We start from the raw sequence: 144179 nt of genomic DNA, 5'->3' as shown, positions 1-144179 counted from the left end.
TACGGCACCCCGCGACCGCTGTGCCCACCGAAGATAACCACCACGCTCCAAAGCCACCGAGTTGCCATGTACCAAGCATCACCTTCACGAAGGGATGCGACGATGACGACGCTGCTGCCCGGACGAATCCTAGGATTTCTCCCGGTACATGGAGGGTAGTGGGGGGAGAGGGTCACCTGACGCCTTCAAGAAGGATGGCGGCGCCCGCAGGCATCACCGCGTCGGTGCCGGCAAGACCCGAGATGGATTTCTCCCGACCCCTCGCGCCCACCACCCAGGACCAGCCTTCGGCTCCACCACACCCGCCGCCAACCAACATGCGCCAACATAGTCACGAGGACACCCGCCGCCCGCCAACATGCGTCAACATGTGCCACCAGCACGACGCCCTTCAACAATGTTAAGAGTGTTCTTTTAACAGAGACAGGACCAAAAGTAAAAAATCAGCAGCAGCGTAAGTCTTCAAAGCAGCGCATGTGTGGAGGGTTGGGACTAACAGAATCATGGCACGTCATTCAGCTGAAAGTCCTGCAACATGAAAGACAAAGCGTGCAATTCACTTTAGGAGACCCTGAGCTCACACCTGGCTCAAGCCATGGACTGTTCGCATCTAATCTTTCCTTTTGTTCAATTTTTTTATGGAGGCTGCTTGTGAAGGATACTCTAATAGAGTTCACAAGTAGCTAGGTTGTTCCAGCATAGCTGGTTATATTGTACACCCCCCCTCCCCCTTGGCCAATACCTCCGCTATTAGTATATAATTGTTTGACAATAAAGCCAACTATCATGGTGTTCTCAAGGCAATTACATTCTTTTTTTGCGGAAAAAACTCCCAATCTATTCATCTTCACTCAGGGTAGTACAACGAACACTAAAAATAATAAAAATTACATCCAGATCCGTAAACCACCCAGCGACGACTACAAGCACTGAAGCGAGCCGAAGGCGCGCCACTGTCATCGCCCCTCCCTCGCCGGAGCCAGACAAACCTTGTTGTAGTTGACAGTCGCGAAGTCGTCGTGCTAAGGCCCAATAGAACCAAAGCACCAGAACAACAACCGCCGCAGATAAAGAGTGTAGATCAAAAGGATCCAACTTGAAGACACACAAATGAAGACGAACGACGAACAGATCCGAGCAAATCCAGCAAAGACAGATCCGTCGAAGACACACCTCCACAGGCCCACGAATGATGCTAGACGCATCACCGAAACCGGGGCTAGGCGGGGAGACCTTTATTTCATCTTCAGGGAGCCGCCGCCGTCTCGCCTTCCTGAGTAGGACACAAACCCTAACAAAGCTCGAAAAAAGATCTAAAAACAGAGGCCTCACTAGTAGAAAAAGGGGCTTTCGTTTGGGCCTGGCCAGACCATTAGTCCCGGTTCTGCCACGAACCGGGACCAATGGAGGCATTTGTCCCGGTTCGAGAGCCCAGGGGGCCGGCCGGGGCCTCGTGCGCATTGGTCCCGGTTCGTCTGGGCCCATTTGTCCCGGTTCTTGGCACGAACCGGGACCAATGGGCCGCGCTCCTGGCCCACAACCATTGGTCCCGATTCGTGGCAGGAACCGGGACAGAAGGATGGCCTTTAGTCCCGGTTCCATCCACGAACCGGGACAAATTAGTTGCCTATATATACCCCATCGCCGGCGAGCATAGCACTCCACAGTGCTCTTTTTTTGCTGGCCGGCGAGGGGGAGGGCATTGGGTGCTCTAGCTCACCTCCTATGCACTATGAGGTGTTCGATGAAATGCCCGAGCCACACTAGTTAAGATTTCTCCTCTCGAAGCTCGACCTCCGAGCTCCATTTTTCCCGAGATTTGTCTAGGTTTATATTAGCGGTCCGTCACGCCCCGTCCCCGTCTTCACCGCCGTCGATCGCCCGCGCCGATCTCGTCGCCAGGACCACCGTGGTGAGCCTCTTGTTCTTATCTTCTTTCTGGAAAAAAATTCTTACTTTACATAGATACTTGTCTAATTTTCTTACTTTTGACACACATAATTATATATAATGCATGCAGATGAACCGGCAATGGATGTACGGTGACAGACACACCTCCGAGTACATTAAGGGCGTGCACGATTTTCTCGAAGTGGCTGAGGCAAACAAGCAGAATGGTTTTATGTGTTGTCCATGCCCTATATGTGGGAATACGAAGTCATACTCTGAAAATCCTTCACACCCACATGCTTTATAAGGGTTTCATGCCACACTATAATGTTTGGACGAAGCACGGAGAAATAGGGGTTATGATGGAAGACAGGGAAGAAGAAGAGGACGATGACAACTATGTGCCCCCTGAATACGTTGATGCTGCAACGGGGGAAGCTGAAGATCAAGAGGAAGCTGAAGATCAAGAGGAACCAAACGATGTGCCTGATGATGATCTCCGCCGGGTCATTGTTGATGCAAGGGAAAAGTGCGAAAGTGAAAAGGAGAAGCTGAAGTTCGATCGCATGTTAGAGGATCACAAAAAAGGGTTGTACCCCAATTGCGAAGATGGCAACACAAAGCTCGGTACCGTACTGGAATTGCTGCAGTGCAAGGCAGAGAATGTTGTGCCTGACAAAAGATTTGAGAAGCTACTGAAAATATTGAAGAAGAAGATTCCAAAGGATAACGAATTGCCCGACAGTACGTACGCAGCAAAGAAGGTCTTATGCCCTCTAGATTGGAGGTGGAGAAGATACATGCATGCCCTAATGACTGCATCCTCTACCGCGGTGCGTACAAGGATTTGAACGCATGCCCGGTATGCAGTGCATTGCGGTATAAGATCAGACGAGATGACCCGGGTGATGTTGAGGGCGAGCCCCGCAGGAAGAGGGTTCCTGCGAAGGTGATGTGGTATGCTCCTATAATACCACGGTTGAAAAGACTGTTCAGAAACAAAGAGCATGCCAAGTTGATGCGATGGCACAGTGAGGACCGTAAGAAAGACGGGAAGTTGAGAGCACCCGCTGACGGGTCGCAGTGGAGAAAAATCGAGAGAAAGTACTGGGCTCAGTTTGCAAGTGACCCAAGAAACGTATGGTTTGCTTTAAGCGCGGATGGCATTAATCCTTTCGGGGAGCAGAGCAGCAATCACAGCACCTGGCCCTTGACTCTATGTATGTATAACCTTCCTCCTTGGATGTGCATGAAGCGGAAGTTCATTATGATGCCAATTCTCATCCAAGGCCCTAAGCAACCCGGCAACGACATTGATGTGTACCTAAGGCCATTAGTTGAAGAACTTTTACAGCTGTGGAATGGAAACGGTGTACGTGCGTGGGATGAGCACAAACAGGAGGAATTTAACCTGCATGCGTTGCTGTTTGTAACCATCAACGATTGGCCCGCTCTCAGTAACCTTTCAGGATAGACAAACAAGGGATACCACGCATGCACGCACTGTTTAGCTGACACCGAAAGTATATACCTGGACAGATGCAGGAAGAATGTGTATCTGGGCCATCGTCGATTTCTCCCGACCAACCATCAATGTCGAAAGAAAGGCAAGCATTTCAAAGGCGAGGCAGATCACCGGAAGAAGCCCGCCATGCGTACCGATGATCACATACTTGCTATGATCTCCGATTTACACGTAATCTTTGGAAAGGGTCCCGGCGGACTAGCTGTTCCGAATGATGCTGAGGGACGCGCACCTATGTGGAAGAAGAAATCCATATTTTGGGACCTACCCTACTGGAAAGAGCTAGAGGTATGCTCTTCAATCGACGTGATGCACGTGACAAAGAACCTTTGCGTGAACCTGTTAGGCTTCTTGGACGTGTATGGGAAGACAAAAGATACACCTGAGGCACGGGAGGACCTGCAACGTTTGCATGAAAAAGACGGCATGCCTCCAAAGCAGTATGAAGGTCCAGGCGGCTACGCTCTTACCAAAGAAGAGAAGGAAATCTTTTTTGAATGCCTGCTCAGTATGAAGGTCCCGACTGGCTTCTCGTCGAATATAAAGGGAATAATAAATATTCCAGAGAAAAAGTTCCAGAACCTAAAGTCTCATGACTGCCACGTGATTATGACGCAACTGCTTCCGGTTGCATTGAGGGGGCTTCTACCGGAAAACGTCCGATTAGCCATTGTGAAGCTATGTGCATTCCTCAATGCAATCTCTCAGAAGGTGATCGATCCAGAAATCATACCAAGGCTAAGGAGTGATGTGGCACAATGTCTTGTCAGTTTCGAGCTGGTGTTCCCACCATCCTTCTTCAATATCATGACACACGTCCTAGTTCATCTAGTCGACGAGATTGTCATTCTGGGCCCTGTATTTCTACACAATATGTTCCCCTTTGAGAGGTTCATGGGAGTCCTAAAGAAATATGTCTGTAACCGTGCTAGGCCAGAAGGAAGCATCTCCATGGGCCAACAAACAGAGGATGTCATTGGATTTTGTGTTGAATTCATTACTGGCCTTAAGAAGATAGGTCTCCCTAAATCGCGGTATGACGGGAGACTGACTGGAAAAGGCACGCTAGCAGCGGACTCAATAATATGCAGGGACGGGCATTCTTGGTCTCAAGCACACTACACAGTTCTACAGAACTCTACCTTGGTGACCCCGTATGTCGATGAACACAAGAACAGTCTGCGCTCCAAACACCCGGAGCAGTGTGACGACTGGTTTACATGTGAACACATCAGGACTTTCAGCAGTTGGTTGGAAACACGTCTCAGAGGTGACAACACTATTTGTGATGAGCTGTACTCGTTGTCCAGGGGACCATCTTCGACTGTATTGACTTAGAAAGGATACGAGATAAATGAGAATACATTTTACTCGGTGTCCGCTTTGATGCAGCAACCGAGAGGGGAAAGGACACATATTATGGTTACATAGTGGACATATGGGAACTTGACTACAAACATAATTTTAAGGTCCCTTTGTTTAAGTACAAATGGGTCAATCTGTCAGGAAGCGGGGTACAGGTAGTCCCATAGTACGGAATGAAAACAGTGGATTTGAACAATCTTGGGTACACTGACAAACCGTTCGTCCTAGCCAATGATGTGGCACAGGTTATCTATGTGAAGGACATGTCTACCAAACCGAGAAAAAGAAAAGATAAGGAAGCGAATACATCATACGATGAGCCAAAGCGCCACATAGTTCTTTCAGGAAAAAGGGACATCGTGGGAGTCGAGGGCAAGACAGACATGCCCGAAGATTATGAAAAGTTTCATGAAATTCCTCCCTTCAAAGTGAAGGCTGACCCAAGCATCCTGATAAATGATGAAGATTATCCATGGTTACGGCGCAATAAGGAAATGACACAAGCGAAGAAAAAGTGAAGACTTTCTCTCCACAACTATTATGATGATACCATGCCAACTTTCAACCTTTTCGTAGTTCATTTGAAATATCTGTTGTAACAGACGAGTTTCCGTATGAAATCCTGATACTTCGAAAGAGATTGTCCGTTTTGTACACGAAGTGCATCCAGTTTTTGCCGTAACCCTCTCAACTTTCTTGCACATGCTATGTGGATGAAATGATGATACCATGCCAACTTTCAACCTTTTCAGAGTTCATTTGAAATGCTTTTCAATTTCAGGGTCTTATAGCTCAAAATAATCAGTAAATGCATGAAAATTAACAAATGAAGTCAGAAAGGGATGAAAATTGATGATGTGGCTTTGAATGGTGCATTTTGAACACACAAAAAGTCAGGAGTTCAAATAAGTTTTAAAAAATGAAATCCCTTTGTAACAGACGAGTTTCCGTATGAAATCCTGATACTTCGAAAGAGATTGTCCGTTTTGTACACAAAGTGCATCCAGTTTTTGCCGTAACCCTCTCAACTTTCTTGCACATGCTATGTGGATGAAATGATGATACCATGCCAACTTTCAACCTTTTCAGAGTTCATTTGAAATGTTTTTCAATTTCAGGGTCTCATAGCTCAAAATAATCAGTAAATGCATGAAAAATAACAAATCAAGTCAGAAAGGGTTGAAAATTGATGATGTGGCTTCTAATGGTGCATTTTGAACACTGAAGATAAACCTGTAATATTATTGAAACTAAGATTATATAAAATTGATGCAACTAAAATTATTAAAGTATTTTCTGTTCAAAATCATTAAAAGCAAAAAGAATTTTCATAAAGAACTTTTTTGTTACAAACTTTAATAGCAAAAAGAATTATCATAAAATAAAATAAATAAGTAATTAGAAAAAAATATAAACTTTAATAAAATATATAAGTAGAAACAAAATAAAATAAAATAAAATAAACTTTAATAACATAAATAAAATTTATGAAACTAAAATTATCAAAGTATTTTCTGTTCAAAACAATATAAGCTACCTCTAGTATTATTGAAACTAAAATTATATAAAATTGATGCAACTAAAATTATCAAAGTATTTTCTGTTCAAAATCATTAAAGCAAAAAGAATTTTCATAAAGAACTTTTTTTGTTAGAAACTTTAATAGCAAAAAGAATTATCATAAAGTAAAATAAATAAGTAATTAGAAACAAAATAAAATAAAATAAATAAGTTTTTTGTTGTAAGTAGAAACAAAACAAAATAAATAAAGCAAAAAAGAAAACAAAAAACAGGGAAAAATAAAAAATATGCCACCTACTAGGCCACCACGGCCTGAATACGACTAGAAACCCATCCATGGGCCAGGATTCAGGCCCGCAGAAGGCCCAGTAGGCCCATCAGGCATAGCAGTCACAATTAGGCCCGTAAGCCTGCAATGGAGAGGAGCTCGAGAGGGGTGCGGCAGTGGGGCTTATAAACCACTGCGCGCCCCTCTCAACTAGCGAGGTGGGACTAAACATTTGGGCACGGGCAGCACGAGGCCTTTGGTCCCGGTTTGTGCCACCAACCGGGACTAAAGGGGGGCATTGGTACTGGTTCGTAGCGCCAACCGGGACCAATGCCCTCCTTTAGTCCCGGTTGGTGCCACCAACCGGGACCAAAGGCCTCTGCTTCCCGCCCTTTGGGCTGGTGAAAAGAGACATTTGGTCTCGGTTGGTGGCACAAACCGGGACTAACGAGGGGCATTGGTCCCGGTTGGTGCCATGAACCGGGACCAATTCTCTGCCTATATAAGCATCACTTGTGAAAAATTTCTTTCAGTTCGTCTTCCCCGCCCGACGCCCCAGCGCTGCTCCTCGTCGCCGTCGCCGTCGTCGCCTCTGCCCCGCGACCGAGCCCCTGCCCGCGGACCACCCCCGCGCGCCGGCGCCCTCGCTGCCCCTGCCTCCGACGCCGTCGCCGCGCCGTTCCTGCCTCCGACGCCGTCGCCGCGCCGCCCCTGCCCTTGACCACGTCGTCGTCGCACCGGTCCCTGCCCCGTGCCCGAGCCCCTGCCTGCGGCCCACCCCCGCGCACCGGCGCCCTCGCCGCCCCCGCTGTCGCCGTCGCCAGCCGCCCCCGCTGTGAGCCGCCGCGCCGCCCTGCTCTGTTATTTTTTAATTTTTATTATATTAATTTTGTGTTCATATATATATAATGTATAGATGAATGTATGTGGCTATATGCATAGATGTAGATGTTCATAATGTATTGATTTTTTTGTTCAGAGCATGTTTTTGTTCATATATGTATTTTTTTGTTCATATGTGAATTAATGTTTTTGTTGCATATATGTAAATTTTTTTCAATGTATATATGTATGTGGTAGCTATATATGCATGATGAGGGGGGTGGGGGTCGATATACCCCCTCCTCGATAACTTTGACATGAGGGGGTGGTGAAAACTACTTTATTTTACTATAGAAGTAGTTTATTTTTAGTAAGTACTACTTTATTTTATTTATAGTAAGTGCTTAGTAGTTGAACTAGTTGATTTAATAAAACTACTTTATTTTATTATAGAAGTAATTTATTTTTAGCAAAAAAATTAATAGAACTAGTATATTTTTTTAGTTCAAGCAATTATTCCCGCATCGACGTCGACGATGCCTATCCCGCATCCTCGTCGTCGACTCGGCGGAGGAGGCCGGCTTGATCAGAGGGGCCATGTCCGGGACTGGACTCCGCCGGGCTGGTATTGGGAGGTGCTACCTTCCGGGGGCGTAGGTTTGTGAGGAGCCAGCCCGTCGTTGACCCGATCCTTGTTTGGTGGCGGTCGCGTGGGCCAGTGATGGTGCCGATGCTTCCGGACACCGCGGAGGTGGTACGTCACTGTGTCAGCGAGGAGGACGAGCACGTCCGTCGTTACATGGTTGCGTTGGAGGGCAGGTTCGACAATACCTGGCAGGTTCTTCAGGGATCTCACTGGAGCTATGATCCTGTGATGGTTCCTTCTCTTTGGGTGTCCACCGCCCGCGCCGATACCCGTCGGGCGCTACGGTTCTAGCTGTACTAGCGATGCTATATGTATGATAGTATTCAAGGTGTATTAGTGATAATATTCGACGATGTATGGACGCAAGAGATGATGTAGTTTTGCTTATAATTGAATGCATCCTAATTTGAATACTACTTTATTTTGCGATTTGATTTTTCTTATTGAATGCTCAAATTGGAAAACTACTCCTACTTTAAATGCTAAAATTGGAGAGCACTATGCAAGGCGTATGCATATGATTAGTTGATAGCTTATAGGGTTTTTGTTTTCGCAGAAATCTAGGAGCTAGCCCCCCTCCATCATCCCCGTCGTCGTCCCCGTCACCGATCCCCTCCGACCTCGAGGTGAGACCAGCCAAATCCTTTTTTAGAAAGATAATTAAACGATATTTGGGGTTGACTTTAAGTCTGTCGAGTCTCCACCATATATGAGAGGACGAAGAATCCCGACTGTTGTCGTGGGGGTAGCTTCTCCTTCGTTCCAGTGTGCTAGACAATTTGGTGTAATGCATTCGGGAACAAAAGGAGGAGCTACCATCACCGACGGTCGCAAATGTCAGAGATGAATCAGTGAGGGAGAGTTCCACCATATATATGAGAGGACGAAGAATCCCGACTGTTGTCGTGGGGGTCGCTTCTCCTTCGTTCCCGTGTGCTAGACATTTTGGTGTAATGCACTCGGGGACGAATGGAGGAGCGACCATCACCAACGGTCGAATGTATACACCACGTGAGCTGAGAGTTTTCAAGAAAAGACTCGACAGACCGATAGTCAACCCGTGATGAATAATAATGATCTAACTTAGGTCTTTTAGTACATATATTTAATTGTAGACGTTTAATATTTGAATTATGAACGTAGGAAATGTCGTACTCGGACGACGAAAGTCTCCCGGGGGAGTGCGACTGGTGTCACGATGACCGAGGTCTGTGCGACAGGCCTCACCTGGACGAAGATCGACGCTTCAACATTATGCTGGAGGAGACCTTCGATGTTGAAACGGTACGCGACGACGGCAAGTGTTATTTTTTCGTAATTAAGCAGGACTTCAAATATTTCAACATGTACTTTTCATCTTTTACAGTTCGACTAGCTTATCCCATGCCATGCAAGACGCTATGTCTTGGAGAGGATGGGTTTTGAAGACCATGAAAGTTTCGAAACAAAGAAAATTCACCTAAGGACCCATCATGATGTGGATTTTGAAGTAAATCTGTATAATTCTGAGAGTGTAACCCATTTTGGTTGCAAAAATTGGGAAGCATTTTGTAAGATCTATGGTTTTGATGAGGGTATGCTTGTCACCATGGATTTTGGTGATCCTGACATCGACCAAGACAATATGGACATTTGGGTCCTTGTTGATACGCCTCCAGTTCTACCGCTATGTGAGTTTCTCAAACATATTTAATTATTAACTAATTTATATTGTTCATTTCAAAATAGTTGACAGCTTATTTCCATTGACAGCTTATTTTGATTGTTCAAAGAATGTGCAGAAGATGGTAGACAGAACCTACTACACCGATGGCTCTGAGTTAACTTATAAGGAGAAAAATCATTTGGTCGGATTTTATACTGATCTTGAGAATTAAAATATCTATTGTAAAACTCCTCAACATTATGGTCAATACGTGCCACTAGTGCACGTGCTGAACTACGGTAACTACTATGGAGATACCCTGGTAAGATTTTCTACTATTACGACATTCGTGCATCTTTTGCACACTTCTAAAACTAGTACATCATTGCTAACTATGAAGTTATTACTATGTTTTTCAACAGAGAATCCCGACGGATTGTGTGCCTCATTTGATGTATGAGTATGGTAGCCTTCATGTTTTGAACATACAACCAGGTCATCCTACGAATCTCAACTGTCCATACCGGATTTCTAAAAGAAGTGGAGACATGCTAATCAGAGAATGGAAAAAATGTATGGACAGTCGTAAGGAGGTTCTTGGAAGCAAAAAGAAGCGCCGTGCAAGAATTGGAGACAGGATGATCTCCATTCTCCATAATGGAGAGTCGGGGTCTATATTGTTTTATGCTATTTTATCTTAAATAGGGTATTTAGGTCCTGCCTAATACTGATGATCATGTGCTAAGAACAATTAAGTAGGGTTGGTTCGATGACTATCAAGATGATGATCATATGACTTGTTATTAATAACGAGTAGAAGTTGTATGATGATGATTAGTAGGACTTGTTATTATGATGATGCATGATGCAAGCATGAAGAGTTATTATATATCTGTGGGTGAAATGAACATGGATTGGATTGAAGTGAAGGCAACATGCATGTGGTGCATGTCGAAAGTAGTATAATCCAAACTTGATCAAGTTAGGATTAGTATTACTTTTGACATGCATCACATGTTGCCTCACTTCAATCTAAGTCATGTTTAGGCATAGCAGTAGCAGTAGCATCGGAGATAAGAGAGGACACATCTCTCTATTAGCTACCTATAACAACCTAAATTAACCCCCAAAATTCCTAAACCACCTCCTTTTGAAAAAACAGCCCCTGAAATGCTGACGCGTGGAAGCTTATTGGTCCCGGTTGGTGCTACCAACAGGGACCAAAGGCCCTCCTACCTGGGCTCGCCGGAGCGGTCACGTGGAGGCCCATCTGTCCCGGTTCGTATAAGAACCGGGACTAAAGGCCTAGGGCATTAGTAATGACACTTTAGTCCTGGTTCCCCAACCGGGACAGATGGGCCTTATGAACCGGGACAAATGACCTTTTTCTACTAGTGCCTCCCATCAGCAAGGAGCGAGATCCACTCCGCCTCCATGGCCCTAAGACCACCGGAGACGGGACGGACCGGCGCCGGCAGGAGGCAGAGTACCCTAACCTTTTGGAGGCGGCAGCTGGCTAGGTAAGAGGCCAAGACGTGACCTCTCATCGTGGAAAGATTGGCTGGATATATGGCGACTGTCGATACGGTCAAGGTACATTCGTAAAAAAGTACTTGCTTGAGATATCATTTCATGCCACATAAATGAGATATTAATCGAGCAATTGCTGGTCAAACCCTGTTTGCTAATGTTATAAAATATGTCCTATACTTATAAGATAGTGAGTATAACTAAATCAATTTATATATTTAACAACTACGTCCTCAGACAACCCATACCCCTTTTTTCGAAAAAGCAGGTTAAACCATGCATGTAATGCACATAACACTATGTTACTGCATAGTTATATCAAGAAAAATATTGATATCTAAAACTTTATTTAAAAAATACAATATGAAAATGGAAATAAGCGCTACCGAGTACGGAGATAGGATGATCAACAAATACAACTTCTAGCTAAGTATTCGCATCTGCTAGTAAATGATGACTCATACATTTGACTTGCGTTATTTCATAGGCAACCAAGCAGTTCCTCTTTTCTGTATGGACTAGCTGTAGACTTTCTTTTACCAGAGATCAATTTGCTAATTTGAGACGACTATGTAGAATAGGAAGACATTAGCGTGGCATATCAAGTCTTGGTACCCCTTGTTTAGTTCATATAGTGTCATGCTTCGTTGTTTAGCTAGGCAACTAACACGCAAGTTGGTCCCAATTGTACGTATATGTACTAGTGGTTCTAAATAAAGTAGGAAGACTTCATACAAGATAAGAAGTCTTGATACTCGAACCCAATTTTTCAAGCTCAGGAATTGCATCACTTACAGTACTACAATTGTCTTATTCACTATGCGTGCAATATGTTAATTAGACACTCCTCTCATGAAAAGAACCTAAATATAAACTTTCTGTGCATGGTCATCGCCATGGCTTACCCATTCATCCATTGGTTGAGAGACATCCAAGTCTAAACCACTCTCTCTTAGAAAATTTCATTTTATTGCAAAGTAGGTGAACACCAAGTCTAGGATAAACCGGCGGATTACAGCAAATCATTGTTGGGGAATGTTGCATGGAAAACAAAAAAAATTCTATGCACACACAAGATCTATCCATGGAGATGCGTAGCTACGAGAGGGGAGAGTGTGTCTACGTAGCTTCGTAGACTGTTAAACGGAAGCGTTTATCAACGCGGTTGATGTACTCGTACACCTTCACGATCCTTCCGATCAAGTACCGAACGCATGACACCTCCGCGTTCAGCACACGTTCAGCTCGGTGACATCCTCGCCTTCTCGATCCAGCAAGATTGGCGAAATAGTAGATGAGTTCCGGCAGCACGACGGCGTGGTGATGATGTTGGTGAAACTATCTGCAGGGCTTCGCCAAGCACAACGGACATGGACGGAGGAGGAACTAGAACTAGAGGGAGACGGGGCAACACACATGGCTTGGGGATCGTGGTGTGTGTTGCGCCTCTCCCTCCTCTCATATATATAGGTGGGGGAGGAGGGGAGGCAGCCTAGAGCACCCCCAAGGGGGCCGGCGGCCGCCCTGGGTTCCTGCCCTGGCCGCCCCTGCCTTATTTGCTCTGGGGGGAAGGAAAGGGGGGTGTAACACCCCGGATGTAACTTCCCGTATTTGTAACTCCAACTCTTGCCATTTTCGGCTATGTGCTATGAGATTCCCTTCGTGGTTGGGTTTTTGTCTTCATTTTGCATTTTGTTCATGTCATGCATTTCATTTCATGTCATCATGTGCATCGCATTTGCATACGTGTTCGTCTCATGCATCCGAGCATTTTTCCCGTTGTCCGTTTTGCAATCCGGCACTCCTACGTCCTCCGGCGTCCTCTTTTGTCTCTTTTTCGTGTGCGTGTGTTAAACGTTCTCGGAATGGACCGAGATTTGTGAAGCGGCCTTGGTACACCACCGGTAGACCGCCTATCAAGTTTCGTGCCATTTGGAGGTCGTTTGACAGCTTATTTCCATTGACAGCTTATTTTGATTGTTCAAAGAATGTGCAGAAGATGGTAGACAGAACCTACTACACCGATGGCTCTGAGTTAACTTACAAGGAGAAAAATCATTTGGTCGGATTTTGTACTGATCTTGAGAATTACAATATCTATTGTAAAACTCCTCAACATTATGGTCAATACGTGCCACTAGTGCACGTGTTGAACTACGGTAACTATTATGGAGATACCCTGGTAAGATTTTCTACTATTACGACATTCGTGCATCTTTTGCATACTTCTAAAACTAGTACATCATTGCTAACTATGAAGTTATTACTATGTTTTTTCAACAGAGAATCCCGACGGATTGTGTGCCTCATTTGATGTATGAGTATGGTAGCCTTCATGTTTTGAACATACAACCAGGTCATCCTACGAATCTCAACTGTCCATACCGGATTCCTAAAAGAAGTGGAGACATGCTAATCAGAGAATGGAAAAAATGTATGGACAGTCGTAAGGAGGTTCTTGGAAGCAAAAAGAAGCGCCGTGCAAGAATTGGAGACAGGATGATCTCCATTCTCCATAATGGAGAGTCGGGGTCTATATTGTTTTATGCTATTTTATCTTAAATAGGGTATTTAGGTCCTGCCTAATACTGATGATCATGTGCTAAGAACAATTAAGTAGGGTTGGTTCGATGACTATGAGGATGATGATCATATGACTTGTTATTAATAACGAGTAGAAGTTGTATGATGATGATTAGTAGGACTTGTTATTATGATGATGCATGATGCAAGCATGAAGAGTTATTATATATCTGTGGGTGAAATGAACATGGATTGGATTGAAGTGAAGGCAACATGCATGTGGTGCATGTCGAAAGTAGTATAATCCAAACTTGATCAAGTTAGGATTAGTATTACTTTCGACATGCATCACATGTTGCCTCACATCAATCTAAGTCATGTTTAGGCATAGCAGTAGCAGTAGCATCGGAGATAAGAGAGGACACATCTCTCTATTAGCTACCTATAACAACCTAAATTAACCCCCAAAATTCCTAAATCACCTCCTTTCAAAAAAAAAAACAGCCCCTGAAATGCTGACGCGTGGAAGCTTATTGGTCCCGGTTGGTGCTACCAACCGGGACCAAAGGCCCGCCTGCCTGGGCTCGCCGGAGCGGTCACGTGGAGGCCCATCTGTCCCGGTTCGTATAAGAACCGGGACTAAAGGCCTAGGGCATTACTAACGACACTTTAGTCCTGGTTCCCCAACCGGGACAGATGGGCCTTATGAACGGGGACAAATGGCCTTTTTCTACTAGTGCCTCCCATCGGCAAGGAGCGAGATCCACTCCGCCTCCATGGCCCTAAGACTACCGGAGACGGGACGGACCGGCGCCCGCGCCGGCAGGAGGCAGAATGCCCTAACCTTTTGGAGGCGGCAGCTGGCTAGGTAAGAGGCCAAGACGTGACCTCACATCGTGGAAAGATTGGCTGGATATATGGCGACTGTCGATACGGTCAAGGTAGTTACATTCGTAAAAAAGTACTTGCTTGAGTTATCATTTCATGCCACATAAATGAGATATTAATCGAGCAATTGCTGGTCAAACCCTGTTTGCTAATGTTATAAAATATGTCCTATACTTATAAGATACTGAGTATAACTAAATCAATTTATATATTTAACAACTACGTCCTCAGACAACCCATACCCCTTTTTTTCGAAAAAGCAGGTTAAACCATGCATGTAATGCACATAACACTATGTTACTGCATAGTTATATCAAGAAAAATATTGATATCTAAATCTTTATTTAAAAATACAATATGAAAATGGAAATAAGCGCTACCGAGTACGGAGATAGGATGATCAACAAATACAACTTCTAGCTAAGTATTCACATCTGCTAGTAAATGATGACTCATACATTTGACTTGCGTTATTTCATAGGCAACCAAGCAGTTCCTCTTTTCTGTACGGACTAGCTGTAGACTTTCTTTTACCAGAGATCAATTTGCTAATTTGAGACGACTATGTAGAATAGGAAGACATTAGCGTGGCATATCAAGTCTTGGTACCCCTTGTTTAGTTCATATAGTGTCATGCTTCGTTGTTTAGCTAGGCAACTAACACGCAAGTTGGTCCCAATTGTACGTATATGTACTAGTGGTTCTAAATAAAGTAGGAAGACTTCATACAAGATAAGAAGTCTTGATACTCGAACCCAATTTTTCAAGCTCAGGAATTGCATCACTTACAGTACTACAATTGTCTTATTCACTATGCGTGCAATATGTTAATTAGACACTCCTCTCATGAAAAGAACCTAAATATAAACTTTCTGTGCATGGTCATCGCTATGGCTTACCCATTCATCCATTGGTTGAGAGACATCCAAGTCTAAACCACTCTCTCTTAGAAAATTTCATTTTATTGCAAAGTAGGTGAACACCAAGTCTAGGATAAACCGGCGGATTACAGCAAATCATTGTTGGGGAATGTTGCATGGAAAACAAAAAAATTTCTATCCACACACAAGATCTATCCATGGAGATGCGTAGCTACGAGAGGGGAGAGTGTGTCTACGTAGCTTCGTAGACTGTTAAACGGAAGCGTTGATAAACGCGGTTGATGTAGTCGTACACCTTCACGATCCTTCCGATCAAGTACCGAACGCATGACACCTCCGCGTTCAGCACACGTTCAGCTCGATGACATCCTCGCTTTCTCGATCCAGCAAGAGAGGCGAAATAGTAGATGAGTTCCGGCAGCACGACGGCGTGGTGATGATGTTGGTGAAACTATCTGCAGGGCTTCGCCAAGCACAATGGACATGGACGGAGGAGGAACTAGAACTAGAGGGAGACGGGGCAACACACACAGCTTGGGGATCGTGGTGTGTGTTGCCCCTCTCCCTCCTCTCATATATATAGGTGGGGGAGGAGGGGAGGCAGCATAGAGCGCCCCCAAGGGGGCCGGCGGCCGCCCTGGGTTCCTGCCCTGGCCGCCCCTGCCTTATTTGCTCTGGGGGGAAGGAAAGGGGGGGTGTAACACCCCGGATGTAACTTTCCGTATTTGTAACTCCAACTCTTGCCATTTTCGGCTATGTGCTATGAGATTCCCTTCGTGGTTGGGTTTTTGTCTTCATTTTGCATTTTGTTCATGTCATGTATTTCATTTCATGTCATCATGTGCATCGCATTTGCATACGTGTTCGTCTCATGCATCCGAGCATTTTTCCCGTTGTCCGTTTTGCAATCCGGCACTCCTACGTCCTCCGGCGTCCTCTTTTGTCTCTTTTCCGTGTGCGTGTGTTAAACGTTCTCGGAATGGACCGAGATTTGTCAAGCGGCCTTGGTACACCACCGGTAGACCGCCTGTCAAGTTTCGTGCCATTTGGAGGTCGTTTTATACTCCAACGGTTAACCGCGTAACCGCAAAGGCCTCTTTTGTGTGCAGCCCAACACCCCTCCAGAACAGCCCAATAACCCATCACAACTAGCTCCATGCTCTTGGTCGTTCGATCACGATCGTGGACGAAAACCGCACCTCATTTGGACTCTCCTAACTCCCCCTAGCTATAAATATGTGCACCCCCGTCCAAATCCGGATCCCGAAACCCTAAAATCCTCCCTCCGCGCCGCCGGACACGTCCGGGCGCCACCGGACACGTCCAGCGCGCCGCCCACCGTGCCGGCCCGCGGAGCCCATCGCGGGCCCGCCGAGCCCGTCCAACGCCGACCTCGCCACCACGCCCGCGCGCCGCCGCCGCCGAGCGCCGCACGCCACCTCCGCCGCCCCTCCGCCGCCTCCGCACCGCCGGCCCCACGCCCCTCCGCCGCCGGCCTCCGGCGAGCTCTCGGCCGGCCCGATCTAGATCTAAAACCGGAGGTTGACTTCCCCCCTCGATTTCCTCTAAGTCCCGAAATTTTCACATTATGGTCCCCTGTTCATCGCATCATAATTTCTCATCTGTAGCTCCGTTTTGTGCATATGATATATGAAAATGTTCATCATGAGATGCTCTTTATTTGTTTCCATTGTGTTATGGTCATTTGAGTCCAGCTTGATACCCAAATCATCATTGCAATAGTGCTATATGATGTTAACTGCTGTCTGTTAACAGAACTTGATGATTTGTCATTTTTATTACATTTTGTGTGTGTATCCTATGAGCATGATGTCTACATGAGTTTTGTTCATATCCATGTTATCTTTACATTGGTGCAATACTTGTATTTTTATATGCCCTGTAGTGAGTGCATCAAGCTTGCAAAGTGGGCTACATAATGTTGCTGATTTCAGGGACTGTTCTGCAGTTATTTTTATGCCATGTAAACTTGTTGCTACAGTGAGATCCATGCATATTTGGAGGTAGTTCAGTAAGAGTGTTTTGTAGATATGGTCTGCCTCTATCCATTCATGTCTCTGTTTGCAATTATAGAGTACTCTAGCATGTCTTAATCTTGCTCTACTTTTGCTATAAAATGTTCCTGGCAGATTGTTTACGTGTTATTCAATTTTGCCAAGGTTGTTGCTAGTGATCCATGCATGCTATGCACTTGATTTTATTATGATTGTCTACATAAACATGTCGTCTTGCTGGTAGTATGCTTGTCTTGTCATGCAAGGCCTTGTGTTGAGTGATTTGAGCTCGCAAAGTTGCCTTCATGTTGTTGTTTATGCCATGCTCTCTAATGCTGAATCTGTAACGAAACTTGCTATGTTTACATGGGTGCCATCATATCTTCTGTGCCTTTTTGGCTCATGATCACTAAAGGACTTTTGTTATATGCATTTAGTAGATTCATGTCATGCCTTGTTTTGCTATGATATGTTCCCTTAGCTTGTTGGTTTAGTGCTCTAAACATGGCTTCCTGATATTAATTTCTGGAGTGTTAGTATTTTCACCAAATCTGTGAAGCTGATATCTTTTGCACTTTTGCCATGCTTGTTTGAACCTGTTCTGGTGTGATTTAGCCGTAGCTCAGTGTTCATATTTTGTCAAGCATCTTCATTACATCACTGCCATATGCTTTGTTGTTATGTTGGAGTGCAGTAGCTTAGTTTCTTGTTGCATTCTACATGGCAGCATGCTGTTAATCGCAGAATTGTGCCATTCTTGTTTTGCTTACCATTTGCAAACCGTGCATCCGAATCCGGTGATCTTTATATCGATTTCAACCGAAATCATCGCATCTTTCCAGCGGCATACTTGGTTTGACAAGTTGATGCCTTGTTCATCCCTTTTTCCGTCCGGAGCTCGCATATGCATTGCATATCACATCTCGCATATCATGCCATGTTTTGCATCATGTTGTTTGAGCATTGCACCGTTTTTGATTGTTGTTCCGTTGCTTGTGTTCTTGTTTTGGGTAGAGCCGGGAGACGAGAACGTGAACGAGGAACCTGTTGAGAACGCTTACGAGGATCAAGCTTTCGACAACACTGAGAACTTTGCAGGCAAGATGACCATACCCTCGAAATCACTTCTATCTTTGCTTGCTAGTTGTTCGCTCTATTGCTATGCCGCGCTACCCACCACCTGCTATATCATGCCTCCCATATTGCCATGAACCTCTAACATTTGTCTCCCTTCCTAGCAAACCGTTGTTTGGCTATGTTACCGCTTTGCTCAGCCCCTCTTATAGCGTTGCTAGTTGCAGGTGAAGATGGAGTTGGTTCCATGTTGGAACATGGATATTTTGGGATATCACATATTACCCCTTATTTATTTAATGCATCTATATACTTGGTAAAGGGTGGAAGGCTCGGCCTTATGCCTGGTGTTTTGTTCCACTCTTGCCGCCCTAGTTTCCGTCATACCGGTGTTATGTTCCTTGCTTTTGCGTCCCTTACACGGTTGGGTGATTTATGGGACCCCCTTGACAGTTCGTCTTGAATAAAACTCCTCCAGCAAGGCCCAACCTTGGTTTTACATTTGCCTACCACCTATACCTTTTCCCTTGGGTTTTCGCGAGCCCGAGGGTCATCTTTATTTAGCCCCCCCCCCCCCGGGGCCAGTGCTCCTCTGAGTGTTGGTCCAAACTAGAGCCCCTTGCAGCGCCACCTCAGGGAAACTTGAGGGTTGGTTTTAGTTGTACGGACTGCTCATCCGGTGTGCCCTGAGAACGAGATATGTGCAGCTCCTATCGGGATTTGTCGGCACATTCGGGCGGCTTTGCTGGTCTTGTTTTAACTTGTCGAAATGTCTTGTAACCGGGATTCCGAGACTGATCGGGTCTTTCCAGGAGAAGGAATATCCTTCGTTGACCGTGAGAGCTTATGATGGGCTAAGTTGGGACACCCCTGCAGGGTATAAACTTTCGAAAGCCGTGCCCGCGGTTATGTGGCAGATGGGAATTTGTTAATGTCCGGTTGTAGAGAACTTGACACATGACTTAATTAAAATGCATCAACCGCGTGTGTAGCCGTGATGGTCTCTTTTCGGTGGAGTCCGGGAAGAGAACACGGTCTTGTGTTATGCTTGAATGTAAGTAGCTTCAGGATCACTTCTTAGTCACTTCTAGTTTCACAACCGTGTGTTGCTTCTCTTCTCGCTCTCATTTGCGTATGTTAGCCACCATATATGCTTAGTGCTTGCTGCGGCTCCACCTCATTACTCCATCCTACCTATAAGCTTAAATAGTCTTGATCTCGCGGGTGTGAGATTGCTGAGTCTCCGTGACTCACAGGTTCTACCAAAACAGTTGCAGGTGCCGACGATGCCAGTGCAGGTGACGCAACCGAGCTCAAGTGGGAGTTCGATGAGGAACTTGGTCGTTACTATGTTTCCTTTCCTGATGATCAGTAGTGGTGCCCAGTTGGGACGATCGGGGATCTAGCATTTGGGGTTTATCTTCTTTTCATTTGTATTTGTCCGTAGTCGGACTATGTGTGCACTCTGGATGATGTATGTTTAATTTATGTATTGTGTGAAGTGGCGATTGTAAGCCAACTCTTTATCCCATTCTTGTTCATTACATGGGATTGTGTGAAGATGACCCTTCTTGCGACAAAACCTACAATGCGGTTATGCCTCTAAGTCGTGCCTCGACACGTGGGAGATATAGCCGCATCGTGGGTGTTACAGGGGGGGAGGCAAGGGGAGGCCGATTCCCCTCCTTCCTTTTCTCCCCAAGGCCTGCGGCCAGAGCTGGGGTGCGCCAACCCTTATGGGCTGGTGTGCTCCCCTCGTTTGGCCCATATGGCCCAATAACCTCCCGGGGCCTCCTAGAACTCCTTCCAGTGATCCGATGAATACCCAGTACATTCCGAAACCTTCCCGGTGACCAAAATAACATCGTTCTATGTATCGATCTTTACCTCCGAACCATTTCGAAGCTCCCCGTCATGTCCGTGATCTCATCCGGGACTCCGAAACATTCGATCACTATTTCGCATAACTCATATAATATTATATCGCCAACGAACGTTAAACGTGCGGACTCTACGGGTTCAAGAATGATGTAGACATGAACGAGACGCCTCTCCAGTCAATAACCAATAGCGGGACCTGGATGCCCACATTGGTTCCTACATATTCTATGAAGATATTTATCGGTTGAACCTTTATGACAACATACGTAGTTTCCTTTGTCTGTCGGTATGTTACTTGCCCGAGATTCGATCATCGGTATCTCCATACCTAGTTCAATCTCGTTACCGGCAAGTATCTTTACTCGTTCCGTAATACATCATCTCGTAACTAACTCCTTAGTCACTTTGCTTGCAAGCTTCTTGTGATGTTGTATTACCGAGAGGGCCCAAAGATACCTCTCCGTCATATGGAGTGACAAATCCCAATCTCAATTCACGCAAACTCAACAGACACCTTCGGAGATACTTGTAGAGCATCTTTATGATATCCCAATTACGTTGTAACGTTTGATAATACACAAGGTATTCCTCCGGTATCCGGGAGTTGCATGATCTCATGGTCGAAGGAATATGTATTTGACATTAAGAAAGCAGTTGCAATAAACTGAACTATCATGTGCTAAGCTAATGGATGGGTCTTGTCCATCACATCATTCTCCTAATAATGTGATCCCGTCAGCAAGTGACAACTTATGTCTATGGTTAGGAAACCTTAACATTTTTTTATCAACGAGTTAGTCTAGTAGAGGCTCATTAGGGACACGGTATTTGTTTATGTATACACACATGTATTTAAGTTTCTGGTCAATATAATTCTAGCATGAATAATAAATATTTATCATGAATAAGGAAATATAATAATTACCACTTTATTATTGCCTCTAGGGCATATTTCCATCAATCATGACCCGAACTTTTATTGTAGATAACTCATATATGATTTTTTTGTCACATCATCATCTTTATTCTACATGCCATATTTTTTGAACGATAATGCCACCATTTTTGGGGATGTTCTAAAGGCAAATAGAGTGGTTAGGATCCCATGGACTGGATGGCCAGCATAGGTTTAAGATGTTCGAAAAGATCCGGTGTGGAAGGACGATGGCGCTTATCTTTGAATTAATATTAGGTAGCATGCATGAACCTTAATTAATTGGGCGCTACACCTACACGGCAGGCAACATAGATCCAGAGACCTGGCCAACAAAACATTTATACCTAACACAAACTAGCAGCATCGCACCTCAAATCTTAATTCTTGCCCAGCCGGAAGAATACAGGCATACAACCTTTCGCTACCTAGAAAGAGCTCATGAAAGGAAGAATAAATCAGCCATCAAGAGAAGGGGAGGGTCCATCACGCAAGCATGCCGTTTGGAAGGTCGACGAACCGGCGCTTGACACCGTCGTGCATGTTGAGTTTGTGCGGATGTTATGCACGGATTAGGTAGGATATGGTTAATGCTGAAGTCAGACATGTTGTATTCTTGGGCTCCTACATAATGAGAGAGCACCACACGTTGTAAACCATGACAATTAGATAGTGACATGCACGCAGGGAAGATGTTGCCATGTGCTGGCATCCAGTCGATCGGTGTTGTGCTATTACTGGGAGGAGGCATGTAGTCTATCTACTAAGAAACAAGCAATCATATCACAATGACAAACCGATATTTTTTAATGAGGTTCAATGAACTGGCCTACTCTCCGGAGCATGACTACGGGTGCTTGCATCCGCAACTCCTTTGACTCTTCTATGTCCATCTTAGCTGGCCTGATTCGCGCAACGCCTTCAAGTATTCTTATTATATCAACAACAACAAAAAACAAATCTTGCACTCTTGTCTATCATAATTTGAAGATTCTAGTGTCATAGAACCTTTTTACTCAAACACAATATTTGTTGGCATCAATGCCTTTTGTACGGCTGATCCGTGAAAAATATCAATCTGCAATGCTAGCACTTTATACACAAGCACAACCTGATGGTATTACTAGCAATGCTAGCTCTTGTATTGGCTGAACTAGCAATGCTAGCTTTGCTTTTCAGCCAAAGACCCTCCCGATGGATGCTTAATTAGCATACCAATGGAACTTTTCTACCGCCGAATCAATTTGCTTTTCAGCCAAAGACCCTCCGATGGATGCTTAATTAGCACACCAATGGAGCGCTTATACTTTACTAGTAAGCGTGCATGTGCAAATGCACGTCTCGACTAATATTACAAATATATGTGAGAATTAATATACACAGAAAGATATTTTGGGTGCACTTAAATATATTAAAAATCAAGAAAATATTTTAATGTAGCATCATATGCAACCAAAAAATATTATTATGTCAATATTTCCTAGTACAGCTAATCAATTCTCGTACATCATCTGGAAAGTGGTATGCAGCTTCATTGTCGATGTAGCTGAATTGGTGCAGCAAAAATCCCTTCCTTAGCTGGTCACCATCCTGAATGAGAATACTAGGTCATTATCTTGGAGTTTTTGCATAGTAGAATGTCAAATCATGAAACAATGAATGAATACTGACCCAGCAAATGGGATGATTTAGTTCTTTCCCGTTCCGTGAGTGAATAAAATTAAAAGCATAATAACCAGACAAGTTCTAGTAGATAAATTTAGTGTTATTATCTTGAGCGTTGCAAAAAATAAATGAGATGCATTAATGAGTTTCAAAGACACAAACCTATCTGTGCTTTTTGGAACAAGAGCTGGTAATTGACGATGCCAGAAAAAATATCATCGTTCCGTCCGGGATGCGCTACTTTGGGTGCTTTGTTTAGGTAATGAGATCCTCTAGAGTTCCAAACTTCCAATGCATATCTAAGGTCCTTAAGCTTGACTGAGGCAACAAATATGCCAAGGGAGTCCAGTATAAAGAGAATTTTTGGCATGTTGGTGGATGATGAACAATATAAAGTGATCAAGGCCAGCATACGGAAGTATGATCTGCAAACAATATGTAATAGAAAAAACAAAACAAAAAAGAATCATGACAATACATATAATAGATAAGGAACCAATATTACCAATATGCATGATGAAATGTTATAAAGTCCGTCGCAAGCCAACTATGAAGAAGTTTTGCCAGGGACTGAATATCAGGCATTGTGCGTAGCTTTGGATCCCGTGCACATTTGGACACCATTGACTGGGTAAACATTAGACTTGGAAACAAGGCAAAATAACTGTTTGAGGAAATCATGTATCTGCAGCAGTGGAAAGGAACCTTCAGAATACTCCGTGTGATTGCAATAGTAACTTAACCAATGTATGAGGAAATCATGTATCTGCAACAGTGAACAAGGACCTTCAGAATACTCAAAAAGAGAGATTTTCCAATAACTGAATCTACAACCTAGACAAGTACAGTACGTAAGAAGCAGCAGTCATGCAAATATGCTCAATTCAGGAACATCAGCATTAGCAAGGCACATATAACCAGTACAATAAAATGCAAGCGAGCAACCACAAAACTGCCAATGAGAAGAGGGAGCACTGCTCTCAGTGCACAAACCTTATGAAAGCTTTGAGCTTTCATGTTTTTGTAAGTAGATCTTCACCAACTGCAACAACTATGGTACTGAAATTGTCATCAGCTAGCACCATGTCAGAATCCTCTTTGGGAACCTGAGAAAAACATTTTTTTAGGTAATGCCCCAAAATATAAGCTGAATAACAACATAGTTTTGCAGACATCACTCTTTTCTTAGAACCTCTCAGTCATGTTTTACAATCTAAACAGAAAAATAATGTTGTTTTGCTGATCTAGTTCAAACAGTATTATCTGGTTAGAATTAACGCACTAACAGATGAGGGACAAGGGTTGGCAATCAATACAGTTCATAGTTTTTGTACGAAAACCAATTCATAGTCTTCTAAACTATACAGTATGCTTCATAATATTTAAGGTCTTCGATTTAGAATTGGCTCACCCGATTTTGGCCGGATCAACAATTTCTCGAGCCCTCCCATTCAAATATTTTAATTCACTTTGTTCCCTAATTTTGAAACTCTTTCATTCAATTGAGGTATTCAATTTTGACTTGGCCAATGATTTTTTTAATTAATTAGTAGAAACCGGCCTAAAAAAATATCAATCCGGCGCACCCTCCCACCACCTAGAAAAAAGAAGCGTCACCATGTGATACTGTAGCACCAATATAGTAAATGCAGCCACCGAGCAGAAATTTCTCAACATAAATGTAGGTTGGTAAGTGGACACATAATCACAAATTTCTTTAACTTTGACCAAGTTCGGAGAAAAAAATCAACATCCAGAATATTGAATAAAAAAGTATGGAAATTCATTTCATGATGAATCTAATCATATCAAATTGATATTGGATTTTGATATATTTCCCTATAAATTTGATCAAACTTAAAAGGTTTGTTTTTTCAAAGAATAATACACCTTATACTTTAAAATAGAGTGAGTAATTTTTTTAAGAAACCCAACAACACCAGCGCGCGGCGCAGCAAAACGCGTCTAACCCTTCTAGTGAAAGATGAATCCTCAACCACGAGTCAATCCTTTCCCAAATCTTGAGATGTCGGACGGTGTACGATGCCATGATTAGGCGAGGCCGAGCACTCCCATGGATTTTCCCCGTGGAAGGGCCTAAAATCAGCTATTTGTCGCTTCAACACAACCTAAAGTGACATGTAGGTATGTAGTATGTACAAAGTCGAGCTATTGAAATCAGAAAACGATAGCTACGCGTCATTTTTCATGTGATATCAGTATCATGGTACCCTCAGTTTTGAATAGTAGTGCTGTTGGAAACCTTATTTAGCATCAGTGTGGTTCATTAATCTGGTGTTTGTAAAATCAAAATATTTGCAATTTAGAACAAAATGTAACTTTCTTTTACCGGATTTGCATCACACGTCTAACCAATGTTGGAAATCCTTTGAGATTGTTGACATTTTCTCATGTGTGTCATCTATAAATAAAATTCAAACCTTTTAATTTTTTAATATATTTTACTATTGACATTGTATAGAGGTTACGTCATTTAATTCGGATAGGAGGGAGCACATACTTATCATTAATTTTTCAATATAGACAGGCACGGTAACGCGTGCTTCTATGATCTAGTGCTCCTATAGAATGGAGCTGAGATTACCTCCTAGAGTAGCAACTGCTGGGTATCCCTCCAATTGCTCGAAACACAAGCTCAGAGCTGTAGCTCACTTTCAATTTTCCCTGCCCAGAATATAACATCAGAAAAAATATATCAACAGTAGCGCAATCGAAAAACACAACATATGCAACTCTACACCTTTACTTTTCCAAACACCCACCTGTTAGCTCAGGAGACAAAATATACAGATCACATCATTAGAGAGCAGTCATGGGTCCAGGCCAAAAGAGAAACGCTTAAAGTGCATAAGAAATTACAGGAACCAAGTCCAGCTAGATGGCCTAGAGTTCGTTCCTCTCAGTAGAATAGGCATAAGATCTAGAGTTCATAAGTTGCACACTGCGGGTTCTACACCATTCCTCTCAGTAGAATCGGCATAAGATGCTTTAGATGGGTTTAAGCCTTGTATTTCCGACTGGTTGAGACATGGCAGATCCACAACAACCTGCATCTTCTAACCGTTACTCGAAATTAAATCCTGTACAAGAATGGAAAAACAATGTAAGTCTCTGGTGTATTGCATAAGTAAAAAAGTGCTCAGTTACTCCATAATTAAAATGAAGATACTGGAACAAAGTTTGGTAAGTATGAATGTATGATGGAGATTTACTTTACCAGGTGTAATTTATCTTAATATGAATTTCGGCACAAACTCCACTATATTTGATACTCCCTCCGCCCAGAATTACTTGTCGGAGAAATTGATATATCTAGATGTATTTTAGTTCTACATACATCCATTTTTATCCATTTCTGCGACAAATAATTCCGGACGGAGGGAGTATAAGCCACTTCTAGCTGATAATTTAACACGAAAACATATAGCTAAACTGCTCCCAAACAAGAACACAGAAAATGTCAAAAGCAATTTCACGGCAAAGGAAATGTGAAATAAGCAATCATGGCATACACTACTTGACATGTTATGTATAGACTTATTTTTGAAGAAAACGTCACGTATAACTGTAAAGACTCCCAATGCAAGTCTTGGCTCAGATCCTCACAATCTCCTCCGCTCTCTCTGATTTCAGTGGATACAGACACATACACACGGAGTGTTTCAGAACGATGCCCACTTCATAGTTTCAGAGCAAAAACAGAGTAACTGAAACACAGAGGATAAACAGTAGTATATGGGTTCCGGGCAACACACACCCCTTTTCTTTTTCAGTTAGCCTGTTCAGTACAACAAATGCCTGACTTACACATGATTCGATTGCCAACACAACCGACTTAAACACTGAACCTATGCACGCAGCTGGTTCAGCTCACCAAGACAGAGACGCATTTGGTCACCTGTGCAACTTGGCTTCAGTTGCAGGCAAACTGCAGCACGCCGCTGCACTTCGGCATACCACACAGTTGTACCGTTCACACTTATGCACACAGGCATGCACTTATTCAACTCAATGACACAACAATAGGCTTAAATCTAACAGCAAGTCTATAAAAATACCAAAAAAATTAGTGCTAGAATTACAATCAAACTGAGTGTCGAATTTTAGCCCACAATGGCAAGGAGCATCTAAGATCTAGCGAGCCTATAAATTTTGCTATTTATTAGCACAAACTATTCGACAACACAATGAGTCAAAATATTGTGTTACTATGCATTTGGGTTACTATCAGTGCAAATGAACATGTGAAGAACTGAAGATATTGTACAATAACTCTAGCACTAACTTAGTGCTAGATACATTCATTTGAGGGACAATTTTTTTCGGATGGAGGGAGTATATTAAATCTAATTTCAGAATATAGAGAGCATGTAAAGTGTCATTAGTCAACTTATGTATGTTAAATGCACACAGGAACTTCAGAACTTTGAGAATTCTCTCGTTGACCACATCACACTTGACTTCAACTACGTTAAGGTGCTCTGATATTGCAGATGGTTTCTCCATGCAACAGTAGCTTCCTTTTATTTCCAATTTGGGATTTTGCCCCTGTGGTAAGCAGAAACGTTTAACAAAAATAGATAATCAATAATAACTTTATCAGTGCAGCAATTGTCCATGTTAGATGATTTATACCTTGGGAAAAAAGATGATTTATACCTTGGGAAAAAGTTCAAGAGTGAGCTTCTCTAGAACTGGTGAGTTTTTCAGAATGCAAGATAGTGGATGCAAATCAGGAGCCTCGCACCAGTACTCATTGAGTGATAAAGTCTTTAACTTGCAAAATGCAGGGCAGTGCTTCAAATCTCTTGAGAAGATAAACTGAAACAGTAATGCAAAACTAAACAATCAATGAGAATGAGAGATAAAGATCAAACTCTAAGAACACAACTGCCCCACCACCCCAGTTGCTGGTGATGCATATGTTATCAGTTTTCTTTTGCCTGTTTCCAGCAATGATGTTGATAGTGCAGAACAAGAAAAGGGATAGCATAAAGGAGGTAAAGACAAGTGGCTCAAGTGGCATACCTTTCCAATTGTAGATATCAACTTGAGGTGTTTAGCACTTGAGATACCACCTAGAAGCACACAATCGCTGTTGCAATCGTCGCTAATAGGAACACAGTTCTTACATGTAATATCATTAGCTCCACAGAAAACACCAGATTCATAATTCAAGCAGACATCGTGGCAGTCCTTGCCTAGGTAGACAAATGCAGTATCTAGCAACGCCAAAGGGGCTGAACCATCAAACGCATCTAGTTCCAGAGAGACAAGGCCCAGAGTAGAAACACAGATCCGGCAATCCAAGTCAGAGCGGCAATCGGTGATGCTCAAATGCTTCAGGGAATGAGATGATATCTTATTAGCATTGATGAGGCAATTAAGCATCTTCAGATCCTCCAATGCTGGACACCTAGCAAAATAAAGGAAGGCCTTCTGTAGGGCTACACCCTGAGGCTTTGTTTGACAGGAAGGGATCGTGGAGGTTTTGGGAGGAGGGGATTTTAGAGGATTTGGTGAATCCTCCTCTTTCATCCAATCCCCTTGAAAGCTTAAATCCTTCTCCAGCCACACATCCCCTCCAGCCACGCATCCCCTCCGCGAGGATGGCTGCTGCCGCCAGCGGCGCGAGGAGAAGGCTCGGTCTCGCGCGTGGCTCCAATTCCACGAGGCCCTCCTCGTGCCTTCTGACCCGCGTGGGTCGAGGCGGATCGAGGGGGAATCAGGTGGATTGGGCCAGCGAAACCTCGTCTGCCAAATGGGCCAAGGAGGAATTGTAGAGGATTCTGGGCCACGCGTGGAAAATCCACTCGATACCCCCCGAAACCTCTCGTGTCAAACGAAGCCTGAAGGTCCAGCGTTCTCAGATGCTGAGAGACAAGACGCAGTTCTCAAAAAAAAAAAAAAAACTAGGCAGTGGTATTGGATGTCGCCACAGACATGAAGGGTGAGCACCCGAACTTTGCACATCACAGCAGAACGGACCCATAGGTTCACATAGGGTATGTCGTCTTCTAGGAAAGTGTCGAATCTGGTCTCAACAGTGTCTAGGTCCGTGCGCTCACGCAGGACCAGCAGATAGTCCACGAACTTACGGATGTCTTGGGCCTGCACAGGCATCTCGTCGTCGTCGAGGCCAACAATGCGCAGGCCTGTGGCGGACCTCCAGAGGTCGCACCAACGGCGGGCGAGCACGCACGTCCGCACAGCCGCCTGCGCTGGCAGGAAAGAGAGCAGGTGGTGGAGCATATTGTCGGGGAGGGTGCCGATGCGGTCGGTGGCGCACACCGACGGCGCACCCTTGCGCTTCTTCCTAGTAGGCATTCTGTCGAGTAGGCTGCGGGTGTGGTCGGCGCTGCGGAGCGAAGAAACGATTAAACGACGAGTGGGGATGGGAATGGGATGGAGCGTATGGATGCTTCTCGGCCACTTCGCCTCGTCTCACCTCGCCGCCGGCAAGTCCCCTTCTCTAAGAATCGGAGGTTCGACTTCCGGTCTTCGGCCTTCCTGTTTTGAAGCCGCCACCGCTCAAGAAGCTGAGTGGACTGTTTTTTACAACTCAATCTTCTATATCTAAATAGCTGCCCACTAACATATTTCTTTCAACATGCAAGCATGCCACCTCATCATTCAACTTGCATAAGAAAGGTCCACCTTAACATGCAACTATGTATATTAAAAATCCACTTCAGCATGCAAAACATGCTGCATGTAAAATTCCATTCTATTATGATATTAGATTTAATTCTTATATAAATTTAAAAACTATTATTTCAAATATTCATGTTCCATATAACCAAAATCTCACTAAAATATGATGAGTCGTAATCCCCGGTCACCCAGCGGTGGGGCCATCAGTCATAAGAGTAACTGATCAATAGGAAGTTTGAAAAAAAACTAGATCCCGTAAACATAGAATAAAAATAGATTTAGAGGAAGATGTTTTATGGCATTTAACAAAATAAGTTTTTTGGAAAACTTTCCCTAAAATTTACAAGGTAAACATTTAGACCCGGCGCACCGGCCGAAACGTTGCGCCGGTCGCCTCCCACCACACACGGGTCTTGTGGGGCCAACCACCACTTTCCTTCTTTACTGCCTTATCTCTTTTAGGACCGAGCATGTGAGTCTATCGTCTCCATCACATCTTCTTTTTTCTTCGTCGCTCTGCCATGGCATCCCTCGATCTCACGCGCCCTGCGGCCTCCACATCCGACTACGCGTGAGCACCCATACAGGGGGCATGCAAGAGCTCGCTGATTTTCCGTGCTGTGTGGCGCGGCTACGTGGCGAGACGAGCCTGATGCTTGTCCTGCGGGGGCGACGGCGCCCCCCGATTCCACGGCTGCGACAAGCCAGGCAGGCCGCACAACGGTTAATCGACGACGGGGACGCACTGCAGGCTGCTACGGGGCTATGGCGTCTTGCACTACTACGAGCGGCAGCTCACCGGCAGTGGTGCGGCCGGTCCGCGGCGGAGGCTATTGCGTCCAACACGACAAATACTGGGACCGGCGGCGACGCGAGGGGGGGGGGCACTACTAGGGAAAACCCTAGCAGTAGCGCGGGTATTTTGCCTATCAGTAGCGCGGGACGACGCGCTACTGATAAGGCGCTACAGCTAACGTGTAGCAGTAGCGCTTGTCGTCCCACGCTACTGCTATCCATGGCTAGCAGTAGCGCGCTTTAGTGAAGAGCGCTGCTGCTAATATCTGCAGCCCTTTTTAGCAGGAAGCGCTACTGGTAAGGCAGCGCTACTGCTAACTTTGTTCCCCTCACTACTGCTAGTTTTATTAGTTTTTTTCTGCATATTTGTTTTGTATTTGAATAGGCTTTATACAATAATCTTTAGCATATCATACACATACAAATGTAATCATAGCATATACATACAAATAGTCTCATCAAATCATGTCATCATCATAATCATCATCCAACACAAAGTGGTCTCTCGTCATCATCTCAAAAATAGCGATACAAGTCTCGATTACTTGCAACTAGATCGTCATCCATCTAAACAATGATATACGCGAGAAGAGCTATCACTTTGACTGAGAGCGGAACTATGCAGTACATGAGTTCGTATCCCTCTCTGGCATTAGCGTGAACCTAAAGTAACTACTGCCTGTCGCTCGGAAACCGGAAACCGGTACACCTGGGCCTGACACTCCGGCCACTCGTCGTATATATACTCCTGGCGTAGCACTTCTTCGCCATCGATGATCTATGCACCTGCATCGTCACATGAGTCGATGATATGCAACATATATAGTTGAGCAACAGAAAGAGACAGACTTGGCAAAAATAGAAGCAACATATCGTAAGCATAAATAACAAAGTTGATCGTACCCAAAATGCCCTAACTAGAGTGATCATCGCTAGTCGAGGAGGACGGTTTAATTACATCACAAATAAAGTTTCGTCGTGCATAACTCAAAGTTTCGTCATACAGAAAGTATGGACTAAACGGACACATTGTCATATATCGACAATCACTCCAACATGTAGTGCCATCCATCCAAATTAGGGAGATAGTCCCCGAGCCTAGTGAAAGGCTTCAGGTCGAGACGCTGAGCGGCTACCCGTGTTCGGACGTCTTCCCGCGATATTTGTCCTTCTTCGTAGAGCATCCCTGTTTTTCCGACAACCTCCTTCATGATGATTTGGGCAAGTTCGCGCTGGATGTGATAGAACTCAGCTCGAAGTCGATGATCCTCGATATCTCCTACGTTCTTTGCCCATTGCAGAATATGGGCATCGTCGGATGTAGGTGACATATGAAGTTTCTGGTGATCCCGTCTGTACTCCAGCATGTGGTGTAGGACATAGAATCCATCATTAAGAGAATCACTCGGTTGCTGGATGCAGCAGAAGTCGGTCTTATGGCCGAAGGCGAGCCTGCCGTCCCTTCTCTTCTTGTCCTTGACCTCTCCACCCCGTGCGTCATAGTAAAACATAGCACTGTCGAGAACATCCTTGATGTGGGTGTAATCCTTTTTGTTAATGTTCTTCGACGAGTCCAAGTAAAGAGTGTGGGAGTATCGAGGGTAGAGGATGATGAGGACGGCGCGCCCGCCGCTGCGCAAAATAAGTACACCTCAAATTAATTAGCCTCCACCGTGCAAATGAATGATTGAAATCGAAGGAAGGATATCCGCGCGGATGACTTTACAGGGGATGATAAGGCACGAGAATCGCCTCCTTGTCCTTATTGGCGAGCATGAAATTGACGATGTATTCCCTTGCGTATTCACGGTGCTTTGCGCAGACTCCCAAGAAGCCCCCTCATACATGAAGTACGGGTCAGCGACACAGATAGGAGGCATCTGCTCAACCCCGATGATGTAGTTCACGTGCAAGGCATAAAGGCGGACAAACGTAAAATCCAGCTTCTTCACGTGAAACATGTCGAATATGTAATCGAATCGAAGGAAGAACTTCTCCGCGGGGAATGTGTCGACGTACGACAATTGCCGCGGAACGTTAACCATGTAGAGTGGGTATCCTGGATCTTTCGAGGCGATGAGACCTTTCTCTATCCGCAACACATCGTCATGAAGTCTCCTTAGATCGTCGAATCTGGCCCCTCGCGCTGCTGCAGGTAGGGTTGGTTGACCGGGGATATGCCATTTATCCGCACCGGGGATATCTATACGGTCTTGAACCCGAGGCTGCTGAGGCGGCTGGATCATAGAATCAGCTTTTTGGCCTTTCCTCGGTCTCTTCCTAGACTTCTTTACTACCGGAAGGTCGTCCATAATACATTCAGCCTCCGTAGACGGCAATTCAGGCACCGACTCATGACGCTCAAACCCTAAGTAGGCACCAGTATTGACATACTGTTGAGTGCCATCGTCATCCTCATCCTCATCTATGGCAACGTCACCAGCGACTAATGGAGCCTTTTCCTCACCCCCTCCGCTATCACCCAGCACGACAGCCGACGCTAATTGGGTAGGTGAGGTGTTGATGTTCATACCTAACTACGTGCTCGTGGGTGTGCTCCCGGCCGCCTCCAGGCGAAGCAGACTCTTTGGCCACAACAGGACCCACCCATTGCAACAATCACCAAGCCGCCGCGGGGTCTCGTCGTCATCCCCCACTAGTACCAGAGGAGCCAAATTCTCGTGGCCCAGTTTGACACTGGCCACGGAAACCTTGAAGACGTTCGAGGGGATCGGCCAGCTGTGGAACAATGGTTCCTCCGGCTTCATTATCATCGCGTTCCCCACGTCCACCTTCTGGTTGCCGGTGGTGTACAATATGGTGCACGGGGTTTCGTCGACCTGCAAAGAAAAGTCTGCGACGGGAGACATCCGAAAGGCAACGAAAACGGAAGATTATACATTTATTGAAGGGGGACGGTGTGACAGATACCGTGAGGGCGTCAAGCTCAGCCAAAGACGAAGCACCGCCGAGCACGTCCGGTGCCGAAGCCGGTGCGGGAGCAGGTGCAGATGCAGGTGCTGGTGCAACGCTAGTCGAGGCGCTCCCTAAGAAGTCAGCAAGGGGAAAGTACGCTGCATTTTTTTTTGGATTTTGCCCGGTCCAATTGAAAATGGCCGGAACCAAGGAAGTAGACATATCTACAACCACCTATTTTGCGGCAGCTACCGCTGTTGCGACTGTCTGAGATGATTTCTTCTCAACAGCAATCTCAACCTTCTTGTCGATGTTTTCTTCAGTTAACCTCCGTCTTTCCTTCCTCTCCTCCGTGGTCTCACGGTAGTACTTCTTCCACATGGCGCCGTCTCCGACACCGTGCACGCGTCCATACGACGGTCGAGTCTCCACCGGGAGTCGTTTCAATATGTTCAACACCCGGTTGAATGGAGTGTCCCACTTGGGCCTCGCCAACGCCTCAGACGGCGAGTCGCTTTCGGCCGCAATCCTGTGGTGCTCTCTTTGCAAAAGGCACAAGGATTGTTTACAAATATGACTAACGTGCAGTCGAATTGATCAAAAACTAAAATTACCAGCAGTCTCATGAACTCCGTCGTGACCGCGTTCGTCTCGAAAACCTTCTTCACTGGGTCCCAACGGTGCCGGGCCCTGAGGATGTCACGCTCCTGCGGGACGGTGAACTCCGTCAAGGGGTCTGGGATGCCCAGACTCGCAGCTTCTGCGTCCTCCTTGGCCCATATGGACCTCTTCCCGCCATAACCACGGCTTCCGAGGTGGTGGCACCCAATGTTCCTCTGTTGAAGCCCCTTCATGTACTTCGACTTTTTTTTGGCAGCTTCGGCCTCGCAAGATGCCTTGAATATTTCAAAGTCCTCTGCCGTGATTGTCGGATTATCCTTTACAATCTCGGAGTAGGGTTCCTTTTTATCGATGATCCTTGCTTTCATCCTTGTTTTCCAGGCGGCCAACACATCGCTAAACTTGGTCATGGCGTGTTTGTTTATCTTCTTCATTGTCGGGTCCTTATCTGGATCTTTATAATCCTTTTCATTCCGGCCCGGGAACAAGAATACCTGATGCAACTTCTTTAGGAGGGAGGGCCTCATATTATCTATCTTCTGTAGTTTCTCATCGTTGATGGTGGCGGTTGTCCGTACGATGCAGCCTATTTGATTGCCGTAGCACGCGCGCGCTTCCTCGGGCGCGTTTGGCTCAAAATTGCCGTCATCCACCTCCGTGACCACCAGTCTAGTAGTCCTGAGTTTGTTAGGAAGCCGTTGCCTCTTTGCTTTCGGTTCTACACCGGCTCCGCTCCCCGAGGCAGCGCCGGTCTCGATGCCGGTCTGAGTCTCAGCGTCGGTCTCAGTCTTAGCGCCGGTCTCAGTCTCAGCACCGGTCTACGTGTCGGTCTCAGTCCCCGATGCGACCGGTGGGCCCGGCAACAATATCGGTTGATCGTCGGCAAGGCTCAAAAATTCGTCTGCCGCCAGGTAGACGTCGTCGCAATCACCAGAACCCTGTCCTTACTCGTTGCTAGCCATGTTTCCTACGATTAAATCTAGTCAACTAATTCTAGACCTAATAAAATGAATAATGACATAAAAAAGGCCTATGTTTTGCAGGAACGTTGACTCCTTCCCGGTGCGGCAAATCCCGGGCACTCGATATGTCCTAGTTTGTAGCACAACTCATGCCGAAATTCATGGAAAATTTCGGCATGACCTTTGCTAAAAAGTGGACAAATCGAGAACCTGAAATTTGCCGGAACAGAAATGAATCAACATTCCGGCAAAACATAGGCCACTCAGCTTCATTCCCTGAAAACAGTGTTCAAATATCCATCTTCGACACCGTAACACATGTCCAAATATACACGAGCAACCACATGTCCAAATATACATGTCCAAATTTCACAAGCTAATTCAAAAACAAAGTGTAGAAGAAAATTCATTTAACTACTAATAGAACAAAATTCAGTTAACTTTAGTGCTCTATAATGATAAAAGAAAAAAAACAGTTAACTACTAATTTCATTCATTTAGGTTATTCATTTAACTTCACCTAATTAACCTACTGTACCACTACTACTAGCAGCACTACTAACCTAATTAACCTAGCAAAACTCTACTGCCCTAACTAAAAAACATCTAATTAACATCTACTAGTACCACTACTGCCCTAACCTAATTAACATCTACTAGTATCACTATATACTACAAGCAGCATCTACCCTAATTAAACCCTACCGCCCTAACTAACTTTTGCTGTAAACCAATTTTTTTGCTCTAAACTAATTTTTGCTCTAACATCTACTACTTAACATATTTTGCTCTAAACTAATTTTTTTGCTATAAACTAACTTTTGCTCTACTAATTTTTGCTCTAAAATGCAGAGATAGAGGAGTGGGGGGAGGGGTGGGGGACTTACAGAGAGGGGAGAGACGGTGGCGGGGAGGTGTTCGGCGACGGGGGCAGGGGTGGAGAGGGCGGGCTCGGGCACGGGCAGCGGCGGTCCTGGGCGGGCTCGGGCGGCGGTGAAGTCGAGGGCGGCGATGGTGAGGTCGAGGGAAGCCTCGGGCGGCAGCGGTGAGGATGACGGCGGCCTCGGGGGGAGACGGTGAGGTTGCGGGTGTCCGCGCCGGCAGGAGACGGCGGCGAAGTGGGGCGACTGCGAATTGGGGAGATGACGGCGAGGGCGAGGGATTTGGGGGAGAAGTGGTGGCCGGGGGGAGGGAAACCGCTGTTTAAGTGAAACGTAACGGTAGCGCGTTCCTGAAAACGCGCTATAGCTAAGTTAGCTACAGCGCGTTTCCTGAAACGCGCTACTGCTATTCCTTTCTCCTTTTTTCATTTATTTTTATTTACATTTAATTTTTTCCTTTCTCCTTTTTCTATTTTTTTCATTTTCATTTACTTTTCTACTTGTTTTTCATTTCATTTTATTTTCGTTAGCAGTAGCGCCTTACACCTAAACGCGCTGCTACAACAAAATTAGCGGCAGCGCTGTTTAGCGCTGCTACTATGTGTAGCCGATCGGCTTAGTGGTGGGAATTTTTGTAGTAGCGCTTTTACAACGGGACGCGCTACTGCTATATATGTATCTGCAGCGTGGTTATTTCGCGCGCGCTACTGCTGTCTAGCAGTAGCGCCCTTTTTTAACATGCGCTACTTCTAAAGTTCTGTGTATAGGCTTTTCTCTAGTAGTGTGTGTGTGTGGGGGGGGGGGGGGGGGGGAGGGGGGGTTGCTGCAACCGATGAGGTGCGGCGCTGGAACCGCCCGCAGGATTTGCTTCAACCGGTGAGGGTTGGTGGTGGTCGGCGACGGTTCTATCCGCCATGAATTTTTTTTGTTACATCAATTTTTTTTGCTGGAACCAACTTTCGGTGTTGTTGCAAATTGAGAGGATGGAGGCGCCATCGCCGTATGATTTTTGCTACATCAAATTTTGGCTGGAACCACTTCAGATTTTTGCTGGATCCAGCATTTGACTTTGCTACAACAAACGAGGATGGCCCTGGGACGGCGGTGGACGGCATGATTTTTTGCTGCATTGACATTTCAATTTTGCTAAAAACCATTTCAATTTTTGCTGGAACTGTGTCAAATTTTTGTTGGAACCATGTTCAGTTTTTGCTGGATCATAACATTGTTTACTGAAAACAATTTTCAATATTTTGCTGGAACCACATCATTTTTTTGCTGGAAGCACATCATTTTTTGCTGGAACCATGTTTTTTTGTTTCAAACCGGCCACGCCTGCTCTCTGTTTTTTTTGCTGGAACCACCTCTGTTTTTGCTGGAACCACCTCTGTTTTTGCTGGAACCGGTGTCGTAGGGTGCTAGGACCGGTGAACTCATGGTGGTGGATCACGATGTCACACGGCGGTCAACTACCACGACCTGCTGCAGCGTTTTTGCTGGAACGAATCCGTCGACAATGAGGCGGCGAGCGGGACTCCGGCGGCTGCGCAGGCGGGGTCAGTGATGCGATGGATTTCGGCGATCTGAGCCGCACCCTTTCCTTTTTTTTATCTCGTGCGGGTTCGGATGCGGGATGTGGGGGACAAAGCACTCCTGATCTGACGGTTGGCAGTTAGCAGAACGAACGCACGGGATGCAACCGGCCAAAATTTTCGGCCGGTGCGCCGGCTCCTATAACTGGCCAATTTACAAACATCCCGTAAGTTTTCCAGAGGAAGCATTGGAGTTGTTGTAAGGTGCTTACAAAAATAAACCAATATTTCTTAAGCACCAATACTTATTACAAAGGATAGACGCTTAATTAGACACCCTTCAATAGAGTTAAATCACCGATGCTTGAGAAAAATAGGTTTATTCTACTAAGCACCTTCCCTAAGCATACTACATTGTCCAAGGCCTAAATCCATAGCACACTTCCTTTTCTTTTTTTAAGTTTGTTTGTTTTTGAAATTTATTTTGAACAATCTTTTTCTAGTTGAATGGACGACAACCAGCTAACAAGCACGCATTTTTTTACCTGCCAACAAGTTCAAAAATACACCTTGGGACATGGATGCACATGTACCAGAATTGTTTATTAATTAATAAAAAAAATTATTTTTTTTCTAAAATATTGTTGAAACAGACATTTGTCTGGTGTATTACTCACGCGTAAAGATTCATGACGAAATGATTTTTGTGGTATTCTGAATGAATAAAAACAAAAACAATAGTATATTAATATAAGCTTACTATTCACATAATTTGTAGTTGCAATTTTGTCTTTTTGCCAATAGTAACATAAAATTTATTTTATTATGAAACTTTACACATGAGTGATACACTAGACAATGTTGTTCCGCTAAAGAACCGGAGGGAGTAAATAAAACTAAGAGCAAGCCAGGCCATTCAATTCTGGAACGATACGGCACAACTGTGTTGTTTGTCACTTCCCATGACCATGAGTTGCTAGTAGCTTTAATTAATGGCATACCTAGATTTGCTTTAGCAAAACTAATATGAAATACTTATGGTACATCTAGACATGCTTTAGCAAAACTGATATTGTTAATACATGAGGTCCAACAGACTAAAGTACAATACATGGGCTGGCATTCGAAGGGCCTGGGCCGGGATCCATGTCGGCCTGGATTCATGACTTATGGACGGCCTGTACACACTGCCGAGCCCGCCGAGCTCTGTTCTCTTATCTCCCCACCCTCAACCCCACGCCGACCGGAGTGCAGCTTGCTCCGCCGCAACTCTCCCATGAAGATGTGTCGGCATTTTCCTTAAGGAGGCAGGGACTCTCCACTGCGCGCAGGGTATAGGACGAGTTCGAGGTCAGCAACGACCACCGGCGGTGAGAGGAGGAGGAGCACGTGGGCCGCGTGTCGGCGCGTCCCCGTCATCCCCCACATTGTGTCGACGCGTCCCCGTCATCCCCCACATTGGCGTAGGCGGGCGGAAAGGCAGGTGTAGGTCCAGTTTCCAACGACAGGACGGCTGCTTCATTTTCTGGTAAGACCGGGGGGTAAAGTAATTCTGAATTTCATTTGGTGCTACAATTGACGTCTCCCTTTCTGCTCCTTTCTTCCCTATATGCATGTGTATTGAGTCAATTACCCCGATGGTGCTACAACTTGACGTAAACAATCACTTTGATGCTAGAAGTTGTGGTGTATATCGAAGTGGTGCAAAAACTTGGCATTGCCGTGCAAATACAGTGCTTATCTCTTTTGTATACGTAGTCGGTGCTGACCAGGTGCGTGGGGCCCATTGTCAGCCACTGGACCAGAGAGAATGAACATATGTTGACGTGGGAGACTTTGTCACCTATAATAAGAAGAAGTGGGTCCCGCCTGAGCAAGAACTAAATGGCAATTTTACCGGTAGGTATCGAACAAACCACTCCACCCGTTACGTTCCCTTTGTCAGTATGGATAACAATCACTTATATATAGGAGTATGACCTAAGCGCAGGCGGAGGTTAATTTATTTTATATTTTTGAGAATCTGGCGGAGGTTAAATGAGCTACGGATCTTGCAGCCTATTCTGCACCTGTTAGTTTTTCTAAAATTTTCTGTAGAAAGTATCTAAATTATAATCTCCGTAATAAAATTAGCGTTCCCTAAAAAAAAGGTAATGAAATTAACGCATGAATATTTCTGTTTATAAATATTGTACATACAAACAGAATAAACTACATTTAGAAAATTGCTCATATATTATTTAAAAATACTCATATATTTAAATAATATTTATGAATTATAATTTTTTTTGTATAACTTATAATTAAAAATTACTATTCAAAAAATTATTTTAGTTATACAGCATTTCAATAATTATACACACGTTTTTATAACTAAAAATATTCGTAATCTATAATTTAAACTGTTCATATGAATATTTATTTTATATAATTTTAATATAAGACGTGACTGCATAATATTAAGTATTCGTTAAACATATTCATTCTTATTAAATGTCTGTATTACCTAAATATTTTTCATATCATACACGGATGTACATTTAAATGTTATTATTTAATAATAATCGTTTATATGTATAACTTGTATTAACTAAATATTTTTCATATCATACACGGATGTACATTTAAATTTTTAAAAAGGAACAGGTGCAGAATGGGCCCACTATCTGTGGCTCAGATAAGCTCCGCATGCAGAAATGTTAAAACTAAGGGCCTGTTCTGAACCTCCCCCAGCTTCCCAAACTCCACAAAATTAGCTTCCGGAGCTAGCTTCTAACTTCACTTGGCGATTTCATCCATTCGGCAGCCCGTGTAGCTTCTTCCAGATTTGGCCCAGCTGGGAGCCTACTGACCTGTTGGTCGCCAATTTGGGCCAGCTCGAGGCAGCCCATATGACCCCACGCTGCATCTTTCTGTGGAGGAGGGCTGGCCACGTGCACTGCACAGAGTTGAAGCGAGGCAGGCATCGAGAGGCGTCGGGGGAATTGTTTCACGAACCGTTTTTTCAACTTAGTGGTGGCATCCCCTCGCAATTATTACCAACTCCTCACTTCTCCAATTGGTGAAGCTGGGCTTTAGCAGCTTCAACTTTTTACACTGCAGGCTCGCAACGCTCCAGGAAGCTAACTCCGCGGAGCCCAGGCGTTTTGTCCGGCTCCTCGCCCGGAGTTTGAGAAACATGGATCGGGAGGAGTTCAGAACGGGCCCTAAGAGTCTATTATCCACAGTGTGCATGCGAGCGTGATGGCTTGCAGGTTAGACAGGTTGGTATCTAGGTGTTGATTGTGGGTTCAAGACCAGGCGAAGTGGCCTCACCTTACCTTTTGTTTAGTTTAATTTTCACTCTCTTCTGGCAGGCAGGACCCACTGGTCATAGAGGTGAAAAAATTGCCACGTCAATAGTCTTTTTTGATAAAAAAAGGGAACTACTCGCTAATGGTAGTAAAACCGCCCTGCTCTTCTTGGTTAGTATGGAGAGAAGTTATCCGAAAGGTTGAAAGATGCCAACGTGAGCTAGCGTCTGCGCCAATCGATCTTCTGTAGGAGTAGGAGGTAGCACAAATCCCCTCTTTCTTTTATATCTCGAGGCGTTTTTCAAAAAATCAGGCCACACGCTCCTTCTCTTTGGCCCAATGGCTGACAGCGGGCCCCACGCGTCTAGTCAGCACCAGCTTCATATATATGCGAGATAAGCGTTGTATTTGCACGTTAATGCCAAGTTTTTGCACCACTTCTATGTACACCATAACTTCTAACACCAAAGTGATCGTTTACGTCAAGTTATAGCACCACCAGTGTAATTGACTCATGTGTATTAATGCCTTCATGCTTGACTAAAATAATATTCTGTATGCTGTGTCCAATCTCATGCCCAGCTTCCTCCCTCGCCTACGCGCCTGTATTCTGCTAACCGCTGCTCCAGATAGTTCCTATTTGACGCTCGCTCCTGGACCAGCCCAGTTAGCGATTGCGAGGGTTGTGCGGTTTTTACTTCTTCTTTTTTTTTGGTTTTCGGGTTTTCAGGTTTTCAGCGGTTTTTTCTTGTCCTCATCATTCTCTTAAGATTTTTCGCTTTTGTGGATCTCTCTTCCCTTTTCGTTTCTTGCCCTTTTTTGGTTTTTTCCTTTTTTATTATCTTGTGTCAGTTATAATATACTTTTCAAAAACATGAACATTTTTTAAAATATACTGTGAACATGTTTTCAAAACATGACGAATATTTATTCAAAATACTCAAAGAGCATATTTGTAAATAAATGATCAACATTTTAGTAACACACACTGAACATTTCTTAAATACTGTATGTACTAGTGAATAACGGGCTCCAAGGAGACACCACATCTCAACGGACACCACACTTGTATGTTGGTTACTATTTAGCCGTCAGGCTTACTAACCGGTCCAACACAATTTCGATAGTTGGACAGTCACCATGTCTAGTTTCGACACACCGGAGCCCGATAAACAACACCCCTTTAATTTCCTCGTCAAACTCGCCCCTCAACCGTTGGTCAGCTGCATCAAGAATTGCATCTCTCTCCTGACATTCCCGGACCATCTCGACTAGGCTATTTTTCGTGCCTTTATCAATTGAGGTAAGCTTTGGTTTCACGCCACATATAACCTCAAGCAACAACACACCAAAGCTGTAGACATCAGATTCCCTATTTCCTCCAACGTTCTGCCGGTATGCTGGGTCCATGTAGACTTGTGACTTAATGATGTTGTCCATCGACCGCGAGGTCATGGCATGGTTGAGTTGCATCACGAGCCCGAAGCCACACAGCTTAGCATTGAAGCCACTGTCCAACATCACATTTTCTGGCTTGATATCCCTATGCAAGATGCATTTCATACATTTAGTATGGAGGTATTCAAGACCTGAGGCTATTCCAATAAGTATGTTGTACCTGAAACACGAATGATAGATTCTCTGTCAGATAAGTAATTTGAAGGTTGTAAACTATTGGTTTCTTTCGACAAATGAAAAATAGTAATCTGAAGGTTATATCAAAAGAAAAGTTACTTTGAAGGTACAGAACACAAATCAGTGTTTAACAACCTTTTGCGCCAATCCAGAACAAAACCTGAACCTGGAGACCTTGCACTAGAATGTTCCGCATCCATATGAGCACCATGGCCGTAAAGATGAGCCTCAAGGTTGCGATCCTCCAATAGTTCATAGACAAGCAAGAGATTGTTCCTTTTGTCACACCAACCAACAAGACGTATAATATTGTGGTGGTTCAGCGGGCTCATAATATCAATCTCATTCTTAAAGGCTTCCCTGGCTTCATCTGACATTCCATGTTTATTCTTTTTTATAGCCACAGACACTTCTTGTTTCTTACCTTGTTTGTCTTGCAACGTTAATGTACCTTTATAGACTGTCCAAAAGGCACCCTCTTCAAGCTTTTGCGTTTTCGAGAAGTCATGTGTTGCTGACGCCAATTCATTGTAAGTGAACCTTTGACCATGTCCTACGAAAACAGAGAAAACAAAGTATATATATGAGACAGTGGTACCTCCTCGCTGGAAATCTATGAGACAAGCAGAACTTTGCAAAAGATGCAAAAGTGACAAGGGAGATGTGATGATGCAGTGCCTATCTTGAATAGAACATAAGGATGATTGGGGAAGGAAATGGACAAAGGACATGCACCGGATATCTTGGCCTTGCGATGCATGAACGTGCCGAAGAGTTCCATGATGCCACCGCGTGGGACTGGTGGTGGTGGTGGTGGCGGCGTCATAACCGGACTATTTTTTGGAGGTGGACGCGGACATGGTGTTGAAGATCCAATATAAGATTGGGTTAGGAAAGGTGGTGGAGATGGAGTTGTAGGTGGAGCTGATGCTACAGGTTCAACAACATTTGAAGAGGAATCAAGTGGCGGTGATGGATCTTGTTCATAAGAATTAATATTTTCAATATTTTTTTCGGTCTGGTCAAGGTCGTGTATGATATCCACTATGCTAGGCCTTTTGTGTCTGTCGATCTCCATGCAGGTCAGTGCAATCTCAGTGCATCTTTTCACTTGCTGGTACAGTGCCTCTAGTGACTCGGGAGAACTCCATGGTGTTTGCAACCTTTTTCTCCAATTTCCTTGTACCTGTGTAATAGAAATGTAAAGTTATATTTACAACATTAACATGGTCCTTTTGTCCAGTCGAAGAGATAACTTTCTTACTTGATCAAGAAACTGTTTGTACGGAATTTCAGCGTACATTGTCTGGCCGTTAGGCCCAGCAATTATCTTGGTCATTACAACACCCAAGCTAAATATGTCTAACTTCTTTGAGACCTTGCTTTCAGATAAGTATTCTGGTGCCATGTATCCACTGCACATGGCATCATAAATATTATATATACAGTTTCATTAGAAATGGCTTCATTATAGGAGGCATTTACTTACAGAGTTCCTGCAATAGGACTTTGTGTTATCCTGGTTTGTTCTTCACCGACGAGCTTGGACAAACCAAAATCTGCCAGTTTTGGTGTCATGTTTTCATCTAAAAGTATATTATCTGGTTTTAGGTCAAGATGATAAAATGGTTTTTCGAATCCTTCATGAAGGTATTTTAATCCTTCACATGCCCCTTTGATAATGTTGTAACGTGTTTGCCAATCAAGTCCATTACATTCATCTGCCAATTTATTATACAAAAAGGTTGTCAGTGGAATCCAGAAATAGACTACATTTTTCTTGGCATGCCTAATAAGTGTGTATATAATATAACTGAAGGTGGAGCGGCCTCTTTACCAGACAGATGCTTTTGAAGGCTTCCCTTTGGCATATACTCGAAGCAAAGTGCTTTATATGTTGTTTCACCAAAAACAACTCTTCCTTCAAACTGTATATGTTGACGTTGTGTTTCATAGCAGTAGCCAACAAACCGTACAATGTTAGGATGCTTTAGCATCATAAGGTTGTCAAACTCATGTATGAATTGTTTGTCATCAATTGTTTGCATGCTGTTATGAAGCAGCTTCACTGCAATATCTCCTCTGTCGTCGTGCACACCCTGCTCAAGATGTATTATCAGCACATAATATCGTACGTGTCAAGCAGAAAATGTAAGTATCAAGCTTTGTTTATTGCCTATGTGTCGCACATTTTTGGTACAAACAATGTGTCATGAATGAATCTTACCCTGTAAACTTTTCCATAGGCCCCATGTCCAAGTACTCGCTCCTCAGAGAAATTATTCGTGATTTTTTCTAATAACTTCAGCGGCATACTTGTTGGCTCCATGGCTTCGCAGCGTGACATTTCGTCAGTGGGGTTGTCTTTGCTGGTAGTGGTACAACTTAAATCCTTACGCCCGACCAACTTAAAACTTGAATTAAGAATTGTAACAAATATATCGATATGCGGGTCAATCAAGCGCCAATGCGGCGCATCATGATAATGAAATGACAGCCATAAGGGATCTGGATCAAGTGTGGTCATCAGATGTATAAAGCTAGCTGCGTCAGAACCTGTAATCTAGGTAGCTAGCTAGCTTGAGGGGTGTTGGAAAGAAGGCAAACCAGAGAGAAGGATGTAGCACTAACGTGGAGCTGGAGCTTGTGGTGGACAAATGGAGACCTGCCTGCAATTGCAGCGCTCCATCGAAGCCTCCAGGAGATGTCATGTCTCGTCACTAGGCTTCCTTTCCACTGGACGGGAGAAATGAAGATGGTCGTGGGTGTGTGATGGGTTGGGTTAGGTGGAGGCTACGGTTGAATGTTTCTGTGGTTTAGAGATAATTTGTCAAGATCAACAGTAGGACACACTAGGTAGTTAATTAATCTAACACGCCGATGTATTAATTAACTTAAAATTAACAAAAATATTACCTACATGAATAAACAAATGGAGCATTGGATTTAATATAAGGAAAGAAAATTATCATTGCAACTAGCACAAGCCCTACTGAGATAATACTACTTCTAGCCAAGTTTTTGCATCTACTAATAAATGATGACCCATACATGTCTTGCATTATTTGGCAAGCAACCGAAACAAGTTCCTCTTTTCTGTATGGACCAACGAATCACTGTACGTAATTTTTTTTATCCGACCAAACTCTATTGAATAGGAAGACTTTGGCACAGCATACCAAGTCTTGGTACCCTTCTCTAGTTCATATTATGTATGCAGATGCCTAGTTGTCATGCTTTGTTGTTTAGCTAGGCAACTTGCACACAAGTTGGTCTTGTTTGTACGTATATCTACTAATTGTTCTGAATAAAGTAGAAAGACTTCATACAAGATGAGAAGTCTTGATATACGAATCCATTTTTTTTACATTTTTTTATATTTTACGTCCCATTCAACAAAACTGAAATCAACTTTTGTGTGGCGTTCTTGCCCAATTACCATTTTATATTCTGAAACTGCCTAGCAACTTCATATAGTATATTTCAACTTGTATCCCGAGTTCTCCCGAGTCCTCCCGAGTCGCCCCCGTGCGGCGGCTGGGAGGCCCCAAATCCCGTCCCCCCGACTCCCCCTCTCGTCCTCCTCGTCCCTCGCTGCCGCCCGAGGGCGCGGCCAGGCAAAGCCTTGCCGTCGCCGGCGGCGGCGGGGACTAGGTGCCCTCCCGCTCGTGAGGAGCTGGCGCGGGCCGGCGCCCCCGGGCCGGAGCGTGGCGTGCGTCTGGACGTCACGACGGGGGATTTGCGGACGCTCCGGCAATCCCATTCCCCATGGCAGGCGGTTTCAAGATCTGGGGCGCCACGGTCGCCAGGGACGCCGGCGGCGTGACCAGATCGGCGGCGGCGCAGCCGGATCTGGGCTCAGGCGTGAGCTTGGTCTTCGGGTCACGGTCGGCGCGATGGCGAGTGCGACACGTTGGCAGCTGGACGGATCTGCGGGATTCCATCTGTGTCTGGCCCTTGACAACCCGGGCAACTCTGGGGGAAACCCTAGATCTCCATGGGATCGAGCGATGGCGATGCTCTTGCGCCGTAGTCCCTCTTCAGGGCATCGTTTTGGAGTTTGCTACGGTCGAAGGAACCAGTGAGGCCAGCGGCGTACGCCCGGTGACGCAACTGCCGATGAAAATCGCGCCGACTACGGTCATGGCGGACGATGGCGGCGTCTTTGACGTCGTTTCCTTGTCGAGGCATCGTTGTTGCAGTTGGCGTCATCAGGCTCGGGATGCTCCGGGGGAAACCCTAGATCTGGGTCTCCCGGATCGGACGATGATGGCGTTCTTAGTAGCGCTTTCCCTCATGGGGGCATCGTTTTGGAGCAAGTGATGGCTGGAGGAGACAAGAGGAGGAGCGGTGCTTCATCACACACATTGATGGTGTCGGATCTCGATGGCATGGCGCTCTGGAGATTAGGCGTCTGATGTGGGATGATGGACTCGCGCAGGAGGTCGACGCTGTCTAGCGTCGTGGTGGCATCGGCTGCAGCTAGACCGGGCAACGTTCATGCAACAGTACAGCTCTGGAGATAGATTGGTGGCAGGTGGCTGTGGCGGCCTCATACCTGGCAGGCATCCTGGTTGAGGAGCACGCCGGACTGGTGGGTGCCCATACCCGGCAGGCGTCCTGGTTGGGACCTCAGGTCTTACATGTTAGGTTTGGCTGCGAGGTCTGTTTGGTATTAGGCCCAGACTATCAGCATCCCTTCATCAATTGGATAGGAGTAACGACACTTTTGTTGCCTAGACGGTGGCTTCAGTCTTACTATTGTATGACTTTGTAAGGTCTTGTGTAAATAATTAATAAAGTGGCTGCATGCATCGTCCAGATGCAGAGGCCGGGGGTCCTCCTCCATTTCTAAAAAAAAAATACCGAGAAGACAAACCAACAAGTGGACGAACTATTAGACAATTGGATTTTAATTCAAGCCCAAGAATTGCATCACTTACAGTACGTACTACAATTATCTTATTCATTATGCGTGGCATATGTTAGTTATACACTCCTCTCGTGAAAAGCATCTAATTATAAACTTTCTGTAATGGGTCATCGTCAAGTCTTATCCTTTCATCCATTGGTGGAGAGATCCAAAGTCCAAACCACTCTATTTACAAAATTTTGCGCTACTGCAAAGTAGGAGAATACCGTGTCAAGGATAAACTGGTGGAGTACAGCACACATCAAGACCTTAACATTTATTGTCTAGAACTAATGTATGATATTTTTTGTCGGATTATCATTTTTTTTCTACAAGTCATATTTTCCCAAGGATAACATAAAGAAGAATAATGAGCAATGTGTTCGCTGCCTTCATTCACTGAACATACAAATACGTATACAACAGGGAGTGCCCTACATGCAGGGCAAGATAGTTAGGAGCGACGTGCTAGGGATCGCCCTGAAGACTAGGACTAACCAGTACAGAGAGCTAGTAACCTTACAAGATGTACAAACGTGACACTTCAACACATAAGCAATGTAGGAGATGTTCTAAAGGAAAATAGAGTGGTTGTATTGTACTACCAGAATCGACCAGTTTGCCGACTGCCCAGATCTGGCTGGACTTGATGACTGGAACAGATTAAAGATGTGGGCACAAGGGGCATTACAAAATTTGCTTTCCAAGTTCTTTTTTCATTTTATTACTAATCTGTTCATGCCATGGCGTGCATGCATTTTAGCATATACTCAAAATGTTCCTGCGCGGAAGAATGATTGCTCACTTATCCTGGAATTAACGTTAACAATTAGTTAATATAACCCCTACACGTCACGCAACATGGATCCAGAGACCTAGCCAGCAAAACATTTATGCCTAGCACAAACCAGTAGCTAGCGCCGCACCTCAAATCTTATTTCTAGCTCCACCGACAGCCTGTAGTCATGCAAGGGCTTCTCAAAAGGAAAAAAAATAGCTAGCAAGAGAGGGCGAGAGTCCACCGCGCGAGCATGGCGCAGTTGGACATGGACAAGACCGTGAAGGGCAGGCTGAGGAACGTCAAGCATGAGCTGATCAGCATGCACGCTTTCCTTGGAGATGTCTTCGGCATTGCCACCGGACCAGCTTACATCATATTCTAACCAGGCAAACCTCTTTTCCATTAGTTTATCAACAGAACTAACTAGTTCGTACATGCAGCAAAAAGGGATGGAAAAGAGAGTAAGGTGTTGGGGCACTAGTAGGGAAGCCACTGCAGGTACTAGCTAGCAGAAGCTAAATGATTACAACCAAGAGTAGCCACGCAAAACAACCAGCTCGAACATCACATGGAGACAACTATGCAGTTCATCCTCGACAGAATCCGGGTGGCGCTAGATGAATGGAAGGGGCGCCTCACAACCGCGGCAGCGAGAAGGGTTTTGGTTAGGTGTGTTAGAACTGACAGCCTGGGCCAGCATCTCTTTGGGCCGGATTCCATGACTGTATAGGGAAAAGAGACCCGGTGTAACTACTGCCTAGGCCTTCCTCCTTGTTCGTTGTGCCGGATTCAGCTCGCAGCAGCATGCAGAGCATAGAGATCAGTGAGGAGGTGCATGGGGGTCAGCGGGAGTGTGGCAGGGGGATCAGCGCATCCCCATTGTTCCCTACGCCGGCAACGATGCGAGGAAGTGGGAGTATTCATAACATCCATTTCACATCGATAAATTAATAATGCACGAGATAAAAAAGGGTAGCAAGGTTGATTGGATTTGGATTTAAACAACGATGATAACAGGATTTGTTGAATCACAAGATAGACGACAGTTACAAATTGTCATAGACTCATAGGTTACATGAATGCATACACAATGTTGGATCAATCCCATTGTTGAGTAGAGAGATCCCAAATAGGCACACGCCACGCAGCGCACGCATGGTGACCTATATCATTTGGTTAATAATAACAATGAAATAGCTTCCATTGTACATACCATGTAAGGCTTCACTGCACGAGGGCTGCCCTGTGAGCATCTTTACCTATCTTTGTTGGGACTCAAACCACAACATATGAGTCACGCAAGCCTGATAATTTGGACAACACAATTTGGATAGTTGGACGATCACCGCGGTTTGTTTTCACACAATGGAGCCCGATCAACAGTGCTCCTTTTATTTGGTCATCAAACTTTCCCCTCAAATGTTGGTCGGCTGCATCAAGAATTGCATTCTTCTTCTCATATTCCCGGACCATCTCGATGAGGCTGTTTTTTGTGTCTCTGTCAATCGGGATCAGTTTTGGCTTCACACCACATACAACCTCAAGCAACAACACACCGAAGCTGTAGACATCTGATTCCCTAATAACCTTGCCGTTTTCCTCAAATGAAGGGTCCATGTAGGCTGGTGTTCCAATGATGTTCCCAGTCGAGCGTGAGGTTACGGCATGGGTGAGTTGCGTCACCAGGCCGAAGTCACATAGTTTAGCATTGAAGTCCTTGTCCAGCATCACATTACCTGGCTTGATGTCTCTATGCAGGACGGTTTTCACGCATTTATTATGGAGGTAATCAAGACCCAGGCTATTCCAACCAGTATGTTGTACCTGAAACACGGTCAGTGCATTCCATGTCAGTTAAGTAATTTGAAGTTTATAAACCCAGGATTTCTTTTGATGAATGGGAAAAATGTAATATGAAGGTTATGTTTGTGTTTAACTACCTTTGGCGCCAATCTAGAACTAAACCTGAACCCGAAGACACACTAGCACCACCGCCGTAAAGCCGATCCTCAAGGTTGCGATCCTCCACTAGTTCATAGACAAGCAAGAGACTGCTCCTGTTGTCGCACCAACCCACAAGACGTATAATATTGAGATGGTTCAACGGTTTCATAATATCAACCTCATTCTTAAAGGCAGCCCTTGATTCATCTGACACAACATTTAAATTCTTTTTTATAGCCACTTCCACTTCTTCATCTTGCAGCATCACTGCCCCTTTATAGACAACTCCAAAGGCACCCTGTCCAAGCTTTCGTCCGTCAGCGAATTCGCGTGTTGCAGACGCCAATTCCCGGTAAGTGAACTCTCGAATATGCCCTATTAGAACAAAATAGTATAATTATATATAACATACATGGCAGAGTGCCAACTTATTATAATGTGGACATTTTTCTCTAAAAACTTGATCAAAGTTTGCAAAATTGGACTACTGAATAAATTTATAGGCACTATATTATGGAACGAAGAGAGTATAATTCACCAAAAGGATCACATGAACCTCTTCTGCACTGACTCCGTAACTTTAGCACCTTCCAAATCAGAGCTGCTAAACAAGCCAACATAATCAGACCAACTACAGATCCCACCACGCCAATAGTCAGAGAACCTGCATAAGGGAGAGTTATGAGGACATCTACCACAAATAAGGTAGAGACGACTTCATACAGAGTTTGCTCTTAAGAAAATTGAGTCGTTTGTCAAGATTTCCCCCATTCCAAAATACAAGGTGTATTATTGTAAAGTCACACCTTCTACGGTTGAGAAAATTTTAGGAAAAAAATCAACAACTTGAATACCAAATAAATGAAATTCGAAAATATATTTGACGATCGATCTAATTATACTAATTTGGCATTGTAGAAATTGATGATTTTTCTATAAATTTAGTCCATCATAGAAAATTTGACTTTTGAAAAGAAAATAACCGGATGGAGTATCCGGTTATTTTTTATTTCCAATAGGCGGTTTTTCAAAATACAAGAAATATTACATTCAGATAAAAAATGGTAGAGTAATATTCTTTTGGCTGCCGCTCTGCTGCCATTCTTTTACTAATTACTAAAAACACTCTACTCCCTCTATTTCGAAATAGCATGTGTACCAGGGTAAAGCCCATACGTTATTATGGAAAGTAATTTTAGTTGTGTTATTTTAAAAAAGTTACATATAAAATATGTATTTTTACGCATAGAGTTACAAAGTTTAAATATTGTTGAAGTGGATAAACAAATTGAACTTTTAAATTTTGGTAACATTGGATTTGTAGAACAGTTATGGCAATCTCAATGGTTACATCAATTAGGAAGTTATAAAGTGAATTTTGTAACGTGTTAAACTAACAATTATTGTGCTTTTCATTCCTTTCTAACATGACTTTGCACAGATAGACATCATTTAACCAATGAGTATGTCTTTTCACCAAGGGACGTGTCTATTCACGAAGAAACATGTTTTCTGCAAGGGACGTGTCTTTCCATGAAAAGACACCTTTTCATTAAGGGTCGTATCATTTTACAAAAGAACATGATTGTTCGCAACTCGCAAGCCTAACTGCCAAGATCCAATGTAGTACTTATATAATTCTCAGTATAATCCAACGAGTATTCTTTTTATGGTGACGTGGCTTAATGTGAATGCTGCATTAATTACAAGTCAATTTTAAAATAAAAATAGATATACGAGTAGAACTTGCATACCTATGCCGATGCCGCTGGACTGGGTAGCTGATCTGGCCGCTTGATCTACGGACTGCGGCATAGGCGGACCACCGAACGGCACAACCACGAAGCTGGTGTTGCTATACCTAAGAGCACAGTTATGGCTTTTACGCTTGCCTTCTATTTTCATGGTCCACCAGTCCGACTCCGTGGCATTGGCCGAGAGAACGTCTAGGCATTGCTTGCACTGGTCCGGCGGCAGGTCCCATGTGCACTGCACCAACGTGTATGGATCTGTCGAGGTTGCCGCGAATCGCTGCAGAGAGGTCACTGCGTTCGCCGTCGCCTCCTTCAAGCTTTTCACCACGGCGTCACTGTATGACATATCCCCACTAACGCTTGCACCTTGGAACTTGTAGATTTGGCCTGCATGGGCGGAAGTAGTTTTGCATAACTATGGTTATTACGGAAATCCAGATTTTACACTATCTGCACAGAGCCACGGAAAACCAACTAATGAGAGGAAATACAAAAAGACTCTGAGGCACCCGCGACCCCGCTCCCCCGCTCCCTAGGGTTTCCCCGCCGCCGCCGCCGGCTCCCCCGCGCGGAGCCGCCGCTGCGGCGGCCGGAGCGCGCCAGCCCCCTCCTCCCCCCGTTCCCCTTCTCCTCCCCCCACCCCTCCTCCACGCCCCCGTACCCCCACGCCGCCTCCCCGAGCGAGGCGGCCGGGGGCCCTTCCTCCGCGCGCCTCCAGCCCCTCCTCGCGCCCATCCCTCCTCCCGCCGCCGTCAGCCTACGTCGCCGGCCCTCGGCCGCGTGATGCTGGCGGCGGTGGGCTTGCCCTTCCCCGCACGCGGTCCTCCCCTGCTCGGGCGGTGATGGCCGGCGGCGGTGCGCCTCGGCCGGTGGCGGTTCGGCGTCCTGGTGTGGAGGCCGGCGGTGCTCGCCGTGGTGGTGCCGCCTCTTGGCGGCGGGGTGGTCCGGTGGTGCTGGCCGGCCGGGGGCGCGTCCCCGGCCCAGATCTGGGCCCGTAGGGTCCCTTCTGGGTCCTTGCGGTTCGGCTCCGGCGCGACCGCGACGCTCTCTGTATGGGGAGGCAGGGGAGCGCCTTGGACTGGGACAGCGACGCCGACGGCGTACCAGCTGCTGCGCGGAGGCGGGAGCTGTCTGGGCCTTTGAGGGCCCGGCCGGGCCTGTGGGGCTACGGGACCGGTAGGCTCCTGCCATGGCGTCCGGTCGGCTACCGTTGTGGACGGTGGAGGTGGGGCCCTTCCGTATGCCGACGGTGCTGTTGCCCTAGTCCCGGCTCCTCTTCTCCGTTGTGCAGACCATCTTCGCGGTGCCGTGGTGAGACAGCGTGGGAAGCTTCGTGTCCGTGTTGGCGCAGGGTGGTGGTCGGTATGGTGGCGTGCTCCGGAGTTCCTGAGGTAGAGGCTGGGATCGGGAGAAATCTCTGTTGGCTTGGCCGACACCGATGAGGTGGCGCCTGAGGGTGCCGCCGGACCTTCCTGGAGGGCGTCGGGGCTACCCTCCCTCTCTCCTCGCCGTGTACCGGGAGAAACCCTTGGCAGCAGCGTCGTCATCGTCGCGTCCCTTCTTGAAGGTGTTGTTGGGTACCGACACTTCGGAGTCTCGGAGCTTGGTGGGCGATCTCCGGTGGACGCAGCGGTCACGAGGCTTCGTCGTTTTTGTCGATCCGCCGTTATCGGCATTTGTTTCTTTTCTCTTTTCTCTTTCCTTTCTTTTGAGCGTGTTTGTGCTGCTTCCGCCCCAGCCCCTATCGTCGGTTGTATCGATTGGTTGCTTTGTAATACAAAGCGGGGGGAAACCCTTTTTCTTCAAAACCAACTAAAGAGGAATTCTTAAATCTACCGGTGTCGTTATGTACCGGTGAAGCATCTGTCACTTATTGCGTGCATTATGATTCATGATAACTTTATAGGTAAAATTTGAGAAAACTTTTCCTAGGCAATACAGAAGGTTGAAGAGAGGAATGCAATTGCTATCGCCAAGCTTCATTTTAATTGTTATGGTAATTTCAAGAATTTTACTATTTTAAAAAATTGATGTTAATTATTTCACTATTTCAAAAAGTGAATCTGAATTTCTCAAAAAGTTACTTCACTAATTTTACTCATTTCAAAAACCAACTTCATTCATGTAAAAGACTGATTTTACTAAATTCATCAAAACTGATTTCAGTCATTTGCAAAAAAGTGATTTCACTCATTTCGAAAAACATATTTCACTCATTTAGAAATACTAATTTCACTCATTTCAGTAGCAGATTTCAGTCATTTAAAAAACTGATTTCACTCATTTCGAAAATGACTTCACCCTTATTAAAAACCGTTTTAACTCATTTAAAAAATTGATATCACTTATTTCAATTCAAGAAACAGATTGCACTGATGATTTCACTCATTAAAAAACAATTTCACTCATTTCATTTCAAAAAGCTACTCACGATTTCACTCCTTTCAATTTCAAAACCTCGATTTTACACACTCAAGTAAGTAGATTCACAAATATGGTACTTCAATTTTATTTATATTCACAAATATTAATTTCACACACTGATGTAAGCAGCTTCGCAAAAAAAGGGAGTTTCACACATTGAAATATATGAGTGAAATTGTGAGTTGACACATTAAAATTTAAATGTGTTTAAAATGTATTAAAGATTGGTCTTGTCCTAAAGATCCTGTGCGATGAGTTCAAATATATAAAAATAATATATCTTCTTTAAAATTTGGGTTCTAATAATTTGAATGATTTAAATTAGCAAAGGTGGAGTAAAGGGATGAATTTGTTGGACGTGGGAGAAGAGAGAGTGGATGTGTACTATTGGTGTCATGCATGCGTGTGAAGGAGAGAGATGATGGGGGAGCCTGCACTAATTTGAGGGATGAGTTGGGATACAAGCATATACATCTCGGCTGTATAAGGAATCAAGGTGCATGAGTCTCAGGGCATGTGCGGTGGATTTGTCACCGCTACCTACTGGCACCATTAGAAACTTCTTTGTGCAACTCGTATGCGTGCATATATTCATAGGGGCAAGTATATGTGTCTGTACTGTATGTAAGCATCTCCGTTTGTACTATGTTAAAAAAAAGATCAAACATCTGGTCACAGCGAAAGCAGTACCTATTTCAGCTGTTCCAAAGAAATTGGTGTCAGAGTAGCGAACAAGGCACGGGTCGAACCAGGCGAGCACAGTAATGCTCCCAGGGCAGAGGTTCGACAGACCATTAGCGTTGCTGTTAGCAGTGGCCGCGAGGCAGTCGCCGCAGTCAGAGCGCGAGTAGTCAGCGGAGCACATTGCGAGGCCATAAACGGTGTCTGTGCCCTTGCCAACTGTGCCGTTGAAGAAGCCGCCATTCCTGGAGACGGCGTTCTCCGGGAGCGCAGCAAGGAATTGGTTCAGGTTGGCAGCGTACGCACTGGTGGAGGTGTAGTTCCTGGACGTTGAACAGTCTATGGCTTGAGGCAGGTGTGAGCTCAAGGCTGCATCGGAGGTTGTGTGTAATGCAGCCAGCAGATAGAAGCAAAGGATCAAGAGTGGAGGTCGTTGGAGTGCCATGGCTCTGTAAGCTAGCTAACTTGTTGCTTGGTTTGCTGCTGTGGAGAGAGAAGGCAGATGCATGGGTTTATATACAAGATACACGGGTCGATGAAGACCCGTTCTACAAGGCCACCTAACTCCATGTTCATTAATTAGTTTTTACGGAGACGACTTGACTTGACGACTATACATATAAGTGGAGTCTAAACCTATGAGGTGTGCTTCTTATATGAGTAAATAATCAAACATCTTTCAGACAAACCTTTGCTGTTGTTGAGAAACGTCATGCTGTGTCATGCTGATGCATGAGGCAGCGGCGGTGAGGTGTTCATGGAAGATGGCTTTGGTGTTTAGACATCCCCAAAACATCAACCACAACCAAAAATCTTGATCTTATTTTGTGCTCGGCTGCGCCAAATCAGGTTGGCGTGATTGGTATCAACATCTTGCATGCACGAGGAGGTCGTAGCAAGCCTTGGAGGAGTAACCCACGCCATGGTAGAGAGATCTTTGATCCAGCGCGCCATTTTTTGGGGGTAAACAGAGATCCCTCTCCGACTTGCATTACTAGAAACCACATTGTTTTTTACAACTAGTAGGGACCAACAAACAAGGAAAATGAAACCAAACTACGATGAATGATCAAAGGACACAAAATGGGAGTACTTCCCCTAGTACCCAAACTCCATCAAACCCTGGGAGTAAACATGGCAGATCTCCGGGGAATGATTAACTAAAGCAATATAATCTTATTTTACGAGACGGAGAGAGTACTTACTAGAAGGATAGTTTCAAGAGTGTTCAGACAGGACCAAAAGTAAAAAAATCAGCAGCAGCGTAAGTCTTCAAAGCAGCGCATGTCTCGAGGGTTGGGACTAACAGAATCATGGCTCGTCATTTAGCTGAAAGTCCTGCAACATCAAAGACAAAGCGTGCAATTCACTTGAGGGGACCCTGAGCTCACACCTGGCTCACGCCATGGACTGTTCGCATCTAATCTTTCCTTTTGTTCAATTTTTTTATGGAAGCTGGTTGTGAAGGATACTCTAATAGAGTTCAGAAGTAGCTAAGTTGCTCCAACATAGCTGGTTATATTATATACCCCCGACCACTCTCAAAATAGAATATGTTACTTCTTTTGGTAGGAAAAATATTGGCCAATACCTGCGCTATTAGTATATAATTGTTTGACAATAAAGCCAACTGTCATGATGTTCTCAAGGCAGTTACATTCGTAAAAAAGTACTTGCTTGAGTTATAATTTCATGCCACATAAATGAGATATTAATCGAGCAATTGCTGGTCAAACCCTTTTTGCTAATGTTATAAAATATGCCCTATATTTATAAGATAGTGAGTATAGCTAAATCAATTTATATATTTAACAACTACGTACTCAGACAACCGATACCCCTTTTTCGAAAAGGAGGTTAAACCATGCATGCATCGGTTAATGCACACAACACTATGTTCCTGCATAGTTATATCAAGAAAAATATTGGTATCTAAAACTTCAGTTAAAAAATAGAATATGAAAATGGAAATAAGCGCTACTGAGTACGGAGATAGGATGATCAACAAATACAACTTCTAGCCAAGTATTCACATCTGCTAGTAAATGATGACCCATACATTTGACTTGCATTATTTCATAGGCAACCAAGCAGATCCTCTTTTCTGTATGGACTAACTGTAGACTTTCTTTTACCAGAGATCAATTTGCTAATTTGAGACGACTATGTAGAGTAGGAAGACTTTAGCGTGGCATATCAAGCCTTGGTACCCCTTGTTTAGTTCATATAGTGTCATGCTTTGTTGTTTAGCTAGGCAACTAACACGCAAGTTGGTCCCAATTGTACGTATATGTACTAGTGGTTCTAAATAAAGTAGGAAGACTTAATACAAGATAAGAAGTCTTGATACTCGAACCCAATTTTTCAAGGTCAGGAATTGCATCACTTATAGTACTACAGTTGTCTTATTCACTATGCGTGCAATATGTTAATTAGACACTCCTCATGAAAAGAACCTAAATATAAACTTTCTGTGCATGGTTATCGCTATGTCTTACCCTTTCATCCATTGGTGGAGAGACATCCAAGTCTAAACCACTCTCAGAAAATTTCATTTTATTGCAAAGTAGGTGAACACCAAGTGAAGGATAAACCGGCGGATTACAGCAAATCATGACCCGAACTTTTATTGTAGATAACTCATATATGACTTTTTTTTGTCACATCATCATCTTTATTCTACATGCCATATATTTTCAACGATAATGCCACCAATTTTGGGGATGTTCTAAAGGCAAATAGAGTGGTTAGGATCCCATGTACTGGATGACCAGCATAGGTTTAAGATGTTCGAAAAGATCCAGTGTGGAAGGATGATGGCGCTTATCTTTGAATTAATATTAGGTAGCATGCATGAACCTTAACTAATTGGACGCTACACCTACACGGCATGTCTTGATAACCCACAAGTATAGGGGATCTATCATAGTCCTTTCGATAAGTAAGAGTGTCGAACCCAACGAGGAGCAGAAGAAAATGATAAGCGGTTTTCAGCAAGGTATTCTCTGCAAGCACTGAAATTATCGGTAACAGATAGTTTTGTGATAAGATAAATTGTAACGGGTAGCAAGTAACAAGTGTAAATAAAGTGCAGCAAGATGGCCCAATCCTTTTTGTAGCAAAGGACAAGCCTGGAAAATTTCTTATATGAAGGAAAACGCTCCCGATCGAGGACACATGAGAATTATCGCCAAGCTAGTTTTCATCACGTTCATATGATTCGCGTTCGGTACTTTGATAATTTGATGTGTGGGTGGACCGGTGCTTGGGTGCTGTCCTTACTTGGACAAGCATCCCACTTATGATTAACTCCTATTGCAAGCATCCGCAACTACAAAAGAAGTATTAAGGTAAACCTAACCATAGCATGAAACATATGGATCCAAATCAGCCCCTTACGAAGCAACGCATAAACTAGGGTTTAAACTTCTGTCACTCTAGCAAATCTACTTATTACTTCCCAATGCCTTCCTCTAGGCCCAAATAATGGTGAAGTGTCATGCAGTCGACGTTCACATAACACCACTAGAGGAGAGACAACATACATCTCATCAAAATATCGAACGAATACCAAATTCACATGACTACTAATAGCAAGACTTCTCCCATATCCTCAGGAACAAACGTAACTACTCACAAAGCATATTTATGTTCATAATCAGAGGGGTATTAATATGCATAATGGATCTGAACATATGATCTTCCACCAAATAAACCAACTAGCATCAACTACAAGGAGTAATCAACACTTCTAGCAACCCGCAGGTACCAATCTGAGGCTTTGGGACAAAGATTGGATACAAGAGATGTACTAGGCTTTGAGAGGAGATGGTGCTGGTGAAGATATCGATGGAGATTGGCTCCCTCCCGATGAGAGGAGCGTTGGTGATGACGATGGAGATGATTTCCCCCTCCCGGAGGGAAGTTTCCTCGACAGAACAGCTCCGCCAGAGCCCTAGATTGGTTCCGCCAAGGTTCCGCCTCGTGGCGGCGGAGTTTCGTCCCGTAAGCTTGCTTATGTTTTTTTCTCGGACGAAAGACTTCATATAGCAGAAGATGGGCACCGGAGGGCCACCAGGGGGCCCACGCGCCAGGGGGGCGCGCCCAGGGGGTAGGGCGCGCCCCCACCCTCGTGGCCAGGGTGTGGGCCCCCTCTGGTATTTTCTTCGCTCGGTATTTTTTATTATTTCCAAAAATAACTTCCGTGGAGTTTCAGGACTTTTGGAGTTGTGCAGAATAGGTCTCTAATATTTGCTCCTTTTCCAGCCCAGAATTCCAGCTGCCGGCATTCTCCCTCTTTATGTAAACCTTGTAAAATAAGAGAGAATAGGCATAAGTATTATGATATAATGCGTAATAACAGCCCATAATGCAATAAATATCAATATAAAAGCATGATGCAAAATGGACGTATCAGCATGCAACATAGATCCAGAGACCTGGCCAACAAAACATTTATACCTAACACAATCTAGCGGCATCGCACCTCAAATCTTATTTCTAGCCCCACCAGAAGAATACAGGCATACAACCTTTCGCTACGTAGAAAGAGCTTATAAAAGGAATAAATTAGCCATCAAGAGAAGGGGAGGGTCCATCACGCAAGCATGCCGTTTGGAAGGTCGACGATCCGGCGCTTGACACCGTCATGCATGTTGAGTTTGTGTGGATGTTATGCACGGATTAGGTAGGATACGGTTAATGCAGAAGTCAGACATGTTGTATTCTTGCACTAGTAGAAAACAGGGCTTTGGTTCGGGCAGGGCAAGCCCATTAGTCCCGGTTCAGTCACGAACCGGGACCCATGGGGGCATTCGTCCCGGTTCGTTAGCCCAGGGGGCCGGCCGGGGCCTCATGGGCATTGGTCCCGGTTCGTGGGGACCCATTTGTCCCAGTTCTAGGCATGAACCGAGACCAATGTGCCTCGCTCCTAGCCCACAACCATTGGGCCCGGTTCCAGCCACGAATCAGGACAAATGAGTTGCCTATATATACCCATCGCCACGGCAGAGCACTCCACAGTGCTCTGTTTTTTCTGGCCGGTGAGGGGAGGGCATTTGGGTGCTCTAGCTCACCTCCTATGCACATGAGGTGTTTGATGAAATGTCTGAGCCACACTAGTTAATCTTTCTCCTCTCGAAACTCGACCTCCGAGCTCCATTTTCCCCGAGATTTGTCTAGGTTTAGCGGTCCGTCATGTCCCGTCCCCGTCTTCACCACCGTTGATCGCCCGCGCGGATCTCGTCACCGGCACCACCGTGGTGAGCCTCTTGTTATTATCTTCTCTCTGAAAGAAAAAAGTTCTTACTTCAGATAGATAGTTGTCAAATTTTCTTAATTTTATTATTCCTTGTTATTATATAGTGCGATGGTTTTGGTATCCGCCCCCGTCGGCCCTCGTCCTGTCTATGATTCGGATGTGGTGTATATTATCTTTTTATAACTATTTGGTTCATTTATTATTTATGACAATTATGCCGACCAATGTGACATAGATTTTATTTATCTAGGAGGTGGTTGAACCGGAAATTCCAACCGACCCTATTGTCGAGAGGTTAAATTTAGTTGAAGAAGAAAACAATTACTTGAAGGAAAAAATAAAAAAAATTGAGGAGGAGAAGATGATATTGGAGTTGCATGTTGCGGATGTCGTCGATGATCACAAGATCAAGATGGATGCAATGCGGCTGAAGATTAGAAATATTAGAAAATATGCCATTCATACCGAGGCTTGGTATCATTATGCAGTTGGATCAATTGTTACCTTGGTTGCGATTATGATCGCATTTGTTGTTGCATTGAAATGTTTTACATAATTTCAATGTATGGTTTAATTAGATGCTCTAGAGAGCTATATATTGTTCAATGAGAACTATGTATGTACTTTGGTTTGAATGTGATGATGAACTTCTATTAATTTGGTCACTTATCTACTTCGAAAGAGATTGTCCGTTTTGTACACGAAGTGCATCCAGTTTTTGCCGTAACCCTCTCTACTTTCTTGCACATGCTATCTGGGTGAAATGATGATACCATGCCAACTTTCAACCTTTTCAGAGTTCATTTGAAATGCTTTTCAATTTCAGGGTCTTATAGCTCAAAATAATCAGTAACTGCATGAAAAGAACAAATGAAGTCAGAAAGGATTGAAAATTGATGATGTGGCTTTGAATGGTGCATTTTGAACACAGAAAAACTCTGGAGTTCAAATAAGTTCAAAAAAATGAAATCCCTTTGTAATAGACGAGTTTCCGTATGAAACCCTGATACTTCGAAAGAGATTGTCCGTTTTGTACACGAAGCGCATCCAGTTTTTTCCGTAACCCTCTCTACTTTCTTGCACACGCTATGTGGGTGAAATGATGATACCATGCCAACTTAACCTTTTCAGAGTTCATTTGAAATGCTTTTGAATTTCAGGGTCTTATAGCTCAAAATAATAATCAGTAAATGCATGAAAAATAACAAATGAAGTCATAAAGGGTTGAAAATTGATGATGTGGCTTTGAATGGTGCATTTTGAACACAGAAAAACTCTGGAGTTCAAATAAGTTGAAAAAAATGAAATCCCTTTGTAACAGACGAGTTTCCGTATGAAACCCTGATACTTCGAAAGAGATTGTCCGTTTTGTACACGAAGCGCATCCAGTTTTTGCCGTAACCCTCTCTACTTTCTTGCACATGCTATGTGGGTGAAATGATGATACCATGCCAACTTTCATCCTTTTCAGCGTTCATTTGAAATGCTTTTTAATTTCAGGGTCTTATAGCTCAAAATAATCAGTAAATGCATGAAAAATAACAAATGAAGTCAGAAAGGGTTGAAAATTGATGATGTGGCTTTGAATGGTGCATTTTGAACACAGAAAAACTCTGGAGTTCAAATAAGTTCAAAAAAATAAAATCCCTTTGTAACAGACGAGTTTCCGTATAAAACCCTGATACTTCGAAAGAGATTGTCCGTTTTGTACACGAAGTGCATCCAGTTTTTTCCGTAACCCTCTCTACTTTCTTGCACACGCTATGTGGGTGAAATGATGATACCATGCCAACTTAACCTTTTCAGAGTTCATTTGAAATGCTTTTCAATTTCAAGGTCTTATAGCTCAGAATAATTAGTAAATGCATGAAAAATAACAAATGAAGTCAGAAAGGGTTGAAAATTGATGATGTGGCTTTGAATGGTGCATTTTGAACACAGAAAAACTCTGGAGTTCAAATAAGTTCAAAAAAATGAAATCCCTTTGTAACAGACGAGTTTCCGTATGAAACCCTGATACTTCGAAAGAGATTGTCCGTTTTGTACACGAAGTGCATCCAGTTTTTGCCGTAACCCTCTCTACTTTCTTGCACATGCTATGTGGGTGAAATGATGATACCATGCCAACTTTCAACCTTTTCAGCGTTCATTTGAAATGCTTTTCAATTTCAGGGTCTTATAGCTCAAATAGCAAAAGGAATGAACTAAAAAGCTTTTATTAAAACTCTAATATTTTTTAAACTAAAATTATATAGAATTCATGCCACTGAATCTATCAAAGTATTTTCTGTTCAAACATGAAAACATAAAAAGTTTTAGCCGTAATCCCTTTATAAAACTCTAATAGCGAAAGGAATGAACTAAAAAGCTTTTATTAACCTCTAGTATTTTTTAAAGTAAAATTATATAAAATTCATGCCACTGAATCTATCAAAGTATTTTCTGTTCAAAACATGAAAAGCAGAAATAAACAAAATAAACTTTAATAAATAAGTAGAAACAAAATAAACTTTAATAAATAGATTAAATAAACTTTAATAAATAAGTAGAAACAAAATAAAATAAATTAAAATTTAATACAATAAATAAGTAGAAACAAAACAAAATAAACTTTAATAAAATAAAGAAGTAGAAACAAAATAAACTTTATAAAAGTAAAATAAATAAACTTTAATACAATAAATAAAAATAGCAACAGTAAGTTTTTTGTTGTAAGTAGAAAAAAAAAGCAAAAAAAGTACCACCTACTGGGCCACCACGGCCTGAATACGACTAGAAACCCAACCATGGGCCAGGATTCAGGCCCGCAGGAGGCCCAGTAGGCCCACAAGCACATCGTGACAAATTTCGCCCGCAAGCCTGCAGTTGAGAGGAGCTCGAGAGGGTTGGCGCAACAGCGCTTATAAACCACTCTCGAGCTCTCTCAGCTAGCGAGGTGGGACTAAAGTTTTGGCGGCGACGCGGGCAGCACAGGGCCTTTGGTCCCGGTTGGTGCCACAAACCGGGACTAAAGGGTTGCATTGGTACTGGTTCGTGGCACCAACCGGTACCAATGCCCCCCATTTAGTCCCGATTGGTGCCACCAACCGGAACCAAAGGCCGCCGCTTCCCGCCCTTTGGGCTGCCGAAAACTTACCTTTGGTCACGGTTGGTGGCACCAACCGGTACTAAAGGGTGCATTGGTACCGGTTGGTGCTACGAACCGGGACCAATGCCCTGGGTATATAAGCAGGACTTGTGAAAATTTTCACTTCTCATCTCGCAGTTGCCGCCCCGACGACGCCGACGACATCGACGCCGCCAGGCTGCCGCCCCCGTCCGCTGTCTCCGTCGTCGCCGTCGCCCCTGCCCCGGCCTCGCCGCACCCTGCACCAACCTCGACGCGCCCTGCCCCGACCTCGCCGTTGCGCACGCCGAGCGCCCTGCCCCGACCTCGGCGCCGCTCGCGTGCAGTGTGAGCCTGCGCCATTCCCTCTCCTCTCCCCGTCCCCCCCCCCCTCGCGCCCCAACGCCGCCGCGCGCCCGCCCCAACGCCGCCGCCCGCCCCGGCACCGTCGACGAAGCAGGCCCCTGTTCATATGCAAAAGTTTGGATTTTTGGTGATACTATTGTAGAATATGATGATGATATTGTAGAATATGCAAATGTTTGTATGTTCATATGCAAAGAATTTTTATTTTGTTCATAAAAATTTTGTTGTTTTTTTTGTTCATATAATTTTTATTGTAATTTTGTTCATAGGAATTTTTATTGTAATTTTGTTCATAGGATTTTTTTCTGTTGTAATTTTGTTCATAGAATTTTTATTGTTTTTTATGTTGTAATTTTGTTCATAAAGTTTTAGGATGAAAAAAAAGAAGAAGAAGAAATAAAACTTCTATGAAAAGAAGAAGAAGAAGAAATATAAAGGGAGGAGGAGAAGTTTCGTTTAGTTTTAGGATTATTTTAGTTGATGTTTAGTTTAGGAAGAAGGAAAAGAAAAAGATGAAGAAGAGGAGAAATAAATAAGAAGGGGGAAAAAGGAAAAAAAGAGGAGAGGAAGAAAGGAATAGAGCTATTTTTTCTTCTTCTCCTCTATTCCTTTCTTCTTCTCCTCTTTTTTTTCTTCTTTTTCTTCTTCTTCTTCCTTTTCTTATTTTTTATCGGGTATGTCGTTGTCGATATAACCCCCTCTCGACCGTGATAACTTATACCACGGGAGCACTCCCCGGCCCTCTCGCTCGACCAAAACTCTCGAGGACACCCAAACCCTAGAAAAAAACGATGTCAGTCTCGTACCCCCTCCCGCCGCGCCCCTACCCGACAAACTCTCTCGAGGCCACCCCAAATGTTTGCGAATAATATATGCATCTGTCATGTTTGAATAATAATTGCCATGTTGTAAATATTTGCAGAAACTATGGACCCCCGAGACGAAGCAACAGAAGCGGTGTTGGGGGACATAATCGCAGAAGGAAGTGATGTCGTCTTCTCGTTTCTCAATGACACCGATGGTCTGGAAGAACAGGGTGAAGAAGCAGACTACGGTGATCGAACAATGGAGGAGGAAGGACATGATCATGATGGCTCCGGTGACCCAATGCCGGCACAAGAAGGACACCGTTCTGACGGCTCCGGTGACCGAAACGAGTCCGGCCAGGTATATATATTAGTTAAGCCTGTGCTGACTAGCTAATTGATGCATTCATTGTTTTGGTATATGTACACATATTAATTAACTCTCGTCTTTCTTCTTTTTTCTAGTCCTCCGGATCGAGCACAACTTCAGTAAAGAGACGAGGCCCGAAGAAGAAGTTGCGCTCGGATGAAAGGTTTGAGATCATAGAAATCACGCGCGATGGCATGCCGATTGAACCCATCCGGACAAAGGAAGCATTTGCTGCTCAGTGCGGGGTTCTTGTTAGGGACAAGATCCCGATCAGCATCCACCAATGGTTAAAGCCGGCTAAAGAAGACCCTGAGGTGTCTTATGTCTCCGATATGCAGAAAGATGATCTTTGGACCGCGCTGAAGGAAAATTTCACCCTACCGCCAGAGGAGGATCCGGAGAAGCCATTTAAAGAGCAATTGATCAAGTCTCATGCTCTTAAGAAGATGGCAGAACTATTCAGGAGGTGGAAGAATGAGCTGAAAAAATTTGTCGACAAAGAAGAGACACCAGAATTCATCTGCCGGTATGAGAAGATCAGAGATCACTGGCCCGCATTTGTGGCCCACAAGACATCGGACAAGAGTAAGAAGACGTCAGTGAAAAACAAGAAGAATGTTGCGAAGAAGAAGCTTCACCATCGCACGGGGTCAGGTGGCTACCTCAAAGCCCAGCCACTGTGGGCCAAGGCTGAGAATGACCTACTTGATAAAGGGGTCGAACTAGAGACATTGAGGTGGCTAGACCGTTGCCGGACTTGGTTCTTCGGGGCTGGCGGAACCTTGGACCCTGTATCAGGGAAGTGCATTTGGACGGACGAGCAAATGAGAATACCAGTCACGAGGCTTCGGGAGTATATCGATGCAGCCCAGCAAGGGATGTTTGTTCCAAACAGAGAGAACGACGAGCTCACAATGGCCCTCGGGAATCCTGAGCACCCTGGACGGACACGAGGCACGCCAGGCTCCGTTTCATGGAAGGCTGGGTTTCTAGACGCAGGCGGTTACAAATGCCAGGAGAGGAGGAAGAAAGTGGAGCATAACCAACTGCAGGCGCTGCACGCAAGGGTACTAGCGATAGAGGAACGAGAAGCAAATCGCAGCAAACGACCTGCCGAAGCTTCCCCCGAAGCTACCCCGCCATCTCAGCGGAGAAGCAGCGTGGCTTCCACCGAGCTGCTTCAGCAGGAGCCTATCTTCACGGCTCCTGCTAGCTACCCCGTGGATGCTATAACAGAGTCTCAACATTGCCACCTTATGACGCAATGGATGAAATTCAAAGTCAAGGCGGCTGTTGGCTCTGTTTTACCTACTGAACCTGGTGCAACCTACCACTGCCGGCCGATTCCAGAAGGATATGCTAGGGTGATGGTGGATGAAATAATGGACGGATTTGAGGACCTCAAGCTTGACCACCCTACCGGTGAAGGGGAGACTCGCCTGGGTTCTTCTCTGAAGACTCCATGCCTATGGTGGAAGGAGCTCATCAACCTTCCGAACTGGACGCCTCCGCCTCCTCCTCCTCCTCCGGCGAGTCAGGGCACTCCGCCTCCTCCTCCGCCTCCTCCTCCGGCGAGTGATCAGGGCACTCAGCCTCCTTCTCCGGCGCGTGGCGGCACTCCGCCTCCTTCTCCGCCTGCAGCTGCGCGCCTGAGCAACCAGCCTCCTCCTTCTCCGCCTCGCTAGCAAGGGCGGAAGAGACCCGCCGCCGGTCCGGCTGCTCCGGAGCGTCGTAGTCCTTCTCCTCTGCCTCGTAAGCAAGCATGAAAGAAGACAGCTGCAGCCGCTCCATCTTCTCCGGTGTCTAGCAGTACAGCCAGAGGCGGGAGGCAATACAGATTCGGTCCTTCTCTGAAGACTCCGCCGAAGTTACCATACCAGAGGACCGTGGAGGAAAACACGAATATCGTGCGAGCTGAAGTGACCAAATTCTTTGAAGGGGTGAAAGCAAATAAACATCCACCTCCGGAGGTGAAAGCGAGGCGCACTCTGGATGCCCTGAAGAAACCACCAAAGTCTCCGCCGAAAGCCAACTATGACCGCATTATTGAAAAGTCATTTCTCGAAGCGAAGCGGTCGGGAAGTACTATCAGTGATCAAAGGTTAGCAGAACGACGAGCTGGGAAAAAAATTGCCCAGCTCGGCGAACAAGCGGACACATCGTGCCCCCCGCTCAAGGTGTCTAGCGACATCGTCGCTAATGATCCGAGGATGGTGCCCGATTATAGCAATCTTGGAGATTACCTGCTCGACGATGTACATTATGATTTCTTGGAGGTGGACGAACACAGATTTGAGTACGGGAAGCCTCTCATCAAAGATGAAAAATCTCTAACAACGATGATGCGAAGATTCCATGATTGGTATGTGAAAACCTACAGAGAGTCTGGGGGGACGAATACTTTGACGCTGAGAGTTAAAGAGGAGCATGACCTCGTTGGAATTGAACTGTTGAATGTTCCATTTGAGGAGTTCTTCCAGTTTTTCAATCAAAAGGCCCTTGATAAATTAAGGGTCACTTGCTACTATCTATAAGTACTACTTCTGTCATTAAGTCTCTATATATAGGCTAGCTCTTTCATTGCATGTATTTATAATTATCCTCACTATATTATGCAGATTGAAGATCGCCGAATTGAAGAAAAGACAAATAGGTGATATTGGGTTCATCAACACAAATCTCATAGATGCAACTGAGGTTAAATTTCATGCCAAAGATACCGAGGCCAACTTGCTACGATCATTGGTAATAAATGAAAACAAAGATATAATACTCTTTCCTTACAACTTCAAGGAGTGTTACTGTCTTGTGCATATTCGGTTTCCCTTATTAGTCCAGGTTATATAGTAATGTAATTGATGAGTTATGCATGCGTGCGCAGGTTCCACTATATTCTCCTAGAGATTAAGCTTGAGCAGGGACTAGTAACCATCTTAGACTCGAGACGAAAAGATCCTAAGGAGTATGCGGACATGACTGAAATGCTCGAGAAGTAAGTTAAATCGATCATTATCGCACCATATCAGCAAGTTTGTTTATTTCCTGATATCAAGTAATTGCTTTCTTTGCCTGGCAGGGTTTGGACAAAATTCATCAAAAAAGCTCCGGGACTGCCGAAGAAGCTGCAATTTAGACACCCGAAAGTAAGTACTACTAGCATGTTCCGCGCATCTCCTAGTGATTCAAGCGCTAGTTTCATCAATACCATTTATAGCATGCTTGCTTATCAGTTTGATTGACCTCTATTTCTTGTAAAGTGGTTGTGGCAGGAAGCCGGGAATAATTACTGTGGATACTACATTTGCGAGTCCATCCGCCACACGACCTGTGAGCGGGGTTACTCTGACGAACAATATGAAGTGCGTAAGCAATAATATTCACAATTTTATTTTATCGGCACTCATTTGTGTTGAGTTTCATTTATTCATATATATATGTATCGACCCCTTCTTTAAATTAGATCTTTCGGATGCGGGATGAACTCCTACCACCAGATCGTATGCGAGCAATTCAAGAGGAATTGGCGGCGTTCTTCCTTGACCACGTGATCACTAAAGACGGAGGATACCATGTGGACCTTGACTTCGTATATAATTAGGAGATTATATTGTAAGAGATAATTATATTGTATATATGTAGCCAGTAGTGTCGGATAGATAAACGAGAACTTGTTGTTCGACCAATCTCTCGGAGAAGAAGAGGTGGTCGATATCACTTCTCTCTGTCTGCATATGTTCATGACGATCTTCTGTTTCCTTCATTTGCTTACTAGCTAGCGTGTCGAGTCCTCTCTATACGTATAATAGGTAGCGTACGTCGACCAAGCACGGAGATAAGAGAGAACACTTCTCTCTATTAATTAGCTAAATAACACAATATATGAAACACCTAAATTAACCCGCCAAAACCCCGAAACCACCCCCTTTCAAAAAAAAACCTCAGCTCCTGCCAGCTGCTGACGCGTGGATGCCTATTGGTCCCGGTTTGTGTCACCAATCGGGACCAAAGGGCCTCCTGCCTGGGCTCGCCGAACGGGCCACGTGGAGGCTCATCTGTCCCGGTTCATGTAAGAACCGGGACTAAAGGCCCAAGGCATTAGTAACGACACTTTAGTCCCGGTTCAACAACTGGGAGAAAAGACCCTTACGAACCGGGACAAATGACCCTTTTTCTACTAGTGTTGGGTTCCTACATAATGAGGGGGCACCACACGTTGTAACCCATGACAACTAGATAGTGTGCACACAGGGAAGATGTTGCCATGTGCTGGTATCCAGTAGATCGGTGTTGCGCTATTAAGCGGAGGAGGCATGTAGTCTATCTACTGAGAAACAAGCAATTATATCACAATGACAAACTGATATTTTTTAGTGAGGTTCTATGAACTGGCATACTCTCCGGAGCATGACTACGGGCGCTTGCATGCGCAACTCCTTTGACTCTTCTATATCCATCTTAGCTGGCCTGATTTGCGCAACGCCTTCAAGCATTCTTATTATATCAACAACAAAAAAACAAATCTTGCACTCTTGTCTGTCATAACTTGAAGATTCTAGTGTCATTGAACCTTTTTACTCCAAACACAGTATCCGTTGGCATCAATGCCTGGCTGATCCGTGAAATATATCAATCTGCAATGCTAGCACTTGTTTATACATAAGCACGACCTGATGGTATTACTAGTAGCACTATCCAACCCAAAATTGTTTCTGGTCTTCACGATGTGTGTAGCTCTTGTATTGGCTGAACTAGCAATGCTAGCTTTGCTTTTCAGCCAAAGACCCTCCTGACGGATGCTTAATTAGGACACCAGTGGAACTTTTCAACCGGCGAATCAATCTGCCTCATCTCTCCCCGCTGCCTGCACAAGCGTTTATACTTTATTAGTAAGCGTGCACGGGTAAATGCACGCCTCGACTAATATTACAAATATATGTGAGAATTAATATACACAAAAAGATATTTTGGTTGCACTTAAATATATTAAAAATCAAGAAAATTTTAATGTAGCATCATATGCAACCAAAAAAATATTATTATGTCAATAATTTCCTAGTACAGCTAATCAATTCTGGTACATCATCTGGAATGTGGTGTGCAGCTTCATTGTCGATGTAGCTGAATTGGTGCAGCAAAAATCCCTTCCTTAGCTGGTCACAATCCTGGAATGACAATACTAGGTCATTATCTTGGAGTTTTTGCATAGTAACCAATATTACCTTCCTTAGCTGGTCAAATCATGAAACAATGAATGAATACTGACCCGGCAAATTGGTTGATTTAGTTCTTTCCCGCTCCGTGAGTGAATAAAATTAAAAGCATAATAATCAGACAAGTTCTAGTAGATAAATTTAGTGTCATTATCTTGAGCGTTGCAAAAAATAAATGAGATGCATTAATGAGTTTCAAAGACACTCACCTATCTGTGCTTTTTGGAACACGAGCTGGTAATTGATGATGCCAGAAAAATATCACTGTTCCATCCGGGATGCGCTACTTTGCGTGCTTTGTTTAGGTAATGAGATCCTCTGGAGTTCCAATGCATATCTAAGGTCCTGAAGCATCTTAAGTTTGACTGAGGCAACAAATACGCCAAGGGAGTCCAGTATAAAGATAAATTTTGGCATGTTGGTGGATGACGAACAAGATAAAGTGATCAAGGGCAGCATATGGAAGTACGATTTGCAAACAATATATATTAAAAAAAAGAATCATGACAATACATATAATAGATAAGGAACCAATATTACCAATATGCATGATGAAATGTTATAAAGTCCGTCGCAAGCCAACTATGAAGGAGTTTTGTCGGGGACTGAATATCAGGCATTGTGCGTAGCTTTGGATCCCATGCACATTCAGACACCATTGACTGGGTAAACATTAGACTTGGAAACAAGGCAAAATAACTGTTTGAGGAAATCATGTATCTGCAGCAGTGGAAATGGACCTTCAGAATACTCTGTGTGATTGCAATAGTAACTTAACCAATGTATGAGGAAATCATGTATCTGCAACAGTGAACAAGGACCTTCAGAATAATCAGAAAGAGAGATTTTCCAATAACGTAATCTACAATCTAGACAAGTAGAGTACGTAAGAATCAGCAGTCATGCAAATATGCTCAATTCAGGAACATCAGCATTAGCAAGTCACATATAACCAGTGCAACAAATGCAAGCGAGCAACCACAAAACTGCCAATGAGAAGAGGGAGCACTGCTCTTAGTGCGCAAACCTTATGAAAGCTTTGAGCTTTCATTTTTTTTGTAAGTAGATCTTCACCAACTGCAACAACTATGGTACTGAAATTGTCATCAGCTAGCACCATGTCAGAACCCTTTTTGGTAACCTGAAAAAAACTTAAGATGTCAACTTGAGGAGGTAAAGACAAGTTTTTCAAGTGGCAATACCTTTCCAATTGCAGATGTCAACTTGAGGTGTTTAGCACTTGAGATACCACCTAGAAGCACACAACCGCTGTTGCAATCGTCGCTAATAGGAACACAATTCTTACATGTAGTATCATTAGCTCCACAGAAAACACCAGATTCATAATTCAAACAGACATCGTGGCAGTCCTTGCCTATGTAGACAAATGCAGTCTCTAGCAACGCCATGTTTTGAAGAAAAGGGGTTGAACCATCAAACGCATCTAGTTCCAGAGAGATAAGGCCCGGAGCAGAAACACAGATCCGGCAATCCAAATCAGAGCGGCAATCGGTGATGCTTAAATGCTTCAGCGAACGAGACGATATCTTATTGGCATTGATGAGGCAATTAACCATCTTCAGATCCTCCAGTGCTGGACACCTAGCAAAATCAAGGAATGTGTTGTGTAGGGCTACACCCTGAAGGTCCAGCGTTCTCACATGCTGAGAGACAAGACGCAGGTCATCTAGGCAGAGGTATTCGATGTCGCCACAGACATGGAGGGTGAGTACCCGAACTTTGCACATCACAGCAGAACGAACCCATAGGTTCACATAGGGTATGTCCTCTTCCAGGAAAGTGTCGAATCTGATCTCAACAGTGTCTAGGTCCGTGCGCTCACGCAGGACCAGCAGATAGTCCACGAACTTACGGAGGTCTTGGGCTTGGACAGGCATCTCGTCGTCGTCGAGGCCGACAATGCGCAGGCCTGTGGCGGACCTCCAAAGGTCGCGCCAACGGCGGGTGAGCACGCACGTCCGCACAGCCGCCTGCGCTGGTAGGAAAGAGAGCAGGTGGTGGAGCATATGGTCGGGGAGGGTGCCGATGTGGTCGGTGGCGCACACCGGCGGCGCACCCTTGTGCTTCTTCCTAGGAGGCATTCCGTCGAGTAGGCTGCGGGCGTGTCGGCGCTGCGGAGCAAAGAAATGATTAAATGACTAGTGGGGATGGGAATGGGATGGAACGTCTGGATGCTTCTCGGCCACTTTGCCTCGCTGTCATGTCCCAACCTATGATTGGGTTGAGAACATGATAGTACACTTGGATACAACAGGAAATGGGGTGAGAAATCAGAAGAATCAGAGTGTGGGAAGGGGATCAGCAAGGCATGAGATGGGGAAGGAGACGAACTGAAGGAAGGAGAAGGCTACTGCCTGTTTCATTTTCTGATCGATGCCTCCCTCCTGTACGCTTCGTTCCTTATAAGCCTTGCTGCAGATTCGTAGCAGGCCCAAGTCCCCTAGCCCATTCCATAGAGCAGGCCCATGAAGAGTATAGGGCATGACTCTTGGGGCATGACATTCTCGCCTCCTTAAAGTGAGGCTTGTCCTCAAGCCCATGACGTGGTACCATGGTATAGTAGAACCACCGGGATCCCATGGTACTTGCATTGGTAGGACAACCGTCATTTGCAAACAACCAATAGCAACAGGAGCATAATCACTTTGATCACAAACGCCATCATGACCAAGGATGGAGTCGTCGAAGCTCGGGCCTTGTTGATTACTGCTGAGAAACATCAGGTACCAACCATGGTGCGTTTCAAAAGGCATGTCAAACATCTGCATAGCTGCACTCGTAATGCCAGGATCCCAGCTCCTTATAGCAAGATGTATGATGGGAAGCTGCAGTAAGAAACTGAACCATATTTCTGAAGATGTTGGAGTTGGATACAGCCATACAGCCAGAAAGGCAAAGTTGCTGCTCTCCTTAGTGGAAATAGGGTCATGAGTTCCGAATAGCTTGCTTTAATTCTTGGAAATTCAATGTTGTGATGCACACAATAATTTGAAACAACATATTGTGCTACTGATTCAGTGTCCCACTGATTAAACAGATAGTGTCATGAGAGCTTTAGGTTGTCGGGTACTCGGATACAACCCACGTGAGCAAGTAACTGGAACAAAATGAACCATCCTGGTATCCCATTGTTTTGCAAAGCCCAAACCCAAAGTAGCATCACCAATGGCATTAGTTAGCTGTACACATCGAATATTATGAGTGCCTCCCATCAAACCTTGCCTTGTCCATTTACTGTGAATTATGACGTAGCAAGAATATTCAGCTGTACTAGCAAGCTTCAGTGATAAGTATTTCAGGTTCATTATTGCGTTGCAGACTGTGGAATCACTACTGTATGCATTTCTTACCACTAAACTGTAGCAGTTGAACACAAATTCAGTGGTTGGAATGTCATGAGAGATACCTGTAACTCCTCTCAAGATTAACTGAGCATAACTGAGCATAGTTTCACATCCTTCACTGCTATCAGGAGGTTCAGCCGGTGGTCGAAGACAATCAAGATGAGCTGGTTACACTAGAGAAAAATGACATTCGATAGTCTTCAGTTCAGTGTACCAGCCAAATAAGAGGTCTCTAGACAAAAGTTCAGCTTCCCAGTTAAGCTCTGTATTGACAATCTCACTGGTGTCAAGGAACTGGCTGTGAGCTGCAAAAATTGTACTAGCTGGCTGCACATATTGAGTATATGACCAACATTTCATACGCCTCCAGAACACATCATCCAAGCACAATTTTCTTGTGAAAGGAATGCCCAATAGCACTTTGGGGTAAATTACCTGAGAAGAAAACAACCATGGCAGCTTTGGCTACAGCAATGGAAAATAGTTCCACATCTTCCCAATGTCAAACAGAAGAAAACTCCATGGCCAGACGACATGTGAAATGCCGAGCAGATTCCCAATAGAGTATGTGAAATGGTTCATAATTATGACGGAGAAGATATTGTTCTTTGCACCTGTTGTGCTGCAGTGTGACAGTTTTACCTTGTTGCCACCAATAGAATACCCTTGATGGAATGTCCTCCTCTTAAGCACAGAAATGTAACTCAGATTGTATGCACCGTCACAAGATGCAACGGTAACACTGAAAGTTGGCTCGTCATTCACTGTGTTGTGCATGTATAGAATAAATGGATGATGGACTTGGCTCAATAGTTTCATTTCTGCCCAACATAATCTCATGGCCTGATTACCTACTGCACAACTATGAAAGCACTTCTCTGACTTCTCTTCTCCGATAGATTTCTTTAAGACATAACAATGTACACACTGTGCTCCTCAGATATATTTTAACTGATGTCTACCATTTATAAAATTGGTCATCAGAGAACTAGGTGCAGCCTTACTCCAAAATAGGTTCAAAAGAGAACCGACAGCCAAGACTTGCATAGGAATTTCAGTGCCATGTCGTTCAACAAAAAAAAGAGCTGCAGAAAATGCACTCGCTGGCTGCACTATATCGGACCACCATTTCATAAGCCTCGAGAATACATCAGCCAGACTCCACATCACACTGTAATTGCGCAGAGCATTGATAAGGATGCTACTAGGAGAGTGTGAGAGACGACTCACGAATTGCAGCACCTTTGGATATGTTGTGTCAAGAGTTACTTCTATGGACGGTTCCCTGTTCGATGGCATGGTGGCGCGAGGTGGCGGCTCAGCGATAGCGCCGCGAGCTGTACTTGTGTGCTCATCATTGAATGACGGCCATGGCGAAGGTCTGAGCACTTGCCCTCGTTGCTTGATACGTGGAGTCACACCTGGCTGAAACGTGGGTTTCAGCACGCCAATGTCGTCATAAAAGCATAAGGTCGCACACCTTGTCGGCGCCATGGTGTCCAGCTCGAGAACGGAAAATGGTCGCTCCGGTGGGGTTGGTGCTGCCACTGGAGGAGTTGTGGAGGATGGCGTCACACTCCACATGACAGCAAGCTCGGGGGAGACGTCAGTGAGGGTCTCCGTAGGCGTGAGGCCGTGAACCCCATGGTCAAAGCCGTCGTCAATCTCTTCAGCGTCCACCGCCTCATCCTTCATGATTTCTTCCTCCCTTATCCGACCAAGGGACGATGCTCTGGTGATGCTGGAGGGCGATTGCGACCGCACGACTGCTTGAATATCCGTGTGCAAGCCCTCGAGGTACTGGTGGACGAAGCACTTGATGCTTAGGGTAGGGTTGAGATCCAGCACACAATGTACGCGTTCCCAGAATGCTGTCATGTACTCGGCCACGGTCCCGGTCTGCTTTAGCGCGAGCAGCGAGCACAAGTGCAGGTTGTACTCTGGCGACACGTCCTGGATGTCAAGGATGCAGGCACGCTCGTAGATGCACCGGCCATGCAAGGTGAGAGCCCGCGCTGCTCCGTGTCTTGATCGAAGCTGAACCACCGCATCCACATGATTGATTCTTTGGAACACGGAGATCTTCACCACGCCATATGCTGCAAACACCTGCTGCAGCACCTCCTCAGTGACCGGGTAGTACAGATGGTGCACGGTGACGCAGAGAACGCCACCGGTGAACACCTCTTGGTGGCTCGACATTTCGTCGAACACCTGATAGACAGGAAGTGGGTGGTGATTTTTTGTGTGGCTCTGAATACCAAATGCCATGTCCCAACCTATGATTGGGTGTTGAAAACATGATGGTACCCTCGGATACAACAGGAAATGTGGTGAGAAATCAGAAGAATCAGAGTATGGGAAGGGGATCAGCAAGGCATGAGATGGGGAAGGAGACAAACTGAAGGAAGGAGAACGCCACTGCCTGTTTCATTTTCTGATCGATGCCTCCCTCCTGTACGCTTCGTTCCTTATAAGCCTTGCTGCAGATACGTAGCAAGCCCAAGTCCCCTAGCCCATTCCATAGAGCAGGCCCATGAAGAGTAAAGGGCATGACCCTTGGGGCATGACACTCGCCTCACCTCGCCGTCGGCAGGTCAACTTCTCCAAGAATCGGAGGTTCGACTTCCGGTCTTCGGCCTTCCTGTTTTGAAGCCACCACTGCTCAAGAAGCTGAGTGGACTCTCTTTTTACAACTGAATGGTAACTTAATGGTGAGTCGTAATCCCCGGTCCACCAGCGGTGGGCCCATCAGTCATAAGAGTAACTGATTCAATAGGAAGTTTGAAAAAAATAGTAGATCCCGTAAACATAGAATAAAAATGAGATTTAGAGGAAGATGTTTTATGGCATTTAACAAAAGAAGTTTTTTGGGAAACTTTCCCTAATATTTAGGGACATCCCGTAAGGTAAGTTTTCTAGAGGAAGCATTGGAGTTGTTGCAAGGTGCTTATAAAAATAAACCAATGTTTCTTAAGCACGGGTACTTATTATAGAGGATATATGTTTAATTAGACACCCCTTCAATAGAGTTAATCACCGATGCTTGAGAAAAATTAGGTTTATTCTACTAAGCACCTTCCCTAACTAAGCATACGACATTGTCCAAGGCCTAAAGCCATATCACACTTCCTTTTTTTTTCTTTTAAGTTTGTTTGTTTTTGAAATTTATTTTGAACGATCTTTTTCTAGTTGAATGGACGACAGCCAGCTAACAAAGCACGCATTTTTTTTAGCTGCCAACAAGTTTAAAAATACACCTTGGGACATGGGTGCACATGTACCAAAATTATTTTTTAATTAATAGTAAAAAAAATCATTTTTTCTGAAATTTTATTGAAACAAACATTTATCTGGTGTATTACCCACGTGTAAGTTTTATGACGAAATGATTTTTGTGGTATTCAGAACGAATAAACACAAAAACAATACTATATTAATATAAGCTTACTATTCACATAACTTGTAATTGTAATTTTGTCTTTTTGCCAACAATAACATAAAAGTCATTTTGTCATGAAACTTTACACGTAAGTGATAAACTAGACAATGTTGTTCCGACAAAGAAACGAAGGGAGTAAATAAAACTAAGAGCAAGCCAGGCCATTCAATTCTGAAACGATACGGCGCAACTGCGTTGTTTGTCACTTCCCATGACCATGAGCTCCTAGTAGTTTTAATTAATGGCACATTTAGACGTGCTTTAGCAAAACTGATGTGAAATATTTATAGCACATCTAGACATGCTTTAGCAAAACTGATGCTGTTAATACATGAGGCCCGACAAACTAAAGTACAATACATGGGCCGGCACTCGAAGGGCCTGGGCCGGGATTCATGTCGGCCTGGATTCACGACTTATGGACGGCCTGTACACACTGCCGAGCCCGCCGAGCTCTGTTCTCTTACCCTAAAAAAAAAAGCTCTGTTCTCTTGTCTCCCCAGTCCCCACCCCCAACCCCACGCCGACCGGCATGCAGCTTGCTCCGCCGCAACTCTCCCATGAAGATGTAGATGCGGCGGCACTCTCCTTACGGCGGCAGGGGCTCTCCACTGCGCGCGGGGTGCATGGTGAGTTCGAGGTCAGCGGCGACCACCGGCGGTGAGAGGAGGAGGAGCACGTGGGTCGCGTGTCGGCGCGTCCCCGTCGTTCCCCACGTCGGCGTAGGCGGGCGGAAAGGCGGGTGTAGGTCCAATTCCCCACGGCACGACGGCTGCTTCATTTCGTGGTAATACCGGGGGGTAAAGTAATTCTGAATTTCATTTGGTGCTACAGGTGACGTCCCCCTTTCTGCTCATTTCGCCAGCCCTTTGACCAATCACTGAATTATATCATGTTCCTGCTGCAGCAAGGGAAGAAATGGCCACATCCATTGGGAGGCAATGCGAGAGCAACCATTGTCGTCTGCACAATGACTGAACTATCATGCCATTGCAATATTAGAAAATGAACAGAGATTGCCATGCTGAAGCTTTAAGAAAGGAAGAAGGATGCACAAATTACAAAGGTACTTTTCGTCGCCTGAAATTTCCCAACCCTTGTAAACAGTACACTGAATTTTCATCTCACGATGTGGTACCTCTAGGCATATGTAGTACAGATCTGAAATAGAACCTTTAAAGACACGTCCTTCCACTCGTTCCCATGATTCAGTTTCAAATCTGAAAACTCCTGATAATTTCATTTAAAGGACTATCATGGTTTATTACTACGTGGACATGGGCACAAACACGTTGTATACTAGGTGGTGATCGATGCCGTATTATTTATCTTTACTACATATTGAGTCGCTAGAAAAGCTTCCGGAGGACCTTTTGCTAGTAGGCCTAGTCACAAAATCGCCAAATCATGCTACAGCTTTCATGTATCAGAATACACATCGGTGACTGAAAACAAAAATAAAATGAAGTAGAAGTAAAGGATTAAAGGAATGACATTAGGAGATAGCACATAAATGTAGAGAAGTTATCATAATCGATTAAAAATAACAAGCATTATATAAGAAAAAGTATGACCAGGACATACGTGATGTAGAGTCTGGTGGTAATGAAAACTTTCATTTAGAATGCTTCCTCTTTCTCTCCCACACCTGTCACCTACATGACCATGACCACAAATGATAAGAAAACACTTAGTTTCTAGAAGAATGCGCTGATTGCTATGGCAACTAGGATTATTAATACCTCTCTTTGCATATTTCCGGGAATTGATCTTTAGCACCCCATGCTATATTGATTTCATCACGGTCTTGCGCCAGAAAGTCAGATCCGATGGCTATGGCAGATGGTGTTGGAGAACGTGATGGAGAAGATGTTGAAGATGGAGGTGATGCTGCAGGTTGAACACCATTTGAAGTGGAAGCAAGTGGCAGTGATGGATCTTGTTCATAATAAGTAACCTTTCCAATAAAAATTTCAGTCCTGTTAAGTTCATGTAAGATATCCACTATACTTGGCCTTTTGTGCCTATCTATCTCCATGCAGCTCAGTGCAATCTCAGTGCATATTTTCACTTGCCGGCATTGTGCTTCTAGTGGCTCGGGAGAACTCCATATTTCTTTCAACCTTTTTCTCCAATTTCCTAGAACCTATGTGATCCAAGTATAAATTAGAATTACAACATACACATGTACACCATATCATAATAAACATGGTATTTTTGTCCAATCGAAGAGATATCTTTCTTACTAGATCAAAAAACTCTTGGTAATGCATTTCAGCATGTCTGGTGTGGCCACTAGGCCCTGCAATTATCTTGATCATTACAACACCCAAGCTGAATATGTCTAGTTTGTTTGAGACCACGTTTCCAAATAAATATTCATGTGGCATGTATCCACTGCATATGGCAACAAGAATATCAGAAATACAATGTATTCAATAGAAATTGAATAATTTGCTGGAAGCATTTACTTACATAGTCCCAACAGCGCCTTTTGTCACCTTGGTCGGTTCTTCGCTGTAGAACTTGGACAAACCAAAATCTGCAAGTTTTGGGGCCATGTTTTCATCTAGAAGTATATTGTCTGGTTTTAGGTCCAAATGGTAAAATGGTTTTTCCAATCCTTTATGAAGGTATTTTAAACCTTCACAAGACCCTTTGATAATTTTGTAACGCGCCTGCCAATCAAGTCCTTTACATTCATCTGCAAATTTATTGTACACAGAGGTCGTCAATGGAATCCAGATATAGACGGCATTTTTCTTCACATGCTTAATAAATTTGTAGGAGTATATATCATATTGAAGTGGAGCGGCCTCATACCAGACAGATGCTTTCGGAGGCTTCCCTTAGGCATATACTCGAAGCAAAGTGCTTTTTGTGTCGTTTCACCAAAAACAATTCTTCCTTGAAAGTCCATATGTTGACGCTGTGTATCATAGCAGTAGCCAACTAACCGTACAATGTTTGGATGCTTTAGCATTATAAGGTTTTGAAACTCATGAAGAAATTGTTCATCACTAACTGTTTGCATGTTATCATAGAGCAGCTTCACAGCAATCTCTTGTCCGTCATGACGCACACCCTACTCAAAATGTATCAACTATCAGCACAACACAACATATGTCAAGCAGGAAATGTAATTAAATATCAAGCTTTGTTTGTCCTTTATGTGTCACAAACATTTTTAGTACAAACTCAATGTCTAGAATCTTACCCTATAAACTTTTCCATATGCACCTTGACCAAGTAGTCGCTCCTCGGAGAAATTATTTGTGAATTTTTGTAGTAAAATCATCGTCAGACTTATTGGTTCCATGGCTTCACAGTGTGACCTTTCTCCAGTGGTTGTGTGTGTGCTGTTACAAATTAGACCATTATGCACAACCATTTTAGAACATATAAATTAACATCATGATGATGGACGACGAAATAACATCCATAAAATTTAGATGGAGTGGGATGAAATGTTTAAGCTGCATCAGAACCGAACCTGCAATCTAGGTAGCCAGCTTGGGGGATGTGGTCATAGCCACCGGACAGAAGAGGATCAACTGTTAACTTGGCTGCTTCCTCTGACAAAAGAGAGGCTCCATCCGGGCTGTTAAGCAAGGAGAGTACACTGTCGTCGCTGTAGTCCTGAGTGTGTATACATACATGGACAAAGACAAGTTAAGATAACAGTGCCTGCGGTTTAAACACTGCAGATGGTACATGCTTGCAGAGTTGTTAATTGATACTCACCTGAGGTGGTGACTCTACACTGTCGGTAGAGACTTGGCTTTCGCATTCAGAATTATTGCAGCTGTTTCCCTGCGTGCGTGGTTAAAAACAATCAGCGTAAGTATATAAATATGATGACAGTTAGTCAGAGAAAGAACTATATATAGTACTCCTAATTAATAAACTGAATGTGGACAGTTGAGTTTCTTCATCACTTGCTGCATGAGTATTGTTAATTCAAAATCATCATCTACTCCCTCCGTTCCTAAATATAGGTCTTTCTAGAGATTTCAACAAGCGACTACATACGGAGCAAAATGAGTGAATCTATACTCTAAAATATGTCTATATACATCCGTATGTGGTTGTCCATTTGAAATCACTAAAAAGACTTATATTTAGGAACGGAGGGAGTACATGTTTGATTACCTGAAATGAAGAGGAACATAAGTCGTCGTTCCATCTCTTTATGGTGAGGACTGGCCTGTTGGGATGGCGTCGGCTCGCCCGCCTCAGTGCTTTCTCTGCCTTGTGCACCTCCACGGGCCGCAGTCACTGCAGTCGAGGTTGTAGGTGGCCTTCTCGAGTTAGGGCATGTTCCCCCGCAGGCCAACGTCCGTCTCCGTCCTGGATGAGGTGCCAACCTCCAGCTCCTGGATGCTTGGAAGCGCTCCGAATCCGCATATCAGCTCTATGTTCGTGTTGAGGTGTTCCAACACCTTGAATTCGTCCCAGCCGGCGGTGTACGACAGGCCGTTGTCCTCACTGTGGAGGCAGAGAGAGCTGAGCAACGGCATCTGCCCGAGGATCTCCAGGTCGTGCGTGTTCAGGACCTCCACCTGAAGCAGCAGCTTGGAGAGTCTCGGGACACGTGAGTGGTGGATCCATGGCATCAGCCTGGGTAGGATGATCCCAAAGAGCAACAGCTGGCGGAGCTGCGGGGAGCGCATGCTGGCTTCCCAGCTGCCCAGGCGGACCTTCTCGTCTGCGTCGCAACAGACCTGTAGGACCTGGAGCTTCTTCAGTTTAAGCAGGGACGCCACCAGCACCTTCTGCGTGCCCTCATCCATCTCATCAAAGTGGATTACCAGCACCCGCATCTCTCTCAGCTTCCGGAGCTCGGCGGCGAAGTCCGGGGACTTGTCCGTCGAGTGCAGCCAGAGCTCTTCCAGGTACATCAGGCCCCCTATATCCAGCCCATCATCCTTGTGCCCTTGCCAGCACGCAGGCACCTCAGCTTCCTTAGCTCTCCGACGACCGGTGGCAGCTCTCTGATGCCGGTTGCCGTCACGTCGAGCGTCTGTAGGAGCTCGAGGCCTCCTATTTCCCTTGGGAGCTCGGCTACGGGTGTGCCCACAAGCCCAACATACTTCAGCCCTTTCAGTTTACGGAGGTCCTTCAGTTTGCAACCTCTGACGGATAAATCACAAGCCTCCAGATCTATTACACGCAGCTGTTTAAACCTTTGGAGTGGTGGTAAGCTACTGCCGGGGCACATGCTGCATAGAACGACAGCACCTCCCCCACTTCCAGCCTAGTGTTTTGATCTTGGCCCTTGTGGATGGCTAATCTATGAATGGGTCCGGTTCGAGATGCGCACTGTTGCTTCATGCCTAGCAGAGTGGAAAAATTCTCGCTGCTTGACAGATCGTGGATGAGGTCAAGCATCAAATCTTGGACCCGGCAACCACCTTGGCCGACGTCACCAGGGCTCACCGCCCACTGGATCATGCCCCTATCCAGTAGCTCATTGAAATAGTTCTCCCCAGTTTCAAATAACCCATCAGAAACAAGGCCTTCTGCTACCCACCTCCATATCAACATATTCTTCTCGATGTATTGGTCTTTTCGGAACAGGCCTAGGTACAAAAAGCATTTCTTGATGTTATAGGGTAGAGCATAATAGCTATGAGCAAACACCAACTTTATGTGCTCAAACTCCTTGTGCCCATCAAAACCAATAGACTCATACACCCTATGCCACTCCTTGCTTTGTTCTTTATTAAGCAAGCTGCCTATCATAGTGATAGCTATTGGAACACCACCACATTTACGCAAAATTTTATGTGCCACTATGTCCAATTCAGCATGATGGCTTGCAGGCCCAGCTTTGGCCCAAAATAACCTTTTGGAGTCAGCGGGGCAGAGTGGTTTCATTGTGTACACCGCGCCACCAACTCCTTTAGCAATATTGAGATCACGAGTTGTGGTGATGATTTTACTTCCAACACTGCCCTTAAAAAGACCTTGTACCAAGTAACATGTTTCCTTATCCCATATATCACCAATGACAAATAAGCACCTATCCACACCAGAAAGCAAGACACTTGAATCAACAAACATGAAAAATCTGATTAATTAAACCCCAAATGCAGAGTGAGAAGTCATGGAAGAGAGGAACATGGAGGTGCATGAGATTTACCAAAAACTTGATTCATTGTGAAATGTTTATATTACAATATTGAGTTTTTGAGAAGGGGAGCCTTGGCGCAGCGGTAAAGCTTTTGCCTTGTGACCATGAGGTCACGAGTTCGAGTCCTGAAAACAGCCTCTTGCAGAAATGTAGGGAAAGACTGCGTACTATAGACCCAAAGTGGTCTTGTGCTTGCGCACAATACTGCTTGTTGTTTTTTTCCAGGTGGGACAATACTGCTTGTTGTTAACATGGTATTATCGGTGTCATCACAAAGTTAAATATACATTTTGCAATGAGTCTCCTGTCACTTACACATTAGCAATTTATAATCATGCAACCAGCCAAGCACACAATGAATGTTAGAAAGAACAGATAAATAATGACCCATCTAATGATTGTTGGCAATGTGATGTTAGCAATTAATTTAGATTTCACTATTTATCCATGGCATATGTGCGGTTATGAATTCATAATTTCTGTAACAGTCATTTATGTAGACTATGTATTCTCTTAGTATGTTACACTTTACTGAGATGGTAGATGGCATTCATCAACTCACGCGGCTAGCAAGGATAGATCTATGGGAATAGAAACCATGCGTACCTCTTATCCACCAGGAAGTTCTGCAACTGGCTGATTAGCTCGTGTTGGTCTGATTTGTGACCACAAATATCTATGTGAAATTCTTCGAAGATGTCCACCAGAACCTTCATCACGTCAGCTCTCAGACCAATGTGGACAAAAGCCTCACAATGGAAACCCCCTTTGATCTTGTCATAGACTGCTTGAGCAAGGACGGTCTTGCCCATTCCCCCCATCCCGAGAATGGAGACATGATCACACTTGGACAGCTTGTTGGTTAGCTCAGCAACTGGCCCGTCCATGCCAACAAGCAGGCCTTCCGTGCTGTACTTGACAAAGGTACGAGGGTCCAATGAGGAAGTACGTTGCAGGGAAATCATACCAGTATATCGGCTGTGCCGTTGATGCATCTCACTAAACTTGTTGAGTGTTTTTGTGATGTAGCTGGCCATCTCACGGTTAATTTTCCGCTTCCTCATGACAGGAAGAAAGGTGTCCTTGGTCGAGTCAATGCGCGCTATGAAGGAGTGGAGGCGTGTCTCGATGGCACGATAAAGCTCCCTGACCTCGCGAGCCATGAGCATCACACTCCATTCGAGCTGGCCCGGCGGCATGCTGGATACATCATCAAGGAAATCGTGCATGCTGCTCAGCTTGGCCTCCAGGCTCCACAGCTTGTCCTTCACGGTCTTGTCCAGGCCCCAGTCATGCTGGAGCAGCTTATCTAGAGACGGCACCGCTGAGCCGACCTCCAACGCCATGCTTGATCTCCCGGTGGACTCTCACCCTCGCTTGCTAGCTAATTTCTTCTCCTCTCTTTTCCTATTGCTCTCTCTATATTTTGAGAAACCCTTGCTTGGTAGCGGGATTGCTTGGCTTGGGAGCGCATAGATCTTGGCTGCTGGAGCTAGGAAGATATACAAGCGCTTCCTGATTAGTGAATGGAGAGGCATAGATATTTTGTTGATCAGATCTGGACACATGGTGACTTCATCGAGGCATTTGACCAGATCTGGACACCATGGCGCCTCGCACCTGTGCCGCTACGCGACATCGAAAAAGACACTGCCTCACTGATCTAGGCAGAAGGCGAGTGCACTTCACGTGCCTGCAATTTATTAAGCTGATATACTTGTACTACATATATTAATTGTGAGATGATCAAGTAGCCGCACGTCGTTCCATGCCATGGCATACAGCCACACACATGGGCGTGAAGACCTTGTTCATACCTACTGTAGGCTCCTGAACCATATGCGGGCATGTGGCTACCCCTTGCCATGACAGTTCCAACTTGTTCATACCTAGTACGTACTTTGAGATCTCTTTAAAGTCCAGAAGTACTAGTACTACTAACAGTCTCAAAAACCAAAACATCTCTCACTACTATCAAACCTCAATCTAAGAAACGAAGTATTACAACTACCGGATCCGGGCACTTTGCCCAGTGTTGGGCACACTGGGCAAAGGCCTCTTTCCAGTGGGCAAAGGCCAAGTGCCGTCCCAGCAACAATCAGCAAAACTGGGAGCACAGCAGCACACCATGTGTCCATGATTTGCTGAGTGTCTAGTAGACGCGGGCACTCAGCAAAATTGTGTCGTCGGCAAAAGCCCATCCGCGGGCATTGGCGGGGCTAGCATAGGGCACCATGTGTCCAGTTTGTCACCTATAGTTTTGAAAACCTGACTAAACAGGCCGTTCGACCAGAGAAAACCAGAACCGGCGCCTGGTCCGGTTTTTTCACAAACACCGGATTTTATTCATTTAGCGGTAGCCCATCTAAGTGCAAAATGCCCCTCGGAAAACCAGGAATTACACCCGAAAAAGTTACAATATCATCTAACACTAGAGCCTCCTTGGCGCACATATGTGCAACAGAATTAACATGTCAATTAGCATAATGAAGCTAGAATCCGTGGAAACTTATCATCTCTTCTTGCATCTCCTGTAGAATGTGGTAGCCAATTGATCTATCCACTTGCCTTTCTTCCCATAGGTTCTTGGCATTGAAACAGTCCGTCTCTATGATAATGGACTGGTACCCCTCCTCCTTTGCAAACAGCACGGCATCGCGACACGCCAAAAGCTCCAAGCTAAGAGGGTCAGTGACACCCATGTAGCCGGCGCATCTTGCTGGTGAAAAGCACCATCATGATCACGAGTAACCATTCCTGTGGCTCCCTTGCCATTGGCATTATCAACGGCACTGCCGAAGTTTATCTTTAACCATCCCGTTGCCCAACGGGAGGATAGGAATGCATTGGATACCCTCCCGAAAAACTGGTTCACGAAAACTGAAAATGCAACGAAAACTGTGTTTTGTAAGATGATCCTGCGTGGAAAGACGTACTGCTCCTTGATTACCTCGGGAGTAAATATCTTTTTTTTGTTGTGGCGGGAATCTCGGAGTAAATATCAGGTTAATTGCAGAGGCACGTGAACTGTGCTCACTTACCGCCTAGATCAGTGAGTCACTGTATTTTTAGACGTTGCGTAGCAGAACGCGAGGCACCATGGGTCAGATCTCACCAACAAAATATTTATGCCTGGATCTAGCTAGTATCTATACGCTCCCAATCCAAGCAAGAGCTTCCCAAAGGTAGTACAGACTACAGACTAGTATCTATACGTTCCCAATCCAAGAAGAAGATGTAAGCTAGCAAGAGAGGGTGAGAGTCCACCGTGCAAGCATGGCCATGGAGGCGGTGGTCTCAACTTCTTTGAGCGGCATCATGTCCTCTCTTGTGAAGTTGGTCGTCAACGAGTGGTGCGTGGAAAAGACCATGAAGGACGAGCTGACAAACCTCTACGACGAGCTTATGAACATGGACGCTTTCCTTGAGGATGTCTCCAGCGTGCCGCCGGATCAGCTCGAGTCGCAGGTGAAGCTCAGGGCCCGCGAGGTCAGGGAGCTGTCGCATGCCATCGGGACACACCTCCACTCCTTCATGGCACGCATCGAGTCAACAAAGGGCGCCCTCCTTCCTAGCGTGAGCAAGGTGAACATTCAGCAAGAGATGGACAGATACGTCAAAGAAATCATGAAGAAGGTGGAGAAGGTGAGTAAACGGTATGGCCCTTATCTTTGTAAGAGTGCCCTGGAAAGTACTTCCTCATTGGAAGTCAGCACACGTATGTTTACCACGGACACTAGGGAATCTAACCATGTTGGCCTAGAAGGGGCAATTGCCGAGCTAACCAAGAAGCTGTCCAAGAGTGATCATGTCTCCATTGTCGGGATGGGGGGGATGGGCAAGACCACCCTTGCTCGAGCAGTCTACGACAAGATGAAAGGTGATTTTGATTGTGGAGCTTTTGTTCCCATCGGTCAGAGAGCCGACATGAAGAGGGTTCTGATGTACATCTTCGACGGACTTCACATGGAGATCTATGGTCACGAACCAGACCAACACCAGCTAACCAACCAGCTGCAAAGTTTCCTGGTGGATAAGAGGTACGCATGGTTATTCCGATAATATATCTAATGTGCTTGCTAGTGGTGTGAGCTGATGACATGTTTTTATGTGTATGCATAGTATCCTCATTTACCATATCTATAAACTACTAGAGAAACAAATTGTTTGTATATATAGAAAATACATAAATACAAAAATTCTGAATTAATGAATGTGCATGTGCATGTGAGTTTCCTTCCTACATGTAATTAAATACTGAATAAATTTTAAAGATTACATCTCATCAATCAAGTTCATATGTTAATTAGGTGGGCTATTATTTGTCAGTGTATAATCAGTACTGTGGTACCTACATGTGGACATTAATTTCTATCTAGTACTAATTTCTAATACGAGTTTAAGATTGTGTTTTGTTGCTGTATATACAAGTGACACGAAAGATCCATTACAAAATGAACTTCTCAAATTGTGATGCTTATTATAATACCATGTTAATTAGGAAAAATCTCTAGTATAGTATGTGCTCCAACGCCCTTATATAAACATTTGGTAGTACTTTGCAAAGAAACAATGTACTGAGCTGTTGGTAACTATTTTTTTTTCAGTATTTTACAAAGAAACAATGTACTGAGTTATTGGTAACACCTGCATCTCTGTATTCCTATCCTTCCTGCCTTCTCCCCTGCATTTTCCGTTTTCCTGAAGCAGATTTTTTTTTGTCATGATCATTCATTCTGGCCTCTTGTCTTTCTGGTGTGATTAGGTGTTTAATTGTCATCGATGATATATGGGATAAGGAAACATGGAACTTTGTTGAACTTTTTTTTAAGGGTTGTGCTGGAATTAAAATCATCACCACCACTCGTAACCGAAATATTGTCAAAGGAGTTGGTGTCACAGTGTACACAATGAAACCACTTTCCCCTGCCGACTCGAAAGAGTTGCTCCGAACCAAAGCTCAAGTTAAAAGCCATGATGCAGAATTTGATACACTGTCAGATCAAGTTTTGCGTAAATGTGGTGGTGTGCCAATAGCTATCACTATGATAGGTGTGTTGCTTGCAGAACATCAAAGCAAAGAGTGGCATGGGGTGTATGATTCTATTGGTTTTGATGAGCACAAGGAGGACGGGGCTTTCCAGCACATAAGGAAGGTGTTGTCTTATAGCTATTATGCTCTACCCTATAATATCAAGAGATGCTTTTTGTACCTAAGCCTGTTCCCAGAAGACCACTGGATCGAGAAGAATATGCTGATATGGAGGTGGGTTGCAGAAGGCCTTGTTCCTGATGGGTCATTTGAGATTGGGGAGATCTTTTTCAAGGAGCTAATAGATAGGTGCATGATCCAGTGGGAGGGGAGCCCTCATGACCCCAGTCAAGGTGGTTGCCGTGTCCACATTTTGATGCTTCGGGTCATCCGGGACCTATCAAGCAGCGAGAATTTCTCCACCGTGCTAGGCCTAGGCATGAAGCAGGAGAGCACATCCCGAACAGTACCCATTCATAGATTAGCCATCCATGAAGGCAAAGCAATGGTGGGTCAAAATCAAAACAGTAGACTGCTGGAAGTGAGGGAGGTGCTGTCATTTTATGCTAGCACGTGCCCCGGCAGCAGCTTGCCACCACTCCGGGAGTTTGAAAACTTGCGTGTAATGGACATGGAGAGCTGTGAATTATCCTTGAGAGATTCCAACCTGGAGGAGCTCGGCAGATTGAAACTGCTCAAGTACGTTGGGCTTGTGGACACACCCATGGCCGAGCTCCCAAGGAGAATAGGACGCCTCAAGCTCCTAGAGACACTCGACGTGAGGGCGACCAGCATCACAGAGCTGCCGCCGTTTGTGGAAGAGCTAAGGAAGCTTAGGTGCCTGCGTGCTGGCAAGGGCACAAGGATGATGGGTCGGGTAGGGAAGCTGACATGCCTGGAAGAGTTGTGGCTGCACTCGGTGGACAAGTCCCCGGACTTCGCCGCCGAGCTCCAGAAGCTGAGCAAGATGCGGGTGCTGGTGATCCACTTGGATGAGGTGGACGAGGGCATGCAGAAGAAGCTGGTGGTGTCCCTGCATAAACTGAGGAAGATTCAGGTCCTGCAGGTCTGGTCCGACGCAGAGGAGAAGGCACGCCTAGGTGGCCGCGATTGGGAAGGCAGCGTGCCATCCTCTCAGCTCCGGCAGCTGCTGCTCTTTGGGATCATCCTACCCAGGCCGATGCCATGGATCGACCACTTGCGTGTCCCCAAACTCTCCAAGCTGATGCTGCAGGTGGAGACCCTGGAGGTGCAACATCTGCAGATCCTTGGACAAATGCCGTCACTCCGCTTCCTCTGCCTCCACATCCACTGCTACGACAACCGTCTATTGTACACTGCCGGCAAGCACGAGTTCATGGTGTTGGCATACCTCTATGTCGTCAACATAGAGCTGATATGTGGAGAGGGTGCGCTTCCAAGGATTCAGGAGCTGGAGGTTGGCGGGATCAGAGTAGGGACGGACGTTGGTCTGCGGGGCAACATGCCTCTCCTTGAGAGGGTCAGCTACCATCTTGACTGCTGGAGTTGCAGCCCCGTGGAGGTGATCAACGCAGAAGAAGAGCTAAGGCAGGCGAGCCAAGCCCACCCCAACAGTCCAGTCCTCATCATAAAGAGATGGGACGGCGTCGACGTATGTTCCATTCCATTTCAGGTAATAATCAAAATGCAACAAGTGATGTAGCCACGTTCACTTGATTCATTAGTACTACTATTTATAGTTCTTTCTTTAGCTTAGCTACTATCATCTGCATATATATACTTGCCCTGATTGTTTTAAACTACCAACGCAGGGAGCCGCTCATTTGTCGGAGGAAGCCACCAAGTCAACAATCAATCCGCTTCTCTCCGGTGCCTATGGCCAAATCCCTCAAGCTGGCTACCTACATTGCAGGTTCTGATGCAGCTAGCTTAATATATCTCACTATCTCACTCGATCTAGATTTTATCGCTGTTATTTAGCCATCACAATGCACTATATACTATATATGCACCGTGGCACTCGCTCCATTGATCCAACCTGTATATATTGTTAATTTTATATGTTCTAAAATGGTTGTCCATGATGCTTTAATTTGTACCAACAGACACACCACCACTAGAGAAAGTCCACACCATGAAGCCATGGAGCCAGTAAGTCTACCGATGATCATATTACAGAAAATCTCAAATAATTTCTCCACGAAGAGAATACTTGGTCAAGGCCACCGCAACACTCCAGCCCTCACCATGAAGAGATCTAACGCCGACGTATGTTCCCCGTCATTTCAGGCAAGGCAACAAAACACTGGTAGATGATGATTTTGAACTAATATATAATAACTATACTCGTTCACTTGATTAATTAGTACTATAATAGTTCTTTCTTTAGCTTGGCTAACATTTGCATATATACTTGGGTTGACCGCTGAGTGCTTTTAACCACACATATATGCAGGGACCGAGCCGGAGTGGTTCTGAATATGAAGGACAAGTCTCTACCAACAGCATTTCAGCTTGTATCAGCAACCAGTGTACAACCAATGTAGAGCCACATCCACCTCGGGTAAGTACCATCTAACAACTCGGTGGTGTTTGATCCATACCATCCGGCTGGGCATCTTCATCTTCTTAATTTGCCCTTGCCCATATACACACAGGTCGACACGGCCGGCAGTACACTCTCACTGCTTAACAGCACAGATGGAGCCGCTCTTCTGCTGGAGGAAGCCCCTAAGTCAACAATCGGCCCTCTTCCCTCCAGTGGCTATTGCGACACCCCCCAAGCTGGCAACCTAGATTGCAGGTTCGGACGCGGCTTAATACATCTCACTATCTCACTCGATGCAGATTCTATGGCTGTTATTTAGTCATCATGATGCGCTATATATATTGTGCACCTTGACGCTCGCTCGATTGACCCAACCGGCATATGAATATGTATATATTTGTATATTGTTAATTTGCAGTATGTTCTAAGATGGTAGTGCATAATGGTTTAATTTGTACCAGCAGGCACACCACCACCGGAGAAAGGTCACCCAGTGAAGCCATGGAGCCAACAAGTCTAACGATGACATTGTTACAAAAAATCACAAATAATTTCTCCAAGGAGCGACTACTTGGTGAAGGCGGATATGGAAAAGTTTATCTGGTAAGATTTAGGAAACTAAGTTTGTACTAAAAATACATGTGACACGCAACAGAGATACAAAGCCTGACATTTAATTACATTTTCTGCTTGACATACAATCTTGTGTTCTGATAGTTCATACATTTTGAGTAGGGTGTGCGTGATGGTGGACAAAAGATTGCTGTCAAGCTGCTCAATCATAACTCACAAACAATTGATGGTGAACAATTCACACGTGAGTTTCATAACCTTATGATGCTAAAGCATCCAAACACTGTACGGTTAGTTGGCTACTGCTATGAAACACAACATCAACATATGGACTTCCAAGGAAGAACTGTTTTTGGTGAAAGAATACATAAAGCACTTTGCTTTGAGTATATGCCTCAGGGGAGCCTTCACGAGCGTCTTTCTGGTATGAGGCCGCTCCACTTCATGTATATTACATACATACTCCCTACGTAAACTAATATAAGACGTTCTTACTCTTTTCTGATTTGGATGTATATAGATGCATTTTAGTGTATTTGTTCACTCATTTCAGTCCATATTTAAATATCTATAGCGTCTTATATTTGTTTACAAAGGGATTACCTATTAAGCATGTGAAGAAAAATGTCATCTATACCTGGATTCCATTGACAACCCCTTTGTATAATAAATTTGCAGATAAATGTAATGTACTTGATTGGCAAACACGTTACAAAATTATCAAAGGGACTTGTGAAGGTCTAAAATACCTTCATGAAGGGTTGGAAAAACCATTTTACCATCTGGACCTAAAACTGGGCAATATACTTCTAGATGAAAACATGGCCCCAAAACTTGCCGATTTCGGTTTGTCCAAGCTCTTTGGAGAAGAAAAAACCTGCAGGGTGACGCTACTTTCACGTGCAGGAACTATGTAAGTAAATACCTCCTGCAAATGAACTCATTTCTAATGAATATATTTGTAATCTTTATGTTGCTGTATGTAGGGGATACATGCCACCGGAATACATAAATGAAGGCACAGTCTCAAACAAGTTTGACATATTCAGCTTGGGTGTTGTAATGACCAAGATAATCGCAGGGCCTAGCGGCTGCACCACATGTGCTGAAATGCAGCACCAAGAGTTTCTTGATGAAGTAAGGGAGCTATCTCTACAATTGGACAAAAGGATCATGTTTACTTTGAACCATATTATGATACGCTTTACATTTGTATGTTGTGATTCTAGCTTTACACTTCGATTACACAGGTAGACGGAAATTGGAGAAAAAGTTTGAAAGAAACATGGAGTTCTCCCAAGCTAATAGACGCACAATGCTGGCAAGTGAAAATATGCACTGAGATTGCACTGAGTTGCGTGAAGACAGATAGGCACAAAAGGCCAAGTATAGTGGATATCATAAAGGAACTTAACGAGACTGAAACTTTTATTGAAAAGGTTAGCAATTGTGAACAAGATCCATCATCACCTCCACCTTCAACACAATCTCCACCACCTTCTCCAACCAGTGGCGGAGGCAGGAATAGTAAATTTATGATCTCGACGGGGGCCCGATTAAGGATACATAACAAAAAGTTTACTGTTCACGCCCAAAATACAAAGAAGTGGCTAATGTCAGGGAGGGCCGGGGCCCCTGTTAGTCCCCCCCTGCCTCCGCCACTGTCTCCCACACCATCTGCCATTGCCACCTTCTCCAACGTTCTGGTGCTAGACCATGATGAAATTGACATAACCTGGGATGCTAAAGATCAATGCCCTGAGAATTCCAAAGCTGAGGTATGTTATAATCCTAGTTGCCATCGCAAACAACTTATTCTTGCAGAAACTAAGTGTTTCCCGTCATTTGTGGCCAAAGGTGGCAGGTGTAGGAGAGGAGGAAGACCTACCAGTCGAATCGCCTGCAAGGGTTCAAGAGATGTTTGGGAATACAGACTAACTGTCTGGACCCAGAAGGGGACGCAGAAGAGAATATTTCTAGGTCATCAGGGGCTCCAATCAGGGACACAGTGCAACCAAGCTACTGCAAACCATGTCGAACCTCAGCAACAACGTGACTGGGATTGAAAGGGAACATTAGAGACATCTAGACATCTGTGACAGACATCCATACCCTGTCTCGAAGCAGAGATTGCAGTTGGCTCAAGCTTATAAGACCATCTCCTTAGGATGGTCTGACCTCACTAATGTGTCCTATGGTAGCTTTCTAATAATATTTTTTTGATTGATCAGTAACAGATATTAATAGTGTACTGTTTCATCATCATAATATAATATATTGTACTACTAATTCTATGTGAGGCCTGAAGATCATGGGTTTTCAAATAGAGGCTGAAAATGTATTATGGTAGAAAGACGAGTTCGTGGTTAATGAATATTTACCATAAGTTTGGCATAGGTCATGTGATCACCATCACGGCATCATCAAACAGGACAAAAGCACCGTATGCATGCATTTGAGCAGAAGGACTTGATCGAACTGTTTGGTTTTGACTGACTTGCAGTTTTCAGCGTAGGTTGCAGCCACATTGCTGACGTTGGGAACATTAGCTGAATTCTCCTGATCTCCTGAAACAGTTACACAGAAAATCAAATGCACACATATTTCTTTCTTTGCATGGAGCAGCTCCCCTGGATTACCATCGACTCCTCGTACAGATTCATAACATAATATGTACCTGAGCTCAGATTAGAACACGCAGCAATGCAGCACAGCAGGAAGTTGGAAGTTGGTAGCCACGAGATCGCTTCCGTGCCATATTATCTTTCATATCACTTAAACAGCTTTGACTGGCAGTAAGTGATTCACGGCGCAGGTCCTTGCGGCGCCGGCGAGCAGGAACTTGTTGAGTGCCTTGCCGTCGCACGCCCTTTGGAACGCCCTGCCACGAAGAGGGCCGCGGAGTGTTACTGACGGCAGTGCTGCGCGTACATGGAGATGGCGCAGCGCCAGGAGACAGGTCCCGCCGCGGCATTGGGTCGAACAGGTGGCAGGCGTCGCGGAGGTGGCCGAACTCAGAGTAGCCGCGAAGGAGGTGGTTGGCGAGGAAGAGGTCCGGCATAGCCCCAACATCGGGAGACGCACGCCGACGGTGTAGCCGGTGGCGAGCCCCCTTTCTCTCCGGCGAAGGCCGCGGCGAGGGCGAGGCTGGTGCTCGGCGGTCGCCGTGTTCCGCTTTGGACCGTATGCCGCTCTTCGTTAAAACTTGGGCCGGTATTTGAGAGAGGCCCTGGGCCGACCTCCACTAAGGAAGGAAGGGGATAGGCCTGCCCTCGGAGCAACTAGTTAACCAGCGCTCCTTTGAAGCGCTCGTAACGAGCGCTTCGCGAGCACTCCGCGCGTGACAAGTGTCGTGCACGGAGCGCTCCCGCGAGGGAAAACCAGTTGGCGCGGTTGGTTCCCGGTTTTCCCTTTCCAGTTTGTGGTTTCGTGCGTTTTGCAGTTTGACCCTCGAACTATCAGAATTTTCCGTTTTCCCTTTCCGCGCGAAAACACAAAGAAAATACCAGTTCGCGCGGTTGGTTCCCTGTTTCTCTTTCTCGTTTCCCTTTTTGTTCCCATTATATTTCCGGATAATGGAGATTTATGGGGTAGTTACGGGCGGGGACTACTAACACTATCAAATGTGACCTTTCAAGTAAAGAAAAAAGCAACTTTTTAATGTAAAAAGACAGTCTTCAGAATCGTTCAATCGTGTGACTTCTTTATAGGCACAGGTGAACACTAGGAGAGGCACGCGTGTATAACTTTACTATATTAAAGAAAGCGCCTTCGGCTCGCCTTCCGCTCGTTTAATTTTCATAAACATCTTGAAGGGGGAGCATAGGTCGAAGTGTGTGTTGGTCGTGCGGCGCGCTGGTTCGTGCGGCGCGTTGTACCTCGTGGTGTGACACGGCGCCTCCGGCGCGAGGGAACCTCCGGCTCGCCTTCGGCTCGTTTAATTTTCATAAACATCTTAAAGGGGGGCATAGGTCGAAGTGTGTGTTGGTCGTGCGGCGTGCTGGTTCGTGCGGCGCGTTGTACCTCGTGGTGTGACACGGCGCCTCCGGCGCGAGGGAACCTCCGGCTCGCCTTCGGCTCGTTTAATTTTCATAAACATCTTGAAGGGGGGGCATAGGTCGAAGTGTGTGTTGGTCGTGCGGCGTGCTCGTTCGTGCGGCGCATTGTACCTTGTGGTGTGACACGGCACCTCCGGCGCGAGGGAACCTCCGGCTCGCCTTCGGCTCGTTTAATTTTCATAAACATCTTGAAGGGCGGGCATAGGCCAAAGCGTGTGTTGGTCGTGCGGCGTGCTGGTTCGTGCGGCGCATTGTACCTCGTGGTGTGACACGGTGCCTCCGGCTCGCCTTCGGCTCACCTTCGGCTCGTTTAATTTTTATAAACATCTTGAAGTGGGGGCATAGGTCGAAGTGTGTGTTGGTCGTGCGGCGTGCTCGTTCGTGCGGCGCATTGTACCTTGTGGTGTGACACGGCACCTCCGGCGCGAGTAAACCTCCGGCTCGCCTTCGGCTCGTTTAATTTTCATAAACATCTTGAAGGGCGGGCATATAGGTCGAAGTGTGTGTTGGTCGTGCGGTGTGCTGGTTCGTGCAGCGCGTTGTATCTTGTGGTGTGACACGGCGCCTCCGGCGCGAGGGAACCTCCGGCTCGCCTTCGGCTCGTTTAATTTTCATAAACATCTTGAAGGGGGGGGGGGGGGGGCGTAGGTCGAAGTGTGTGTTGGTCGTGCGGCGTGCTGGTTCGTGTGGCGCGTTATAACTTGTGGTGTGACACGGCGCCTCCGGCGCGAGGGAACCTGCTTGTTTAATTTTTATATAGCAGGTCGTGCAAAAGGCAAGCTGCTTTGTTTCGAAAGGCACGGGTTTGAAGCATGTGCAGTCACGTCTGCTTAAGAGCTAGGCTTTTGTTGAGGATATATTGGTTTGTGCGTGCATTCACATGTGTGCATACTACGAAGGCATTGGTATGTTGCCTCCCGAGGCACGGGTCTGAAGCATGTGAAGTCACGTGAAGTCATTGGAATGTTGCCTCCAGAGGCACGGGTTTGAAGCATGTGAAGTCACGTGTGCGTAGGCGCTAGCCACGGTTGAGGCGTTCTTGGTATTTGTGTGTGTGGATATTGCCCGGATGCATGGTGACCCAGGCTTTGGTGCAACAAGGCCATGTCACCTCTGGAGGCACGGGAGGGTGGTCTCCAGAGTCACGCGTAAGGGTATGTGTGTGTGTGGATATTGCCCGGAGGCATGGTGACCCAGGCTTTGGTGGCACAAGGCCATGTCGCCTCTGGAGGCATGGGAGGGTGGTCTCCAGAGTCACGCGTAAGGGTTCGTTCTGGGAGTCACTACTATCGTACTAATAAAAAAAGCCATTATTGTTTATAGTTTACTGGCACTCTCTCATGATGTAAGAGGCACTGTTGTCAAAATAGTTCTCTTTTCAATATGAACACGCAATTTCTAACTACATTTACATAGAAATGTGAGTTATTGATAAACTGTTTTCTCACGTCTAGATAGAATTAGCCTCGCGGGCTAAATCAAAAGTTTTAGTCTTCATTTTTGCTGAATATCTTGCTAATCTCGTCACCCATTTCATTAGCTTTGACCTGATTCATCTCGCTACTTAAGAGAATGTACATTGCCTCTGCCCTCCAGTCTTCGACCTCATCCTATGAAATTTTGCCGAGAAGAGAAGTATATTATTAGAGTTTGTGCATATAAGTTGTTTATAAGTAAATATATATAAACTTACTGTCAAATCTTCCAGGTCTTCGACAAACTTTTCACCATTGTAGATGAATGCAAGCTTTAAAACAGCAAATGTTGATTCTCCCTTTTCTACCACTGGAACATCTTTAACGGTATGAATCTGCCATCTTGTTTTGTTCGGATTCATTGTTTGTTCAAGTATGGTGTTGAAGACTTCTTTAAACCTAGGTACCTGGGAATATTGCATTTTGTAAGTAATTGCTTTAATATTGCAACTAGTAAAACTGAAAAAATTGTTATGTATAAATGCTTACGATTGCCGACTTATGAACATGATATTCCTGAAACTGTCTTTCTCTTTCTTTTTCGGCATCTTCATTTTCCTGAAGAACTCGAGATGCTTCTTTTAGATCCAATTTATCCATGTCTATCTTTTCTTTCTCAAATTCCTCTGGAGTCGTTTCTCGAGGATCAATAATGTGAACATTGTGTTTGTATTTGTCCAGCACATATAGTACATAGCGGTCATCCTTCTCCATTGGAATGAATATCTGCGTACAAAATACTTGTTGCTTAGATGACAGTTTAATATAAAGTAATTTAATAGAACGCATATTTTGTGATTTTGTCATGGAGGAAAGGGTTGTTACCATGTTTGCTGTTGAGAGTTTTTTGCGTTGATTTTCCTTGAGATACATGGGAACCAGCTGATTCTTTGTTTTTTAATTCATTTTTAAATTTTCTAATACTAGTTTTGTGTTTCTTTAAATCCAATATATGCTGCAAACAATATTTATGATGAAAAAACTGTTAGAAAAAGAGCTGTGTAACAATATAAAAAGAGTAGGTGTTGCAATATAGACAAGATTTTGCTTTTTAAAAGTTTACCTCTGCAAAGTTTGGGCCTAATATTACTCTGTCACTCTGTTTTGAATTTTGTCTGCTTTTCCAGATTTTTGCTATGTCATCGAGGACCCTCTTTTCCATATGATGTGGTATGTTCGTCTGTGTTGGTCTTGGACCAAATACTGCCTTCAGTTGGGCTCCAGTAAGTTGCGTGCTTTCACTGTCCCTGCGGATGCGCCTAAATATAGTTTTGCTGTGACAAGGGAGATAAAATAATTTTGGAGGTCACGGTCAGTGAGAAACAGATTTTTACAATATTTTTGGCCTCTGTCCAACTATTTTGAGGTGCAATAGAAAACAACTCACTTTTTGTATTCCTCCTGCCAGCTGTCGCTCATGACTAGATGAAAGAGGTCGGACGCTTCCTTTGTGTGTTGGAAGCAATGAGAATGTTTTGGGTATGGAGTGGTGCTTCGTCTTTTTTTCCTTTTTGTTTCATCTGTTTCTGTCAGCGGAAGCAGATATGTAATATGTAAGCTTTCGTGATACGAAAGACATTGGTGAACCGTGGGATGGGTAGGTTATTACAAAAAAAATAAGTGGAAATGATTTTCTTACCTTTGTTGGTGGAAAAGAACTTTGAAGTTTCTGGTTTGAATTCTTTGATTCTTCCAGGTAGATGCTCGCACTTTACTTGGTTTGTTTCACCAAATATGGTTGTAAAAAGGAACTCTGGTTTCCACTCGGCATCTACGTTGCTTTGCTGCATGGAGGTCATTGGATATTCTTTTATTTTTCTTTCATGAGATAATTGAAGTATTCAAGTAGTGTTGCTTGTAAAAATTAAAATTGTTGCTCTCGTACTATTCACTTACATCGAAATCCTCATCATCTTTTATGAGATCAATGCCATTCCAGTATTTTTCAAATTGAACCATGAAGTGTACGCATTGGGTACCCTGCTGTTTTGGCACGCAAACTCTGTTAGGTGTTTCTGCTATCCTCGATCAGTTCGGTTCGCTGTTTGCTCGTAGCTCCGCTTCGCCGTAATGCTTCTTCATGAGTGCATGCATCCTTTTAATCTGTGATTACGGTTTGGTGTTATTGTTAAGTTTTGGCATTAAATAAGGGAATGCAGGAATTGGAAAACCAATTAGAAAACAAGGTTGAATTGACGTACCAGTTCTGGGTGATCCTTATGGTGTGTTTTCCATGTAGTTTTTCCGTCTCCGTGTCTGTAATTCAGTGAGTCAAGTATGTCGATGGAGCTCGTGTACTTGTTGAGCACGTACAGTGTGTAGTGTTTAGCTGTGTTGTGAGGTATCATAATCTGCGGTGTTTGGAGACAGAGTGAGTTAAAGTTCAATCTTGTCAGGAGAATTAAATGACATGTAAATGTGCAATCTGTAGGAAAAATGAATTATGTTTGTATATTTCTATTAACTTACCAGCTTTTTCTTTAAAATTTCCTTCCCTGTTACAAGGGGTGCAAACTGTTTCAATGCTTCGTCCTCATTGAATTCTACTAGTCCTCCTTTTTCTCCAATTTTAACACCGAGCACGATCTGCACCAAAAAGATTTCTACTTTTTAGTTCAATCTTTGTAATCACTGAAATGATGCAAGTGTTTTTGTCAAATTGGACTCCATACGTTTGCAAATTCTGCGGGAAGTATGGCTTTATCGGTTGTGTTGTATTGTTGCTGCACTGTCCATTCTTCGAACAATGCGTTTGTGATGGAGCCCTCCATCTATCCATCATCTCCTTTCTGTAGCTGTTCCATTATTTGTTTTCCTGTAATCCAATCGGGTCGCTTCGAGCTAATATATACGTTTAGACTGCAAGCAGAAAAAGTTTATACATTAGTTAGGTTGATTAAAAAAGGGGCAACATTTCTTTGATTTTTTGTTGTGACAAGAGAAAGTACTTACTCTCCGCATTCGTCCTGTCCTTCTTTGCTGAATAGGTATTCATGAAGTGCTCTGGCTTTGTTCATAAATTTGAAATCTCCTGGGACAAAAGTAGGAATCATGACTTTTCCATGGAGCCTTCTTGAAGGCTTTACCGGTCTCTTCTTGACCGAGATTTACTTGTCTGAGCTGTTCTCAGATGATTGAGGCATTGAATGTTCTCCTGATTCTTGCTGCAAGATTGTCAGATACGGCTTGGCATCTTTGTCGAATTCATAGCTTTCATGGTCATTCAGCCATGTTTTGATTACATCGAATTCAACGCCCATCTTTAGATGCTCGTTGTATTCGTCTAGTTGGAGCGGGTTAAGGCTTGAAAGAAATTCATGAACTTCTTCTTGCTTTTTCCATTGTTTTGGGTTTTAGGAAGTCTAGAGTGATGGTGCTGGAGGTGCCTTGCTGATTGCTTGCCGAGCCTGTTTCTTCTTGAAAAAGAACATGCTGTTTCTTCTGCTCAGAAACCTGTTATTGTGTATTTGGTACGTCGTTGCTTCTGACATCCTCTTTTAAATCAGTGCCTGTTAGTTGCTCTGTGCTCGGGATATTGCTGTTGATATTTTGCTCGTCCGTTTCCTCTTCAGCATGGTGTGGTATCTTGTCATCTGGTGGTGGTTGATCTGGTTCTATTGGTGGATCCTTTTCTTCGTGGTCTGTGCAAGATTCTTGGGTGACGGCGTGGCTGCTGACATCCATAACCTCTTTGTGTTTACTGGATACATCAATAACTTCATGCTCTTTTGTGGTTGTCGCATGCATAATATGTTCTTTTGGCTCGGGATTTGGCGGAAACTCTTCTAGTATGTAACATTCTGTTTGTTGCATTTCTTTGTCTCCCATATCGACTTCATACTTCAGCATATCTGTTAGAATCAAAAAATAATAATAATAAAAAAGAATATTACTTCTTCTAGTGTGACAAAATTGTAAGGTTTAGTTTCTGAAAAGACTAACCTGTTGTACACTTGATTAATGACAGTTTGGTATTCCCTCTGTGTTGACTGATTAGTTGATATAGAATTTTTTTCCTCAACTCTGGTACTTGTTCTGGCTCTAAGGTTGCTACTGTTCCATCATTGGAGTAGTGAGGTTCATGTACATATAGAATGCGCAGTCCATTCTGCATGTAGAGGAATGGTACTAGTAAGATTGTTGCATTCAAGAAACGGAAAGAAGAGAAGTGTTGGAGCAATGATAGTGGTAATTGTTGCATTGAAAAGACGAAACAACAGAATTATTTCAGTAATTGTAGTAGTGAAACTTGCATTGAAAAAAAGAAAGAAGTGAAATGTTGGAAGTGCTTACGTGTCTTCTCCTTGAAGTGGCACCTGCAGTTTGACCCTTTTGAAATGGTCGATGCTTTTTTGTGAAAGTTGTAGCTCTGTGCTTACGTGCTTCCATATTTTCATTAATTTGATGGTTACATTGTTGAAGAATTCTATTGTGCCTGGATATGCAGTTGAAGAGTCAAGTAGTTCAAAGCACTGTTTTTGCATGTTAATTGTAATGGTGAAGTAATGACTTGTATTTTCGTCTTGCTCAAACCCGCGCAACGAACATGGTAGAAGGAACCGCAAAAACAAAAATAAAAAGAAAATATTTGGAAATCTTCTTATATTTAGAAACATAAAATAAAAAGAGTACTTTTGCATAACATATACGCAAGCTGGTCTGCTTACCATGTTATAATCTTGCAGTTTTTCTTCTTCTTGCATGTTGAAAAATGATGTAAGCCTGGCAGGTAGTAATTTTTTTCTAATGTGTTCTTGATCATTATTTTTGTAGCACATTGGATCTTCGTCGTCGGCTTCCTTTATCAAGTGTTGCTTGTTTTGTCACAGATACACAAGGGGAATTTGTCAGTTCAGTTATAGGGGAAGTTTATCTATTTATAAAGTCATATATATTGTTTTAAACGTGATTCTTTTGCCGTGATCTTTACTTACAGTGTTGCTTAACGATAGAATCTTTCTCCCTATGCCATTTTGTTGTTTTCTCAAGATTGTTAGCATGGGCTCGATTGCTTCGGCGCGTACTGATTTACCGACCTTGAAGCTTTCGGCGACATGGCCTAGATTGACATCAAACTTGTTCGTTGTAATGAAAAGCTCATCCCTGCAAAGTATATTTAGAAAAAAAATTAGTTTACACATGATACAGTCAAAATGATCATGTGTAATAATGTGTTTTGTGTTAGTTGCATGAACTTACATTTCTCTCTGTGTCCATGGCTTGCATACAACGTTGTACAGGTCTTCGATGGCTTTGTTGACGGAATCACTATCTTTGTCCCCTTTCTTCATTGTGCCTGCGATGATTTTGAATTTAATGTAAATAATTCCAAGTCACAAGATCACAAGATAGTAATTAAGTTTCTATTGTCTTGCCTGCTTCGGTGCTAGAAGATATGTCCTGTCCAGTGTTGTTCCTTTCTTGTTCTCTTTCTGCTTCTTGCGCCATGTTATGTTCTTCTTTTTGCATTGTACCCTTTTGTTCAGTTTTTGCTCCATCCTCATTTGAGCCATCTGTGTCTTTCTTAGCATCATGTTTTTCCTTGTCAACCGTCGTGTCTTGCTGGTGGTCTTTTCCGTCTTGTTTTTCAGTCTCGACCTGGTTGGCATTGACCTCTCTGCCAGGGGAATTGGTATCGTACAACGGTGTAGGGTTTTCTTCGGTGGTTTCTGCTTCTTTCTCTGGAACAATGTGTGTGTCTGCTTCATTGCTTGTATCTCCGTGGTCGCCTTCTTCGTGTTTCTGCGTTATCATTGAAAAAGCATTGAAATAATTTAACTTGGTACTTTATTTTAATTATAGCAGCTGTTATGGGAAAATAGCGAAGCGTTTGGTGCGTTGTTTGAGCTATTTTGATTGTGATTAAGTCGTGTAATTTTGTGGAAATATTTTGTGCAACTTCACCTGTTGATCTATCGTTGGTGATGCTGACTGTTCCACCCGTTCTTCGTCGAGTGTAGTTTCTTGGGTATCCTCCTGTTCTTTGTTTTGGTGTTCATCGTCACTGTCATGGTTTTTGTCTTGCAGCTCTTCAATCATAAATTTGAGTTCTCATGGAACTACCTTATATTTTCGTAGAATCAACTTATGTAACTTTACCTCCTCAATCGTTGCTGCTTCTGTTGTCTCTGCTACTATTCTCGTTGCTGCTGCTGAATGTTGTGCTTGTTCTTTGTTGAGTGGAGGTTTTTGGGCATCTTCTTCTTCTTTCTTTTGTAGTTCATCGCCACAGCCATCGTTTTTTGTCTTGTAGCTTTTGAAACACACAGGTGGCCAAGTGGCAGTGCATTTGAGGTTCCACACAGCTATTTTATACTTTGATAGGATCAACGTATGTAACTTTACCTTTTCAGTCGTTGTCGCTGCTGCCGTCTCTGCTGCGTGTTTTTCGGTGAGTGAATATTTTGGGGCTTGGTCTTCTGTTACGTTGATGTTTGCCTTTTGAAGAACATGTTGCCCTTCTTCAGTGCCCTCCTTTTGCTCATTGGTCTCCTCTCTCTGCGATGCAGGAAAGTAGTGAAATGTTAAATGCGTGTTCTTGAACTATAAGTTCATGAAGAGGTATTATGTGTTTTCACGTCTGTATTTGTTGTTGTTGCTGCTGATTCTTCGTTCAGTGGTGGTTTTGGGTCCTTCTCTTGCTCTTTATTTTGCTGTTCATCGTCACTGACCTTGTTTTTTTCTTGCAGCCGTTCAAACATAGAGGTGGCAAAGTGAGAGTCCATTGGAGTGAATACAAATGTGGTAGGTTGGAGTTTATTTGATTGTGCACGCAACAATTTTATAATTTCATAGTTGCAGGTTTCATAAGTTTACCTTTTCAGTCGTTGACGCTGCCGCTGTCTCTGGTACCTGTTGTTTGGTGAGTGAATTTTTTGTGGCTTGGTCTTCAGTAGCATTATTGTCTATCATTTGAAGAACATGTTCGAGTTGTCCATTGGGCTCCTCTGGTTGTGTTTCATGGTCTTGATTCTTGATGGTTTCTTGAGCTTCTTGTGCCTGCACCAACACAAAAAATATTTAAGAAATGGGTGCATTTCTGACTGTTCAGTTACAATTTTTTTATAAGACCTCTATCTCTGGAGTTGCAGGACTGTCTACTGCTTGTACTACGGCTTCTCCTTGTCTCGTGTTGTCCTCTAGTTTTTCTTGTTGAATGTCTATGCCAGTGCTTTTGCTTGCTTCCTCTTCCTGTTTAATAAAAATTGAAATTATAGATTGAACTTCATTTGTGTCTGAGATTTGTAACCTCACCTCTTCAGATGTTGTTGTTTGAAGTTCTTGATCTTCGAGATCAGCGTACTCGTTTGTTTCCTGCATTTGTTCAAGGAAAAGGGTGAGACATCCCTTATAATCTTTGTATTGCCGTGGCGGGGTGTATTAGGTAGTTCAGATATCATAAATATTTTGAAAAGTGGTTGTTGTTGTTGTTGAATTTTTACCTCCGTGTTGATGACTGGGTTATTCGTGCCTGCATCTACTGTTTCTTTGTCAGGTATAACAGTCTCTTGTTTCTCATCGGCTGGGATGTCTTGGGCTTTCTCCTTCGTACCCGTGATAGTGATCTGCAATGTTGTGGCGCTGGAAATCTCTTGTACACAAAGTTCCTGTTCTGTGACGCCTTCGTCTGCTTGTGGTTCACTATGGGGTTCAATTTCAACACCGGTTGTCTCTTGGTCTTGCAGTGCTTGTGATACCTGGAGATCAAACAATATGAGTTTGCGGTTCACTTTCTTTCCTGCCATTTATGAGTTTTCGGTGTGGGTAATAGTGGGCTACGGAACTTAACCTCCTGTTTGTTGTTTTCTTCTTCTTTGTCATTTGTTATGCTAACGGTTGATTGTGGGTTAGCCTCTTGCATTTGGTTGGCGGGGCTGCTGACTTGATTGTTCTTCAGCTGAGCCTATATTTTGTTGGAGGTTTGTCAGTTAACTTATAACTCTATCCAGTTTTGAAAGGAAAAATGGATGTTCATACTGACCTCTTCACAGGTTCTGACGTCGTTCCTATCTTGTGCTTGTGTTGGGGTAGTTGTCTGTTGTGAGGTTGCTTTGTTTGTTCCTTTCATTCGTGTTTTTGGGGTTGTTAACACCATCCTGCTATTGGAGTTCATCTTGGCCTGGCATGCTATTGGTACGTTCCTCCTGAAAGCATTGAGGCAGTTCTTTTTAGTTGAGGTATGAAAACAGGGGTTTGCTTTAGGGTGCGTATGGCACCATGCATTACTATTTATTTACCTGTTTTTGCCGCTTTATCTTGTTCTTGTCAATGCCTATGTCCCTTTATTTTGTTCTTCTCTTCCTCTCTTCGTCTTCTTCTTCATTCTTTTTTTCTCCTTTCTCTTGGTTCTGTTGTGGCTACGATTTCATTCGTGCGGTTGGCATCGGCTAGTCTACTTGAGGCTGCTGGATTTGCTTGCTCTAGTGTCTGCAGGGTCGCGTTGTCTGTCAAGTACCTTGTGCAAACTATGTCCTGAAATTGTCTGAGTTGTTCTAATGAATCCATCAGGGCAATTGTTTGTTGCACGACTAGGTTCTTGTTTTTTTATCCAATATCTTTTCCTTTTCGTCGCATTGGTGTTCAGCCCTGGTGGTTACTGCGGGTATCTGTTCTGCTTCATGGAGTACTTTTTCCAACAATTTGTTTATCCTTTGGAATCTTTCTTCTACTCTTGTGCTGATGCTTTTGTTTGGTTCCCTGCTTCCACTGGTGCCGACACGTGGTTCGTGCCGGCGTTTGGGTGGAGGTGGTAGCAGTTTGGTCATGTTCTGGTGTTGCTGTTGTTTGCGATGTTCTCCTGCTATCTGGTGAATTGAAGACGAAGTTGATGCTGTGTTGGCATAGAAGATCCTCTCTGCTGTTCCTTTCCATGTCTGCATCGTTTTGGTGGAATGTAGTTGATTAGAATGGAAACCGTTTTCAAAAAGGGAAGGACTGATTTATGTACAATATAGCTATACCTGTATTTTTCCAAATTCATAGTCATCTGGTCGTGGTTTTCCGTCCCTTTTCATGTCTGCCCTAGCTATTTTCGCTAGGTCACTCTCTTTGAGATGGTTTGCTCGTGGTAATGAGCTCTTGTCCATTGTCTTTGCAATCTTCCGCATTTCTTTTGTGTCGGTTGGCAGCAGCACGGAGTCGAGGTACATGATTACTGGCCCCTGTGCCAAACCATTGACATGCTTTTTGTTCTTTTCTTCCCGAGGCAAATTTCTGTGTTTCTGCCATATCTTGGCTCCTTACTTAATACATTCAACGATTACCTCATAGAAATCCATCTTTGCCATCTCTGGATAGTCCATGTCCTCTACCATTATAGCTTGTCGGGCGAATATAGCGGTGCTTGACCCGCAGACAAGGTTGTGGAAAAAAATAAGGAAAAATATTTTAACTGATTTCTTGTTTGATTGTTCGTCATCTAGTTCCACCAATTTTTTAAGCTCTGTTAACAGTTCCTTTGGATTGAAATCTGTATGTTTGAAGCCAAGGTCTGACATCAGTTCTTTCATTGAAGTTGGGCTCTTCGTTGGCCTTGGTGCTGACTTTTCCGTGCCGTTTGGGTATACAAACACCTTGTGTATAGCTTCCTTGGTAATCTTGATTTTCTTGTCTTCGGTACCATCACCAAAGGTTATTGTCATGCTTTCTTGGTCCAGGTTGTCGTAGATGTGTGCTGCAAGTGGTCTGCAGATGGAGCCCGTTATTTTGCAGTTCTCTATGCTGCCAAATCCTGCCGTCCTAATATCTTGCTTGTGACGGTCTTTAAGTAAATTCCACGCTTTCTTGACATGAGCGAATGCTGCCCCTGCCTTGATTTGGCATTTCTCTTCGTTTGTTTCTTGCTGTTCTTCGTCAACTGTTGGTGCTGCCAATTCTTTTCCGCTTGTCTTTCTCCTCTTTCTGTCCTTCTGTCCTGATTTGTTCTGTTTCAGAAGACAAAAAGAAAGTGTTTCGTTAGAAAGGAACGTTAGATCCTGAGTGCTGAATAGTGGTATTCAAAATTAGTACATAAGTGTGTTTTTACATTGTCGTCATGTTCCGCGTCGCTGCCATGCTCTTCGGCATCATCGCCGTCTATAGGAATGAAATCTGCATCATGTTCCCTGTCATCGTCGTCATCATTGGTATCTGAACCTTTGCTGTTGGTATCGTCTTGTTCTTTTTCTACCCTTTGTCGTTTGTTTTTCTTCTTGCGTTCACCTTGTTTCTTCGTGGCGGTTGGTGCTGTTGGCGGGAGTACCATTTGAGGTAATGGCTGATGCTGCAAGGTACTAGTGTCGACGATGTTTTCAGCATTGTCCTTTTGCTTTTTCCTTTTTGCTCCAGGAGTAAAAACAGTGCTTGTATCTGATTTTCTCTTTTTTTTTGCTTGTTGCTAGATGTTTAATCCTGTTGAGCCTGGTGTAAGTTATCATTTCTTCTGCAGGTGGTTTGTTCCTCATGTTTTGTTATGTGTCCTTTTCTGATGAATGAGGAGACATGCTGCCTGTTTCTGTGCTTTGAATATCACCGTCTTCGTGTCCTGTATAATGACCAGGTAACAAAAAAGGATGTTCTTTTTGTCCGAAAATAATTGATACACATTTAAAATATATATCTTCCATGATTATGCATAAGGAATGTGAAACTCCCAAAGGGGATTTTTAGTTTTCTTTTCTTGGGTTAAGATAGGTTATTACTATTGTTACCGATTGAGCTAATCAGGGGATGGAAGAAAATATTAATTATGGTTATGAGTGCAGCTGGGGAAGTGAAGTTAGGGTGAAGCATTTTCTGAGACAAAAATGCACTCTGCAGGTGATATTTCATAATGGGAGGAATATCATCAATGATAGTTGAAGATTTATTGGATAAGTTAAACTATTTTTGAATTAAAAATAAGATAGTGTGTGAACATTTTTAATGTATTCTATAAAGAAATATATAAAAAGTGGCAGGTAGTTTTATTTGTAGACATAGTTAAGTTATTGTTGTCAAGGATAGCACTTAAGTTATTAATATCTCAATATAGTTTTTGTAGATGGAGACTTTTGCTCAAACCTTTGACAGGAGCTTGCTGGATTGCATGCTCTTCAGCAGGGTCTTCATCAGTATTTTGCTGGGTTTTAGCTTCTTCGTGAGGATTTGTCATTGCTGCATAAAAAATGGGCATGTGTTAGAAGCAGAGTCGAGTGTCACAGGAAAAAAACCTGTGTGGTGTGAAAACAAATTTGCATGGATAGAGAGGCACGGGTTGTTTTACCCTAGAAGCACAGGGTACACCTATTCTTTGTTTACGATATTTCACACCAGAGGCACTTAATTTGAAAAAGGTTACATTGACGGGACAAGGGATGTAGAAAATCTCGTACGGTTATCAGTTTTGGCCTCTCAGGATGCTTGCGGGGTTTGGATCTATCGACGTATTCTAGTTACTGATGTTTCAGGTTTTTTACCTTTGAGCACAAATCGTATGGCGAAAATCCCAGGGTGGAGAGTAGTAGCATTTCTATTTAATCTCATCTCTGTGCTAGTTCAATTTGTTAGGCAAATTGATTTAGGTTATTGGAAAACTCCTTGGTAGCGGTGGCTAGGGTTTCTGTTCCTGGAAGTGGAAAAATCACTACGATCTACCCGGTGGAATGGAGTGGGATAGAATGATAATTACCTTCAATTACTTTTGCGGTGTTCTTCGCTTCCATCCGCTTATTGTCTCGTTGCTCCTTTTTTGTTGCGATTTCCGGTGCCGCTGTTGAAGTCCTCGCCGTCGGTCGCCGCAGCCGGCGGGGTTATTGGTGTTGTCGCGGGCAGAGTGTGGCTGTTTGTATGTCGGATTTGAGTGTGGTTGGCGAACGCGGTGGCGGTTGTCCGGTGACGCGAACTCGATTTCCAGTTTGTGTTTGTGTGCAGAAGGAAGGAGGAGAGCGTGCGGGAGTGATGAAGGTTTCGAGATTTACTTTGCGGAAGGGGAAGCAAGCTAGTAGACGAGGGAGGGAGAGATGGAAACCATCGAACCGTCTCTATTCTTCAACCGTCCGTTTGAGCATCAAGATTCGTTATGCTTGGCTTGGGTTTTTTTGTGTGCTACAGTATTTTTTTTAGTGTTGAGACTGTTAGTGCTGAAGTGGAGCCTCTCTACAGGCATGTGGATGCAGGCACATGAGGCACATAAGGGCAGGTTCTACCGGCACGTGGATGCAGGCACAGGAGGCACGAAAGTGCAGGTTCTACAGGCACGTAGAGGGAAGCACAGGAGGCACGGAAGTGTGGGTTCTACATGCAGTTAGAGAACCACGGGACATGCCAGTGTCGCGTGAGGCACGTGGATGTAAGCACCGGAGGTGCGGAAATGCAGCTATCAGAGGCACAGACATGCTGCTTCTCGAGGCACGGGTATCAACCCTGTGGATGTAGTACAAGAGTGCGGTGGCAGAGGCATGTGTTAGAATTCTCGGTTAAAGAGGCATGGTTGTGAAGTTTCAGGAGCGACGCGGGCGTGGCAGTGGGACCATGTAAGAGTCACGACTCATGTTACGTTAGGCACGTGAGGCACATTGGTTCAGGCATGGAAGGAAAAAAAGGTGAATCCACAACAGGCATGTACGTGTGTTTTCTCAAGTCACGGGTGTGCACTCTCTGGATGCACAAACGTGTGGCGGCAGAGGCATGGGTCCGACTACTCAGTTACAGAACCACGTTCGTGATGTCACGTGGGTGTGGCATACGGGGCATGTAAGAGTCTAGGCGAGTGACACGTGAGGCACGTGGATGCAGGTCCGTGTAGGCACACAAATGAAGGCACCACGTTTGTGAAGTCATGTGGTAGTGCTGAAGTGGAGCCTCTCTACAGGCATGTGGATGCAGGCACACGAGGCACGGAAGTGCAGGTTCTACAGGCACGTAGACGCAGGCAGAGGAGGCTAGTGTCACGTGAGGCACGTGGATGTAAGCATCGGTGGCATGGGAATGAAGCCAACACAGGCACGGACATGCTGCTTCTCGAGGCACGGGTATCAACCCTCTGGATGTAGTACAAGAGTGCGTTGGGAGAGGCATGTGTTAGAATGCTCGGTTAAAGAGGCATGGTTGTGAAGTCTCGGGAGCGACGCGGGCGGGGTAGTGGGACCATGTAAGAGTCACGGCGCATGTTTCGTTAGGCATGTGAGGCACGTTGGTTCAGGCACGGAAGGCAGAAAAGGTGAATCCACAACAGGCACGTACGTGTGTTTTCTCAAGTCACGGGTGTGCACTCTCTGGATGCACAAACGTGTGGCGGCAGAGGCATGGGTCCGACTACTCGGTTACAGAACCACGTTCGTGAAGTCACGTGGGTGTGGCATTACGGGGCACGTAAGAGTTTGGTCGAGTGACACGTGAAGCACGTGGGTGCAGGCACGTGTAGGCACAGAAATGAAGGCACCACATTTGTGAAGTGACGTGGTAGTGCTGAAGTGGAGCCTCTCTACAGGCATGTGGATGCAGGCACACGAGGCACGGAAGTGCAGGTTCTACTGGCACGTTGACGCAGGCACAGGAGGCCAGTGTCGTGTGACCCACGTGGATGTAAGCAGCGGAGGCACGGAAATGAAGCCAACACAGGCACGGACATGATGCTTCTCGAGGCACGGGTATCAACCCTGTGGATGTAGTACAAGAGTGCATTGGGAGAGGCATGTGTTAGAATGCTCGGTTAAAGAGGCATGGTTGTGAAATCTCATAAACACAAAGGCACGTTGGTTCAGGCACGGAAGGCAGAAAAGGTGAATCCACAGCAGGCACGTAGGTGTGTTTTCTCAAGTCATGGGTGTGCACTCTCTGGATGCACAAACGTGTGGCGGCAGAGGCATGGGTCCGGCTACTCGGTTACAGAACCACGTTCGTGAAGTCACGTGAGGTGTGGCACTACGGGGCATGTAAGAATCTGGGCGAGTAACACGTGAGGCACGTGGGTGCAGGTACGTGTAGGCACAGAAATGAACGCACCACGTTTGTGAAGTCACGTGGTAGTGCTGAAGTGGAGCCTCTCTACAGGTATGTGGATGCAGGCACACGAGGCACGGAAGTGCAGGTTCTACAGGCACGTTGACGCAGGCACAGGAGGCTAGTGTCGTGTGACGCACGTGGATGTAAGCAGCGGAGGCACGGAAATGAAGCCAACACAGGCACGGACATGATGCTTCTCGAGGCACGGGTATCAACCCTGTGGATGTAGTACAAGAGTGCATTGGGAGAGGCATGTGTTAGAATGCTCGGTTAAAGAGGCATGGTTGTGAAGTCTCATAAACACAAAGGCACGTTGGTTCAGGCACGGAAGGCAGAAAAGGTGAATCCACAACAGGCACGTAGGTGTGTTTTCTCAAGTCATGGGTGTGCACTCTCTGGATGCACAAACGTGTGGCGGCAGAGGCATGGGTCCGGCTACTCGGTTACAGAACCACGTTCGTGAAGTCACGTGAGGTGTGGCATTACGGGGCATGTAAGAATCTGGGCGAGTAACACGTGAGGCACGTGGGTGCAGGTACGTGTAGGCACAGAAATGAACGCACCACGTTTGTGAAGTCACGTGGTAGTGCTGAAGTGGAGCCTCTCTACAGGTATGTGGATGCAGGCACACGAGGCACGGAAGTGCAGGTTCTACAGGCACAGGAGGCCAGTGTCGTGTGACGCACGTGGATGTAAGCAGCGGAGGCACGGAAATGAAGCCAACACAGGCACGGACATGATGCTTCTCGAGGCACGGGTATCAACCCTGTGGATGTACTACAAGAGTGCATTGGGAGGGGCATGTGTTAGAATGCTCGGTTAAAGAGGCATGGTTGTGAAGTCTCATAAACACAAAGGCACGTTGGTTCAGGCACGGAAGGCAGAAAAGGTGAATCCACAACAGGCACGTAGGTGTGTTTTCTCAAGTCATGGGTGTGCACTCTCTGGATGCACAAACGTGTGGCGGCAGAGGCATGGGTCCGACTACTCGGTTACAGAACCACGTTCGTGAAGTCACGTGAGGTGTGGCATTACGGGGCATGTAAGAATCTGGGCGAGTAACACGTGAGGCACATGGGTGCAGGTACGTGTAGGCACAGAAATGAACGCACCACGTTTGTGAAGTCACGTGGTAGTGCTGAAGTGGAGCCTCTCTACAGGCATGTGGATGCAGGCACACGAGGAACGGAAGTGTAGGTTCTACAGGCACGTTGACGCAGGCACAGGAGGCCAGTGTCATGTGACGCACGTGGATGTAAGCAGCGGAGGCACGAAAATGAAGCCAACACAGGCACAGACATGATGCTTCTCGAGGCACGGGTATCAACCCTGTGGATGTAGTACAAGAGTGCATTGGGAGAGGCATGTGTTAGAATGCTCGGTTAAAGAGGCATGGTTGTGAAGTCTCATAAACACAAAGGCACGTTGGTTCAGGCACGGAAGGCAGAAAAGGTGAATCCACAACAGGAACGTAGGTGTGTTTTCTCAAGTCATGGGTGTGCACTCTCTGGATGCACAAACGTGTGGCGTCTGAGGCATGGGTCCGACTACTCGGTTACAGAACCACGTTCGTGAAGTCACGTGAGGTGTGGCATTACGGGGCATGTAAGAATCTGGGCGAGTAACACGTGAGGCACGTGGGTGCAGGTATGTGTAGGCACAGAAATGAACGCACCACGTTTGTGAAGTCACGTGGTAGTGCTGAAGTGGAGCCTCTCTACAGGCACACGAGGCACGGAAGTGCAGGTTCTACAGGCACGTTGACGCAGGAACAGGAGGCCAGTGTCGCGTGAGGCACGTGGATGTAAGCATCAGAGGCACGAAAATGAAGCCAACACAGGCACGGACATGCTGCTCCTCGAGGCACGGGTATCAACCCTATGGATGTAGTACAAGAGTGCGTTGGGAGAGGCATGTGTTAGAATGCTCGGTTAAGGAGGCATGGTTGTGAAGTCTCATAAACACAAAGGCACGTTGGTTCTGGCACGGAAGGCAGAAAAGGTGAATCCACAACAGGCACGTACGTGTGTTTTCTCAAGTCACGGGTGTGCACTCTCTGGATGCACAAACGTGTGGCGGCAGAGGCATTGGTCCGACTACTCGGTTACAGAACCACGTTTGTGAAGTCATGTGAGGTGTGGCATTACGGGGCACGTAAGAGTCTCGGCGAGTAACACGTGAGGCACGTGGGTGCAGGTACGTGTAGGCACAGAAATGAAGGCGCCACGTTTGTGAAGTCACGTGGTAATGCTGAAGTGGAGCCTCTCTACAGGCATGTGGATGCAGGCACACGAAGCACGGAAGTGCAGGTTCTACAGGCACGTTGACGCAGGCACAGGAGGCCAGTGTCGCGTGAGGCACGTGGATGTAAGCATCGGAGGCACGGAAATGAAGCCAACACAGGCACGGACATGCTGCTTCTCGAGGCACGGGTATCAACCTTGTGGATGTAGTACAAGAGTGCGTTGGGAGAGGCATCTGTTAGAATGCTCGGTTAAAGAGGCATGGTTGTGAAGTCTCGGGAGCGATGCGGGCATGGCAGTGGGACCATGTAAGAGTCACGGCGCATGTTTCGTTAGGCACGTGAGGCACGTTGGTTCAGGCACGGAAGGCAGAAAAGGTGAATCCACAACAGGCACGTACATGTGTTTTCTCAAGTCACGGGTGTGCACTCTATGGATGCACAAAAGTGTGTCGGCAGAGGCATGGGTCCGACTACTCGGTTACAAAACCACGGTTGTGAAGTGACGTGGGTGTGGCACGACGGGCCCCGTAGGAGTCACGGCAAGTGTCATGCGAGGCACGTGGATGTACGCACATGTGGCAGGGCTTTGAATGTACAGGAGGCACGGATTCTGGTATAGGCGGCACTGAAGTAAAAACACTGCAGTGACGGACATGAGGCACTTAACTTGAAAATAATTACAATCAAGGGACAACGGGCAGAGAAAATCTGGTGTAATTACCAAGTTTGAGCTCTCAGTATGCTCGTAGTATTTGAATCGTTTGAGGTATTATAGTTAGTGATGTGGCAGGTGTAGTAATTTTAAGCACACATCGTGTGGTGAAAATTCCGTAGCGGGGAGCAGTAGCGTTTCTATTAAATGTCGTGTGTACGGCACTTCAATGACGATCCTTACTACGGCTACTAGTGATGACGAAAACATAGAAAACTGGTCATGGAGTTGCTTGTGTTTATGCTTGTCCTTTCTATTGTATCAGGTTCGTAGTTTACTTCTATTAGAACGAAGCAGTTTCTAATGTCATCTGTATGAGGTTAAACAAGTTTCCTTATGTGAAGTTGTAGTTTGTTTATGTGATTGAGCAAGTTATTTAGCTTGCTAAGTACTATGTTTATTCAGCAATCATGTGATTTTGAAGTAGTAATGTTGCTTTTTACTCTAAAAACAACAAAATACAAAGCAGTCTTTTTACGCTTAGTACAGTTTAGTTGTGCACACAAGCGCGGCTTCTTGAGGAGTGGCAGGAGTGGCATGGGTCGGAATACGCAGTTAGAGAGGCACAGGCTTGCAGTCTCTAGAGCCACCGGCGTGTGTTACTACAGGGGCCGGAGGCACGGAATGGAAGTCTGTACAGAAATGAAGGCACCACAAGCATCCAGAGGCACGTGGACGGAGTAGCAGAGTTGAGCTCCGAATACATAGTTACAGGGTCATGGTTTGGAAGTGTGCAGAGTCAAGGTTGTGTGACACCATGGGGCATGTAAGAGTCATGGCAAGTGTCATGTGAGAGAGGCACCTGGATCCAGGTACGCAAGGCACGAGATTGCGACTTCTCGATGCACGGGTATCAACGTTGTGGGTGCACAATAGTGTGGTCTCAGAGGCATGTGTTGGAATGCTTGGTTAGAGATGCACTGTTGTGACGTTTTTGAAGAGACATGGGCGTGGTACCGCGACCATGTAAGAGTCGCGGGGCGTGACACGTTAGGAACGTGGATGCAGTTATGGAAGGCACGGAGGTGAAGACCCAAGAGGCACGGAAGTCGGGTTTTTGTTGTTGCGAACAGCTATCAATCCTGTGGATGTTCAAAAGTGTGATACCAGAGGCACTTGTGCACCGAATAACATAAAAACCGTGCCTCCCGAACTAAGGAAGATTGTTAATTGAAAAAACGTTTCACAATAAAGGCACGACCATGCATCTGATGAGTGTTCTACCGTTTACACGACTACATTCACAGCCAAAGATGGAATACACACATATGGATCACGCACGAAGCACGCAATGAATAAAAAAAATTCAACGAACAAGATAAGTGAAAATCTTAAAAAAAAAATAGATAAAACAAACGAAATCACTAATTGAGGAGCGGTCGCCTGTTTCCGAAAATCTACGCCTGGAACCGCCGGGTGACTAGCAACTGCTATTTGGCGGTTTCCTTTTTTTGCACGACAAAAGATCCCTTTCACTTTTTCGACCCCATTTGCATCCTCTTCCTCGAAAGTTTCTCGCCGGGCGCAGTTCACCAACGCACACCTCCAGCCATGGACGACGGGAAACTAACAACACTCACCGAACACATCACTACCCACGGTACAACCGTGCTGGAGGTGGTGTACACCAACGACCCAAGGACCATGGAGCGGATCATCAAAAAGTACGAGGAATGGCTAAAGGAGGAGAAGAAAAAGTTCGTCGGCCTCGACCTCGAGTACACACGTAAGAGGAGTTACATACGACAAGGGATCGCCGTCATCCAACTTGCCATGCGTGAGCATGTCCTTGTATACCACTACTGCAGATCCGAGCGCTCCCAGGCGTTAGTTGACTTCCGGCAACGGAAAGCGGTAACTGTCACTAGCGTCGACACCAGGAATGACAAGACCATGCTTGCCCGTGCATGGATCAAAATTCCAGACGAGCACCACGTCGACATCCAGAGGCTATTCTGCATCAAGGGTGGAGGAGAAAGGGACTCCATGGGTGACCTTGCAGCAGCCATCATCGACCCCTCATACAAGAACATGAAGAAATCATTCCGAAAGGAGAAGCACCAGTTCCGGGAGTGGAAGCCACTTTCCCTGATACACCTTGAGTACGCGGCAAAGGACGGGTATGTTAGCTACGAGTTGTACCGTAGAATCCTAATCATCAAGAACGGGCTACGTCACCTCCACCAACAACCAATGAAAGAAAGACTCCGCCCACGTAAGAACAAAGATGAGGGATCTTCCAGCGGCTGGAAGGGCCGGAAGGGAAATAGTGGTTGGTGAATTGCGATAAAATGGATGTCTACATTAAACTAGTGGGAACTACTATTATCATAATTTAGATTGTATGAACCTATGTTGTAAATATGTTTGTTGTTGCTCAAAGATGCTGTGTGTATTGTATTACTATTTTACGTTTGAACTTTGAACACAGTGGTGTGCTCATGTACAAATGCATACTACGTTTTGCATGTCTAAATGCAATTAATAAGTTATGTCCCAGTATTGAGCAAGCATATATTTTATCCATGATTATAGAACGAGAGGTATGTCGCATGATATTGTATTATAATTTTCATACTCAACCTTTACAAGATGCATCGTGCATTTACAAGAATATGTGATGATATCGTTGTAAACTTTTAGTACAATGCTTATTAAACATTGGCGTGAACAATTCAGAAATATTGCAGAAGAACATTCGGTACAAAGATACAAGCGACAAGAACTTTGTTACTTTAACCACATTGAAAATAAAATAAAATCACACAACACAACCATTTCACATCAAACACCGCTCCATCCATTCAGAACATCCTTGCTATTGCACACAGGTTCCTCTCTGTACACCAGTTCTGCACGATGCCACAAAACCACACTACCGTGTGCAACTGACCTATGTACAAGCGTGGCTCTCTAAGTGTCTACTCAATCCATGCCTGTGGTGCCACGTAACCGTGACCCTAGAGACTTCACACCTGTGCATCCACAACCGTGCCCCTCTAACCAAATATTCGGACCGATGCCTCTACTGCCGTACATCCGTGCCTCTAGAAACTTGACAGGAGCAAGAGGCTTCAAAACCGTGCCTCCACACAACCGTGCTTGTACTCACTTCACTTCCGTGCCTCTGTTTGCTTGATCAACATGCCTCACATGAAACCCACAGTAACTCTACGTGTTACTGTAACACCCCGCATGTAACTTGCCATATTTGTAACTCCGACTCTTGCCATTTCCGGCTATGTGATATGTTTTTCCCTCCGTTGTCGGGTTTTGTTTTTCGTTTTGTATTTTGTCATGTCATGCATTTTCATATCATGTCATCATGTGCATTGCATTCGCATACGTGTTCGTCTCATGCATCCGAGCATTTTCCCCGTTGTCCGTTTTCCAATCCGGCGCTCCTATCTCCTCCGGTGCACCCCTCTAGTTTTCTTTCGTGTGCGTGTGTCATACTTTCTCGGAATGGACCGAGGCTTGTCAAGTGGCTTTATTATACCACCCGGAGCCTACCGGTCAAGTTTCGTTCCATTCGGAGGTCGTTTGGTACTCCATCGGTTAACCGGGCCTCCGCAATGTCCATTTGAGTATCCAGCAAAAAAACCCCCCAAAACCAGCCCAAAGCCCACCAAACTCCCTTCCATGCTCTAGGTCGTTCGATCACGATCGTGTGGGCGAAAACCGCACCTCATTTGGAGTCTCCTAGCTCCCTCTACCTATTTATAAGTGGGCATCCCGAAAAACGAAATCACAGACGAAACCCTAACCCTCTCCCTCCGCGCTGCGCCGGACGCGTCCGCTCCGGCCGGACAACGTCCGCCGCGCCGCCCGGCCAACCGGCGAGCGCCACGTGGCCCGCCTCCGTCTCGCCCCGCCGCCGGCCCGCAGGCCCGTCGCCGGCCCTCCAGGCCCGCGCCGTCCGCCGCCCGCGCGCCGCTCCGCCTCCCCGCCGCCCGTCGCCGGCGCCTCGCCGCCGCGCGCCCCGGCCGCCGCCGCCCGCAGGTCGCCGCCGCCGGGCCCGCGCCTCTCCTCCTCCGGCCCCGAGGCGCCGCCTCCTTCCTCTTCTTCCCCGGCCGCCGCGCCTTCCCCGCAGCTCCGGCGAGCTCCACCGGCTTCGGCCCGATCTGGATCCGCTCAAACACTGTACGTGCGTTGACCTCTCCCTCGCGACCGTTTTTTTCCAAGTCCCAGATTTCTATCAGCAAGTGCTCCTGTTCGAGATGCGATAACTTTGTGCATGTAGCTCCGATTCGCGCGTATAATATGTCAAATTGTTCGTCTCGTGATGCTCTTCATTTTGTTCAATTGCACCATGTTCATTAGAGGTAATCTTGATGCCCAAATCTTCGTTGGAAGAGGGCTAGTTGCTGTTAATCTCTGGTTCTTGTCAGAACTTGGAGATTTGTCATTTTTGTATCATTTATTCTTTGCATCTTTTGAGCATGAGCTCTACATGTGTTTTGAAGTATGCCATGCCATCTTTCCAGTGGTATAGTCCATGTATTTTTGTGATCTCTGTGGTGACTAGCACAAGCATGCAAAGTAGGCCCCGTAATATTTCTGATTTCAGGGACTTGGTGATTTCTCTTAAGTCCTAGTCTGCTGTAATTTTTTTGCCATGTAAACTTGATGCTACAGAGAGATCCATGCATTGTTTGGAGATGTTCAGTAAGGATGTTTTGTAGCTATAGTTGTAATTGATCCATTCCTGCAATTGTTTGCAATTTTAGAGTGCCATAGCATGACTCAATCTTGCTCTACTTTTGCTATAAAATGTTTCTGGCAGATTCTTAACATGACATGCATTTTTGCCAAGCTTATTGTAGTTGATCCATACATGCTATGCAATTGTTATTGCCATGGATAGCTTCATAAACATGCCATCTTGCTGTAGGTATACTTGGTTTGTCATGCGTTTCTCTGTAGTGAGTGCATCAAGCTCACAAAGAGGCCTATATATTAATATTTCTGCCATGCTCTGTTTTCTGCTAAGTCTGAAACCTGATAACGAAACTTGCTATGTTTACATGCTTGCCATCATATCTTCTGGTCCTTTTTGTCTTATGGTCAGTAAGGGACTTTTGTCATGTGCATTTAGTAGAACACTACAATGCCTTGTTTTGCTATGTTAAGTTCCTGTAGAATGTTGATTTCGTGCTCTGAACATTGCTACCTGATGCTAATTTCTGCCATGTCCAGTTTTCCACCAAGTCTGTGAACCTGTAATCTTTTGCACTTTTGCCAGGCTTGTTTGAGCTTGATATGTTGTGAACTAGCCGTAGCTCAGTGTTCATCTTTTGTTAAGCATCTCCTGTAGATTAATGCCATGTGCTTTGTTGCTATGTTGGGGTGCTGTAGCATTGTTACTTGTTGCATTTTAAGTGCTATCTTGCTGTTTATCGCAGATTGGTGTCATTCTTGTTTTGCTCGCCATTTGCAAACCGTGCATCCGATTCCGGTGATCTTTATATCGATTTCGACCGAAATCATCTCATCTTTCCAGTGGCATGCTTGGTTTGCCAAGTTACTGCCATGTTCATCATTTTCCTTCCGGAGCACGCATATGCATCGCATATCATAACCTGCATATCATACATGTCTTGCATCATGTTGCTTGCGCATTTCCCGTTGTTGATTGTGGTCCCGTTTGTTTGTGTTCTTGTCTTGGGTAGAGCCGGGAGACGAGTTCGTGAATGAGGAACCTGTCGAGTACGCTTACGAGGATCAAGCTTTCGACAACTCTGAGAATCTTGCAGGCAAGATGACCACCCCTCGAAATCACTTCTATCTTTGCTATGCTAGTTGTTCGCTCTATTGCCATGCTCGCTACCTATCACTTGCTATATCATGTCTCCTATTTCAGCCTTGTCAGCCCCTAACCATCCTTTCCTAGCAAACAGTTGTTTGGCTATGTTACCGCTTTTGCTCAGCCCCTCTTCTAGCGTTGCTAGTTGCAGGTGAAGTTGAAGTTTGTTCCATGTCGGAACATGGATATGTTGGGATATCACAATATCTCTTATTTAATTAATGCACCTATATATTTGGTAAAGGGTGGAAGGCTCGGCCTTATGCCTGGTGTTTTGTTCCACTCTTGCCGCCCTAGTTACTGTTATACCGGGATTATGTTCCTTGAGTTTGCGTTCCTTACGCGGTCGGGTGATTTATGGGACCCCCTTGACAGTTCACCTTGAATAAAACTCCTCCAGCAAGGCCCAACCTTGGTTTTACCATTTGCGACCAGAGCCCGAGGGTCATCTTTATTTTAAACCCCCGGGCCAGTGCTCCTCTGAGTATTGGTCCAAACTGTCAGTCGCCGGTGGCCACCAGGGGCAACTCGGGTCTGGCCTATCGGAAGCTTGGACAATCCGGTGTGCCCTGAGAACGAGATATGTGCAGCTCCTATCGGGATTTGTCGGCACATTCGGGAGGCTTTGCTGGTCTTGTTTTACCATTGTCGAGATGTCTTGTAAACCGGGATTCCGAGACTGATCGGGTCTTTCCGGGGGAAGGTTTATCCTTCGTTGACCGTGAGAGCTTATGATGGGCTAAGTTGGGACACCCCTGCAGGGTATTATCTTTCGAAAGCCGTGCCCGCGGTTATGAGGCAGATGGGATTTTGTTAATGTCCGGTTATAGATAACTTGTCACTTGACCCAATTAAAAGACACCAAGTGCGTGTGTAGCCGTGATGGTCTCTTCTCGGCGGAGTCCGGGAAGTGAACACGGTCTGTGTTATGTATGACGTAAGTAGGCGTTCAGGACCTCTTCTTGGTCATTGCTAGATGACGTCCGTTCCTTTGCTTCTCTACTCGCCCTCATTTGCGTAAGTTAGCCACCATATATGCTTTGCCGCTGCAGCTCCACCTTTTGCACCATTCCCCCGTTAAGCTTAAATAGTCTTGATCTCGCGGGTGTGAGATTGCTGAGTCCCCGTGACTCACAGATACTTCCAACACCAGTTGCAGGTGCCGACGATGCCGGTGCAGACGATGGCGTCGATCTCAAGTGGGAGTTCGACGAGGAACGTGGTCGTTACTATGTGTCTTTTCCTGATGATCAGTAGTGGAGCCCAGTTGGGACGATCGGGGATCTAGCATTTGGGGTTGTCTTATTTTCATCTGGATTTTGACCGTAGTCGGTCTATATGATTGTATTTTGAATGATGAATGATGATATTTATTATGTATTGTGTGAAGTGGCGATTGTAAGCCAACTCTTTATCCCATTCTTGTTCATTACATGGGATTGTGTGAAGATGACCCTTCTTGCCACAAAACCACTATGCGGTTATGCCTCTAAGTCGTGCCTCGACACGTGGGAGATATAGCCGCATCGTGGGCGTTACAGTTACGCACGCGTGATCGCCAGTGCAACTTTGGTGCTGCACAGACGCGTCTCTTAATATACCCGTGCCTCCACACAACCGTGCCTGTACTGACTATAATTCAATGCCTCCGTTTTGCTCAATCGACGTGCCTCACATAAAACCAACAATAACTCTACGTGCTACACACACACGTGCCTCTCGCATGAAACCCATAGTATCTCTATGTGTTCGGCTCGCGTGATCGCCCGTACAACTTTGGCGCTGCACACACGTACCTCTCAGTATGCCCGTGCCTCCTCACAACCGTGCCTAAACTCACTTCAATTCCGTGCCTTCATTTGCTTAATCCACGTGCCTCACATAAAAGAGATGCACAGCCGTGCCTCAGAGTAAACAACACACGTGCCTCTACTGTATTGATAACTATGACCCCAATTAAATAACATCCGTCCAAAAAAACATCTTTAAAAGAGATGCACAGCCATACCTCTTCTACAAACATACAACAGCAATGAACACTTTGGTTCATGTCGTTTCATATATCTAGATAACATTAAACCATAGCATAGATTTTTAAACAAAATCCATTTATGTTCAAAGGCTATAACAAACATCACTACGGCAGAAGATTGAAGATAACAACAAGCCTCCCATCACGCTCTTTGAAAGTTATCAGCACCAAGCTGTTTACTTCAATAGACGATGCTTGGAGAAAATCACTGAAACCTTCCTGTTTGAACACCATTCTACTACCCAAGCCAATGAAGTAGGAGCAAGGAGTGCTCACATATATATCATCATCACTAGATTCCAAAGTAACTTCAAGTGTTAAAACGCCAGTCCTAGGAAAAGTCACAAACTCCTTCAAACTCCTCACAACAATACCAGGAATAACCTGACAAAAAACATCAAGCTATCAGAAATAGAACAAAAATTCAAAACTATAAATAGAAGAGATAATAAGAATAAATAAATAAACAGAAACAAAGAAAAAACAGTGGAAAAAAATCTGACCATATGATGACCATTAACATTCATGGAATCAATCCCGTGAACAAAAGGACAACAGCGGATGTAGTCATCATCAAAGAGTTGACACCTCATGAAATACATCTGCTGATAATTAAGAAAAACACCATGGGTGTAATAACAACTCCCAACAAGTTCCATCTCGGAGTCGCTCAAACCATCAAGAGCTACAAAATATAATTACACAGGCTCAAGGGAACAGAAAAATCATCATGTGCAATAAAACAAGCTAAAAACTTCCTTAAAATAAACCTTACCAACAGACGGTAAAGGAGATAAGGCATCTCCACGACCAACACGATAAAAATCAATACCAATCCACGTTCCATAATGTTCAAGCCTAATGGTCATTATATCACGAGGACGAACACCATAATCACTGACCAATCGTTCCCAGGAAAGACCATGGAATTTGCTCCTCAACCGACCATGACTAAACAGAACACCATACAAATAACCCTCATTGCACTGAAGAGCAAGATCACTATCTTCGTCACCCCTCCTTATGGCTAAATCCCTACACTCCTCGATGTAACGAGCAAGATGAGCTCTAACACTGCATGGAACATACTGCACAACAAATCAAAACAAGGATCATAATCAAAACCAAAACAGCATGAGCAGCACCAAAAGAAATAAGCGTGTGTGCCAAAAATTGAACAATTATAAAATGATATGCTTACAACACGCCTCCAACAACGCCGATCCAGGACCACGCTGAACCCATCTACAGAAGAATCAACAGAAGAACACGGGCCACCAGGCATACCGCAAAAAGGACAAGCCATAACTGCAAGGAACACAATGATTATCAAGAACTAATCCCACAAAACCTAGTTGAAACTTGACACCGGATAGTGTTGGTAGTCCCCACCCGTAACTACCCCATAAATCTCCATATCCCGGAAATATAATGGGAACAAAAAGAGAAACGAGAAAGGGAAACAGGGAACCCACGAAGGCAACCGGTAGGGAACGGCGATATCGCGAACGGGGAAGTGCGGTCGACGCTAAAGAAGGACCGCCGTAAGAGCAGGCAACAAGCGCGGCGGCCGGGACAAGGGCCGCTGTAACCACGCGACAAGAGTGGCGGCCGCGACGGGCGGAGACGATGGCAAAAAAGAACAGTGCTCCACGACGGTTCGCCCACCCTAGAGAGAAACAGATCTCAATACAGATCAAAAGGTTTTACAAAACATTAAAAGTATAAGGACTAAAGTGAAAAAAAGGAAAAACTAGAGAGGGAAACCGGAAACCGGAAAACACGGGAGACGCTGTGCGCGCGACAAGTGTCGCGCGCGGAGCACCTCGGAAAAGTCTCACGACCGCTCCGCGCGTGACACTTGGCGCGTGAGGAGCGCTCCCCGACTAATCGTTGCAAGGAGCGCTCCTCAATTAGTGATTTCGGCCTGCCCTTGTCGTCTTCTTCTCCTTTCGCATCGACCGCCGCTGCATCTTCCTTCTCACGGCGTAGCCTCCAATGCCGCCGTGCCTTCCACGAAAATGTAGCGGGCCTCTGCTTCTCCCTTTGGTCTTGCGCTGGATGGGGTTTGGTCGTGGCATGCCGCGCGGGGTATGTGATCGGTTCGAGGCCGGCGAGCAGTGGAGTAGGCGACCGCCACCGCGGGAGGAGGATGAGCGCGTGCGTCCCCGTCGTTCCTCCACGTGCGGAAGCAAGACGCGCGGCGGAGCGGCAGAAGATGCCGGCTGCTACCACTACCAGTGCTACTGAAGCTTTTATTTACTCCCACGTTGCCTACTCAAAACATTTCCCACCGATTTCTAAGTGTTTTCCTAAGTAGAGTAGATAGGTTTTTTTAATCATATAAGAAGGACCTCCTCGTCCGATTTTTATTTTATTAAAAAAATCATATGGTTCAGAATAAACTAAGGGCTCCTTTGATTCAAAGGATGTTCAAAGGAATTTTGCAGGATTAGAATTCTTAGGATTTTTTTACTATGTTGGTTGTTTGATTCATAGGATTGATTCTGTAGGAATTTTCCGAAGGATTCCGATGACTACTTTTCATAGAATTTCTAGCATCCACTTAATCCTCTCCATAAGAATCATTTGTTTTTCTTATATGTACTAGTATTTGATTTATATGCAATTTGAGGTCAAAAATAACACTTAGTTTGCATATGTAGGTGTGGTTTACTTAGTGCCTTCTAAATCTCCGTCGTAACCACCGTCGGTCGCCCGCACCGTCCCGTCGCCGGCACCACCTTGTGGTGAGCCTCTTGTTCATGAATGTTTTACATTACCAAATTGATGTTTGTGTGATTTGGATATATAGTTACTCGTATAATTATCTTACCCGTACGTTGTTCGTTATACATAATGCCATGGTTTTGATATCCGTCCCCGTCGGCCCTCGTCCTTGTTATGATTCGGATGTGGTATATTCTCTTTTAAAACTAGTTGTTGCATTTCATGTTTATGACAAATTATGCCCATCAAGTTGACATAGATATTTTTATCTAGGAGGTATGTGAACCGGAAATTCCAACCGACCCTATTGTCGAGATGCTAAATTTAGTTGAAAGAGAAAACGAGTATTTGAAAGAAAAATTGAAAAGAATTGAGGGGGAGAAGATGGAATTGGAGTTGCATGTTGCCGATGTCGTCGATGATCACAAGATCAAGATGGAGAAAATGCGCTTGAAGATTAGAAAGATTAGAAAATATGCCATTGATAGTGAGGCTTGGTATCATTATGCTGTAGGATCAATTGTTACCTTAGTTGCGATCTTGATCGCATTTGTTGTTGCATTTAAATGCTTTAGCTAGAGAGTTATTTGTTTGTTGCATTTAAGTGTTGTATGAACTATATATATGTATGAACTTGTATTAATTTGGTCTTTTCGGTGTTGTGTAATGAAGATGAGCCGACAATGGATGTATGATGACCGATGCTCTCCCGAGTTCATTAATGGCGTGCATACTTTTCTGCTTGCGGCTGAGGCAAACAAGCGGGCGGATGGTTTTATGCCTTGTCCATGTGCTGGCTGTAAGAATGATCACAATTACTCTATGTCAAGAACCATTCACGTCCACCTGTTTGAGTCTGGTTTCATGCCTATAATGTTTGGACCAAGCACGGAGAAAGAGGGGTTATGCTGGAAGACAATGAAGGAGAAGAGGACGATGACAGCTATACTGGCCATGGGTTCCCTAAATACGATGATACAACAATGGGGGAAGAAGCTAAGCCGGCAATGCAGGAAGAAGCTGAAGAAGAGGCATCAGATGAGCCCGCTGATGATCTAGGTCGGGCCATTGCCGATGCAAAGAGAAACTGCGCAAGTGATTTGGAGAAGAAGACGTTGCAGCGCATGTTAGAGGATCACAAGAAATTGTTGTACCCGAATTGCGAAGCTGACAAGAAAAAGTTGGGCACCACACTGGAATTGCTGCAATGGAAGGCAGAGAATGGTGTATCTGACAAGGGATTTGGGAAGTTGCTGGTAATGATAAAGAATATGCTTCCAAAGGACAACGAATTGCCCGAGAGTACGTATGAAGCAAAGAAGGATGTCTGCCCTCTAGGGTTAGAGGTGCAGAAGATACATGCATGCCCTAATGACTGCATCCTCTACCGCGGTGAGTACGAGGATTTGAACGCTTGCCCGGTATGCGGTGCATTGCGCTATAAGATCAGCCGCGATGACCCTGGTGATGTCGAGGGCGAGCGCCCCAGGAAGAAGATTCCTGCCAAGGTGATGTGGTATGCTCCTATAATACCATGGGTGAAATGTTTGTTCCAAAATAAAGAGCATGCCAAGGCGATGCGATGGCACAGAGAAGACCGTAAGAAAGACGGAAAGTTGAGAGTACCCACTGACGGGTCGCAGTGGAGAAAAATTGAGAGAAAGCATAGGGAGGAGTTTGCAGGTGACGCAAGGAACATATGGTTTGGTCTAAGCGCAGATGGCATTAATCCTTTTGGGGAGCAGAGCAGCAACCATAGCACCTGGCATGTGACTCTATGTTTGTATAACCTTCCTCCTTGGTTGTGCATGAAGCAGAAGTTCATTATGATGCCAGTGCTCATCCAAGGCCCTAAGCAACCCGGCAACGACATTGATGTGTACCTAAGGCCATTAGTTGAAGAACTCTTATAGCTGTGGAATGGAATAGGTGTACGTGCATGGGATGAGCACGGACATGAAGAATTTGACCTAAAGGCGTTGTTGTTCGTGACCATCAATAATTGGCCTGCTCTCAGTAACCTTTCAGGACAGACAAACAAGGGATACCGCGCATGCACGCACTGTTTGGATGATACCGACAGTATATATTTGGACAATTGTAGGAAGAATGTTTACCTGGGACATCGTCGATTTCTTCCGAGCAGGCATCCCGTAAGAAAGAAAGGCAAGCATTTCAAAGGTGAGGCGAATCACCGGACGAAGCCTCGCCACCGTACTGGTGCTGATGTACATGATATGGTCAAGGATTTGAAGGTAGTCTTTGGAAAGGGTCCTGGCGGACAACCTGTTCCGAATGACGCTAACGGACGCACACCCATGTGGAAGAAGAAATCTATATTCTGGGACCTGCCCTATTGGAAAGACCTAGAGGTCCACTCCGCAATTGACGTGATGCACGTGACGAAGAATCTTTGCGTGACACTGCTTGGCTTCTTGGGCGTGTATGGGAAGACAAAAGATACACCTGAGGCACGGGAGGACCAGCAACGTATGCACGAAAAAGATGGCATACATCAGGGTCATGCCAGCTACCACTACAGGAAATAGCTATTTTGCCGTCTGCCACGGCGGACGGCAAAGGCACGAACGGCGGACGGCAAAGGCCTTTGCCATCAGCCGCGGACGGCAAAAGGCTCCGGCAAAGTAGGCTACGGTAAACAGCTACTTTGCCGTCTGCTTCCTGGCGGCTGACGGCAAAGACCTTTTGCCGTCTGCAGCGAACGGCAAAGAGAGCGGACGGCAAAAATTGTGCTCTCAGTCCGTTAAGTGGCTAACGGCAGGCCTTTGCCGTCCGCCAGCGGACGGCAAATTTTCTAGTGCCTTTGCCGTCCGCTAGCGGACGACAAACTTTCTAGTGCCTTTGCCGTCCGCTGTATGATGTCATCTACACGTCACCACATGGCAGGCCTTTGCCGTCCTCCGCTGACGGCAAACTCTTTTACTCTTTGCCGTCTGCCACTGTAGGCAAATTGACCAAATTGGTCAGCTCCCAGGAAGCACAGCTGGATGCCACGTGGCCTCTTTGCCGTCTGCGGCAGACGGCAAAGAGCCCGTTGTCGTCGGTGGCAGACGGCAAAGAGCCTGCATATTGGCTCTTTTTTCTGTTTTTTATTAAATCCAACAATTTTCATCACAAATATATATGACATATACATATATATTTCACAGCAAACATATAAGATATATATGATATATATGACATAGTTCCATCACATAGATATCCAACATGCAGAGTTCCATCATACATAGTTCCATCACATATGTTCCATCCAACTACCAAGTTCCATCATACATAGCATAGTTCATCCAACTACCAAGATACATGCATAGTTCAACGATACAAAAGAAACAGAGAAAGGGATAAGGAGCACTCCATCTATGCAAGCTTTCGCCAAGTGAATGAAATCTGCAAAATGAAAAATAAGAAAGTTAGAAATAGGTGACTAGAACAAGAAGAAGACTAGAACAAGAAGAGTATGTCATTTATGGGCTAACTTACGTGAAATGGATCATATATGAGCTAACTAAGTTGAAATGGGTCGTTTATGAGCTAACTAAGGTCAAATGGATCGTTTTTGAGGTAACTAAGGTGAAATGGATCGTTTTTTAGCTCACCTAGGTCAAATGGATCATTTATGAGCTAACTTAGTTGAAATGGATCTTTTTTAGCTAACTTAGTTGAAATGGATCGTTTTTGAGCTAACTTTGTTGAAATGGATCATTTATGAGCTAATTTAGTTGAAATGGATCTTTTTGAGCTAACTTTGTTGAAATGGATCATTTATGAGCTAATTTAGTTGAAATGGATCTTTTTGAGCTAACTTAGGTGAAATGGATCATTTAAGAGCTAATTTAGGTGAAATGGATCGTTTTTAGCTCACTTAGGTCAAATGGATCATTTATGAGCTAAATTAGTTGAAATGGATCGTTTATGAGATAACCTAGGTAAGATGGGTCATTTTGGAGTTAACCTACGTGAAATGGGCCATTTTAAAGCTAACGTAGGTAAAATGGATCATTTAGGAGCTAATCTAGGTAAAATGGGTCATTTTTTAGCTAACTTGGATGAACTGCATCATTTATAAGCTAACCTAGGTAAAATGGGTCATTTTGGAGGAAAAGAAGCTAACTCTAGGTCATTATGGTAAGCATATTGGAGGAAATAAAGCTAAGTCTAGGTCTTTATGCATTTGTTAAGCAAAACAGTAGAGAAACTTACCGTGATCAGGGAGGTGTAGGAGCGGGGTGGCTAGTGCCGCTACCTGGAGAAGGATTGTGCGATGCGTTTCTGGAGTTAAGCTGCACCAAAGATCATTTCCAATGTCTTGTTAGCATTACGACACTCAAATGTTAAGACTAGCAAGTAATGTCCATTCAAATTAAACTCACCGTGCTCCCAGGAGCAATCACTGGCATCGGCGGAGCGGGCTGACCGGACTTCTCGCACACAGACTGCACATTTGGTTTTCACAACAGAGTCATACTAGTTAGTAATGAGACTCAAATGTTAAGACTAGCAAGTAATCTGCAGAAGAAACTTACCACAAGGAGCTCGTACATGGCCCTTGCCTGCATGTCATTCCGTCCCCTCTCCTCCTCCATCATCTTTCTCGTCCTCTCCTCCATCTCCCGCTGCCTCTCCGCCGCCTCCGCCAGAAGTTTCTCCGTTCTATCTCTCTCAGTCTGTATAGCAGCCTGAAACACCACTCACATGACCATTTGTAATCATTGATGGAAGCGCACACAATGTAATGGAGAAAGATAACTGAGTACGTATCACTAACCTTGATGGCGAGTTGCACTGGCCGTTCACGAGGCCTTATCTCAGGAGCGGAGCTCGACTGGCGCGCCTTGATCTCCGGGAGAGTGCTAGGACAACGGATAAGTCCATCTCCAATGGCTATGGAGCCATAGGACCTCCCGCCACCAGATATCATCACCAGCTCTGGATCAATGGGACCCTGGCTCGGGTTAAAGTCCTCCCCTTTCCTCGCCTTCCCCTCATCTCTATATCTCACGAGCTTGTTGTGGGAGGAGATGTTGGTGAAGTTGTTTGCGTCATCGAGGTCAGACTGAGAGAAAGCTTTGACTTTCTTGGAAGAGGCAGTGTGGGCCATGGCATACAGGTCGTACACCTCTGGCACCTTATCCGCCTTATTGTAGCGTGCCTGAAAGAGAGAAACAATGAAAATGAGTAATTAAAGGGCTCAAGCTAGCATGATGAATGAATTGCATGAATCATGAAGCAAACCACATACCCAGTTGCGCCCGAACTGATATAAGTTGGAGCTGCCTTGATGGTGTGGCACACCTTCCATTTGGGCACGTTTGTCCTTGGCCTCGTTGTGGAGGGCTAGCCATTCTTTTGAGCACCACTCATCGACCAACACCTCCCAACAATCCATCCGATCCGCACACCATCTCGGAGGCGCCTAAGTTAGCAAATAGAAACTTGAGCGCTACGGCTAAGAATTACTAAATGAAGGAACTTAAGTAGAAGGCCTTAAGAATTACCTTCATGTACTGCTCCTTACTCAGGAACTTATCGCGGCACGCCGGCTTGGTCTTCTTGATACCACGCAAGGCGTAGAGGTCTCGAACAGCCTGCACCCGAGCCTCGTGCCGTAAGTTCTGGAGTAGGCGCTTGCAGACGTTCTCGATAACATGTGCCGCGTCCTCCTCGTATCCCTCCTCACACCTGTAGAATGTCTGCAATCAAATGAGACAATATTGATTAGTACAATTAATAACTAGCTAGTTGAAGATTTTTAAATGTGTAAAGGAGAAATTACCCAGAACTTTCTGATCACCATGTCTGCCCTCGTGTCGCACACGACACCGTCGATAATCTCATCCGGCGGGGCCGGGGCAGCCACGTAGTGCTCCCAGCTCAATCCAAGCTCTGGAAGCCTACCCTCACAAGGCAACGTGACAAACCCCGGGAAGTTTTGCCGGCAAAGAACTCCAAGGACGGAGTTGGGCCGGCGGACACTATGATGGTGGTCCCAACCCCTGCAGCATGACAAGGCCAACGCATTAGTTATTTGAAGAAACGTGAATGCAGAAGGTACAAAAATATTAAATGCACTTACGTACCTCTTCCCATCAGGGAAAATCAACCACCTCTGCTCGCGGGTCGCCGGCACGGACGGGAGCCGTGTAGCACCACGCTGGTAGACGGTGCCACCCTCCTCCTCAAGATCAGTCGGCTCCCCGCCATCATCAGCATGGCCACTCGGCTCCTCGGGATGATCCGGCCAGGTACCCCATCCGGACGTGTGCTCCTCCGGGGTCTCGTGGGCCGAAGGCCAGTCGACCCGAGGCTCGTGGGCCCAAGACCCGTGGACCGGAGGCTCGTGGACCGGAGTCCGTGTAGCCTCCTCCTCGGACGAGTCCACCCTAGCAGTCACGTGCTCGGGTGAAACAGCTGGGGGTGGCGGCGAGGAAGGCGCCGTAGCAGTCACCCTACCTCCTCTCCCACGACCACGTGCCCCACCTCCTCTCTTCCTACCTCGTCCCCTGCTGGGCACCGCGGTCGACGAAGAAGGGCCCGGCGGTGTGGACATACTGTCCAGCAACGCTCGGTGGAGAGGTGCGTCTGGAATCGAAGACCTCAGACCACGCCCCGACGAAGAAGGGGCCTTGGCGCGCTCCCGACCAGCGCCCACCATCTTTCAACACCTGCCATGACAAACAGTAAACGAAATTAGTACAACATAAAAAAAGACCGACATGAATAATAATATGTGTATCACTTAAGTGTATCATCATCAAGTACAACATTAAAAAATTTAATACCTGACACTACTAATAATCTCGATCAGTGTCATGAATAAATGCATAATCATCATCATCACTATAATCAATGACGGGCTCATAGGGTTCAGTGGCATCAACATGTGGAAGGCCACCTTGACGTAATCGGTCAAGCAATGACAGGTCATCTGCATCAGTAACCTATTCTTGTTCCGGCTCTTCTTGTTCCTCCTCTGGGGTGATGTCGGATTCACTGTCGCTGTCTATTTCAATGTTTTGGGGTGAAGTATAGTGGTTCTTGAAACGCTTTTTGGAAAGACGTGTCTCTTGGAAGAATTCTCCTTCATATGTGTCTGGGTTAATGTGAGGTTCATAATCCTCTTCCTTTGGGGGAGATAGTCTAGCACGTGGCGGCACTTCATAAACGACATGCCAACCTTTCAGATTTGGATTAGTTTGGCAGGCCCACGGTAGATAGAATACTTGGGTCGCCTGTTGAGCCGTAATATAGACATCAGGAACATCTAAATGGGTGCTTTGGTTGATTTCAACTAGCCCTATATGTTCATGAGTCCTTCTAGTCTCCTTCGGCTGAAACCAATAACATTTGAAGACTACGACATTCGGTGGGTTTTCACCATAGAATAGAAGTTCATAAATTGCTTCAACTCTCCCATAATACTCGGTACCTCCTTCGCCGATAGCAGATAGACAACAATTTGTAGACTTTCGGTCGGCCATAGATAGCTCTTTGCCATAGGTACGAAAGCGATACCCGTTGATGTCGTATTTGTCAAATGAACGGACCTTATAGTCAAAACCATTAGCGACTTGTCTCAATTCGCCGTCCATAGACTCTGAATTAGCCTACAAGTTTAATATGAAAGGATTGTTGCATTACGCACAAATTAGCGAATGAAACCGGGATAGCCGCCTACAAATTAGCCTACAAGTCTAATAGAAATTACCGTTTGTTTGAACCAAGAGATGAAACCGGGATAGCCGCCTCCTTGCTTTGTGAGAAGCTCATACTCTTCGACAGAATCCTTTTGGATCACCGCTCCATACGAGAATAAGGCGACGTATCGACTGTATGAAATATCCAGGAATAAGAGCAGTTCAAAGGAAATAGAAGTTGCGAAATTATGTACCGAGAACTTACTCGATGTATAGCCGCACTTCTATCAGGTTGTTGAAGATATACAACGAAATGGTCCGCCATTGTTCGTTATCCAAAGATACTGGATTTGAAACACTGGCTGGTGCGAGATTCCCTTTGAGTAGGCTGAGGTTGGATCCACCCTTTTTAGGGTCGTCAGCATTGTACCGAGGCTTCGGATTATGCAAAAGACGATTTTTGGCTTCGTAGTGTGCTGTCACGAAGTTTGCCGCCTCCTCAGTGATGAATGCCTCAGCCATCGATGCTTCAATTCTACGTTTATTTTTACATTTTTGTCAAAGCGTCTTCTGCATCCTCTCAGTTGGGTAGCACCAACGATTTTGCACGGGCCCCCCCAATCTTGCCTCGGTCGGGAGATGCAAAATCAAATGTTGCATTGGATTAAAGAAGCCCGGTGGGAAGATCTTCTCTAACTTGCAGATCAACTCCGGCGCCAACTCTTCCATTTATTCTAGCACGCCAGGCGATAGTTCTTTCGCACAAAGAACACGGAAGAAATAGCTGAGTTCTGCCAGTACTAGCCATTCATCCTCAGGGATGAAGCCACGCAACATCACCGACATTACCCGCTCAATCCATCTGTGCCGATCATGACTCTTGAGACCAAATATCTTCAATTTATCAAGACTGGCTCCCCTCTGTAGATTCGCTGCATACCCATCGGGGAACATCAACTGCATTTTCACCCACAAGATAATTTCCCTCATAGCTGGCCTTCCAAGATTGAACCATGCCTTTGGCTTCGTCCAGTTCTGCTTTCCTTTCGGTTCTTTCATGTTTTGTAACGGCCTATCACATAGCGCCTCCAGATCGACTCTAGCCTTAGTATTATCCTCTGACTTCCCATCTATGCCGAACAATGTACCAAAAAGTGCCTCGGCGATATTCTTCTCAGTGTGCATCACGTCGATGTTGTGTGGGCAAAGGAGGTCTTTGAAGTAAGGCAGATCCCATAAGCATGTTTTGTGAGTCCAGGCGTGCTTAGAATTATACCCCTTGAAGTACCCTGGACGCTCTGGATCTGGCTCGAGAGCGTTTAACTGATCCAGGGTCTGTTGGCCTGTCAATGCAGGTGGTGCAGAGTTTTTGACAACTCTACCTCTGATGAAGTTCTTCTTGTCTTTCCTGAACTTATGGAGAGGATTCAGGAACTGTCTATGCATGTCGAAGCAAGAAAACTTGCGACCGGCCTGAAGCCAACGAAACTCAAGAGCTCCCTTGCATGTGGGGCACGGGAACCTTCCATGCACACACCAGCCAACGAATAGCGCATACGCCGGCAAGTCATGCGTCGAGTACATGTACCAGACACGCATTATGAAGTTCCGTTTGCTATAGGCATCGTATGTCTTGAACCCATTATCCTAGGCTTCTTGCAATTCGTCCTTAAGCGGTTGCATGTACACTTTCATATTTTTCCACGGATAGTTGGGCCCTGGAATTATCAACGTCAGGAAAATGTTCTTTCTTTGCATAATCTGTCCGGGGGGGAGATTGAGTGGAAAGACAAATACGGGCCAACAACTGTATTGGGCTGCCGTCATACCACCCATCCGTGCTGATGCCGACTCGAGGATGCCTCGGATCTGCCGCTTTGTCACCATGTAATTCATCAAACTTTTTCCACGCAACACCATCCGATGTATGTACAATCATCAGATTCCCATGTGCATCTAGTTCGGTTCTTTTGCCCGTTTTGTGCCATGTCATCCGTCTGGCCGTCTCTTCGACCATGAAAAGACGTTGAAGTCTTGGTACGATTGGCATATACCGAAGAACACTAACAGGGATTTTGGTCTGTGTCTTCTCACCCATACCGTTGTCTACCACAGCATACCTGGAAGACTTGCAAATGGGACAATAGTTCAAGTCCGCATAGTCAAGCCTAAACAAGACACATCCTTTCTCACAGGCATGTATCTTATCATAGGGCATCTTCAGTGCACGGAGGATTTTGTCCGACTGGTACAGGTTTGCAGGCATTACATGGCCTTTGGGTAGAAAGCGTCCAAATACTGTCATCATTGCATCCTAGCATTCTCTGCCCAAGTTGAACTGAGCCTTCAGAGCCATTACTTGTGAGATGGCATCCAACTGACAAAGCTCAGTGTGCTCATGGAGCGGACGTTTTGAAGACTCCAACATTTCATTGAAGGCCTTTGCAGATTCCTCCATCTCCTCGTCCGAATCCCGAGCATCATCAAAGTCTTGCACCATGTTTTCCATCCCGGTACCATGCTCGTCGGTGCGACGATGATCCACCTCAGCTCGGTCACGTTGGGCAGACTCACCATGAAATGTCCACACCGTATAATCGGGCGTAAAACCACTCTTCTGCAGGTGTTTGCCCATTTCAGCCTCTGTCCTCTTTTCCCAATTGCCGCACCGTAAACAGGGGCACCAGGTTTTCCTCTGGCCATTTGCAAATGCGGCTCGCACAAACCCCTTGGTTTTTGTGAACCATTCAGTGCTCCATTTGTTCTGACCAGTGTGACCGGTGTACATCCACGCACGATCACTCATCTTGACTTTCAGAGCTACTAGACACACAACAAATATATATATATATAATTCAGCATGTATATATTCATCAGTTGATCTACTTTGTCAATTTTATTACGTCCGTGCAACCTACACTCTAATAGGTAATGATAGGTCCTAATCCCACCCGAGTATGTTTAGATTGGGTTCATTTTCCCATGCTATGCTCCAGATCCTACGCAAAATTTCGGCAGCACCTCCCCGCTGTTCTCCTGATACACGTCTCTGCAATAAACAGAGAGGATGTGTACCCGGAGAACAACAGGGGAGGCACTGACGAAATTTATGCGTCGGATCCGGAGCAAAGCATATGGGAAAACGAACCCAATCTAAACATACTCGGGCTATCCATGGATAGCGTTGGACAATTCGAAAGAATCAAGGTTATAAATATGCAAATGCATGCATATTTATAACTATGACGCTTTCGAACGGGAGACACATATTGGTTACACATACTGATGATTCAAGACACATATATAGCTAGCTATCAAGTTTCATGGGAATAGATCAAATAATTAATGGGGGAGGAGGACATGTCATTTGTACTCACCCACGAACGAAGGGGCAGAGCTCATCAAACGCACGGCGAGGTCGTCGAACACCAAACCTCGCAGCGATGAAACAACTGCACATTTAAAACTACCCGATCAACACAATTATATATGATGTTTTTCATAACAAAATCGAAAAATATATGACCTAACTAATAATTCACAAATATATGACCCCGTCGGCCTCTGGAAGGCCAAAGAACACCTTTTCGGGAGGTGTCGGGGGTCGGGGTGTCGTGTCGGTGTCGGGGTGCCGTGTCGGGGTCGGGGTCTCGGGGTCGGGGTGTCGGGTCGGGGTGCCGGGTCGGGGTCGGGGTGCCGTGTCAGTGTCGGGGTCGGGGTGTCGGGTCAGGCTCGGGGTCGGGGTGTCGGGGTCGGGGTCGGGGTCTCGGGGTCGGGGTGTCGGGGGTGTCGTGTCGGGGGTCGGGGTGTCGTGTCGGTGTCGGGGTGCCGTGTCGGGGTCGGGGTGCTGTTTCGGGGTCGGGGGGTCGGGGTGTCGTGTCGGGGTCAGGGGGTTAGGGGGTCGGGTGTCGGGGTGGAGTCGGGGTCGGGTGTCGGGGTGTGGTGTCGGGGTTGGGGGGTCAGGGGGTCAGGGGGTCTTCTCATTCTTCTACTACTTCTACTTCTTCTCATTCTTCTACTTCTTCTCGTCCCCCGTCTTCTACTTTTCTTCTTCTTCTTCTTCTTCTTCTTCTTCTTCTTCTTCTTCTTCTTCTTCTTCTTCTTCTTCTTCTTCTTCTTCTTCTTCTTTCTCCTCCTCCTCCTCCTCCTCCTCCTCCTCCTCTTCTTCTTCTTCTTCTTCTTCTTCTTCTTCTTCTTCTTCTTCTTCTTCTTCTTCTTCCCCCTTCTACTTATTCTACTTTTCGTCTTCTTTTTTCATCTTTTTTCACTTCCTTTAATTATGACTATTTAACTAAAACCTAACACTAGTCTAATATAATCCAATCTAATTAATCTAATCTAGCTAACTATATAACCTAAACCTAAACTAAAAACCTAAACTAATTAAAACTAAACTATTTAAACTAATTAAACCTAAACTAATTAAACTAAATAACCTAAACTAATTAATTCTAAACTGAAAAAACCTAAACTAAAAAACCTTATCTAAACAAAAAAGAAAAACAAAAAACAGAAAAAAAATAGGACACAGGGGGGCGGCAGGGGCTCACCGTGGGGGGCGGCGACGGGTCGGGGAGGGGGAGGCGACGGGGCGGCAGCAAGGCGGCGCAGCGATGGGGAGGGGAGGGGCAGCGATGGGCGGCGCTCCTCGGGGGGCGGTCGACCCGCGGCTGCAGCGGCAGCGGCGGTTGTCGGGCGTCGGGGGCGGGGACGGGCGCGGCGGTACGGGGCTTGGACGGCTGCGGCGCGGCTGGCCGACGTGGAAGGAGCGGCGGGGCCGCGATGGAGGTTCGGGAGGGGTGCGGGGCGGCGGGGAGGCCGGCTACGCCGGACGGGGTCGGCGGCGGCGGCACGGGCTGGTGTGGGCGGGGCGATGTGGAAGAGGCGGCGAGGGTGCGGTGGAGGTCGAGGCGGCGAGGGTGCGGTGGAGGTCGGGCCGGGGCGGGGCGGGCGGCGGCGGCGGCGGCGGGGTGGGAGGAGACAACGGCGAGGAGAGAAGAAGTGAGTAACGGGCGGGGGGTACGGGCCCTTAGGTAGTGCCCCCTTTGCCGTCCGCCTATCTTTGCCATCCGCCCTTTTTGCCTCTTTGCCGTCTGCTGGCGGACGACAAAGAGGTGGGCCGTTAAGTTTTTTCCAAACGGGCGGGGGGTGGGGGCCACCTCACTCTTTGCCGTCTGCCAGCGGACGGCAAAGATTCTTTGCCGTCCGCTGGCTGACGGCAAAGAGCTCGCAGATGGCAAAGAGCTTCTTTGCCGTCTGCCGTTTCTTTGCCGTCTGCTTTAGGGTAGCTGATGGCAAAGAGCTTCTTTGCCGTCAGCTAGCAGACGGCAAAGAGCCGGCAGATGGCAAATTAGCTGATTCCAGTAGTGTACGCTCTTACCAAAGAAGAGAAGGAAATCTTCATTGAATGCCTGCTCAGTATTAAGGTACCGTCTGGCTTCTCGTCGAATATAAAGGGAATAATAAACATGGCAGAGAAAAAGTTCCAGAACCTAAAGTCTCATGACTGCCACGTGATTATGACGCAACTGCTTCCGGTTGCATTGAGGGGCTTCTACCAGATAAGGTTCGATTAGCCATTGTGAAGCTATGTGCATTTCTCAATGCAATCTCTCAGAAGGTAATCGATCCAGAAATCATACCAAGGTTAGAGAATGATTTGGTGCAATGTCTTGTCAGTTTCGAGTTGGTGTTCCCACCATCCTTCTTCAACATCATGACGCACGTCCTAGTTCACCGATGTGAATAGATTAACGTTTTGGGTCCTGTATTTCTACACAATATGTTCCCCTTTGAGAGGTTCATGGGAGTCTTAAAGAAATATGTTCATAACCATGCTAGGCCAGAAGGAAGCATCTCCAATGGCCATGAAAATGAGGAGGTCATTGAGTTTTGTATTGACTTTATTCCTGACCTTAAGCCGATTGGTGTTCCTGAATCGCGGCATAAGGGCAGACTGGATGGAAAAGGCACGCTAGGAGGGAATCAAATAATATGGATGGATGGACATTCTCTCACTGAAGCACACTACACAGTTCTACAAAATTCCGCCTTGGTGGCTCCGTATATGGACGAACACAAGAATTTTCTACGCTCCAAACACCCGGGGGCGGTCTGATGACTGGATTACACGTGAACAAACCAGGAGTTTCGCCAACTGGTTGCAGACACGTACCATGCATGACGCCTCTATTGAAGATGACCTGTACTCGCTGTCCCAGTTACCATCTTCGAATATAATGACTTTCAAAGGGTACGAGATAAATGGTAATACATTTTACACCATCGCCCAAGATAAGAAGAGCACCAACCAAAATAGTGGTGTCGGCTTTGATGCAACAACCAAGATGGGAAAGGAAACATATTATGGTTACATAGAGGACATATGGGAACTTGACTATGGGCGTGGTTTGAAGGTCCCTTTGTTTCGGTGCAAATAAGTCAATATGACACGAGGTGGGTGTCGGTGTCAAAACCGGCGGATCTCGGGTAGGGGGTCCCGAACTGTGCGTCTAGGATCAATGGTAACATGAGACGGGGGACACAATGTTTACCCAGGTTCGGGCCCTCTCTATGGAGGTAATACCCTACTTCCTGCTTGATTGATCTTGATGAATATGAGTGTTACAAGAGTTGATCTACCACGAGATCGTAATGGCTAAACCCTAGAAGTCTAGCTTATGAGTATATGGTAATGAATTTTTCCTATCCGGACTATGCTCTCCGGTTTATATAGACACTGGAGAGATCTAGGGTTACATGAGGTCGGTTACATAAGAGGGAATCTTCATAGTCGGTCGCCTAGCTTGCCTTCCACGCCGAGGAGAGTCCAATCCGGACACGGGTATAGTCTTCGGTATTCGTGTCTTCATAGCCCATCAGTCCGACCGAATGAGTAACAGGCCGGACGCCCGAGGGCCCCTTAGTCCAGGACTCCCTCAATAGCCCCTGAACCTGGCTTCAATGACGAGGACTCCGGCACACATATTGTCTTCGGCACTGCAAGGCGGGTTCCCCTTCTTCCGAACTCCAAGATGGTCTTCGGACGTGATGATTGTATCCGGACCTGTTAAACACCATGCACAACCGTAGAGAGAACATATATATTTTACACGAGTCTGCTGACAGTTTTTTATGACGATACGCCTGTCCGGTTATAATTTCGAACCGTTTTTCTTCTTCCATCCCACGTTTCAAGACGCGGTTGCTACTGGCACGTCTTGTCGAAGCTGAGATTGATACGTCTCCAATGTATCTATAATTTATGAAGTATTCATGCTATTTTATCATCCATCTTGGATGTTTTATGGGCTTTACTATGCACTTTTATATTACTTTTGGGACTAACCTACTGACCCAGAGCCCAGTGCCAGTTTCTGTTTGTCCCTTGTTTCAGTGTTTCGGCGAAAAGGAATATCAAACGGAGTCCAAACGGAATGAAACCTTCGGAAAAGTTATTTTTGGAAAGAAAGCAATACGGGAGACTTGGAGTGCACGTCAGGGGATCAACGAGGAGAGCACGAGGCAGGGGGCGCGCGCACCCCCCTGGGCGCGCCCTCCACCCTCGTGGGCCCCTCGTGGCTCCCCTTACTGACTTATTTCGCCTATATATTCCCATATACCCTAAAACCTTCGGGGAACAGAATAGATCGGGAGTTCCGCCGCCGCAAGCCTCTATAGCCACCAAAAACCAATTGGGACCCTGTTCCGGCACCCTGCCGGAGGGGGGAACCCTCACCGGTGGCTATCTTCATCATCCGGGCGCTCTCCATGACGAGGAGGGAGTAGTTCACCCTCGGGGCTGAGGGTATGTACCAGTAGCTATGTGTTTGATCTCTGTCTCTCGTGTTCTTGAGGTGATACGATCTTGATTTATTGCGAGCTTTGCTATTATAGTTCAATCTTATGATGTTTCTTCCCCTCTACTCTCTTGCAATGGATTGAGTTTTCCCGTTGAAGTTATCTTATCAGATTGAGTCTTTAATGATTTGAGAACACTTGATGTATGTCTTGCCGTGCGTATCTGTGGTGACAATGGCATATCACGTGATTCACTTGATGTATGTTTTGGTGATCAACTTGCGGGTTCCGCCCATGAACCTATGCATAGGGGTTGGCACACATTTTCGTCTTGATTCTCCGGTAGAAACTTTGGGGCACTCTTTGAGGTTCTATGTGTTGGTTGAATAGATGAATCTGAGATTGTGTGATGCATATCGTATAATCATACCCACGGATACTTGAGGTGACATTGGAGTATCTAGGTGACATTAGAGTTTTGGTTGATTTGTGTCTTAAGGTGTTATTCTAGTACGAACTCTAGGGTTGTTGGTGACACTTATAGGAATAGCCCAACGGATTGATTGGAAAGAATAACTTTGAGGTGGTTTCGTACCCTACCATAATCTCTTTGTTTGTTCTCCACTATTAGTGAATTTGGAGTGACTCTTTGTTGCATGTTGAGGGATGGTTATATGATCCAATTATGTTATTATTGTTGAGAGAACTTGCACTAGTGAAAGTATGAACCCTAGGCCTTGTTTCCTAGCACTGCAATACCGTTTGTGCTCACTTTTATCGTTCGTTACCTTGCTGTTTTTATATTTTCAGATTACAAAAACCTATATCTACCATCCATATTGCACTTGTATCACCATCTCTCCGCCGAACTAGTGCACCTATACAATTTACCATTGTATTGGGTGTGTTGGGGACACAAGAGACTCTTTGTTATTTGGTTGCAGGGTTGTTTGAGAGAGACCATCTTCATCCTACGCCTCCCACGGATTGATAAACCTTAGGTCATCCACTTGAGGGAAATTTGCTACTGTCCTACAAACCTCTGCACTTGGAGGCCCAACAACGTCTACAAGAAGTAGGTTGTGTAGTAGATATCGAGCTCTTTTCTGGAGCCGTTGCCGGGGAGGTGTGTGCTTGAAGGTATATCTTTAGATCTTGCAATCGAATATTTTTGTTTCTTGTTTTAGCACTAGTTTAGTTTATAAAAGAAAACTACAAAAAAATGGAATTGAGTCTACCTCATACGCTTCATCTTTTTAATGTCTTTCGTGAGTATGATGGGAAGGAAAATTCTGCCAAAGTGTTAGAAGAAGAAGTTTATAAAATGTTTGGCACTAAATCTTTGAATGATGAGCATGATTACAATGTTGTTAGTATGAACTCTTTGAATATCCATTGTACTAATGATGATTGCACTAGTTATGATGAAAATGTCTCCTATAAACATGTCAATTCTTGTGGAGTGCATTGGGTTTGCAAGTACACACCAAATAGGGAAGATAGATATTGCAAGAGGCATAAGCATTTAGAAACTAAATTGTTGCAAGAAAGGCTAGATGTTTGTGCTAAAAATTTAAATTTTCTTGGCCGTACTTGTGAACTTTGCAATGAACGTGGTCATTTAACTATCCGATGCAAATTGTTTCATGATCTAATTGTTTCCAAAAATTGTGATGACTTGATTTCCCTTGCACATCATGTTTGCTTATGGGTTATGAAGAAATGAAACGTATAACTAACTATCTTCCAGTATTTGCCCGTGACAAACTTCTTGGTTTTGATCTAGAGGAAATTTATATGTATTGTGCGGTGAATTGCATTGAAAATCCTTATATTACCAATTACATAAAGAAATGAAAACAAATAGAAGATGAAGAGAATACTAATGAAAGGGAAGAGACTTCCCAATATCCTCCTATTATTTCTTATGATGAATCAGGTAACGAGGAGGAGCCTTCTATTCAACAAATTTCATTAATAAGGAGCTTCAAAAAGAGGATTAAACCCACACATGATGTGGTGAAGAAGAAGAAAAGGAAAAGGAAAAGGAAGAGAGGTAAAAAGATATCTCTCCCAAATAATGTTTCTCCTATTATTCTTGTGCCTCATGAAAATGAATCAAAAATAATTGTGGAAGATGATGCACTTGATGATGATCTCGTTATGCCTATTGCTTGTTGTGATTATTATGATTGGGAAGATAATGATACTTCTTATGATCTTGAAAATCTTTTTGGCACTTGCTTGGAAGAATATGATAATTGCTATACTATTGGTGTTATCCATACTATTAATGATGAGAGTGATTATGCTTATGATATGAAAAGGCCCAAGCTTGGGGATGCTATGTTTGATGAAGATGATGTTTTTGAGAATATATTTGCTGCAATTAATGTTTGTCCCAAGCTTGGGGAGGCTACGTTTAATGCAGATGATATTTTTAGCCTCCCAAGTTTTGATATGCAAATTTATAATGATGATAGCATGCCTCCTACTTATGATGATTATATTGCTGAAAGTGGGTTTGGAAGAGTGTCAACTTTAGGAAGTAATGATCCCACTATTTTGGAGGATGTTGAATCTTATAATATTTATGAAAGTGGATTTGGAGAGTTCATGACTTTATTTAGTGATGCATCCACTATTTCGGAAGAGGTTTCAACTGATTATGATGAGAACAAAGTTGCTACTTATGATGATTATTGTGATGAAACTTATGCTATAAAAAGTAGTGATGATTATATTTATAAAACTTGTCATTATTATGAGTACCCTTTTTCTGAACATTACTCTTTTAATGTGGAAACAATTTATAGTATTCAAGTCTCTTATGATACTCCCACTATTCTGAATGAGAAGAATTTTGCTTATGTGGAGAGTAGTAAATTGTTTATGCAAGTAGATCATGAAAAGAATGCTTTAGGTGCTGGTTATATTGTTGAATTCATTCATGATGCTACTGAAATTATTATGAGGGAGGAATATATGCTTGTAGGAATTGCAATAATATCAAGTTTCCTCTCTATGTGCTTAAGGTTTTGAAGTTATGCTTGTTTTGCCTTCCTATGCAAGTTGATTCTTGTTCCCATAAGTTGTTTGCTCACAAAATCCTTATGCATAGGTACTGGGTTAGACTTAAATGTGCTAGTCATATTTTTCATGATGCTCTCTATATGTTTCAATTCTTATCTCTTATGTGAGCATCATTGAAATCATCATGCCTAGCTAGGGGCGTTAAACACTTAGCGCTTGTTGGGAGGCAACCCAATTTTATTTTAGTTTTTTGCTTTTTGGTTCTGTTTAGGAATAAATAATCCATCTAGTTTCTGTTTAGATGTGGTTTTGTGTTTTAATTAGTGTTTGTGCCAAGTAGAACCTTTGGGAAGACTTGGGTGAATTCTTTATGATCATGCTGTAAAAAACAGAAACTCTAGCGCTCACGAGATTAGCTAAAACTTTTTACTGGAGAGTGCTATTTAGTTGATTCTTTTTGAAGATGATTACTAGACAAATTCCTCAGGTCCACGAATTTATTTTAGAATTTTTGAGTTCCATAAGTATACGTTTGATACAGATTACTACAGACTTTTCTGTTTTTGACAGATTCTGTTTTTCGCGTGTTGTTGGCTTATTTTGATGACTCTATGGCTAGTAAAATAGTTTATAAACCGTATGGAAGTTGGAATAAAGTAGGTTTAACACCAATATAAATAAAGAATGAGTTCATTACAGTACCTTGAAGTGGTGATTTATTTTCTTATACTAACGGAGCTTACGAGTTTTCTGTTATGTTTTGTGTTGTGAAGTTTTCAAGTTTTGGGTAAAGATTCGATGGACTATGGAATAAGGAGTGGCAAGAGCCTAAGCTTGGGGATGCCCAAGGCACCCCAAGGTAATATTGAAGGACAACCAAAAGCCTAAGCTTGGGGATGCCCCGGAAGGCATCCCCTCTTTCGTCTTCGTTCATCGGTAACTTTACTTGGAGCTATATTTTTATTCACCACATGATATGTGTTTTGCTTGGAGCGTCGTTTTATTTTCTTTAGATTTGCTTTCTATTTGAATAAATTACCAAGATCTGAAATTCTTAAATGATAGAGAGTCTTCACATAGCTAAATAATTATTTAACTACTCATTGATCTTCACTTATATCTTTTTGGAGTAGTTTGTCATTTACTCGTGTGCTTCACTTATATCCTATGAGTAAATGGTTGAATGATTTGAATGTCATAAATCTGAAATTATATATGCTTCTTATGTTTATCCTATGGGGAGTAATGACTTCACATATAAGAAGTAGAGGTGGTAAATTTTTTGAAGGTTAGCAAACATTGTATTGATCACTTGAACAATTCATGAAAGAATATTGAAGGAAGAGAGATTTCACATATAAATATACTATCTTGGACATCTTCTATGATTGTGATCCCCATTAATTATTTTCAAACCTGAGCAAATTAGTTGAAGTTGGACAAGGAAGACAACATAATGAGTTATGCTTGGGTATATTTGTATAAGTTATATTGTTTTGGATCCTCTAACATGTGGTGCTTGCTATTTAGAATCCTTTGCTAGCCAAAATATCTGTACTAAGCGGGAATACTGCTTGTGCATCCAAAATCCTTGAA

General features: G+C 44.9%; 4 protein-coding genes, 1 long non-coding RNA gene and 4 pseudogenes across 7 annotated transcripts; 4 read left to right on the top strand and 5 right to left on the bottom strand.

Moving 5' to 3' along the window:
- The first annotated feature begins 1488 nt into the window (after positions 1-1488).
- Positions 1489-1620, top strand: LOC120975081 (small nucleolar RNA SNORA57; annotated as a pseudogene).
- A 22318-nt stretch (positions 1621-23938) lies between these two features.
- Positions 23939-29421, bottom strand: LOC109764520 (F-box/FBD/LRR-repeat protein At5g22660-like; annotated as a pseudogene).
- A 12043-nt stretch (positions 29422-41464) lies between these two features.
- On the bottom strand, positions 41465-44462 carry LOC123497428 (cysteine-rich receptor-like protein kinase 44). Its single transcript, XM_045233832.1, has 5 exons — positions 44221-44462; positions 43648-44104; positions 43119-43569; positions 42519-42936; positions 41465-42366 (listed from the first exon to the last, which is right to left on the bottom strand). Exons 2-5 carry the CDS (start codon positions 43804-43806, stop codon positions 41829-41831), a joined length of 1566 nt encoding a protein of 521 aa, XP_045089767.1. The 5' UTR covers positions 43807-44104; positions 44221-44462; the 3' UTR covers positions 41465-41828.
- A 4813-nt stretch (positions 44463-49275) lies between these two features.
- LOC141041439 (cysteine-rich receptor-like protein kinase 44) lies at positions 49276-52509 on the bottom strand (annotated as a pseudogene).
- An 18467-nt stretch (positions 52510-70976) lies between these two features.
- LOC120974317 (F-box/FBD/LRR-repeat protein At1g78750-like) lies at positions 70977-72099 on the bottom strand. Its single transcript, XM_040400803.2, has one exon. It carries the CDS (start codon positions 72097-72099, stop codon positions 71158-71160), a length of 942 nt encoding a protein of 313 aa, XP_040256737.1. The 3' UTR covers positions 70977-71157.
- A 5426-nt stretch (positions 72100-77525) lies between these two features.
- On the top strand, positions 77526-78691 carry LOC141041865 (uncharacterized). Its single transcript, XR_012203651.1, has 3 exons — positions 77526-77638; positions 77712-77870; positions 78581-78691. It is a non-coding gene; the product is annotated as an uncharacterized lncRNA (long non-coding RNA).
- Positions 77678-85046, bottom strand: LOC120973917 (putative disease resistance RPP13-like protein 3; annotated as a pseudogene).
- A 244-nt stretch (positions 85047-85290) lies between these two features.
- On the top strand, positions 85291-93382 carry LOC109764522 (uncharacterized). Of its 3 annotated transcripts, XM_040400224.3 has the most exons (12): positions 85297-86980; positions 87706-89626; positions 89766-89866; positions 90060-90243; positions 90410-90517; positions 90612-90757; positions 90964-91105; positions 91238-91499; positions 91754-91988; positions 92062-92212; positions 92326-92853; positions 92933-93143. In XM_040400224.3, the coding sequence occupies exons 1-12, from the start codon at positions 86217-86219 to the stop codon at positions 93011-93013; spliced, it is 4623 nt and encodes a 1540-aa protein (XP_040256158.1). In that variant the 5' UTR covers positions 85297-86216; the 3' UTR covers positions 93014-93143. The 3 variants fall into 3 exon arrangements, with proteins under 3 accessions (XP_073365495.1, XP_073365494.1, XP_040256158.1); XM_073509394.1 differs by having other exon boundaries at positions 85291-86980; positions 90967-91105; positions 92326-93382; XM_073509393.1 differs by having other exon boundaries at positions 85291-86980; positions 92326-93382.
- Positions 93383-115078: 21696 nt separating this feature from the next.
- LOC141041438 (uncharacterized) lies at positions 115079-115807 on the top strand. Its single transcript, XM_073507585.1, has one exon. The coding sequence runs from the start codon at positions 115079-115081 to the stop codon at positions 115805-115807; it is 729 nt and encodes a 242-aa protein (XP_073363686.1).
- Positions 115808-144179: the final 28372 nt, after the last annotated feature.

The sequence above is a fragment of the Aegilops tauschii genome, chromosome 2 (assembly GCF_002575655.3).
Source record: "Aegilops tauschii subsp. strangulata cultivar AL8/78 chromosome 2, Aet v6.0, whole genome shotgun sequence".
Lineage (NCBI taxonomy): Eukaryota > Viridiplantae > Streptophyta > Magnoliopsida > Poales > Poaceae > Aegilops > Aegilops tauschii.
Note: the sequence above shows the minus strand (reverse complement) of the source record. Positions and strands in the feature narration are given on the sequence as shown.

Excerpts from the sequence above, each read along its gene's own strand:
- LOC141041438 (XM_073507585.1), top strand. The coding sequence starts at position 115,079 with ATGGACGACGGGAAACTAACAACACTCACCGAACACATCACTACCCAC.
- LOC109764522 (XM_073509393.1), top strand. The coding sequence starts at position 86,217 with ATGGCCATGGAGGCGGTGGTCTCAACTTCTTTGAGCGGCATCATGTCC. Across the intron at positions 89,627-89,765 it reads TATGTTCCATTCCATTTCAG|GGAGCCGCTCATTTGTCGGA; the intron begins GTAATAATCAAA and ends CTACCAACGCAG. Across the intron at positions 89,867-90,059 it reads GCTGGCTACCTACATTGCAG|ACACACCACCACTAGAGAAA; the intron begins GTTCTGATGCAG and ends TTGTACCAACAG.
- LOC120974317 (XM_040400803.2), bottom strand. The coding sequence starts at position 72,099 with ATGCCTCCTAGGAAGAAGCACAAGGGTGCGCCGCCGGTGTGCGCCACC.
- LOC123497428 (XM_045233832.1), bottom strand. The coding sequence starts at position 43,806 with ATGTGCAGTGGATACATGGCACCAGAATACTTATCTGAAAGCAAGGTC. Across the intron at positions 42,937-43,118 it reads TCGCAAGGCCAAGATATCCG|GACATGGTCAAAGGTTCACT; the intron begins GTGCATGTCCTT and ends CTGTTTTCGTAG. Across the intron at positions 42,367-42,518 it reads GTTCTGGATTGGCGCAAAAG|GTACAACATACTTATTGGAA; the intron begins GTTGTTAAACAC and ends TTCGTGTTTCAG.